Source organism: Lepeophtheirus salmonis, chromosome 6 (genome assembly GCF_016086655.4).
Source record: "Lepeophtheirus salmonis chromosome 6, UVic_Lsal_1.4, whole genome shotgun sequence".
NCBI classification, from domain to species: domain Eukaryota; kingdom Metazoa; phylum Arthropoda; class Copepoda; order Siphonostomatoida; family Caligidae; genus Lepeophtheirus; species Lepeophtheirus salmonis.
In genome coordinates this window covers 44,138,909-44,283,087 of record NC_052136.2, presented here as the reverse complement: position 1 = coordinate 44,283,087, position 144,179 = coordinate 44,138,909, and the positions used below count along the sequence as shown (strand labels likewise).

The 144,179-nt window shown below is 31.1% G+C and overlaps 6 protein-coding genes across 6 annotated transcripts; 2 read left to right on the top strand and 4 right to left on the bottom strand.

Moving 5' to 3' along the window:
* The first annotated feature begins 39,074 nt into the window (after positions 1-39,074).
* LOC121119404 (uncharacterized) lies at positions 39,075-139,706 on the top strand. The gene is made up of 11 exons (XM_040714064.2): positions 39,075-39,570; positions 40,117-40,560; positions 40,620-40,853; positions 40,931-41,219; positions 110,147-110,452; positions 128,386-128,448; positions 132,321-132,497; positions 132,960-133,112; positions 133,174-133,590; positions 136,964-137,529; positions 137,850-139,706. Exons 2-10 carry the CDS (start codon positions 40,354-40,356, stop codon positions 137,437-137,439), a joined length of 2,322 nt encoding a protein of 773 aa, XP_040569998.2. The 5' UTR covers positions 39,075-39,570; positions 40,117-40,353; the 3' UTR covers positions 137,440-137,529; positions 137,850-139,706.
* Positions 42,046-44,791, bottom strand: LOC121119398 (uncharacterized). The gene is made up of 5 exons (XM_040714057.2): positions 44,002-44,791; positions 43,699-43,935; positions 43,023-43,637; positions 42,727-42,959; positions 42,046-42,480 (listed from the first exon to the last, which is right to left on the bottom strand). The coding sequence occupies exons 1-5, from the start codon at positions 44,328-44,330 to the stop codon at positions 42,206-42,208; spliced, it is 1,689 nt and encodes a 562-aa protein (XP_040569991.1). The 5' UTR covers positions 44,331-44,791; the 3' UTR covers positions 42,046-42,205.
* Positions 48,960-53,098, bottom strand: LOC121119397 (hillarin). The gene is made up of 6 exons (XM_040714056.2): positions 52,413-53,098; positions 52,274-52,340; positions 51,942-52,205; positions 50,940-51,880; positions 50,644-50,880; positions 48,960-50,410 (listed from the first exon to the last, which is right to left on the bottom strand). Exons 1-4 carry the CDS (start codon positions 52,556-52,558, stop codon positions 51,113-51,115), a joined length of 1,245 nt encoding a protein of 414 aa, XP_040569990.2. The 5' UTR covers positions 52,559-53,098; the 3' UTR covers positions 48,960-50,410; positions 50,644-50,880; positions 50,940-51,112.
* On the bottom strand, positions 63,883-80,775 carry LOC121119399 (uncharacterized). Its single transcript, XM_040714058.2, has 2 exons — positions 80,108-80,775; positions 63,883-70,358 (listed from the first exon to the last, which is right to left on the bottom strand). Exons 1-2 carry the CDS (start codon positions 80,461-80,463, stop codon positions 69,623-69,625), a joined length of 1,092 nt encoding a protein of 363 aa, XP_040569992.1. The 5' UTR covers positions 80,464-80,775; the 3' UTR covers positions 63,883-69,622.
* Positions 64,395-66,457, top strand: LOC121119401 (TWiK family of potassium channels protein 7-like). Its single transcript, XM_040714059.2, has 4 exons — positions 64,395-64,545; positions 64,605-65,052; positions 65,109-65,431; positions 65,492-66,457. Exons 1-4 carry the CDS (start codon positions 64,395-64,397, stop codon positions 65,629-65,631), a joined length of 1,062 nt encoding a protein of 353 aa, XP_040569993.1. The 3' UTR covers positions 65,632-66,457.
* On the bottom strand, positions 108,860-110,148 carry LOC121119403 (carbohydrate sulfotransferase 14). Its single transcript, XM_040714063.2, has 3 exons — positions 109,636-110,148; positions 109,355-109,577; positions 108,860-109,300 (listed from the first exon to the last, which is right to left on the bottom strand). The coding sequence occupies exons 1-3, from the start codon at positions 109,950-109,952 to the stop codon at positions 108,989-108,991; spliced, it is 852 nt and encodes a 283-aa protein (XP_040569997.1). The 5' UTR covers positions 109,953-110,148; the 3' UTR covers positions 108,860-108,988.
* Positions 139,707-144,179: the final 4,473 nt, after the last annotated feature.

Genomic DNA, 144,179 nt, shown 5'->3' with positions numbered 1-144,179 from the left:
AATGATTATTTGTAGAATACAAGAACTAACTAAAATTTCTTTAGTTAAAAGAGACTTATTTTCATTTTTAGAACAAATTATTGTCAACTTTTATGAACAAACTATTTCGGAGACTGCAAATCACACTTAAACTAACAAAAAATTAAAGAATTAAAAATTAGGGGATTTTATTCGAAAGGAAATTATGGCAGGGCCAAATTATATATTATATCAAATGAAGGTTCTCAACTCTAGTTAACATTCTTGTATACCTCAGTGCATCACATAAATTTGAATACAAAACCGATAATTCACCAAAGTCTGTCTATGAATGAATTGGAAACTTTTCTTTTTGTTGATTTTTTTTTTCAAAATTGTTTTAATGTTAAAGTATTCCACTTATTTAAGTTTGAGATACAATGCAGCAGTGTCACCGTATTTTGAATTTCTGAAAATGTCTTTCCCGAGTAGTATTTATATCCATCATTGCCATTCCTACATAATTATATCAAATATGAAGTTCTTCAAATAATTTTCTTAACCAAAAAAGATTGAGAAGCTCAATATTAGATCAAAATAACCAAAATATTTCTCTTCACACTCGCGAATTGAAATCTCTGCTTTTTATCATTTGAAATGAAAATTCATATTTACGGGTTATTATTTTAAAATTTATGTATGAGTAATATGATGGGATCATTGCTTTATAAAGGACAGAAAGTTTGAATTACTTTTTTTTTCAAGGTCATTCATGTGCAACGATTTAAAAACTTGGTTTATGTCCCTCCCTTTGTTATAATTTATTTATTCTTATCAAAGTAATCATTTTGACTCGGTTTTCCATGTCTGCAGGATTATTATAAGTTACATAACTTTAAAATCAAAGAATCTCTAAAAGAATCAGGTGAATACATAATATTAAATAAACAGTACGATGACGATAAAGAAATTGCAAATAGTCTAGACAGGACAAGTACACATACATACAATGTTTGAATGATTACACTGGCACACGCCTCACTTCTAGCAGGATTGAGGATGAGCCTTTTGATTCCCTTTTGCAGGAAAACTTTTTTGTATGACTCGATCCAAAATGCAAATATGCAAAACTAAGATTATTACAAAAAAGTACAGTGACATTCATATATATATATATATTTGTGATATATCAATAGTTCAAATTATCCTTTGGATCCGAGTCGGAGATAATTTTGACTCCATTTTAATTCAAATCAGAGTTCATATTGTCTCAAAACTACTCTGTATTAATAAAATTAGGGTAGTATGGATTCTTAATATGAGACTTCAAATATGTTCCGTCATATGCGGAGTTTGCACGACCCATGACCCTCAAGCTTTATTATTTGTACATGTCTATTTTATATACAAAGTATGTGAATAAATACAAATTTCAAAATCTCATCCTTCCTAATATAAATTTAAAACCCCGCCATTGAGCTCTGTCCGTGTAATTGGTCCTTGAAAAATTCAAAACTCTACAGAACATAATTTTCATTAGTATTGTAGTAAAATACTTAAAGTATCCTTCATTGTGTTTATGTGTAATAATTTGCCAGTATTATTTATTCTGATCTAATTGAAGTATTTAGAATTATTCTTATAAACATTAGATCTTTGACTGTCAAAATTAATTGTTAATTACGCCAATGGCTGAATAATTGGTTTATGGGGCCAATTTGACTTTCAATTCGGATGCGTCTTTATAATTTAGAATCGGATATCAAAATTTTGGGCTTGCATATCTCTAATACAAAATATCTCGGACTGGATACTATTGCAAGTCTTAAAATTAAATTTTACAACTCTACCTTATGGACTTGGAGCATGATGACTTGAAAAAAGTGAACTCGTGTACAACTCTATACATAGTATTACCAAGGCTTCCATCAAAGGAATATATATGAAACAGGGTAATCGGTAGTTTTTACTTAGAAAGTAATTGATAATCACGTCAAAAAATGATTGAAATCATGTTATTTTCTGATGGAGTAGAGTATTAACAAACCACATTTTTCCTCAGCTCAGAAATAATAAATCCATGCTGGAAATCCATAGCAAAATTATCATGACAGTTTTGATTTTATATTAATATTATTCTGAATAGTTGTAGCATTGATCGATGTGCGACAAAAGGAAAAAACAAGTTAAAAAAATTAATAAATAAAGAATTTTTGGTCTTGTGGCATTATATTGAAGTTTCTTTTTTTTTTGCTAAATTAATTTTTTTAAATGCAACTTGAAGAGTAGCTCTCGTTGAATAGTACATTTAGTTGAATTTGATTTTCTACTCAAATTGCCATCTTGCTTTTGAAACCAATAAAAACCGCCTCTAATATATATTGTAGCTAAAATTCAGACATTTAGGTCCCTCTTTAGCAATTTAAATTGCAAGGTCAAATAATTATGAATACGGTCTTGCCTTAAAATCGAAGATATTTTTACTGTTCATATGTATATGTAGTTTGTATCATTATACGTACGTTTGAAATTAGGTGTGAGCAGCTGGTTTGATAAAAATTGCAATAATATTGACTGTATATCTCGGGAACGGATCTGTCAATTAAAAAATTATGTTTAGTGTTTGAAGGTAAAAAAATACATAGTTACTAAGGGAGAGAGGGATATTTAGGTGGAATTACACTTATTTATGTATCTTAATGACTGTTTTTTTTTTTTGCATCAAATCGTTTCTGTCTAGTCCTTATGATTGGTTCTTTGAAAAACATCCCAAATTTTAGAACACCCTCTAGTACGCATAATTTTTACAAATATTGTAAAAAACTAAGTCATTTCATTAATTCAACTATGTAGTTTAGTAATACTTTAAGCATATTTCAAGCTCGAGAGTAGTTTGCCATGATTTTCAATAATTTAAGTATAATTTATGTACTTATTATTCCTATAAATATTGGATCCTAGATGGCTTGGATTGATTGATGATGGTATCTTTTATCAAAAAATTGTTATTTTTTGCATTTCCAATTCGGAGGTATCCTTAAGAATGAGTAGGTTACATGACTGTCTTTTTTTGGCCACTTTTTCTCCTTCTTTTCTCCCTATCAGTGTTTTGAACGTTGATCACTTGAATTTGAATTAACTCTTTTATCTAGCTCTGAATAATTCTCAACAATTATTGAATAATAACTCCATAGTTGTAAGTATTGGCTAACGACCAACGGATTTTAGGCCTTTTTTTGTTAAAGTTTCTTTTTTATGATAGGTTGCGTGGTATAATTAAGTTAACGCCATGATAAATAAATATTCTTTTAATTGTTACATCTCTAATATGAACAATACATAAATTTAAAATTCACGTGGATAAATGTACGTATAAATCCCGTGTGTAAGTACACATTTAGAAACTACTAGTCCTGAAAAGACACTGATGGTTTATCTCCTTTTTGTAGATTTAATCTATTATAAAATAATATTTAGCTATATGTATTTAATATGTCATCTGGACTAAGTTTGCAAAAAAAATATTGTCAAAATATATGTATACATAATATTTATTCTCAAGCAGGCTTCTCTTCTTCTATGTCGTTGTATGTACTTACTAGTTATAATATCATGATGTCACCACATACCACCACATACCACAATATCTACTCTAGCAGAGTGGACGATTACGTACCTTCCTACATTACTCATTTCAGTTCATATTCTGCAACTTGTACAAATTGTCATCAAATCATTGAAATCGGACTGAAAATTCATCTACACTTTTTTGTCTCTAAAATACAAAATAATATTACCAAACAACAACAACAACATCAATAACCATAAGATATAATTACATATTGTTCTACAACAGGATTCATGAATCATATTGGCAAAAAAATTGTGTGATTTTATGATGTTGTGAGTCATTGTGTTTTCACCTCTTATGTATTTATTTAATATGTTGATTTTTCAAATTTAGAAAGGTGTTTCCTCAAATTTTTCAATATTATGTCGACTTGAACTTCCTAAAGCTGATGGCCTACTCAAGTTGAGTAGACTTCATATTTTATTAAATCGGCTTGATTATTATTAGTAAACCTCATCAAATAGTTGCACTTTTATGGCGATGTCTATAAGTGATTTTCTAACCAATCACCATTGCTGCAAAAGATACTCTTCTAGTCTCTGGGGAGACATTCTTATCATTGATATAGCACGCTTTTACAATGAATTGCACTATCTCACAATCAAATTACGCACTGAAAGTATTTCAAATAACAGATATTAACAAAAGGGCAGGTGGCATGCGTAGCTTATTCATTTTGTCTCATTTTTTTAATTTATCGATTCGTATCTGTTCTTAATGACTCAAAATGGTTAGGTACGGCTTGACACAAGACGACACAATTCTATTTTTTTAATATTTCAGTTTGATCAAGATTTGAGTGACTTTGTGTTTTTGGCGAATGGAACGTTCAGTAAAATTGTTATGGCATTTTGACTGCAGTTGTTGTTTTTATTTTTATTTTTGTAGGCTTAACCTTTTCATCGCAGCCGAACCTCTAAACGTATTGGTGGGTTTGACAAAGGAAATTTGCTAGAAAGTTGGTTTCTTTTTTGAACATTTTTTTAAAAGAAAAAAGCTCCCAGTTAGTTTTGGTTATCGTTAGAAATGAATTGGCTCCCAAATTTTGATGGGTAGTCCGGTTTCGCTTTAAAATTTTAAAGTGATGAAAGTCGTCTCATGAAGCAATCTTTGGTAAATGACGACATCATATTATATATGAGTTAGTGACGACATTACCTCCATATCAAGCATATATTGGAATTATACACATACCATGTTTTTGATAACAATAGATACTTTAATTAGCCCTAAATTTTAAGAAATGACAAATTATTATCATGCATGCAAATACTTAAAGTTTTATTGAATTAATTAAATTTGATAAATTGAAGTATTTTACTATAATATTAGTAAGCATATTGAACGTGTTAAAGTTTGAAAGTTTTCAAGGACTGATACCAAGATTTAAAGTATCATACTTAGAAATAGAACTGATAGAACCCTAGCTATCGTTAATTGATCTTACTCTAACTATTCTTAGAGTTATTTTAATGCCTTGATTCCCTACTAAAATTCTTGTAGATTATCAAGAAATATAATACCTCAAAAAAAAAAAAAAAAGTTCAAAAAAGAAACCAATTTTCAAGCAAATTTTCTTTGTCAAACCCACCAATACGTTTAGAGGTTCGGCTGTGATGAAAAGGTTAAGTCTATAAAAATACAAAAACAACAACATTTAAAGTTGTTTGCCATAATTGCAATAGTGGCCATTAGAAAATCATTATCACTGTTAGTAATATCTGGGATTGGTATATTAATCAGAGTATCAATATACTTGAATATGTGATTGACGTTGTAGATTAACTCAATCACTTTCAACTGTTACGAATATTACGGTCACGGACTTATCCAGTGTCTTGTCAGGTATATTCCATACAGAAACAGAGTTAGTTAATTTGTAAATCAAAGGGCACTCTTCATGTAAGCCCTTGTAGAAAAAAAACCTCTTGACAGTGGTACTTTACCCATAAAAGCTCAATTTTGGCGTCTGGAAGAGAGAAGGCATATCGTATGCATTCATACGTATTAAAGGGTTACACAATATTTTATATAGAAAAGAAACACAATTGAGGCTTATCCTTGAAATCTGCCCTTCAAATAAATTTCATTTTCTCGAATTGCAAAAAAATCTGCAATAAAGAATATATTTTCTTATGGTCAAAATCATTTACAAATGACGTCATGATCCAACGTCATACATACATTAGCAAATAGGTAAATAAATATATAATTATAATAAAAGTAAAATTTAGGATTTAATTTTTTGAAATAATAATTACACACATGTCTCTCTCAAGGACAAAGGTATTAACTGAAGGCATTATTTATTTATTTATATATTGTATACCTACAAGGCTATTGAAATCATGCTCGTTAATAAATACGAAAAGAGTTATTACTAAATGAAGAAAAAAGAGGATAGACGATGGTTTAGACATTTGGTGACGATAATGTCTATTTGTTAAGGATCCTAGGTCGTTGAAAAACACCTTTTTACTGTTTTGTACGAGTACAGAATAGAGAGAGAAAAAATTTGAAAAGAGTATAAGGAAAAAGAAAAATTAAAAAGTTCGACCTTGAGAAAATTGCAATCCGGATAAAATGGCAAATATAATAAAAATTGTACATACTACTAATGTATAAGACTACTATGTACTAACAAAGGAAAGAAACAAAGACGAAAGAAGAGAGAGAATGAGAACTTGATTATTCAACCTTGAGGAGGAAATGACGGAACGGAGGGATTGTGTGTTTGTGTTCACAATATACTCGTACTAAAAAATAAGAGTGTATCCACGTTATTCATCTCCAGCTTCTGCCTTCACTATGTGTACCTAGATGTTCTCCCACTCTTAATCCTGATTTTCGTTTCCGAAATGGCAGCTTCGGAGTTTCTACCTAAGAGCTTACAAATTTCTAGGTATCCTCCTTCCTGGAATTAAAAATATAACATTAAAGATCTGTAATATTAGTCACTATATATATATCTTTTTCCCTAACATCTTTTAAATGATAACACAAAAAAAATCCCTAAAATACTAACGGAGAAATCCTCACTTTTTGGAGAGCAATTGCTGCAAGGTGGTGGATAATTAGTGTGTGTCGCTTTGCGTCTGCATTCTGATTGGCTGAGCTGAGTGACATCAAAACTATTTATTATTAATATTTATGAGTATTGAATAACAACGTGAGTTGAGAATTTATCAAAGTGGTGGTATATAACTCTCTTCAATGTCATGGTCTGGTCAAGGGATCATGATTCTTACGGCGAGATCCCAATGGACAATTGTTTCACTTGGCAGATTTCATCTCCTTTAATGGAAAGATGTGCAGGTACCTCTTCATATCAATGAGACTTGTGACTAGTGACTTTTGATCTTCCACGTATACTTCTACATATAATAAGTAAGTAGTTACATAAAACGACAAAATAATCGGCTGAGATACCCATTGAGGAACAGAGAGAGTTTTCATCCTCCATCAAGCTCATGTCTAATTGCTTTATTACTACTGAGTCACTCGTCATTGGAAAACAAGTGGAACATGATTCTAGACTGGTAAAGACAATGTGCTTCTCTTTTCTCGATATTTGGGTGTGCAAGGCATATTCTATTCTGCTATTACATATAAATAGTTATTCGGGGCTATTAAGTGATTATTTGTTTTACAAAATATATAACAAACCTCTGAACTACTGTAGACTTATGTTGAAATATCTGAATGACATTGAATTCCCAAACTAATTGATTCAGGAATCCTTCTCTAAACAGACAAATTGCTTGTCATCATATTGGAATATTACTCTCGCAATGATCTAGGATCTTAACATTAAATAAATAAATTATTGAATGTTTTCCATACTAGATAATTATAAGTTGTTTTACTGGAAACAATAGTTAACAAAATAATAATAAATGGTTCTATTATTGATTGAAAAAATAAATAAATTATCCATGATATTCTTCAAAATTTACATTCTAATTTTTGTGAGTTCTCTATTATTTTTATCTTATTGATTAATTATATTTTATTTTGGACATACAAATGCGAATTTGTTTTATTGCGATTGTTTATAGGCGAGTAGTCCTTCCTATCATTAATTGTAGAACTATTATTTGTCTGTATTACAAATTATTGCAACAAGCAATATGAAATTCAGAAATTTTTAGAAGCTTTGACTTCTCGAGTATTATTCAAATATTTACTAAAACATATATTTCTGTATGGAAAGAAAAATCAAAATCAAAAGACAACAGAGGCTAATTGAATGCATCATCTTCAGTTTTGTTAGCAAGATAAACTCTATATCAACATAAATAACAAATTAAAATATAGTTGCAATATTATTTTTTCCCCATGAGCGTTTCATGTTAAGAAAAAATAATATCCCCTTTTTTTATTTCTTCACTATAATGATTGTTTTTTATTATAAAACTATACCTAATAGTAAGACAATGGTGTATATTTTATCTATCTACAGGAAATTGAAAAATATTCGCAAATGATTACATGTAGTTGTTCAAAGTTACAATTACAAGGCAACTAATAATAATAGTTGTCTAGTGTATTTTATTCATAAACGTAGATAGATGTTCATCTATTTTTTATTTTTCATACCACCAAGGCTATTATATGAAAATAAAATGTAACTCCCCCTTTATATAGTGCTAGGATTGATATTTTGAGTTAGATTCCTTGTAATCTTAGAGCAAAATACAAGTAAGTTACAAGTTATACAAATTTTCTACACATATGTGACATCATTAAAATGGTCTTGCTTACTACTGTCAAATTATAAAAGTTGTGAACGACACACTTATATTATCCACCACCTTTAATTTTAGTATCTAAATGTAGTTCATTCTATCTCTATTAGATAGAAAATTTATTCTTTTAGAAAGATATTACCTTAATTTGATTATTTACGAGCGGGGAGTACCCGGCATTGTCCGGAGTTATTAAGCGCCGATGAACCAACAAAAGACAGACTAACCTTGTTTTATTGATATAGATAAGTGATTGTGTTACTACTTGAAAAAATAGAAGATTCCAAAAAAAAATCCGGATGCAAATTCAAGTAAAAATTCCCCATGCCGATTCTTTAATATTTTAAATAATCGTTAAAAATACCATTATGCTATCAGGGGGTCCACAGGATTATATATATATATATTTTTTGGGTTTTGAAAAAAAAAAAAAAAAAAAAAAAATTTTAATTTTTTTTTTCATAAATCGTCATTTATTCACAAAAAAGGAAAATTTTTGCAAAAAAAAAAAATCACATTTTTTAAATTTTTTTTAATCAACTCTTGAAGAATTAAATTAAACTTAATTTATATTAAATTTTTTGAAAAAATTCAAAATTTTATATTTTCTAGTAAAAAGCAAAAATTCCTTAATTTGGGAGGGGCTTTTTTTTTTTTTTTCTCTTAACTTAGAAAAGTAATAAAAAGTTATATGGCCGTAATAAATAAGAATCGGAATCCCAAATTAAACATTACTTTTCCGATGTCGATTCCAGAAAAAAAAAAACAGATTCCGATTGATCATCCTATCACCAATATCTATTTTTTAAAATAACCCCAAGTAGTTCATTCTTGTTTGTTTTAACGCCCAAAACTTTCCCTTTTTTGAGTGTATAGGAGTTATATGTACATTTGTAAAATTATTTTTCGTCACACCAAATTATTTTGTAATCATTAATAATTATAATTTAAAATAATTTCCCAATCCTTTAAGGGATGACTGTTTATTCGTTTCTATAGACAACCAAGTATGGCCGTGCATATCTAGATAGTATGACCTTCAAATCTTTTATTTTGGTGATTGCTTCTTCTATACAATATATTATTAGATATATAATATAAACGACATCCAGAGAGGTTGTTCCAATGGTGGAACAAGGGAGTTCTGTCCTGTTTAAATATAGGAAATTCCATTCCTAAAGGGTTTTTTTCTTTTTCTATATAAGACCACAAGTATTAACTAAGTTAGTAAGTAAATGAATTGAATCATCAGAACCACTCTCACTCTCCCCCGGAAGTGAAATATAATTTTTTTACTATAGCTACAACGACAACAGCTTCTATAAAAGGCAGCAACAAAAAAGGAGGATTTTTTATTAGAAGAATCCTGATTCTCTTTTTTTTTTTTTTTTTTTTTTTTTTTGCAATGGGCGTGTTGTTGTGTTGGACTGCTACTTCAACCATTCCGCCTAAATTTGCCCTTCAAATTATGAAGTAGGTTTTTTTCTGCGATGCTAGTAGCTAAAGAACAGATTTATTTTTTCTATAATTTATATTATACATATCTTCATAATAACACAAATATTATAGCTCATATATTGATAGGTGTGCGCGGTGTTATTGTTCCTTTGAAAGGTTTATGACGTCAGGGAGTTGCATCATATGTGGTTGGTCAACATAAAGACCCTCTTAAACAAAGGTCCAGAAAAGAAGAAAATCCCAATTTATTTATCTTCTACAAATATACATTTAGTCCAATATTTCATAGACATATTTGAGCCATCTATAGGCCTTGTATTCAAATTAGTGGGATGAATTATTTAAGAACCTTTGTTTGATTTAAGAGACTTGTATTGTGCTCAATATGGTCCCTTTCAAACAAAATCTATCAATATATCTTTTTTTTATGTGATAATACATTTTAGCTACTTTAAGTACAATTTGCAGCACACTCAAAGGGTTACTATGAATAATTTGTTGATAGAAATTGACGATAATTCGTGTCAAGATATAAGTGGGGAATCCAGACTCAATTTTGAGAAAAAATCTTTCTAGCTTGTATTTGTGTTGACGGGCAACAAACATCTAAGTCTGTTTTAGGAGAGGAGTGAATTAATAGTTATTGCCATTTTGAAGTATGTACTTGCATGTACCTATGTAGATGAACATTATTTTTGGAAAAAGGTCCTTGATTCGTGTCTATATAAAGCACTTTTGTGTTTTAAGAACCCTACTCATGTCTTGAAAAGAAAGAGTGTGTGTGTGTGAGGAGAGAGAGAGAGAGAGAGGGGGAGCGATGTCCTTCGAGTCTGAAGAGCCTTAGAAACCGTTTTTTATTATGAATTTATCACTTTTCTTCATCTATTCCATAGTTAAGTGGATTAACGGACAATTTGACTAAAAATTCATGCTATACAAATCTTTTTATCCTCTATTAATACAAAAGTAGTTCTCAAACTGTTTACAATGTTTTCCCAAAAATTGGTTTTCAGAAGACAGTGGGGGCACTTTACCCGACCCCGCGCTTTATTATAAAAATAGGTCCTTGCAATGTGTAGATTTTTCCAATATCAGAAGAAATCTTTTGTTTCATAAAAATTAATTGTTTCTTAAAAACTAATAAATGAAAAGACCATCTAAAATATTCAATCTCCTAAAAAATCTGTCATTTAAGTAGAGCATTCTTGTAAAAATATTCACCAAAATTACATACCACTTCATCAATAAATAAAAATATGACCCCGTATTTCAAAAAACAATCAAAATTGAATTCAATTTTTTGATAGAAAAGTGGCCTGCAATTTTATTTTTGTCCTAGGCCTTACTCACGATAAGGCTCACACTGTATGTAGGAGGGTGGTCTAAAAAGTTTCTAACCTAACAATGATGCAATACATTTTTTTGAAATTTTTATTTTTATAGTCTCCATGTAACTCGAGACACTTCTCCCAGGGATGATCCCATCTCTGTAACCTCTCCAAATAGTACTCTGCGTTTTTCTCTGCAAAATAATTGTTCAAAAGAGACTTTTTGTTTTTGGCTCAATTACTCCGAGTTGGATTGACTTAAACGTGTTAAATTTTAACTCAACAAGCCTTTATAAGTCTGCTATTGTTTGAATCAATTTTAAGGTTACACTTTCAAAAACAAATATTTAATGACAGCCCGATACTTGATTTTGTTTTGATAGAGTATCTAATAGACATTTTAGCATGAATCCCTCTTCACAAAACGGGCTTTTAATTACAAAAATAAAGTAGGCACTAAAAATGAAATTTCCTCATGTACCAACACATAAATTAAAGTCCTTTCTTGCCCATTTACCTTTTGTGATGTACATATTATTATGAATTTAAATAAATTCAGGGGAAACTCGGGATATACGAGATAACTTCCTGGACTTGACGACTATGTCTATAAAAATAATATATGTTTGAGCCAATTTATATGCAAATTTCCATCATTGGTTATCCTCTCCTATCTTTATCTCTTGTTTTTCTTCTCTCATCTTCTTATATATATCTATAAAATTCTATTTTTGTGCATTTGTCTTTTATGGATGCCCACACAGTTACAATTCGGAGGCTAAAACTTTGCATTGCTGTCTCTTTTGAACATGGTCAGGATAAAACGGGGGAGCCGATTTTCTTTTTGGAGGAGGGGGGGTCATATAACGAGGGCTTATTTTATAGCCAAAACACACAACCTGTTTTTAGAGCTCATGGAGACTAGAGGAGTTGTAAATTAAAAAGTGAGTAACGTCTAAATAAATAACTTTACCAACACCGGATCTTACTTAATAGTCAAAATTAAAAATATCATATGGAAAATAAGAAATCGTCGAAAATTTTACATTTTTTTACAGGAGCAAAAAATACAAGAAAACGATAAAATATTGTATTTTTGATAAAATAAGTTTATAGTTTCATTTTCGGAATATTTTTGTAGCTTTTTTTCATCAAATGTCAATTTTAATTTTAAAGAAGAAATGCCACATTTTGGACTTGATTTTTATACATAAAAAATACATCAGTATGGTATTTTTAATTTCCAGAACATTTTAGAACATAATTTTAGTAGTAATATTTGCAAAAATGAGTCAGTCATTGAGCATTTTCAATGACATTATTTTCCTTCGCTTTTTTGGTTTTGCAAATACAAAAAAAAAATCTTGGTAAGTTTGTGTTAGTCTTTACAATTCCACTAAATGTTACTAACTACTTTTTTGCAAAACTAGTGCAAAACAGTTTATTGCATTTTCTTTTCTAAGTTTGATTTGGCAAATTTTAGGGTCTAAAAATTAAGGCGAAATGGCATTGCCCATGATCAATTTGCTTTCCCACTCCCTCTATAGCCCGAGCAACGTCCTGTAACTCCTTGCTAGTATGTTATATTTCATAAACTTATAATTTCATTTTGGTAGCCCCCGCATAGACCATGATTTCTATTGTTCTTGAAAGGCAACTACATATTATTACATAGTAACTATACTTACTTAACTAAGTATATAAAGACTATTTTAAGAAGAAGAATCCTTTAAAAGGAGTTATTATTTGAAACAAAGAATTAAATGAATTTATAAAGGAAAAAATGAAACCACAAAAAAAAAAGTTAGAAAAACGTTTATTTTTCGTTAAATTTAACTTTTAGACGACAAAAAAAATCATCCATTTTTTTCGAATGTTGTTTATATTTGGATGATTTTTTTAAACTATATGAAACCCTTACCTTGAACTTTAATTTCCATGGCCTTGTGAGGATTTCCTTCGATTCATTTTTCTTCTTCTTTCATTGGCCGCGTTACTTATGTAAAAAAATAACAATAGAAAAATAAAATAAAAATGATGTTAAAAGCACTCAATGTGTGAACTTTGTCCTTAATTAACCCATTTAAAATAATACAACTAGTTAACCTCAACTTACAAACTTATGTCGTACATCAAATGGCACAAATAAGAACTCAAGATTACCCATAAGCTGAATGTATTATTATTTATATATAATTTGGTAATATATTGTTGATCCAGTGCAATGATATGCTATCTAGACATAAGCTCGCACAGTTCTGATCTCTCTTCTCCTACACCAATAATAGATTCTTCTTTTGTTTTCTTAATATTAAAATGTTATGCTGTAATTTAATTTCAAGTTTCCCGTGTCGCTGTACCTAATTTTGAGATAGAAAGATAATGTGTGACGTGCTGGAAAACTTATTCAATATATCCGGTTGTAGCTTAGAAGTTGGATGACTTTTTTCCTTTAAAAATACCTTTTTGAAAAAAAAAAAAAAAAGTTTGTTGTACATAAATTTGAAATTTGGGGGGTTACGTCATGGGTGAGCCAAATTTTTTTAACGTAATGGTGCTGATATTACTGGTGCCCATACCCATTTAGTATATTACCGTTTTAAATACGTCAGTATTCCGGTACCACCATAGTATCGGTATACCAAGTAACCCTTTTCGAGATTATTACTTGTATTAGAATATGTATTAGTACTTTTGATAGAGGTTTACCATTGCTCTAAAATAGACTAATACTTCATTTTGAAGTTGCTTGTTCTTGTTCCGAACAATTTGGTGGAGACGCCTACTCACTGACTACCAGCTAAGCAAAATAACTTTTGCAATTTTTGCCTTCACGGCTGCTATCAATGAGTCCATGCAGAGCTTCAAAATTCCATTGGCCTTCCTCTTAAGCATATTCTAAATTTCCAAGTCTAGAGGGATAATATCAGTTTAAAAAGGTTGATTAAAAAAGCTCAAAGTTGAAATTTCGGGTTTTCCTGCGTTTCATTTGTAGTGTGGGCCTCAGCTACTCTATCAGTACTATAATATTTTTTTCTCACAAAACATCATCGCAATAGTTCTCTCTCACATGGATAACGAAATTTGAGCAGAAATACTCTTAATTTAAAGACGTTTGACGAACCTTTATGTTTAGGTTTCACAGTATGTTTGATGTACATATATCTATAAGTATTTTAAAGAAGCGGTTTTATTTAATAAAATCAACACTTCAACAAAGTTTTATGAGTAAATATCTTATTATTTCGTATTAAAATAATTGAATAAATGGATTTTTCTTTTAATTGAGGGTTTAATGTACCATCATTTTTTTTTTTTTTTTTTCAATTTTGTTGTCGTTCTATATATGAATGGAATTGCATAAATAAATAAAAATCTATTGGATTTGTTACTCCGTGTTTGTTTTTTTTTGCATTGTATTTCACCAACCACATATTATTACTATCAAATGGTTTTTCATTATTTGTAATAATGGTTTTGAATATAGAATAACAATAATTATCTAACTACCTCTTTTTGCAATATATGAAGACCTGGTCAATGACTTTTAGATTTATAAAGCCTCGACTTACATAAACTTGTGATATTAAAAGTAATTACATGGGATTGTCATTTAAGCCAATTTTTTCGTTCACAGAATTTAAGGAAATATTTTTTTTTTGCCCTAGATATTTATTTTATATTCTGAACAATAAAATTTGAAAAAAAACAACAACAACTTATATTATTGTAAATAATGTTATATTATCTCCAGGTTTTATCCCTATGGTGAGTTTTGAGTTTAGTGAAAAACTGTCCTGAAGTTTGTAAAAGTTGATTCAACAAACGTAGTAAGAATAGGTTCCAAAACCCATGAAAATTTTGATTATATTTGATGTCTTTTCTCCTGTTGCTGACAAATTCCTTTGTGATGCAATTATTTATGAAAAAGGCCTTTTATTAGTTTTGGGAATAATTGAAAGCCCCATCTTATTACCTTTTGAAATCACCTCATATCAAGTAAAGAGAAAAAAGAGATGTGAGTCGGAAAACATGAAAAAATTGTCCCCCACCCTCCCAAAGAAAAATCATCCCTCACCCTGGATTTCATGCCTACCCCACGCTCATATGGAATCACCCGATTGAATAACGGCCCACATTTTTATCATATAAGCATGAGGAAGTAGTTTTTTCTATAGAAAAAATAATACATGGTGATTAATTTATTAAAAAATTCTGGATTTCCCGCCAAAGATATTCAAAAATCTAGGAAAATCTCCTTACTAAAAAATAAGGAAATCTAGGGAACCCAGGACCCCTTTATACTGGGAAACAATCCTTCAGTGAAAGAAGTTTGACTCAAATCTTTCCTCCTTCAAAGGATAACATATATGAATGGATATATTATTAGGTACTTGGGCCAGCATATGAAGACAATCACGTAATTGCAGAGTCATTTTTTCATTATTATTTATGTAGAACTTCATTATTGTTTTAGGTACATACCTATTACATGTACATATATTAAGGACCTAGTATTTTGAAAAACATTAATGATTCATAGCCAGAAATTGAAAATAACATACAAAATGCTATCAAGGAATAATGTACACTTATTAGAAAAGAGGTTCAATGCTTTCATTTGGACACTAATGCCGGTTGAAGAGAAAGGGGGAGGAGAGGAAGCCTCCACCCTTTAATCCTTATTGATTTATCTATTCTCTTGCACTCTCAGCCTATTACAGATATACTTATGTACAATCTATGTACGTCACATACTAATTAAATTTACGACTCAAACTCCATTTCTTCAATAATTCTTTGAGTCATTCCACAGCACAAGGGCATATATATAGGTACATACAGTGCTGTTTTTAGCACAAACGATGAGGTAAATGTGCGATACATTTTTCTTCTTTCTTTTTGAAACTTACTTTTTAGATTGACCAAAGCTTTCTCTGACCTGTTTTATAAATTGTATCCATATTTTAATTTATAAAATATATTAATAATTTTTAAATTACCTTTTTTTAATAAAAGGTAGACCCATTATATTTATAAAATATTCTTCTCAGAGTACAAAGTGGGGATCCATGACTTGCAGTAGCATTTGATTACGATGCTATCTCCCTTATTTTCAACTACGAGGCTTCATTAAGCAACAGAAATATAGCTGAAATAACAATTAACAAGTTTTGTATTTATCCCCTGTCTCTAAATGTAAAAATGTGGGAGCAACACTAAAAAAGTCAATCACTCTGCGTTCTCCTCCGAGCCAGTGCCTTGAAGGCTTTGGAATCTCATCCAGACAACATCAACAAGTCCATTAAAGCCCCATACGGTCATGAAGATCCAAAACTTCTTCAGTAATAATATTGTTTAATTCTGGCTTGCATTCATAAGGGCCTCCTCCAGCCCTGATCTCAACCCTCTGAACTTTGGAGTTTTGGGTGTCTTTTAGAAAAATGCCTGCGGAACCTCTCATCCAAATTAGCTGCCATCATGACATTATGGTACGCTATTGACATTAATCCTCAAGAGCTGCCAATATGTTCACCAGCGTGTATAGGCTGTTATTGTTTTTTGAAGGAGGATCATATTAATATAAAATATATAACCAAATATAGTATTTATACATATTACAAATTGGTTTTGAGTTTTTATTTTCTTGTTTTAGTTCTAAATCACGTTTCTAGCAACTTAGTCATTTACTACATGGTTTGACCCTACTATTATATATTTGCAAAACTATACCCAGTCAAGAATTGGTCTAGTGCTCCCCCTATAACGGACCCCTGGATTCATCCTCCCTCCAGAGTTAAAACTAGGAAGAGGTATGGTATAATTTGTAAAAACATCCTCCCAGGCTTCAGATTTTTATTTTAATAAACATAACACTCAAGTATTACAGATTTATCCGTGCTAAATAAATTGTTCTTAATAACCATTGAAAAATAAACTGAAATTCAATACCGTGATATTTTTCTTAATTCTAAATCATATTGTCAGCAAATCTAAAGAGAGGAGGGAGACTGTGGTTTTAATTACAATTTTTAAGAATCTAAAAAAAAATTATCACGTGAAATATACAAACAAATTAGGGTTCACAGTGTCTTTAGAAAGAAGAGATAAACAGCATTTATCACTACAGTATCTTACTAAAATAAAAATCTACTTTGTATTTTTTGTCACCGGACATTTTGGTAGAAATATGATTGCAGTTGGAAGATATTTGACAAAAAAAAATCTAATTTAAAGAGAGTGATATCTTTCTCTTTATCATTAAACTGTTCTAACCGGCTAAAAGACGAGTTTAAAAATATCAATATTGTAATTATTATAAGGGAAATGAATTATAGGATTAACTAAATTAATATTATTTTTAGATATTTTAGCTATTTTAAGTTGATGAGGCAAAGGTTGATAGAACTTTATATTTATGGATAGATAGATGGGTATGAAAATTTCTATTAGCAAGTTCCCTTGACCTTTTTAATGCACAAGAAAAGACATGATGCATATATCAAAAACCCAGAAGGCGTAATCAAAAGATGAGTGAAATTCCTTCATACCGATCCATGCATATTTATTCTTTAAAAGCCATCTCTTTTTGGCTATAAAAACCCTGCATAAATTTACAATAAAAAATTATAGGATGAAAAAGTCACAAAAATATATGGCAAAAAAATTAGGAATGGATAATCTTTTTCCATTCCTTCTTTTCATAAATGATTTATAATTAACAATTTATATATTTTTTTTTTACTTAAAATAATAATAATTTCTCATTTCCGTGTTCTTTTTGTCGATGTTAGATGATTACCATTAGATAATTAATTAGTTAAATATTACTTAAGTATGCATCTGTAGATTAAGAGAGAGAAAATGATTTTTTTTTTTCACATGTTACTTCCGGTCGTTTGACATTTCTCAATTTTGTATATCTCTCTCGTTACAAAGTGGATTCAAATCTAAAGTATGACTACTGACATACATACATTATAGGTTTTAAGAGGATCTACTATAACGATACAGGGATTATGAATCTCCCGAATTTCATGTTGTATAATTCAAAATATTGATTTATCTATTTATTTTGATAATAATATGTCTGAAATATTAAGGAATCACGCAGTATTTTTCAGGAGTTTTAAAGAGACTTATTTCTATAATTTCTATTTATTTTTTAATAGATACATTATACCATATAGAAATCATTATACCATGGAGAATGAGTTAAAAGGCCCTTCTCTTATAGTAATTATTAAAAATGATAATAAAATGATTCCATTAAGACTCGTCTTTATTTTTACCTCTTTTACTTGGGAATTCTTTTGTCTTTTAATTTACTTTTATATAAAGATGAATATTTTGATAAATAGTTGCTGAAATTCAAGTACTGCATTTCAGGTTTAAACTTTTGGTAGTATTTACTAGCAATGAGACTCGACAGGAGGTAGATTTAATGTTTGTAGCTTTTCTGATGTTTGAGAAAAAGGGACGGTTGCAACTGTGTTCGGTTCCCCTTAGGTTCGTACCACCCACAAATAAAAAGCAAATATAGTCCACTTCAGTACCAATGAGTCCCTTTTAAAAATAGATAAAAATCAGGAAAGGACATTAGAACATGACTTGACACAATGAATATCCTTGAGCAACATCAAAGTCATTATCCCATAAACAATATCCTTATTTTTTCTCAAATGCCTTCAATATTGCGGGACGCAAATTAATATACAGTTGATTGAGGCATGCACTGATAAATACGCTGTTTTTGTTTGTTTGCGAAAGGCCCATTATTATGGCGTACTTATATTTTTATTAAGTCATAAATATATTTTAATCAAATAAGAAATGAAAGGTTCTTCTTTTAAGAAATAGTATTTTATTCCACTCGTAAAATGATTCTTTTTAGATGAGATATTGATCTACTAATATATACATTTCGACCACTAATTAATTTAATTATTAACATTATACTTGATATTGTTTTCAGAGTCAATTTTGCATCATTTAACCTTGACTTTCACTCCCACATATGTAAATAAATATATGACTGTCAACGACTTATTGGCAAATAATAATTTAATTAAGAAGTAATTTTACTTGAAATCTCCTACATTAGACATTTTCATCAATTGAACAATATTTCGATATGTTTGGTTTGATTGATATATCTACGTCATTGTTTAGAAAATCGGTACTTTTTAAATTCAAGTTTGATACATCGTGAAGGAATTTTTTTGCGTACATTGTTTTCTTTCTAGTGACGTTATTGGCTCATTTTTTAAGCTATGTGGCATTTCGTTACTTTTATAAATGATGTCATAAAGTATTAGTGATAAGTTATTTACGTATCAAAATAATGAAAGTGGAAACTTGACGTGACAAACTACTGAAGTTGAATTTACAAAGGTCCAATTTTTGTAATATATGATTCGGATTTTATTAAATCATATTCACACTCAGGGAAACAATATCTATAGATATAATCTATTAAATGAATTGAACTGTGAGGAAATCAAAAATATCAAAGAATGTACATAGAAGCAATTTTGAAATCATAGGTTGTTTTGTTACGAGCAAGAATGAATGATGAACATTTATTGAGTAAATCCTCAAACACACACAAGTCTTTATCTCAAAAATAAACAATGATCTTTATTGTTTATTATAACTAGTCCCAAGGAAAGGGAGGGTCTTTTGGTGGTTAACATGGATCCCAAGGATAATTTTATAAATGGTTGCTATAATACTCGTATGTATGGCATTTGAGAGAGATTTCAAATTTCTCCTACGAAAAAAGACATCACTTTCAAAAGAAAAAAAATCATCGAGCAACGAAACTACTCAAAACACTTAACAACGACTCATATGCGTGAAAAAATGGTGTTTTTTTTTTTTGGGGGGGGGATTTTTTTGCATTGAATATATACTCCAAAATGTTCAGAGCGATACAATTGAAGAATATTATGAAGATTATACATTCTCTTTTTCAGTTGATCAAAGTCAATTTCAAAGGTAAGAATATAACTTCATGAATCAAAACGAGTCTTAATGAATAATCATATCAACTTATTTTTTCAAATGAGACAGGTAGTTTAGAAGATATGGCCATTTGAAATTTTAACAACATGCTTTTTTAGACCAAAGGTAGGAAAACCTTAGAATGAAAGTTACATGTTAAGGAAATTATAGTTTAAAAAAGGTGGATTTAGAAAAACCTTTATTATTAAGAATTTGAGTTATAATAATTAAAACTGTGTAAAAGCCAAAATAGAATATTTATAAGAAAAACCCATTTATTTTTCACAGTGGTATATAATCTAATTATCAAAAACTCCTATTTTTTCGTCAGTTGTTTATTTTCTAATTTACTTACCTTACTATTAGTGTTCTAAATGTATCCTTAAAATAGGGATACATTTACCCCAAAATTTTGGTATCTCGTCCGGTTTGTCAAAAATTTTAAGGACGCGCCCAAATTGGACTTAAAAACATTTTCCTATAGAACAATCTTTGATAAATGACGTCATCATATATATCTACCTGTCATGTTATCATAAATCAATCTTCTGTCATCTATTTTACTTAGGTCTAAATCGCAACTTGTTGGTGGCAACCCCAACTGGGGCCTTCTAAAAGTCGTTTTATGATACTAAAGATCCTTGTGTTGTATATTCGTGTTAATATAAATATTCTCTATTTATATTGCTGAACTAAGCTAAAGTTGATTTTGTAAAATTTCAGATTGACCATGACGAATCGAAAGAAAAGTAGTAAGAAAATAAAATATTTTAGGAATGGATTTGTTTTATTAAATTACTTGAACGTTAAATTAAAAAGCCATAATGTTTCATTTACAATTAAATTATTATTACTATTTTGCTACTAAAAACACTCAACCATTACAAGCAACGATGTCAAGTATTCTAAGAACAAGGCTAATGGTGTAAAAAAAATACAAAAATAGGCTTAAGTTTGGCGGCAAATACCAACAGAAAAATATGATAGCCATCGAAAGAGGATCAACATAACTAATTTTATAGTTAGGGTTAATGCAAGTTGACGAATATTGTTAAGGGGTCATTGCATCAGACAGGCTTACTTAATTACTTAAAAGACACTTAATTAAAGACATAGCCACGTGAAATATGAAATGTGTACAAATAACCTATTTCAGTAAGTCAAAAAATGAAAGGTGTAGAACAAGTTATGGGGCTTATGTTATACCTATACATACCTAACTCCCTTTGATTTGAAAATCCATCTTGATCTCTTTGGATCTTTGTCATATCCTCCGTCTATCCTTGTCATATTCGTCACTGAGGGTTCAAGTGATTCGTGTGCTCTGTAAAAATAATCCTAGATACTTTCATCCTTTTACGAACCAGAGGAACCAATTATGTATATTTAAAATGTGTAGCCCTTTGTTTACCTTTGTGAATTCATTGTCTTCTTCTCCAAGCTGTGTACGTACACATGCGTACAAAGGGCTTTAACTTAATGCAATCAGAAGGAAGTTAAATGAATATTGTTATTAAAAAGAAAAATACACAAAGGCATGGCGTAGCGATAAGGAATCTACTTAAAAGTGAGAAACGAACTCTATAGAGTCATTGTAAATGTGTTATCTAGGATTGAACTATGCTTGAAATAAGGAGACGAAATGGCCCAAAAACAGTTGGTAGCAATTACCTGGCTATTCTCAACTGCAGCAGCATACTTGGGTAGTAAGACACTCTGCCTTTTCTGGAGCGTAAAAAAGGAAACTGCATGGCATATTCTTAAGGAATGAATTTTTCTTTGTTCAATCTGCGTATAAAATAACAGATAGAATATTTTTTTGTGAACAACTATGGGTTTTTGAGTTTATTTAAGAAAAAAAAAACATTTGTAAAAAATTTCATATATTAAATTTTTTGCTTTGGCGCATAATTTGCCCGCTTGACAAAAAAATTCTAGTAAAAGGCAAAAATGTCTTAATTTTTCTAGCCCACCCACACATGCGGACCCTTTAGGCATAGACAGTACATTTGGAACCAAGATGGAAAGGGGAACGACTTATTTTTCCTCCGTTTTGTCAAAGACAGAGACAACATGATGTAATATATGGCATGAAAACCGACGATAGAATACGTCAGTACATGTAAAAATAATATAACTAAGATATATTGATCTTACATAGTATTAAAATAATTTATTTGTGTTTGTGTGTAATGTATATCCAGCTTAGAAAAACAATGATAACAAAAACACATTTATTTCAAAAACAGATACAAACTGTAGACATAAATGTTGTTCAGAATTTTGAGTTTTAATTAATTTTTATCAAACCAGTTTTCTGGGCTTGCAGGAATTTTAACTTTTATTTTAATTTTAATTTTTCCTTGATTTTTCTCATAAAACAAGGGATCAAAGTTTTTTCTTTAAGGTATGGGTTCTCCATTTGAAAATGCATAAAAAAATTCCAAAAAACGAATTATTGTAGTAACAGACAAAGGAAAAACATATATTAAATACGAATTAAAAAAGGGAGTTAGGAAGAGCAAATTGAGAGGGTTAATCTTAATATTGTTTGAAGAAGGAACATTAGCAATGGCAATGACAATGTATAAATCACAGGATCAAACGTTAAAAAAAATTTGCTTTACATTTACCAAAATCAGTATTTCACATGGTCAATTATATATTGCGCTTTCGAGAGTGTCAAAAGAGGGTGCAGGTTTCATTATATTTACATCTAAGGGGTAAAACATCACAAAAGCTTGTATACAAAGAGGTTTTACAATAGAAATTTGCCTATTATATAATTATTGTTTATTGTAGATTGTTTTAGTTTATAATTTTAATATAAATGACCTAAATATAAATAGAATTTTTTTAAATTTTTAATTGGCTTTCTTTAAGATAGCCTGTTTGTGCTAGAAACTTTTCTTCTCAATTGTGATAGGTCTTATTTTTAGTAAAATTTCCTATAAATATTTGTGTTTCCTGTCATTTTGTATTCTTATATTTGTTTTTCAAATAATAAAAAATGGTTATTAAAAAATTATTCAATGTTTGTTGGGAATTGCTCAGAGCTTAACAAGAGCGTATTCAAATTCAACTCATCACATTTCACAATATTTATTAGGAGAAAAGAAGCCGAAAAATCGTAAATTTATATGTAGGTGCCAGAGATTAAATATAGGAAAGGTCTTAAGGATGATCAGGAAAATAATGAAACAAAGACCTACCTATTTAACGATCTAACAAGGAACTAGCATCATGTTTATTATGTATAAATAATAGTCAAGTCAAGACAAAGTCATTGGTTTTGTATGAAAGTTGACTCATTCCAAATCTTTTGGATGATCCTATTTCAACAAGGATCTATTTTGAAAAAGCATGAAACATTTTGTTCAGGATATGTACACAGTTTTGTAGCTTCCATTTGTATATATACATATATCTTCACAAAATTATTTAGCCATATTTTCTTTGAAGCCCTATAATAAAGAAAAAATTAATGATTCACAAAAAAAAAAAATAATAACACAAATCAATTATGATGAAAATGTTGGATATCTGATTCTTTTGTTGATTACAAATGTTTAATAAGCAATTAAGGATGAACTTGTATTTTATGTAGAAAATTGTATCCAATATGATTATTTTGGGCTAATACTGGTTATTTTGGCGTTATATGCTAATAAAAAATTAATATGATAGGTGGATTTTTTTTTATATTAACCTTTCATTTCTTTTCTGAGAGTTTTGAATTTGTGGATTCCGTTTTATTTTATTGATGACTACTGTGGTTACACAATGGATTTTATTCAAGTTGAAAAGGGATTGAATTATACTTGAGGCTAAATAGGTCTTCACTATTGGGCATTGAATGTTTTTAACATTTAGTGAATTAAAAACGATGTAAAGCATTACGGACTTTGTAAGACAATCTCTTTCCTTTTATTCCGATTAAATTCATCTGAGAATAATTCATTTCTTAATATTTTTATTTTTTAAGAGTGGTGTATGTACATTATATATATTAGTAAATTCATAGAGGAGTAAATAATGAAAGGAAGAAAATGACCATCAAGGTCAAAACATCAAGTCAAATAAGCCTATATATGAATTCATAAGAACAAACAGAGACTTGACATAAAGCACATTAGTAGGATACAAATAATATTAATGTCAAAAAAGTAAAGCGTTTTCATAGGTACTACATATTGCATTCTAATTTACGGCAAGTCCATCTTAAATGCTCATAATTGATATATTTATTAAATAAAATGAACAAATTTACAAAGAAAAATCTTGAGGAAACTTCATCAAATCGCTATAAAAATGAAAAAAAGACTTAATGCCTTTATTGAATAGAAATTAATACCAAAGAAAAACAGAGATATTTATATCTAAATGAAAAAAAAAAAGAAGGTATCATTAACTTATAATTTGATTGTTTAAGCACATAAGATAGACGATATCATCACTGTTAAACCCTCATAAAAATGATTTCTGATGAAAATATTCAAAATATTTATAAAATAACCTCTACTTAAGTTATATGTAGATATCTCCTTAGTGATATGCTACGAGAAAAACTCTTAAGTTGATATTTGAGTTTTATGAAGTAAACAAAATGAAGACAGAAAAACTCGGCTTGTGTACCTAAAAGGCGAGTATTCACTCGTCTAACTCGTCCAAACTTAGGATTCCCCATTTTTCTTTTTGCGAGCACATTATGGCATGTGCATCTTCCTAGACTGGCATCCTTTCTTTGTGAAAATTTGAATTTTTTTCCCCATAAGCAACACTTTTTAGGAGTATGTTGACTGTTGGTCAATCTATACTCTTAGGCCTTGTCCACACACCAATGTTTTCAAAACAATCTATTATTTATTTTATTCGGTTTCAAGAAATTCGCGTATAGGCAATTAAGAAATCTCCTTAACCCAAGCCGGTTTAAAATGAATATAAAATAAATAAATATGGTTAAAAAACTTTATTTTATTCGACATATCAGCATATTAATAAACATCAGTCTTCACATATATTTAAGATATCTTGGGCTGATTAGTGGTCATATTTTGTCACTTTTAGCAGTGGTTTATGGATGGCATAATAACTGGATTTAGTGCTTAATTCCATCCATCATATTTGGATTGTGTATTTATGTGATACGAATTCTTTTTTTTTAAGTATGCATTTCATTTTTTAAATATCATCATTGTAATTTTTTTACTTTTCGTATTTTAATTCCTAGTAGCTCTTTTTCTTCTTTTTCTTGCATCCCTAATTTGGACAGTACTTTCTTATTTGTTAAAAATGGGATTTTCTTACAGTTTGTTTGAAAGAGTTAAGAGTAGTAACGAGTATTATGGGATTAATTCCTAATGTACTTTTTTAGAAACTAAAAAATACTCGAGCAGTTAAATTCAGCTTGCAGCACATCACTATTATTAGGCATATTTCATTTTGTTTAATCAAATTTATTCTGCATTTCCTTTTTCATTAGCAAAAGTAAATATTGAATTGTTCCCAAAGGAGTTACTTCTACAATGCAGCTATTGATTGAAGAAAGATTTAATATATTTTGAAAGTTTTTTTTTCTTTTTGCTCTCTTTTTTACCTTTTTTCTATTTAAGACAATTTCTTCAACATTATGGGTGGTAAAGAAGATTTAGGACCCCATAAAAACGGGTGTTATTTTTTTTTCTTTAACAAATCAAACTAGTAAAAATATTGGTGCCAAGGATGTCCCTAATTTCTTTTTGAGATCTCCATTCATAAAGCAATATATAACATTTTAAATATGAAAATAACTTATAGAATACATGATCTTTTTATTTGGGCATGAAAACTCATTGAAATTCATAATAAAGTTTGATATATACGTACAATGTAGATTAGAACAAGAGTCGGAAATATATAAATCCCCAAATTTAAAAGGAAATCGGAGTAGGACTTTTTGAGTTATTTTTTATTATTTTGGCAAAAAAAAAAAATGGATTTGAATGTCATCTACATACATAAGTATAAAAACGCATGTTAAATGTGTAAGAAGCATTTTGTGATGAATAAAAAATGAAAATTAGTGATGGGACGATTTTTAAAAAAATCCGAATTTGATGTGATTCTAGTAAAAATTACCTATTACGGCTTTGAATATTTTAAATAATAGGTAGTTAAAAAATACAATTTCCCTATCAACGGCGTGCACAAGATTATATTTTAAGGGGGGGGCGGCTTGGTTTTTGGATTTTTGTTTGTAAAAAAAATCAAAAAATTAAAATTTTATGCCAAAAAAACTCAAATATACAAATTCAAAAATCCACAACAATTGACAAAAAATTTCATTTGTTGGAAGAAAATACTCAGCTGTTCCCAAAAAAATCAATTTAAAAAAAGAAATCAAAAATACATAGTTATCACAGAAAATAAAATAAAAGTAATTTGAAAAATTAAATTTTTTATAAAAAAAACTTGAAAAATTAAATTAAATTTAAAACATGAAATTTAAATATTAGAAGTAGCAACTATAGTAAGAAGCAAAAGTTTCTTAATTTTTGGGGGTAGCTATTTTTTTTCTTCATCTTTAGGAAAAGTAATAAATAATAATAGGAATTGCAAATGATACATTATTTTACCGATCCCCATTCCGCAAAAAATACCCGGTTCCAATTAATCTCCCCATCAATAATAAAAATACTACAATTGAATATTTGCACAGTGCACAAAAGAAGGCATATTTCATTTCCTTTCCAATATTCCACTTATGGTTTGTACAGTATACACCCCTGGCATAAATGTGTTGCCATTTTCTAAAATTACATATTTTCTCTAAAATTGTAATCATGGCGTTAAAATATTTAATTTTGAACACAAAATCTAAACCTTTTTACCAAAATAAATGCATAATATATTAAAGAAAATATGCACTTAAAATTTCTCCTGAAATAAATAAAAGTAAATAATAACATCCCCTCGATAAAAAAGAAACTCTGAACTAATCATATAGCCCAATTATTCATAAATTTATTTGAGTCAATTATATACATTGTATTCAAATTTGTGGGGTAAACTATGATACCCAAGAGTGTTAATTATAGTTGAGAACCTTTATTTGATTTAAGATACTTATATACGCCCCGATATGGCCTTTCAAATCAAATCCAACAGTTTTTCTTATTCTTTGAAAAGATGACAATCCATTTTGGCTGCTTTAAGTGTAATTTGCAATAAATGCAATATTTTGTCGAAGAATAAAAATGTAATTGAAACTTAATTTTAAGATAAATTATTTTTTTTTGCAAAACATTTCGTCCCGTCTTTTTTACATTTTGAATCGTCTTTATTTCGTCAAGAAATGAAAATATTTATTATCGTCAGACAAAACATTAAAATAAAGTCCTCTCAAGAAAACAAAAAAATGAAATTCCCAAAAGATTTATGACTCTTAACCCTTCTTAAGGAAAAATTTACGCGTAAATTAATCCATCAAATCTCGATAAACTTTGTTAAAAAAGGGAAACAAATGATCAAAAATAAGGCATACTCTAATTCCAAACCTACTAATTACTAAATATAAGTTTTACTCTTCTTATATGTATATATAAATATCATAGTTATTTATTTGGCATCCGTAAATACAAACTTGCAATCAATTTGCAAAATGTATTATCTTTTTGTGTTCTCCTGGAAATGATTTAATATATTGCTTGATATATTTGATCAAAAATAGAACATAAACAAACTTGAATAACAATCACTCGTAAACTTTCAAGGGTTTATATATCCGAGAGTACTAATTCCAAATATTTTAAGCAGTGAAATCTTAACTTGATCCTTGTCATTAGACATAATATGTAACAGGAATGTTATCCTATTTAAAGGAAATATAAGATTTCAAATATATTATAATTACAGAAGAAAGGTAAAAAACAATGACGATTTGATCAAGTTTTGTTATTCGATTAGACCCATGGGGGGAGGGGAAGGGGGTCATTTTTGAATAAAGTGAAGTAAGTATACATGAATAATGTTGCTTAACTCTACCTGGAAGTATGTTTTTAGACCATTCTTAATATCGGAGTATTTTTATTTTGATGGAGCAGGTGGGAATGATAAAAATAGCCTTTTTAATATTTGATTTATAGAAATTCAACAAATTGTTTGTCAAAAAGTTTATGAATTACAAAAACATTTATTACTCGATTAGGTTGTTAATTAATTATCAACATGGTTGGATACAAGTTCATTGTCCTCAGAAGTAGTGTTTTGTTACTGGTGGATCGCGATCATAAGAATCAGTTACCTATCACGAGCGCTGATCATCATCTGATGGTTTAAAATCATCATTATTGATATACGAGTATATTCATTTGTAAACTATTTATATTCACATATTACGTTACAATTGCACTTTAATCAGATGTATTTTCAAAATATTCTCGGGGGAGAAACCCCTAATAATTAGAATCCATCGCTGATCTCCCCCCCTGGTTTGATTTTACAACTCGACCACTGGATTTAGGGCTGTTTCACCAAATCTAAAAGTCGAAGTTTGTTCTAAAAAGACGTTATTAAAGATGTAATTTTAGGTAAAAATAAATTGGTAATACACGGAATTCCCCTCCCCTTCAAAGAAAAATCGTATTCACGGACCTATGCTGGAGCAGACTCAAATTCAATCAATCACTTAATGAAATAGTCATCGATATACAGCAAAATAGTTATGTAAATACGGGAACTCCCCGTAAAATAAAGATCAGAAGACTATTTTTAAAATGTTGCCCAACTAAGAGTAATTATACCCTGGGACCCCGTTTTTGCCGAGTGTATACAGGGATTTTCTGGGTATGATTCCATGGGTAGAGTGTTAGGCAGACTAAACCCAATTTAGAATGATAAAGGAATGAAAAGAAACCGGAGCTTAATGACCATGAGAAAATGCAGGTCTTATTGCTCTATGGGTCAATAGAAGGATGTTCCTCTCCTACAACGTGATAGTCTTTTAAGTAATCATCATATGTAATTAAGGATGGATTTTTTATATTACAACGTATTTTGTACTTTATACTTAATCGTCTGTCATGACCCTAAAGAAGGTTCAAGGACATTTCACCAATGAATAGAGAAAATAACATAGCATACAATATACACACATATATATTTCTCTTGATCATGTCTCTTATGTTAAAAGTTCATTAGATTCTGCCCTCACAGCAAATTCAGGAATTACATATATTATGCTAGTTCTTTTATAATTGTTTATTATTATACATTAGAAATGGAGCAGTAATTTTCTCAAGTAGGGGGAGGGGGGAGAGGCAATAGGGAATTTAGAGTGCAGTAGATGGATTTTGATCCAAAACTAGGCTTGAATCCATCCAGGGCCGGAACAAGGATTTTTAATTTATGAATGAGATGCTCATTTGTTTTAAAAACAAAACGACGACCACGTGATCCTTTTTTGTACAAATTGAGTTGACTTTTTCTTGGCGATAGGTCCATTTTTAAGTAACACAGATGACGTTACTCTATCCTTCGGCAAATTCAATTTTTTCTTCCCTTTGCAGAATTCGCCTAGTTAATTTAATTAAAATGAGTTGATACATGGAGGATACGTTGTTAGCTCCCTAGAGGATCAAAAAGTACTCTTGTAGCCAACTAAAATTGGACAAAAATTGATGACGGTGTCATCATTTTTTTTTTTTTTAACTTTGGTCCTGGTGTCTTTTGAGAACAATACAAAAGGAGCCCAGAAAAGATGTTTTTCCAGTATTTTCCCTTTCAGGCGTTCAAAAATGAACAGAAAAGCACAAGTTTAATGCAATACTAATTTTCCATTCAATACTAATATACCAATTTTTACTTTTTTTTTTTTGGTGACACACACATTTATAAAAGTCCTTATAAAATCTGCAGAAATAAATCATCGTACTTCTTCCTAGAAAGGAGCATTTCTTTCATTTTTTTTAATGACTCCTTATTTAAGAGCCGTAAATTACAATCTATTTGCAATCTGGATAGAAATAGGCCACAATATTTCTAATTTATGTCGCCCATATTTTTCTTCATATGGATGTATATTCATAGATATGGAAAAAGTGTTCACTCGAATGTAGTTCTACATTCCTTCCTCCACGCCTTTCTTTGAAGGCCAAAAGGATTTATTCAGGATTGCCAATTGTGAGGTTTATTGCAATCTAACACAGTATCACCACACCTATTCTTTATCAACCTCTATTTATGTATTTACGTCATTAATAGACCCTCAAATGCAATAAATGATTAATCAAGTACTCATATTAATTATTGCCCTACTATGTATAGGTAGAAGAAACTAACTTTAAGGAGTACATATTGCATGCATACAAAAAATCTAGCCTTGAATATTTTCTTGGCTAATTTATTATCATTAGTATTTTTTAGTATGTGTCTTTATCAACTGCAAACTGACTGAAATAAGGTTACAAAAACTACATAGTACATATGTGCAGGGTTGTGCTTGTACGTAATTTTCAGACAATTAACTTTTTATTCCCATGTGCAAATGAGTTGCAAAATGACTTGCAGAAATGTAGAATTCGTTTGCTTACTTATGAAAATTATGTCCTTTTGAAGATGTATTTATGACTCTTATACTTGTGTGTTCCACAGTTGAGACTTTAGCTTTAAGAATAATCTATTAACATTAGTGTGAATAATTTCCTTTAATTGAAATGCAATTCAACATCCATTTGTTTGATTAATTATTTAAGCTATGAGTAATATTGTGTCAATTTTAATTTATTCTCCTCAGTCCAGTCTGAGGATCGGTTCTTTATTGGGCTTGTTTTAAAAGCATTTAGTAATTACCAGACAAAATGAATAAATAAATATCCCCTCGATTAACAAATCCCAATTAATCGCTTTACTATCTATGCACATTTGATCATCAAAATGTAGCTACAAACCTAGTCGTAAGCCAAAATAGGACTCAATTAAAAAATACATTATATATTTAATCAATCTCTGGCATTATAAACCTCACTTTTTTCTGCATCAATGTCCTGTAATAGTTTTTTTGTTTTTTTTACTTAAAGATATACATACGGCATTATCTATGTATTCGTACTCAGGAGAGTATCTGAAGGTCAATTAATAAATGTATCAAATAAAAAACCAGACATAAATTGCATTTATGCACTTAAATCATCATAGGTAATATCTACCTACCTTTATAGACTGAGTCTTAAGGCTGAAAAGACAGATTGCGATTAAGTAATGGTGGATTGTTTAATGCTAAAGATTTTCCAACCTATATTGTCCCTATAAATTAATATTTATTAATTTATACGAAGATTTTGGGCCTACAATCTTAATATTAATAATTATGATTATAACATAATCTTTGCACGGTATAATTAATGCAAAGTAATAGAGCACATTTTGCCTAGAAAAAAGGGAAATATTTGAGGCACATCAGAAGGATCTTTTCTATCAACAAACTATTGTGATTATCCTTTGGAGGACATTCAAATTGCACATAAAGTGTCAAAATTCATCGTTACAATAAAAAAATTATAAATTTATGGTTTTTCAATACTGTAAAGGTCATATCGGGAACAGATCAGGTCTCAAATATAAAAATAAAGGAATTGGGAATTTCTCATTTTCTTGATTTTTCTTCAATGTTGGTTTTTGTTAACTCAGAGTATTTACTCTTGTTAAGCACAATAATTGTGGATGACGTTGCAACTCAGAAGTTGTAGGATAATACAGTTTAAATAGTGTAGATATTTATCTTACAGTTTGGTAAAACCCAAGGAATTCCGGTACCTTTTTTTTATTTCCAATCTAGCAACCGGTCCGGAATGGGCTATTACCGCCTGAAAATTGGGATGGTTGAATTAGTTCCGGCACACCGCTTCAATTCGCTGTCAGTTGTATATTCTTGTTTCTGTTTTTGTTTTTTTTTCAATATTTGCAAACAAAAAGAAGGAAGGGAACAAAATATGAAAAATGGAACAAAATGGAAGCAGAAATTCTATTAAACTACACAAAGCTATCACAAATATCACGTTACAACTTAGATCGCCATCTTGGAAGTGAAAATGAAAACCACTTTTGTTTTTATAGTTTCTACTATGGGGTGCGGTAGACCCCCAATCATCCTGAATAAGCATTCCTCTTTGTAGTGTGTGTCTCTCTCTCTGTCTCTCATCTCCTTCTTCCCCCTTTTTTTTCTTCTTTCTTAGAGTGCTGACCAGTGTGCCGGCTAAAAAAACAAATTCCTCCAAGTTGGTATAAAGTATTGTGATGGGACCACGGCCGGTCTTGGTAGACACGAGCATCGTTTTGGGAGGGCACGCACCCTAGTTAAAACTTCTAACTATTAGCACTGTACTGAAGACATCTACAAAAATAAAGAATACAAACCCTGAAATCAATCGAAAATGGGTCATTTTTTAATATTGTACACTACACTACAAGAATAATCAAGAATATTCCAGATATGCCCTTGTAAGTGTTAAATTATTAAATTGTTCTCTTGAAAACCAGTCACAATGGATTTGAATTGAATATACAAAACCTTCTTCCCATTCCTCCTCAACTTTATTTTCTTTTTATTCCCGTGTGATTCAACTTAGTTATACATTAATTAGTTTCTCATTTACCCCCCTCTATACATGAGACAATACTCATAAATAATGTCCTCACTTAGAATATAGTTTTTTTTAAATAAAAAAAAATGACCTCATTTCCGTCCTTAGGAAAGAAATAAAAGAAAGCCCATCCCTCGACTTCACTCATAAAACATGTATGACTTCATTTTTTGGATCCATTCTCTTTCTTTATTATATACGTACAACACTATTCATGCTTAATGTTAAATGCAACTCCATTCATGTTTTATAGTATGTAGGACACCTGAGTCTGTACTTCTTTACCCAGTACCAGGAATTTAGCATTGACTGGTCCAATTTGCACTTTTTTTTGGAAATGTTGAGACGTCATAGGCTTAAAATATGCATTTGGGTTAAAATAGATCAATTAAAATTTTTGAACAATTTAAAAAAGATTCAGAGATCGCACAACGAACTTAAAGTTTTGAAAATTGACGTTTTTTTCAAAAAAATTGTCTTCTTCTGTTATTATCTTTAAACCATTAGCAGGTATGATTAAATTTTTGTATAATTAGTTTTACACAATAAAATAAGCTTTATAAAATATTAATACTATTTTGTTCTTAAGTTAGTTTTTTTGGATTTTAAACGGAATAGTAGTGAAGGACTTTTTTAACCTATTACTCACAGCGCGCATTATCGATCTTCTTTTTTTTTATTAAACGGTAATATTGTCGAATCTTTACACGATTAAACTAGAAGATTTGTTTGACATTGCATATAAAAATGCAATCATTATCATCAGAAGATAAATAATTTCTTTGGCGCAGAGAGAGAAAGGACGTCGCGGATATATAGGCGTAGAAGATAAAGCAAATTCTAAAAAAGTAATGAAAACTGCAAAGAGGCAAGATATAGAATCCAAAAGGCTAAAAAACCCGATAACATCCACTCAAAAAAAGAATTTATTGCTTACCATGATATTGACGAAGAAAATACATTGGTAGATAGTGATAAGGATTATGAAGTCCGTCACAGATCACATAAAAAAGTCAAAAGGATTGTAAGTCCTGAATTGGCTGGATCGATAGACAGAGCAAAGCTATCTGTTCGAAATGCAATCTTTTTACTTGCATCAACAGTTAAAAGTATTGGCAAAAGTATTCAGGCTTTCAACATCAGCAGATCATCGATACGGAGGGCAAGGATACATGAGAGAGATACAATATACAGTAACTTGAAAGACAATTTTTGTCCTTAATCTCCTTTAACTTTGTATTGGGATGACAAATTATTGAAGGACGTAACAAAGAGAAAAATTTCATTCGTGTACCTGTAATTTTATCTGGATTCGGTACTAGTCAACTTCTGGGTGTTCCTAAGTTGCATGTGGAACTGGCGAGGCCCAGGCTAAAGCTATTTATCAGTTGCGAGAGGATTGGAATATCAAACATTTGGTGAGAGCTCTATGTTTTGATACAACAGTAAGCAACACTGGGAAAATCAATGGTGTATGTGCAATACTTGAATCAAAATTGAAAAGAAATCTTATATACTTACCTTGTCGACATCAGGTATTTGAATTGGTTTTAGCAAGTGTTTTCTCCATTTGTATGGGTCCCTCATCTGGGTATGATGCTCAAGTTTTTAAAAGGTTTCAGAACGAGTGGGAAAAAATCGACAAAACAGACTTTAAGACGGTCATGACTAATGATTCGAAAGTCATTTCAGATATTAATAATAGTATAATTGACTTTGTTAAGAGACAACTCTATAGTTTTCAAATAAGAAATGACTATAAAGAGTTGTTAGAACTTGCTATCATTTGTCTTGGAGGTATTCGTCCTCGAGGTATACAATTTATTGCACCAGGAGCTATGTATCATGCTCGTTGGATGAACAAGGCAATTCACGCTCTCAAGATTGATCCAGAAATTTCAGAAGCTGTAACAAAAAAAATTCTAGGCATCTATGGTATTTAAACGATCATAATATAGGCTTCGCATTTTTTGACCCAAAAGTGTCATCTCAAGAAAAACAAATATGGCCAAAGCAATTAACAATTTGGATAGGCCCATTAATCCATCAAATACACCAAAGCGAGCAATAATAAACATAAACTTTTTTACATGCTTGGATATAACAAATAATTTCCTTCAGACTGACCCGGAAACTTGGAATTCAAGAGAAGATTATAGGCTGCGTGTTCAATCATTAACAACTTAGTAGGTGTTAATGATTTGGCTGAAAGAGGAGTTGCCATCATAAAAGAATTCAACTCTTTAACAACTACTGATGAAGAGCAGAAGCAATATTTATTACAAGTTGTCCAAGATCATCAAAAGATATTTCCCGATTCGAAAAAAAGTACATTAAGTAGGAAAGATTACAAATTATTTTTTTAATATCTACAGCACTCATTGTGTGTACATAATATTTAGATTTGTCAATATTTTATCTTGATTGTTCAAAAAAAAATAGGAGACTATAGAGAATATATTTTTGCATATTTTAAACGAATTCGATGACTTTCTGTAATTAAACAGCTTATTGAACAAACCTTTAATGAAGGTTCAAAGTCCCGCTGATAATTTTTATATTTTTAACAGTAAAGATTCGACAATATTGCCGTTTAATAAAAAAAAATAAAGATCGATAATGCACGCTGTGAGTAATAGGTTAAAAAAAGTCCTTCTCTACTATTACGTTTAAAATCCAAAAAAACTAATTTAAGAACAAAATAGTAAAAATATTTTATACAGGTCATTTCATTATGTAAAACAGATTTAATCATATCTGCTAATGGTTGAAAGATAATAAAAGAAGAAGACAAATTTTTTGAAAAAAACGTCAATTTTCAAAACTTTAAGTTCGTTGTGCTCCCTCTAAAACTTTTTTAAATTGTTCAAAAATTTTCATTCATCTATTTTACCCAAATGCATATTTTAAGCCTATGACGTCTCAACATTTCCAAACTAAAGTGCAAATTGGACCAGTCTAATATACATATTTCATTCTTATCTATTTACAATTATAGATTCTAAGTTACAGCCTATATAATTATCCATGAAAAGCGCAAGCCACATTTCTATTTGACATATTGAGACATACATTGAGGAATAAGGGGCTCAAGTCTTTAACCCTATAAAAACCCACTAAACCAGTAATTTCCAACTGATTCATGACTGAAGTTTTTTTTTTTTAAATAAATTTCTTGAGATTTTGATAACCTTGCTTGTATTTCGTTAAGCACCGGTTAGAAACCACTCCAATAATTTAAGGCATAGTCAGAATTATTTTATTTTTTGACATTATCATTTTTGTTCATTACTAGGAACAAAAAAAAATATTTTTTTTAATCCGTCATACTAGGAGATTTATTTTTTTCATTAAAAGCAACTACAGACTGTTTTTGCTGATTTGTATCAAAATGAAAGTGTATGATTTACCCTATATAACACCTCTAGAGTTAGATTTGTATTTTTTTAAAACCCAACGTGGTTTAACACTTTTTCGATGAGGCAAAACGTTAGCCACACAGAAAGATCATAAATAAAAAATGGGCATTTAAAAAAAATGATCCATTGATCTTATATTTGAAATTAGATTCGTAAAGTTTTCGGGGCAAAACTTTATCAAACTCATCAAATCAAGGATTCCAAAATGCATGTATCAAATATAAAGTGAATTAAAACCGTTAAAATCAAATTCAGTTTTAGACATACTTTTCGGATGTAAAAGCATCTTTTAAGCACTTCAGAAAAAACAATTTTTAATTTCGACTAAATTTGAACAGAATTTAGTGTGGATATTTACCTTCATGCTGTGATTATGAACCTTTAAAAAATAACCTTATAAAATATAAGTAAGTTTCTAAATTTATCAAAAAACGACATGTATTATTAGATATCTAGTAAATATACTCTTTCTTATGATTAGCACCATACAAAATTATTTGATGCAATAAATTAGTACTTAAAATGAAGGAAAATTATCTTAATTTTTAAACAAGAAATATCCAAGATATTTCCCAGAGAGCCAGCCTTTCAATTAATTCAAACAGAATTGTAAAAATAATTGCACTTCTCAAACTAACCAAAAGATGTGAAGATTTGACATCTAATTAAAAGAAATTCATAAATATATTAAATAATTTCTTATACCTAGTTAATTATCATAAATTAACACTGCCCCCCCCCCATGTTTATAGGGTTAAAAACTTGGGATAATTTGATTATCTATATACATTAATAGTTATTGATGAATCAATTATAAGAGTATTTGCAGAGAGAAAGTAAATAAAACTCACTGATTCTCCTAAGCAAACCTTTGCGGGTCCTTAATAACATACGTGTTCAAATAAAATGTAATCATCATTTTATGACAGTATAATATTCCCCTTGAAATGTGTATATTAATACTGAAACAACTATTTTTTATTTAGGAAATTCGATCCATCATTGCCGTTTTAACCCCTTCGTTGTTCTAAAGGATTTTTCCCACTTGATTGTTAAATCATCGAATCATTAAAGGACATTATGAAGAAGGAGGACAAAAGGATACAATAATATGTACAAGACAGAAGGGTGGGGCAATACTACTACAAACATACATATACACCTATAGGAAAGTAGCCTTCAGTTGACTAACTCCAACATCATTTCAATGTTCCTCCGAGAAATAAAAGTAAAAATACAAACAATTCCATCATTTTATGAGCAACGCCCGTTAGGGTTGACAATTATTTGAACCTCGAATAGCTTTTAATTGCAAACACTAGAGTACAAAATCAAATACTTACAGGATTTAACTATACACCAACATAGTATTAGCTCCAGTTAGATTGTCAGGTGCATCCTCAGGATTAGATTTTTTTTTTGTGTGACTGGGTTTGTGGATTTAAATAAAATATATATAAAAAATTAACTTTTTTAGGAAAAATTTGAGAAATTATTTTTTTTGGAAAAAAAATTCTAAAATTAAATTTGATATATTAAATTTTCTAGTAAAAAGCAACAGTATCTTGATTTAGGGAGGACTCCAGACCCTCCAACCAACCCCTTGAGGACGCCCCTGAGTGTATTGAAGCTAATTGGACCTCATGCTTTGCTTTTGTAAGGTAAATACTAGTGTTGGATTTGAGTTGAAAAAATCAAATTTGTCCGAGTTGTAGAGTTCGGACAATATACCAATTTTTGTGTTGAGTATAGTTCGAGTTTTGAGAATTCTACATACATTATTTAATGTGGTTTTTCCTTTTCAATTACTAAACTCTTCTTTTAATAAAAAATACCCTATGTTGTAGTTTTTGAACTGTGATACTATAAATTTGACTCCACATGTTTGAGTGTTGATTATTCGAGTTCAAATAAAGTAGAATTTTCTCAAAAATATTTTGGGCAAGCTTTGGAAAATCGATACAAACGCAAACTTAAGACTTTAATCCTATATCGTCATCTAGGTTCATGCGTGGTCAAATTGCTTAGATTTTGTCAAATTATAATCCTCTTCCATTTCTAAGAACTCAAATGTTTTTGTTATTTGTTGAAAATCGGTCAAAATCGAAGATTTTTTGTTTTTTTATGGAGTTTTTGGTTTTAAAGTTGATTTTTTTTTTTATAATTCTGAGTAACAATGTGATTTTTTTGCTGATTCTTATTTTAAAATTGAATTAAGTGATTTTCCCCTTTTGATTCGTAGTTTCTCAATAAATACATTGTTTTTAGAACTACTTTGATACGGGGGAATTAGTTTGCAAAACTGAAAGGTCATAATTAAGAAAATCACATTTATATAATATAATCAATTTATTATATATTTGCAATTGCATTCATGATGTTTTTAAAGCTATTTTTTTCTCTTTGTCAAATTGCTGCATTTGAGAATTGGAGGACTCATGTATCAAATGATAGACCTAAAGAACCACAACTAGAAACCCCTTCTACAATTTTCATTCTTTTCGCGCCAATAGATGTACTTTAAAATGGGGGGAAAAACCCTCAGTTGACTTCATGATCCATTATGTTGAAATACATTAATGTTTGAAGGAGCAGCTAGTACCTATTATGTATATATCCATACGAGTATGAAGAAAGTGATGCATCGTGATCCGTCGAAGAGTGTTGTTGTTCACGATGATGGCAATATTGATGATGATGATGGTATGATAGTATCAAGTCACCGAATTTCATGCGTCGTTTCTATATATACTCTCGCGCTCGACGGGGAAGGAAACTGAAGTATGTATATAGCTAAGTACGCACCGTGTATAGGCAGCGAGAGAGAAGCAGAATAGTATGTAGTACTACGACTACATACATACATCTACTATTATGGAAGAAAACTTTAACCCTGAGAAACTTACACACACATCACAAGAGTCGTACACATTAGTATAGAATATTAAAAAATAAAAAAAGATTTTTTTTGGTTCACAATTTTTTTTTTTTTTTAGTTGAATACTCAAGCTGGTCCAGTCCAGACTCTTATATATATGTATATTTATATATATATAGGATTAATATAGACTCCGTGGTGAAGTGTTGATGTTTTATCCTCCTGGACGAAATAATAATATTACTTTTCATTGTGAATTATCATTAATTTTACTTTGTTTCTTAGTTAAACCAAAAAAACAGTGTAGTATATATATATCTTGAATATTTTGTAGCCAAAAGCATCTGCATCTTTGGTGTGTGTTTCAACACACAAATATTCATCTTTTATATTTAAAAAAAAAAAAACATCGTCAAAGGAAGTGTACTATAACAATCAGATTCACTCTGTTGTCAAAATTCCAAGTTTCCTCAAATACCTCCAATAACGACAACAGCCCAAAAATGGCCATCCTTGTCTTTATTTCGGTAAGAGATTTTTGTTTTTATATTTGTTTAATATAGAGCTACATATGGATGTGGTACAAGTACTTAATCTTAAAGGAGGGGGACTCTCCCCCCTCCCCACAACTTATACTCGCTCAACCATGTTTCAAATTCTTCCATATCAAAAGCTGTCCTTGGTACAGGGTGGACCTTTTGTACCCCTGTTGTAGAAGGCCCAGTGTGTACGCGCTTTTTCATCGAAAGTTTATGCGTCATGAGGCCTGCGTTTATTCTACGCAAGGACACAAAATTTTTACCTCCTTTCATATCGTTGAGTGTGAGTGCGTCTTTTTTTTTGGTCTTTGACCATGAAAATTACAACTTTTCATATGTATACAAAAAAATTCTTAAATCCGAATTTAACTCCAAACTTCTTTTTTCTTCTTTTTTTGTGTTACCCTTTTTCAATGCGGCAGTAGAGCCCTCAATACTTTTAAAAGTGCACAAATCTAAATCAAAGTATCATGTACCTACCTTGTTTGCAAAGTGAATCAAGAAAAGTTCCATCAGTTTTCTTCTTCCTTGCAGGCAAACTCTATAATTCGATGATGAATGAGAAATGACCTTGAGAGACTTGTAAAGCAAAACAACGACCACAACAATAATATCATCAGCTGAAACAACAGCATTCAACAGGAGCAGCAAATCAATTTTTAAAGAAAATACGCATTTAATATTTGAAGGAGCAACAATTGTGAAGTCTTATCCGTCATCCCTGTTTGTTGCTCTGCTACAATTCAAGGCCTTTCAACAAACCTCAGCGCCATGACGAGTTGTCTCTCTTCTCCCCTCAACAACGCCAAACTGCTCAAGCTAGATGTTGGAGGAGGAGGGCATAACCCAGAAGAGGAGCATTCGAAACGAAAAAATCATCTCCATGACCTGAAAAATTCATCAGGGCTACCGTCTTTCAGTGATTTACTTTGGTGCCCCGACGTGGACAATGAAATCATGACAAATCCAAATCTACAGGTAGGAACTCTATGATTAATGTATGCAATTACTTTAGCTTAAACTCTGTCTTTTTCCAGATGAATTCACAAAGTGGGACAGGATCTGATGACCCCTTAGCTGATTTGAATGAACTAGAATTAGCAGCTCTTGTCGGCTCCCCATGTAATCCAACACCCGTGAAGAATCCTCAACTCAACCCTCACGACTCAAATATTCCTGCAGATATCAGTGACTTAAGGTCTGCGGATCTGTTACAAACCATACCCGGTAGTATTGACATAGACAAGATTTTTGCTGACTTTCAAGCTGAGGTAAGAGATTCAAGATTCCATAGATTAGTCTCATTGTTTAACCTTTTTTATAATGGCCTTTTTACTTTTTATTTTAGTCAAACAACAATAATAATAATAACAACAACATAAAGGCTTTGTTACAACAGCCTCGAAAAGTGATAATTACGCGAAAATCATCTTCTATGAGTGACTTAGTCTCAGCTGTGGCTCACCGAGCCACAAATTATTTATCCAATTCATCTGAAGAAAATAACAATAATATAGTGAGTTATAAGGAAAAACTGTGCAGTGATAAATCATCTTCATCTTATGGAGAGCCGGTTTTTAAGGCTCGAAGGTTTCTTTCTTCACCTCCTCCACGATACACAAATCTCAACGATTCAGGTAGGAAATCTTTCACCATTTTTTATATTTCAAATATTTGAAACGTTTCTGTTCATAAATAAATGCGTTCAGAATGAGGAACAACATAAACACCGAAGGAAAAATAAATAGAATGAGAGAGAAAGAAAGAAAGAAAAGTTACAAACGCAAACCATGAAAGAGGCCTTCAAAAATTCCATCATCAAGGCTATAAACACAAAAATTTAATTTTAAATATATACAACAAAATCAGGAAGTAAATTTTGCGAAAGAGTGATGATGCAGTTTAAGTTACGCAGGCTTATTTATTATTATTATTATTTTGAAGGTTACGCGCGCGTCATCCCTGTGTTAAGAACCATCGGGGAAATTTTTATATAGGATAATGCCGTCCGATAAATCTATAGCCCACGTTCGTTGTTTCTCTTTGTTGTTGCCTGATGCTGCTGAACGCTGGAAAACACAGCCCTCAACAAGGCACGCTATAATATGTTCATACAAAAGCAAAATCTATTTTATTTTTGCGTTCGAGTAAAAGGTTTTTGACTGTTGATCATATGCTTATTATATTTTTATATGTAAGATTCCCTTCTCTTCAAGGAAGTGAATGTTTTTTACTCACTCAATTCTACGTGAAAAGAAAGACAGGGAAAAGAGATCATCATGATCAACATGACAAATCGAAATTTCGAGTAGATTATTATCAGCACATGACATAAGGGCTTTCTCACTCCTTCCAAGTTCATGACCTTCTATAGATGTACCACCTATGTTGTATTATTATGAATTGCTGTAAATGATCTACCTAACGATGAAATAACTGCTCTATCCCTGGCACCATCATAAATATCATTTATATTTCTTTATTAGGTATATTAATCAACATTCTACTACAGGGTAATCATACACATTTACTATCTACAAACATGATAAATAGAATAATGCATTAAAAAAGAGCTAAAGACAGAGGAGTACTTGACTTTCTAAGTTATTATAAGTTGTCGTACTTATTCCAGAGCCATTGCCCTATCCTCCGTTTCATCTCCCATGTTTTTGCATGTATTCATGTTTTGTTGCGGCTTTGATAGAGACTCGAGAGGGACGGCTGCCACTCCGAAATCATAGCGCGGAGAGCTTAGACCCTCAGCATTGAATCTCCAAAGTCGTCCAAGCACTGCCTTTTCTTCATCGTCTGAAAAGTCCAGGACTTCTATAGAGGACAGAAATTCATTTTCTGCTACACCTCCCATTACCATGGGTAGTCCTCCCACGACAGCCATCCCTATTATTAAAAAAAATCAATACAAATAATGATATAAGAATTCATTAGATATTTATATCAAATAGATCGTTAATTTTTTCCCTCGATTCATTTTAGAAAATAAATAATTACGACTAACTTCCTCCTACTCTAAGTAGGAGACGACAGTCTGAATAATGTACTTACAAATGATCACATTTGAACCATAACATAAATGGATACTTTTTAAAGTGATAAAAAAGAGAGGAAAGACTAATGAAAACGTACCATGCTCTGTTCGAGCCTGCTGCATTGGAGCTAGGCTCATCCAACTCTCACTATTGAATGAATAAAAATCCACAGTGTTGATCAATTGTTTATTTGGACCCACTCCACCAGACACGAGGATCCCTGTATTCCCTTTAAAGTCTGCAACTACACAAGCATGGTCCTTTCGACCTATGGGCATATCAGGTTGATTGGTCCAATCTCCTGTCTCCGTATTATAGATTTTCATATCCCTAATTCATTTTAAAATAATGTACTAGATGTATATCAAATATCAAACTCATGCATCCGCTTACCTCGTTGCAAGTGTTTCTTCCTCATCCCCCGTCTCACCTCCCAGAATAGCAATCACATTTGCAGAGTCAAGAGCTACAGCACAAAATCTACTCCGTGGCTCAGGGAGTCGAGCACTCTCTTCCACCCAACTTCCATTACTTAATTTCTCAATTATCCCTGTTCTTTCATCCTCAATGATTCCTCCTAGGATATACATATTTTTATCCATGAGAGTAGCACTTGCTGCCTCCTCCCTCGGGAAATTAAGTTCACTATGATCTGACCAAAGACCACTCACAACGCCATAGAGTCGACAATCTTTTTTCACTTGAGAGTTCAAGTCTCGACCTCCGCATAGGAGTATTCCCTCACTTACATAGTCTGCAACGGCCCCTGCACGTCCCATGGATGTATCGTTGGATGTTTTCTTGCAGACAGCACCAGATTTAACAATTTCTGTGGATGACTCTTCATTTAGGAAATAATGACCAGGATGGCGTCCTCCCGTGACGAATCCCACTCTGTGCTCCTGAGTTGCCCCTTCACAGCTTCGGAAGAGATAGCAGTAGAGAGGTGAGGGGCTATAGTCGATGGGATACCAGTAATAGTAGCGGCATTCCCCATTCTCATCACATCTGAAACAATAGAACATTCTTTTAGTTATGTACATGGAGTTATGATACATTGAGTCCATACCTTTCCCTACATTTCTCCTCTGAGGCAGTGAAGAGATAGTGATCGATATAGTTGCTTTTGAGAAGAGGGCATTCATAGTGGAGTACAACACGGGGAACACAGCTCTTCAAATGATAGCAAAATCTTTCTTTGGCCTCTCCATTGTATAAATAATAGCCACACATGGGGGACTCTGAACAAGAAGTACGGCAAACCTCTTCATCTTTGATAAATACTTCTACTTTGACAGTATTTTCTCTATTTTTACAAAATAATAATTATATATAAATACATTTGATTCATTAAGTGCATTCCTCATCTTACTTGTTAATGGGGCATCCACTCTTTGCAGGATGCACATGGCGCGTGCAGGCGTCATAGAGAAAGCATTGGGAATGTTGACCCTTTTCCTCATCATTGGACTTGTAATAATGATAAAAGAGGCATGACTCATGGTCTGCACACTCCTCATAACACTCATTCTCATTATTGACGAATAAGAGAACATCCAGGAGATTACCATCTTCCAGTGGGCATGTTCGAAGTGCGGATCGCATCTTGGGTCGGCACTCTACAAAGGAGATGAGTGTGGTAGTGATGATGCATATAAATAGAAAAACCCTCAGATGTAAGGGAATTAAGGATGTCATCATGTTTCTTCTCCTTGATGTCTTTTAAGTAACTGAATGAATGTACTTTTACTGTGAGCTGATTGATAGAACTACTTGTGAATGGTTATTTGTACTACTAAAAAAAGGAGTTCAAAAAGGGGAAGGGGGGTGAAAGGCCGTTTCTAAAAAGAATGACTCAATGAATCTCAAATCCCCTTCATTTGAAGGAGATTTCTATTGAATCCTACCCACGAATATTTATGCTCTCCGTTTTCTCTTTTAGTTCGGAGAGTAGCTCCCTAGACGCCGCGCATATCCATACCTTTCATTTGACCGTATTTGCTTAAAAATAAAGGTAGAATTTTATGTAGTGTTACGTCATATGACAGAGAGCGTCGTATTACCTAGAGGGTATCTCCTACAAGAAAGGAATCTATTTTATTCTATCTTATTCTCCTTTTTTTTTTTGTATTTTTACTTCTTAACTGCTTTCTCCTCCCCCCTTATAATACTCACCCCTTTAGAGTACTACACCATGTTGTACAAAGATATTGATATAAGGAACATTGATTTTGAGTGGCAATAAAAATAACGATAATAAAGCAATCAAAAGGAAATCATACTTATATCTATGATTCAATATGCTGAAATTGTTCTATCAATGTACATACGTCATATAATGCGCTACTAACGACTACAAATTTACTTCCTGAAAAAGAAAGAAAAACGGAGAAAAAAAAAAAAAATACATCAATGTCATTTGGAATTTCTCTAACCTTCAAAAAATGCTCTACTGATAACATCAATTTTGTTTGTAAATATATATATATCACGAGATCTATCATTTCGAAGGTTTACATAAAATTCTGTCTTTTCGTATGTACATATAAAATATTTTTTTTTAGCAACCTTGGAATCGTTGTTATTTATCGATATATATATCTTTACTCTTTCGTATAGATAATTAATATATTTATAATCCATTCTTCCTAATAAAGAATACTATTAAAAGAGTTGTACTGGTGATCCTTAATATGGGACTTCCCGTCTCACATCACCTTCCAGTCCAGTTTATCAGTCCGTGAAAAATGTTCCGAATTTTAAATGCCCTCTAGTATCATCAATTGAATTCGTTCAGTAAGACTTTAAGTATCTTTCAAGCACGATAATGGTTTTTCATTATTCAAAGTTGAATATTTAGGATCTTGATGAAATATAATAAAACCGGACATTTTAGGGATTTATAAAAAAAGAGGACATTTCCTGGCAAAATTAATATAATATTATATTCATAATTAAGAGTTAATTACCATTGGCTGATAACAATGATGACATCAATAAGCAAAGATTGTTCAATTTGACAGACATTGCGTCCAATTTGGACGAACCATTCTTAAAATTTGGGAGAAGACGGTACGTCAACCTTTTGGGACCAATACCATTCCTAATTTGGATTTATAATAACTATCATATATCGGACTCAAGGAAAGCCTTAAGACTCAAACCAGAGGACTTAAACTACACTTGATATAATATTAAAAAAACTAGAACTTATGAGCATAAATTTGTAAACTTTACTACAGATTTGATAAAATAGACATAGGACTCTCTTTGGGTCTGAAAATAAAGCACTTTATTCAACAACAGATTGAACACTCTGAATAGCTCATTCATTAATTATTATTAATTGATATTGAATGTTTGTTCTAATAGCAACAAGAGTGTTGTTCCTAAGGGTATCTGCAAAAAACAACGAAAAAGCTGAGGGTTCTGTTGATGGGATCAATGAACCCCTTAAGTACAATGTACAGCACTATTTCTTTGCATTTATTACTTTTTTATATCTACGAGTATATGTGTGTGTTTTTTTTTTTTTTTGTTTACATCAAGCCATTAGACACACATACATACTTAAAGGTAGTATGCAAATAATAGAAAATAATTAAATACTATATATAAATTATGCATTGCTCAAGATATTTGACTCCACAAAATTCTTCTGTTTCGTCCTCCAGACCACTTTTGCCCTTGCATGATCATCACCATTCTTCATTTATTTCTACTGAATTTTGATGTTTTTTTGGTCGTGAGTCATTTCCAGCTAGTTTGAGATTTATACTCACATATACTTACATATATATTTGAGAGTGTGGAAATTCTTAAGTATATAATATGTAATATTACAAAAATATAAAATAAATATTAAGGAAAGAAAGAAAGAAAAAAAAGAGTAGAAGGGCCATGAAAGAAACGGCTTGAAAAAGAGGCAACGATGCTGTTTGTTGCTTCCATTGGAGTTGTTGTATCATCATTAATTATGTAGGTACATAATATTTGGTGAGTTAACAGAAAATAAATCTTGAACAAAAATCCTAAAGTGGGAAGAAATGCCCAATTTATCCATTTTTATATCTTAACTATATGGATAATAAAATCAGCCCGGTATCCCATAGACATATTATTCCAGACAATTATAGACATTGTCTTCCAATTCCTTGGATAAGTGAAGATACCCAAGAATGTTACGGTATTTGCCGCTGATATGGTCCTTTCAAATACATCATATCAATTTCTAATTAGATATCACTGTGACAAATAATTGTTGCTAATTTAAATACAATTTGCGACGCCTCCAAAGGGCTAATTATAATTATTTGATGGTATAAATGACCAATAATTCTTTGAAGAATACAAAGTATATAATCCAGACTCAATTTTTAAAAACATCATACAAGCTTCTTTTTATGTTGACGGACATCAATATTATGATATATTTATTGCTTTATCCTTTTGATATATTTATATATTCTGGTATGTTCATATTTATTATAACCCAAGAGATGAATAAGTTACTACTACACTAGATGGTTGGGAGTAACAATTGGACGTGTATATGTAGCTATGTTTTGCCAAATTTCGTCCTTGAAAGGAATGTGAAGGAAGGAGGTAAGCTACATACTTACACAATATGATCACTACCTATGCTATGCCCTATGTAGGTATTAACATACCATCATTCTCATCTCTCACACGCCCGCGTCTTCTTCTTGTCGTCTTTTTTTTAAATCAAAACTTTTACTTTCTAAAAAGTCATACGCATTGTTGCGTACGCTCATTTCCGCCTTTTCAAGGCGTAGAGCACACTCGGGCTTGCGTCAAGTTCAAGGTTTGAAATTTGCAAGGTCGCCATCGTTTTAACTAGTAGATGTTGTTGTCGTCATCGTCGTCGTAGAACAAGGCCCACTCAGGCACTCACGCTAACTCACTCGCATTATTATAATACAATAACTATGTGGAGTGTATCCTACCTATGAGATATTTTCTTTGATGTAAATATGTTCCTAAAATAATAATAGTTATTGTTATTTAAGTTTGAAGGACCCTGAGTTCAAGGTTTCTCTCTCTTTTTCCTTGCTCACTTATTTGTTTGTTTGGTTGATTTGTTTTTCGGATTTTGTATTGCTATAGACACATTGTAGATTTACCTATCTATTTATCTATTGCCTAAGATGTCGTTCTTTTCTTTCAAGGACCTCTGTTGCCTTTCTAAAAAAAACAACATATTGTTGTTATGCAATTCTTAATATTTTGTTAGATAAAAATACATACACGAAATAATGATATTATATCCATTCCATGAAGAAAAACACCTGATTTTACCTTGATCTTTCTTGGGAGTGATAATATTTATTTAGCAAATTTAAAAACTTCTAGGCACGGTTGTTGTGAAGTTTTGCAAAATCCAAAAGATTTTTTGATAGGGCATGATCTAAACATACCAATATTACAGAATACAGAATATTGGAGCGCCTTGCCAGTATATATTTGGTTTAATTCAAGTAATTAAGGCCTATCTCTGTTGCTTCATTTAATTTCATCAGACATAAATTCGTATTTATGTTAAGATTATTACACGAACATCTTTGTTCTTTCCTTGGAAGGAGATAATTCCCTCCTCCAATCCGGGAGTGATTTTTTATTTTCAATGATTTTATTAATCGTTCATATCTACAAACTAACTCCTTTTTATTTAATCCTTAAATATTTTTATCCCTAAATGTCTCATGTACCCGGAAATGTACTTTTTTGTGTATGTATATAGACATTGTATCTTTGTGTTTTAGGCTTGTCAATGCTATATACAAAATTTTATATTGCTACTCTTGTTTTTGTTTTGTTTTTTCTACAAACTGCACTCCTGACCCAAAGGATCTTAAATCATTAATGATTCATTACCCAGCTACACAATTGCTACTACGTAGTAATTAACTGCGCACAAATTTGGGATTCCATTCCATTAAATACTAATCACGAGTCTGTCACGTGGAATGATTGTTGTTTACACAGCCAAGAATAGTGGCGCCATCTTGCAACTAACAATAGATCGGAGCAAAATACATTGCTTATTTTTGTTTATTAGTATTTTCTTTGATAAAAATATTATAAGGATCAGTCGTTCTCATAAAACAATAAACTTACTCTCTGCAAAAATTAAATATGAATTTTATATAGAATCATCTAATTCTGAGAAATGCAGTTTATAAGTTAAACACTATCCTTTTATGGGCTTTGTTTGTAGATAATTACACGTTTGATTTATTTTATTATACTAAGAGAACTTCATTTGAAGCGAAAGTAATGATTAATTGGCCTTTTATTAATAAAAATGTATTTATAGATATTATTGATTTTATTAAGACAAAAACTATCGAGGTTTAGTGCATACACTTTTAAAATTCCGTAAATAAATAAGTAAAACAGTACTAAAGAAGAAAATAAATACATAAAAGTAAAGGCATAAGAAGTAATTTTATATATGTATATTATTACTATATCAACCTCATTCTTTTTTAATACATTTGAAAACAGTCAAAATCTTGCTGAATTTTGTCAATAATTTCTACATATTTCAGAGGGTTACTTTTCCAAAACAAAAATGTTCATCAATTTTGTTGAATGTTGTACATTTTTCTACTTTTTTCCCCTTATCTGTATTATGTATGTTGATTGGTTGATTGGTCCTATTTAGCAGTTCTGGTTAAGTTGCAAATAGTTATTGAAAATTAATTTTATAGTTGAGAAGAGGAATTGAATAACTACCCATTGATATGGGGGCTTTGTTTTCTGTTAACATACATAAAACAAGTAGAGTTAATCAAAAATTACAACTCCATCATTATTTTCATTAGACCTGAAGTTCTCATTTATCCTGAAACCCAGTGTTTCTTTCTCCTTCCAATTGAAAGTGAGGGAGTAATTTGAATTTTCTGACTTCCTTTTCTCCACTTCTTTAATCTCTCTTTTTACTATGTGAGGTAATTTCCCAACCTCACACACATTAATTAAAAATAATAGAAGTTTAAATCGATTACTATTTCAATCTTGAAATTGAAAGTAGAAAAAAACTTCTTTCTCTTTCGCAAAGAAAATATTTGTTGCGCCCTCTATGTTCTTAACATACCTTCCATGTATATAAACTAGTTCATATTATGTAAAACTTGAAATCAAGACGATTAATATATTGTTTTTTGCATATTATCGTTGCTGAGACAAAGCTTCAATTACTATAGCTATAAAAACACATGAGGCTTCAGATATTATAATATAAAAACTTTGAAGGTATTTTCATTGTTTAATTTACTACCTCCGAAGAAATGAATATATATGTTTATACATATATACAATGCCAAAGGTGAGGGTTCCTTCACAGTGGGATCTCATTTAATTTCATTGATAGAGGGATAGAGAGAAAAAAATCACTGTCTGTTATGTATCTAGAATCATTTTATTTTTGATCATCGTGTTGATCATAAAGACATGAATGAATTTGTGCATATACATTATTACACTTTTAGGTATAAATTAGTTATTGTCTTGTCTTGTTAAAAGCGGGTATTTAATGAATGAATATTAGAGAGGCGATATTACACCGATTGAGGATGAACTCATTTGTTTTATACATCACAATTAATTAGATATTTACAGCAATGAACCATTTTCTCTTCCCATTCCTCTCGAGAGTAAATATCTAGTCCATACTGACCATCATGTGGAACTTTTAAATCCACCATCAAATATTTTTTATCCTTGATTCGATAGCGAGCACTTTTTACTTTTGTCCCCTGAAAAATAAATAATTAAACATGAGAAAATCATAGTGACCCATCAACAAGGAATCTTAAAATTATTGGGTATCTCAATTTTTCAACTAATCATAGAAATTTGAATATAAACTATGTAAATTTATCAATGAAATATTTGACTGTAAAAAAAAATTAGTAATTTCTCATTTTCATTACTTTTCTTCAATATATTTTTTTTTTGTTAAATTACCACATATAAAAACTACTACTACCTTTTCCTCGTAGTCTTCTCCGTTTTTGTGCAGACGAATCATAAAGTCCAGCATCGGCTTAGTCATTTCAAATTCCATATTAAGAGTCAAAGGCTTAGTCTCCTTTAATTTGACGGATTCTTCAGGGGCCGCATTAATGACTGGGTAGAGATGACTTGTAGGGAGAAGACCAATGAGTTTGACAGCTTTTGTTGGACCCCATTCTCCTGGGGCGCAATCTGGTAGAGGAACATTCATCTATATTTGATATATAATAGTTTGATTTAATCAGATGATATAAATAATAATTAATTTACCTCTTCTAAAAAGTGACAGTTGATCTTAAAGCGAGATACATTGATATGCTTGACTGGTTGTTGCTTTAGAGACATCTCCCAAGTAGGGAAGGGAGCACAAAAAATATCCAAGAGATATGATCCCTTGTGGGGTGCATGGAATTGAAAAGCTGTGATATCTTCCTCTGTGTACATCATGACAAATCTATCCAATGACACAGTTCCGTAGTCTTCCAAATTAACAGTCTTGTTTCCAGATTTAAAAATGAAATTTCATAATGATATGAAATCTCGGGGGGTCCAACCAATTTAATAGAGAGCTCTCCACGTTCATCACAGTCCATGACAGCTGCGGGATTTCCATCCAGTCCTAGTCCAAAATGGAAAAATGTAGAACGGAGAAGAGGTAAATCCTCAAATTCCTCAATGGTTATGGGGCGGTTCATTAATTGCCAATCAGAGTTCATTGGGAAGAATTCAAATATGAATTTGTCTGGATCTGTGAGGAAGTAGTGGTCCTGATAGAGCTGTCGGGTTTCCCGAGAAACTTTTGAGTGTAAGCTAACCATGGCCCAATTTGACTGAACTAGGCGCCAACCTCCTGCAATAAAGACTGCATTCCATGTGTTTCTGTAAGAATTGTCTAAGAATTCTTCCCCTGGTAAGTAAGGCCCCGACTTTGAGAAGCCTTTTATGATCTCGCAATGGAGTCCGGCATAAGCACATAGTCTTTTAAAAAGGAGTGCCTTGCTCTCAATACCAAATTCCACCCCTCGGAATAATTCCTCGGGAACTCCTCTTGTGTTGCCCTCTTCTGGATAGTAGAGGAACCAAGAACGGAAATTGAATTTTTTATCACTCATGTAACGAAAAAGAGCGCGCACTTTTTCCACGTCTGAGCTACTCCGTCCTACAAGATCCCTGACTAGATTCGTGAAACTCGTGTAATCAATATCAGTCGCCTATACTTGGAAATATATATAAAAAGTTTAATACTAGGTAAGGTAGATTAATATGGCATGCCTTGATAGCAGAGTCATCAATTTGTTGAAACACTGAGGTATTGTTTTCGTAGATTTGTTTTTTGGTATAGGGGGCTGTGCTTGGAGCCGGTGGATCTCGAGGATAGGTTTTATCCACATCCTTTTTCCAATCCTCATTTTCACCTCCTTGCTTAAAGTACTCTACCTTTTTCTTGTAAATCGAATCCACCATTTGTCTACATTGGCGTAGAGCAAGACTCACAGCTTTAGATCGCTCGTCCTTTGTACGTTGATTCAAATAATCCTAGAGGAGGGAGTGGTTAAATGAGTGATTGATAAATTGATTGATTGACTTATCCACTCAATATTTACCTCTCTCACATGCTTCTCCATCTGTGTAACCCGATCCTCATCTTCACGTCTTTGAGCAAGGAATTTCCTATAGATTCATAAAAGAGGATGAATGTTATACAATAAGACAAAAAGGGAAGAAAATAAACCAGGCGTTAACCTGTATAGTTTGTCCTCTTCGTCATGGTGTTTTTTCTCTAGACTCATTTGATCTTTCCGAGTAATAAATTCATCAAGCATTGGCTCCGAGTATGCTGTGAAAATTTGCAAACTCTCAAAATGCTTGGAGTTCTTCACTTGTGCCATGATGCAACTTTCTCCTTCTGTTGTTGTTATGATGATGTAATACTATGATGTTTAAGACTTAAAAAGGGTTTCCACTTGTCCCGTGAATTAACAACTTGTGTTTGTGGGGAATTAATCTACAAATATCAAACAGGTGTCTTGGAGTTGGAGTAAATGAAAGAAAGAAAGAGAGAAAGATAGACAGGCAAGAATGATATTATTATGTGCGAGAGTGTTCCACAACTTTTGGTACTTCTTTTGGAATGGAAATCATCTCCTTCGAGACTGCGTGCGCTCATTCGCCATATACAGCCGTTAGGCCCATTTCCCTGTTGCCAAAATATAACTCATGGTTTGTGTGGGTGGTATTTACAGATAGAACCACCGTGTGTGTCAGTACCTCCGCTTCTAGACATATAAGTCGATATCTCTTATTTCATGTTGTTGCAAAGACGACAGAGCACACGTACATCCCCCCTCACTTTTTTTCCTTATCAACTCAGGTATTATTTATAGGTATACCAAATCAACAAGAAGGCTTGCAAAACTTGAGTAATAGAATGTACATCATATTTTATATACAAAGAAAGGGAAAAAAGTAAGGAATACCTGAAAATGGGGTGGAAAGGTTGCGTGAATATAATATTATATAAATTTCCACATTATACTTCACAAAACGGAACACCCAACCTCTTTATTATTTAAATCATCCAATAAGAAGATAGTTCCATATTATGGATTAAAAAGGCAATCATGTTGATAGGCGGTGTATGTAGAGTATGAGGGTATTATTCAAGGGTATGTTATGGAAAGGAATCAAATTTCTAAGTAATTGATTAATGGAATTATTAATGAATAAAAAACATCATTCAAATCAACATCCTCGTCATCATTACAAGAAAACTTATAAATTAATACACATGATTTTTCATGGAATGAATGCTGTTATCGTTATTATATGTTTTATATAGATGTCCTTGAGATGATTCAAAAGAAGTCCTTGTGGTGAATTATTTATGCCTTTTTTATTTATTATTATTATATGAAATAATATTTCTGGAAGAGGAAAATAGATGGCAGTATGTTGGAAAATTGGAGAGACTGCGATGAGAGACATCTAGGGCCTCAAAAAAAGATTAAAACATTTATAAATATCTAATAAAGCCTTTTTTGACGTAACAAATTGGTCAAATAAATTACTAAAGGGGTGCCATAATGTAGGTTTATAATAATATATTTTTATTTTTTTAAATGTACAAATTTTCCATAAAATTTTATTAATTAATTACATTTTAATATTGATTTTTTGTTGGATTGCTCAGGAATGCAAAAAGTAGGAAAATTAGTGGAAAATATAATACTCAATTTCTTTCAACTAATGATATTGTTATGTTATTAGAATATATTCGATATTGTATTCTACCTCAAGGTTTTAAAAGTGATTTTTTAAAAATAGAGATGCAACATTTTGAAAAGAACTCATAGTTTATGAGTTTTTTTGTTTTTTTTAATCTTCCTTTTTTTTATCTTAAAACATTCATAAATTTAATCAACTGAATAAGATCTTTGTGTAAACAGAATTAAGATGATGATTAAAAAGTTAGGGATGTTTCATTTAGATCAATTTCAATTTTTTTCGTTGGATCATAACATAACTACAATTACACCAAATATAGCAGCTATATGAAACTTTTGAAGATCAATTTATTTATTGTCTGTCTACCTAACTATGTCAAAAAACAAAGTAAGGTCATTGTCACCTGTAAACATTTACTTCTTCATGGTTTAAATCCTTTTATTTGTCAGGCATCCATATACAAGACAATAGTTATTTTTTAAAAAGTACTTTTACATCGATATACTATTTGGATGTTTAAGTTCCCAAGATGGCCGACATCAACATGCAGACATCACTTAAAAAACACTATACGATAATAATAATAAGTACTTTTTTCTTTTTTATAATTCCTATTGGTTAGATGGAGTTGCATCGATTAGATTTAAGCAAAGGACTTGAGAGATAAGATAAAAAATTAACAACAACATAAATAAAGGGGGAAAAAAGTTTCTCATCTACTACCTATTGACAATAGGGTGATAATTAAATCGATAGTTGCATCACATTAATTTATATGCAATAATTATATTTTGAATTGAATGATGAAGGGAGAGAGAGAGTCAGAGTTAATCCTTGGCTAGGCTAGGAGGAACTACTATACTTATTCTGTATCTACCTATAGAGATGCATTCATTATGCCTATTCTGAAAAGCAATTTAATACTTTTTTAATCGCTGTTTAAATATATTTTTAATTATTTATATCATGAATGTAATGTGTTTGTGTACATAAACATAGGCACAATGTAATTAACATTTCTAATAACCCTTCTTCCTTCCTTCCTTTCTAGGTAAGAAATATACATTGTACATACAACATCCATATAATCATAAAAAACAAGCTCATTTTTTGTGGGGGTAAGACGGGGGAAGAGGGAATCTGTGTTTTTTACATAGTTTATCAAGTCTAAATTATGGAATAAAAGGCAGAGATTCCCCCTCTTTCTTTTTGGTCTTGCTACATCGTAAGAAAAGTAAGTAATATTATTATCTAAGTTTGTTTTTTTGTTTATTAACAACCAAGAACAGAGGAAAGAGTGAGTGTACAAAAGGGGGGGGGGAGGGGGGGATAAACCTTTTATGGGTAAACATAAAATTTTAAATTAGTGTTGAGACTCGATTCGATGAAAGAATGATTTATTTTTAGGTTCGGTCTTATTTTGATTTTCTAAACCAATATTTCCATCAAGACCCTTTACCGACATTCAATTGTTGTCAATGTTATTTTTTGTTCTGAATCTATTGACCAATTTTCTCACAATTTCTGATTTAAAAATAGGTATGAAAATCGTGTGTGTTTTGGGTGTGTTAAATAAACTGAAAATCAATATTATGACCCTCCAAGTTTGAAGAATGTTTTATAACTTAGCTGCAGCAATAAATCCTTTTATGAGCACACATGCATGTTGAATCAGGTTTTGAATATAATTGAATGAAGTAGAAAAAGGAAATTCAACAATCAGGAGTTAATTAATAATGACAACAGCGGAGGAAAAGACTCTTCAGATTACCAATCCAAAAAAAGGCACGAACTAAAAGATACTACAGATTTCCATAACTATTCATGAGTTGTGAAAACATTATTATTGTATCACATTTAACTTCATATGACGTCATTGTAGATGGATGGATGTTCACGATTTTGAAATACAACTAATGTTATCTGCGATTCATCTATCGAGTGTATCAAATTTTAAATTAGGCTAATCCAGATTGAATTTGTTGTTAGATCAATCCAGGGCAAACTTCTTTAAAGAACTGAATTAGTGTGTGTCAATAAAATCATAAAGTTCTCAGACCGGCTTAGGATTTTCAAACTGAAACCCAACACTATTTTAAATACCACTCACATATTATTTTATCAATATTTCTTGTATTTGTTTAGTTACATCTCTAGAGACATCAGAGCTGTTACCTGCAAATACTTAATGTACTAAAATAGAGACACTTTGATTTATACGCTTCTACACCGAACTTTTCGTGTTTCACACAATCCCTCTCCTTTTTTTAAAAGAGGCGTCTGTCCTAAATAATGAGGATTAAACCCGATGTTTAGACAATGTCCCATACTATTGTAAACACTACAACCTGTTCACAAATATTAAAATCAAGGTGCTAAGTCAGTTTCCTAATGCGTATGGACGGGGCTTTTGTAGAGAATAACCACATCTTCGAGATTTATAAAGGAAAACAATTGATGTATGTGCTCTTTTTCTTGCAACTAACAATAGATTGAAACAAAATATAAAAAAATGATATTGTTTGTTTAATTATTTGGTTTATTACTGTAGCAAAAAGCGCAGTTGTGCCTCACTTGTATATAATATTTTTTGAGAGAGTGTTTTTATACCCATTGAACTCATTGAGTAAAGCCTCAATTAGGATCTTTCATACATGAGAATATTTTGCCACTCTTCTTAATTAAAGATGAGTTATAATCAAAATTGCAACTAATAACTCCAGACTGAGGTAAATTAATGAAGAGATCATTGAGCAAAGATTGTTCTATGGGATGCTTTGGACGTTCGATTTGGACTCTTCCTTAAGATCCTGGACGGGAACGTCAACATTTTGAGGCCGCTACAAAAAATGAATATGGTTTAAAATAAAAAAATGGTTAAAAGAGTACTTGGTAGTAATTATGTGTTTAAAGATGTTGTAACCCTCCTTTAGTCATGATGTTCCTCCTATAACGAAATATTGATTGTAATTATATATATGTATATGTAGATATTTAATGATAATGCTTTTGATGAAAGCACATATCTGGTCTGCAATCATTATTAATACATATTACTATTATTAATTTGCCTATGGCTGTATCATCCAAATGATAGGTATTAGGACCATAATTGCCATCATTTTTTGTGTTGTTTGTACATACATACCTATTGTATATTTGGTAATGGGTATATCATAAAGAGAGAAAGAGGGAGGGAGGGAGTTAGGAATCATTATTCATACTCAAAATAGACATTAATATGTGTATGTAAATAGTACGTATGTACATTCTACATAAATTTTGACAAAATCTATTTGAAGGGAAAATGGGTGTCTAATATTATACACTTTTTATTTAATGCCTACACATATATATCTAAGTAACGTATGTCCATGTTAATGGCTAACATATTGAGTACAGGTAACTAACGCAAATTGATTTATTTAGCAAGAAGAAAAAACTAAAAGCAATTTACCTATATTAGAGTGGTTACTGTTTTTGAAATGATGTAGTTTTAATAGCTATGTAAATTGTGAGTATAGTTTAGCTGGTCCGTTTTTTTAAGATTGGTACTCTGAAGAATGGAGTTTCTTGTCCTCCCTTCTTGATATTATCATTTTACTCAAGAGTAATGAACTTCCTTTTCGACCACATTCAATTATATTCAAGACCTGATATAACTTTTGTGTACCCGCAATAAGCAAAAATCTTTAAAATGGCCGTGTATGGTGTAGGAAAGACTTATACTTTTTGTGATCTCGGGACATGCCACATTTATACTTTACGATATGGATATTCTCATACTATTTCATTTCCAAAATAATGATAACTCTAACCTACATATTTTGTAGAACATATAAGAACAAACAAAGTCTGTAGAATCCCCAAGTGACTCTTTATACATTGAGTTAGTATTACCATCAATTACGTATGTATATACAGCATTGTACATGGTATATAGAAGGAGTTGTAACCATTTATGTTTGAAATCTTCTCCACTTGTTAAATCAGTTTTTACTCTATATTTTTTTTTAAAGATGAGTTTAAATTAATACTCTTCGTGAATTGCTTGTATTTTATTTTTAGTCTTTGTACCGACTTAGAAACGAACTGAAGTTATCATTTTAGAGTCAAACTCTGACATAAAGTTATGTTGCTTCCCACATTGTAACTACCTTCAATTATATAAACACAAGGTAAAAAAATGACATGACTCGTCTACCTATCTTTCTATGAACAATGAACATATTATGTATATGCAGGGTGTCCACGATAAATTGGAACTATCTTAAAATTCAGCCTGCTTGATAAAAATGGAATTTGAAGTGTATTTGTTAATATGAAAAAGTTAGACATGATATTAAACAATAAATTTATTCAACATGTCCTCCCTCAGCAGTCACCATCTTCTCCATCCTGCCCCTAAAGGATTTGCATGCCCTGATGACTTCCGCGGAATCGACAGCATTCCACTCCCTAGTAAAGGAGCCCTTCAGGGCCGCGATGCTCTTGTGGCTGACCTTGCACACCTCCGTCTCCAATTTCCCCTACCAGTAGTAATCACACGGATTGAGGTCGGGTGAGTTGGAGGGCCAGGTGTTGCGATCCCAGAAAGTGATGTCGTGGGAGTTGAAGAGGTTAGTGGTCCTCATGGTGATGTGTGCAGGCGCTGAGTCTTGTTGGAATATGAACTCCCTCCCAGCGGCCGTATCCTTCATCCAGTGGATGACGAACTCCTCCATGACTTTGCAATACCTTATCGCGTTAACCTTTTCCTTGGAATTGAAGAAGAAAGGAGGCAGCACCCCACCGGTGCTGCAGATGACACCCAGGATCATCACGGAGGCCGAGAACTTTGTGGTGAAGACCACAGGGACCTCTTCTCTCTCCTTGGCAATCCACCTGTCATTGTGGACGTTGTAGCTTCTGTCGACAGTCCAGTTCTTCAGGTCATTGAGGAGACGCTTACCGTTAGTGAGCGTGGTGGCCTTCATGGATGCTGTGAGGATGTGTTGTTTGGCCATTCGGTATGACCTGTACCTGAGGTCCTCATTCACAGCCTTGGAGACCAGCTGCTTGCCCACTCCACGGTTATTGGCCAACCTGGACAAGGAAGCCCCCGGCGAAGCCTTGATTGACTTCCGGAGAGCTTCAAGGAAGCGGGGAGTGCGGATTCGGTCACTTCTCATGTTGTGGGCCTTGCAACAGACCTTCCCCTCAACCTCCCAGGCATTGAAGACTCGGTACACCGTGGTCTTGGGGGTAGTTAAGAAGCTTGTAGATAGCAGAGGGCTTGTGTCCCGCGCAAGCCAATTCGAGGATGGCGTCTCTCCTTGCTTGTCCCATGATGACTATTGTTTGTTGTCAAAACAATTGTTGTGGAAGTTTTAGTGTATTGTTCACGCAACCTTTTATATTAGTATGATTTAACCCCGAATATCCACATTATGGATCTGGATGAAGTTTAAAGTAGTTCCAATTTATCGGGGACACCCTGTATGTACATTGTACATAGATAGTGAAACACCTGACAAGCACTATATTTCAGGATTTCTAAAAGAGATCACTATCAGTGCTTTATGTTTAGGATATTATGGTCTGTGTACAATATATGTATCCTTTAGGGCTGAGACTCAGTTCGAGACTTATTTTTTTGGGTCGATATTTCGGTAAAGAACACGGTCTCAGACCGTGCATTGTTCTTGATCATTTTCTTTTTTAAATCGTGGACTGATTTATTTATTTACTCGAATATCACATACCTTGATTGTATCTAGCAACCTTTCCTCCAAAAAGAAACAAGAAAATCCCTTCGTAGCAGTTAACCAGTTCTTCCCAAATCAAAACTATATAATTATTATTTTATCATCATTTATTTGGAAGCAATTACAGCTAAACCTCAAGAGCTACTAATTCAAATTTAACTTATCATCGTTATTCAGAATTATTGTTTTGTCGGGCCTTGTTTATTCGGTATAGACCAGTCTTAGGACAGGTACTTTAAACCGTTGGTCTGAAGGAGTGTCAGATTAAAAAATAAGAAATAATATGGAGTGATGTCTTCAAGGACCGAGCTTTATACGTTTTTAGGATTGATCTGGACCGGACCAAGACTGGCTGAACTTGGACGGGGAGTACTGTATTCAGTCCTAAATGAGGACCGCTATTCAGAACATCATACGGACAGGGGGTGTAGTTTGAAAAATCCACAGTTGACAACAAAATATAGTTTTCATTTTGTATTAGTTAACACTTTCAACTCCATGTCATTATAACCATATCCTCAATTTGTAAATACAATTGGTGTACAAATGCATGGAATCTGTCTAGACTGAGTAAATAATTTTCTAAGAGACTGCTCCAGATTGAAATAATTTAAAGGAACGAGTGAGTTCAGTACAAGAAAAATTAAAACGATATCAGATTGATCTATGTACGACTCGTTTCTTTCAAGCCAAGCCCCAAAACTAATAAATGTATCTATGCATATTGCATATATTATAGGCACATTAAGGTACAATGTAGTAACAATAATATGCCTACCTAGGTCTAGGAATAAACCAATTTCTTCCACTTCTTTTGTACTGTAAGCACATGTACATTGTACATAGTAATTGTATTTATGTATGTGTCGTAGTGGTAAAGTCAGTTTGAAAGTTCTGACAAAATAAAAAATAATAAAACTTTATTTGTTGTTTTTTTTATTATTGGTTGAAGTGGTGTGTTGTAGTTGAAGTAGTTGTCGTATTTATATGATATATATTTATTTATTTCCATGCCAGTAGTTTTTTGAAGGATACATACATTTAACAATGTAGCATACATATGTTATTTATTTGCCTTCTCTTATTTTTGGGTAAGAAATGCGGGTATAACCCTTACAATACCACTTTGTACATTTAATTGACAATCCTCCATTAGAGATTAGGTGGGTCGTAGACCAGGTTACGCCATAAGTAAAGTTGTATTATCCAAAAAGAGCCGAGATCCGAACCGGCTTCGGTTACTCGAACTTTTACAGATCTTAAAGAACTTATTGTATTGCTAAATACTAGTTTAAAAAAATAAATTATCTATATTGATCGTAGCATTTCTATTCATCTTGATTAAGGCTAAGAGTGACATCTATATAAACAGTTGCATCGGACCGTAGTTACTTAACTAACGTAAAATTTACACTCGATTTGGTTGCCCACATAAGATCTTGCTTCTTCTTTGACTATAATCACTGTTCTTAATATTGATTGGTTGGATTCAAATTGGCTCTTATTAAGCTTTGAACATTTATCAACTATTATCGAATAATAATTATATGGGTATTGGAGGAATTGATTAACTACCAAATAATTTTGCCCTTTTTTTTGTTTTTTTTTTTTCAGAGAAGATGTTGCAAGATACAGTTTAAGTGACTGTGACAATCATTCTAATAATAGCTAATAATTTAATAATAATAACAATGGGTTACTCACTGTTTTAGAATCAGTAAAAATGTAGCCATAATCTGGATCCTTTGCATTTTAATAAGGTGTTAACTTAAGGTAAAACGCTACTGAAATTTACTCAAATATTTACGTCTTAAGATCCTAACTGACCCGGATCCAAGGAAAAATAAGTCCATCCTATCTTTATCCTCAAAAGATCCCATAATTTGGGACTTTGTTTGTACCTCTAGGCAGTTAATAAACCATGGGTTTTTTTTCATCCCCACAGTCTCGTATTATGTATTTTATACACGAAAAATAATATACAACTCCAATGAGCCCCATATAAGTTTGTACATTTATTTGAGAAACCTTAAGCTAATTTCAAAGTTGCTTCTCCAATAATTAAGTAATTAATGACTACGAGCTAATAGTCAAAACAAAGGAGTATTCTATAGCAAGGCAGTTTCTTTGTTCTCTGGTATGTGAATTGGTTAATCCATATATGTGTATGCCGTAGGTTAATCAAAAATGAAGGAAAGGATACAGTATAATTAATTTTTTGAACATCATGTGGCCCAATCTTTGATAGACATATTTCGGTCAGTTATAGGCGTTATATTCTTAGATACATACATTGAGATACGAGACAGTTTTAACTACAGTTTATTTTATTTAAGATTAAGTATTTTAAATGGCCTTTTAAATCAAATCTATCGAATTCTAATTTTTCCATTGTGACGATGAATTTTTGATACTATAATTTGCGTTTTGTGGACCCTCGAAATGATTCATACTAATAATTTTAAGATAGAAATTGACGACAATTATTTCTCGAAGAATACTCCATAATATCATAGTTCTGAATCCATTACATGTATGAGCCATGTTCAAAAGAATAATTATTTTAAAAAGGTGAATTATTGTTCTCAAAATTAAGTCTGGATTGTTTACTATTCTTTTATATATATATCTATATTTCGACAATATGATGTCAAGAAGTAAATACTATGGGCCCAAATAATGGACGTGCAATAAATTAATTGTCTGTTATTGAAAGGGATAAAATTCCTAGAAATGTCTTCTCTTCTTACTTCTCCGATGACAGTACGTAAATAGTTACAGACATTCCTACATAATGTGTAAGTAGTCCAGCGCCGCGACTACATTCCTTCTTCAAAAATATCATGTGGATGCGAACCTTCCTCTTCTCTCCTTCACCTTCCTCTCAGTCCTGTGATGATGTTCTAGCACTCATGAGCGTCTTGTTTCTGTTTTTCCCCCTTCTTGAAGCATATAAAGTTAAATTATTCAAACAACTAGTCATACATACTAAGAACCACCTACATTTAAAATTGATGTATATGTATACACAAGGCCTACAACTAATATGATTCAACTCTCAGACTTTTTGGTAGTTTGGCAATCCGTGTTCACAGGACTATCCCTCCTTGCAAACATAGGAGCACTCACCTCCCTTCTCCTCAAAAGAAACTCTCCTCGTCTCTTCAAAGCCTATCTCCTCATACTCCTTCTACAACTTTCTCACATCTCCCTTGTCAAAGTACCTCTTGTCTATACTCTTTGGTGGTCTTCTGGGTCCTATCCCTTTGGACCACAGCTATGTACAGCTTCCTGTATAATTGATTTTGCTCTACCCTCAGCCATCCTTGTCTTCACCACATGTCTACTTCTCCACATATCACTCCTTAACCGCTTGCCACGAAATGCAATTATCTTCTCTCTGGGACTAGGGCTTTTAGCTGGAGCATTTATAGGACTTCAGGCATGTATACGGGACTCTTCACGGACAACATGCTTTGGGTACTTTGCTCAAAAGAAGGAAGCTCGCAAGTATTCGGATTGGATTGTTAGTATAGGAACAAATGGATTCTCCATTATATCTGTGATTTTCGCTGGGACATTGTCTTTTTTTCGGGGATCTCCCTATTGGGACAAAGTGACACGCACACACACACATACTCAAAAGAAAATTCCTTACTTTTTCTTCGTTTCAAACTACATAACACATGTATTTTAAATACTTTTTTGATGAAGGAAAAAGTAAGGAATTTAATCTCTTACTTCTATTTAATTCTCTCTGGATCTAGTCCAATTTGCAACAAAATCTCTCCTTTGGCATTTTGGCCATTTGTTCGACTACATTTGTGAATATTCCGCGCAGTGTCTTCTACTTTTACATCCCGCCAAGTATGTAGACATGTAATTGTTTATTTAAAGAACGTCGACCATTTGTTGATTCTTTGAATGATCCTATCCTTTGCATTTTCAGGCAGTTCCGAGACGGCTAAAGAGTTTGCCCTCTACGTGCTGACTCGTCTCTTCCCGGACTCTACTCTCCTTTTCATTCCTTTAGGACTCTTACTACTCTCTCGTAATCTACAGGAATCCTCTTCCTCGAACGAAGAGGAACTCCGTCATCTCATAGACACCAATTGTCCCATTGTTCTCATGGAGAGACTCGCACACTCACAGACAACCATGGTTTGAGCAATTCAACTTTTACTACCTAATACATAAATAGATCTCATACAAGATGAAGAAAAGACGTTTAGAAAACAAAATTATATAAATACATTCTTTATATTCTGTACCTACAGATTAGTCATTAAATTCAAAATAGTTTATACAAAAGTATATGTTCATTTTATAGGTCATAACAATATAATATTAACACTAATAATTACTATTTAATTTATCCACATTATCCACACAACACTCACCACCTGCAAATACATCTCCCCCTCTTTCATTGCCTATCTCTGAATTTATGAGGTTCTATTGTTGATAATACCATCTTATACATATGTATGTATACAATTTATCCAAGTTTCTATTCTTTTACCTGCTTCAACTAGGTTAAGTACTCCAGAAGAGAGGGGGGTTTTAATCTTGTTTTGAAAAGGTCAATCATTGAAGGAGGAAGTAGCAAGTAGAAAGGTTGTGTTGCTTAGATATCATCCAATACATTAAAGTCGTCTCTCATGGAGACGCTCATTTCATTAAAAACTAATAAATAAACAAACAAAATAATTTGTTGAAAATTGAATTGAGAGTAGTTGTTTTAGAAGTCAACATGAGCGGAAACGACAATCATAATATGTCCATCATGAAGCCCATGCTTCGGATCAAACCCTCCAATGAGCCATCCGTGATTAAAATCTTTCTTCAGTACATACTGAGTGAAGTGGGTCTTTTGCTAGTCATAGTGCTATATGCTCTTTTGGGTACGTGAAATCCTATATATCTGTAGTTTGTTCGGAATATACCTCATTTTTGAACATAGGAGCAAATATTTACATTGATCTAGAGTGTGAGGGCGAGGATCTTCGTTACAAGGAGAAACAGGAGTTTGGAGCTAAGGTGGAAGAGTCTCTCTCCTACATGTCCATTGTCTTTTATGACTATGCCCTCAAAAAAAATATGAGTAGAGATGAATTTGAGAACAAGGTGGATGGAGAACTGAGAGATTTGATATCCATGATTCTAGAAGGGATAGAGGGAAAGGGCTATGACGGAGAGGTGAATGGCTGGGAAAAGGACTGGACCTTTTCAAAATCTCTACTATTCACGATTAGCATCATGACCTCCATTGGCTATGGGCACATTGCACCCAAAACGTTCTACGGACAAATCCTAACTCTTCCATATTCTTTGATCGGAATTGGAGTATTTATGGTATTTTTGGCAAAGGTGGGGAATGTCCTTGCAAGAGTACTCAAATATTCATATAGGTATACACCTTTTAAATAGATAACCACATAATATATAGTTGATCCTTGCCTTCAAGCCAAGTCCTTTGTCGACCCTTTATCTCGAAGAAAAAAAGATTAGAGGAACAGATTGGAGTCTTCTCCATGGAGAAGGATGAGTTATATGAAGAGGACAGTCTGGTTCTTCCCCTAAGTTTGAGTGTCTTTGTGCTCTGCTCCTATTTGGTCCTGGGTTCCTGGTTATTTTCCCTCTGGGAAGATTGGGACATGATGTCTTCATTTTACTTTACATTCATTACTCTCACCACCATTGGGTTTGGAGACCTCTCGCCCAGTTTTGATACAAGCTCTTGGAGGGGAAAAATTAAAATATTATTAGTCATGATTTATGTCGTGTGTGGTGAGGGCTTAGGAAAAAAAGGTTACATACATTTTTTGTTACATTAGAGATTATTTAAAGGTATGGCTCTGATTAGTATGGTGATTTCTTTACTTCAAGAACGAGCCACGAAAAAGGCAGAGGATATAGTTCAATCCCTAAAAAATGAGGTTGAGGAAAACCAAAGAGAAGAATTTGAAGAAGGGATTCATGGGATTTAATAAAAAATCTTAGCTTTACTCCCCTCATATTGCATGCAGCATCGTGACTTGACTTTTTTTAATATGATTATAACAATGATAATATGCAATCAACCTATTCCGACGATGCGGAGGAGTGCAAAGTAGTCTTTTCACATCAACACAATCTTCTTATGCAATATGTACGTATGATTCCCCCTAAGTTTGCAAATTGTGAGACACACCGAATAATTTTTAGATCTATTTGACCCTCATTTACATATTTATGCATTTATGTTTGTATCTACATACTTAACAGATAACATACCCGCCCACTTCTTACCATTAGAGTGCTTCTTGAATTTGCTTGTTATTTCGAAATGTTAGAGGGACATCGTACAAGAATGTTCCTTTCATTAAAAAAATGAAGAATTATAAATTTGGAGCGAGCTACTTATACTCATCAATAATTAGAAGTAACGCATTGACGTTGAATTTCCCAAATTTCACTTTTTTTTAAATAGCTTTTTTATCTAAAAATAGTCAATACACGTAAAAAAAGAGCAATGAAGACTACATATAACAATTTTAGATGTGTAAGCAATCTTTCAAAATTTTAAAGACCGTTTTCCCTTAAAATTAATATTTTTCATGAAAAAAAAGAAGTATTTTCGTACTTTATACCTTTCATTCTATGTCTGTGTTTGTGGTAGTGTAGAACAAAATATTTTGAAAAGTTATTTGTATTGATGTTGTTTGTTTAATCATTTCAGAATTAAGAGTCTTGTTGTTGACGGGACTTTATTACCAAATGTTAAATATAAATAAATAAAAAATTTACTCACAAATGAGTCATTTCAGCTTAAAAGACGAAACTGATAGAGTTGTGACTCCTTCCGAGACCAAATTATTTTTCCAGTCCAGTATAAAATGATTTTATTTCGACAAATTTGGACCGATATTTCGGTCCAGACTGCAATTACACACAGTAGATTCAAATGTAATCCTCTTCAAAAAGTAGAATGATTTCTTTGGTCTTCGATTATATACCGATTTTTTGTGTGTCTCAATCTAGGAATCAATTTCTTTACCTATCCTGATATATGAGTTTGTAAAAATAGGATTTATACAACAAATGTGTCCTCAAAGGAAAAACTTATTCAGACACACATGACGTCATCAACAATTCATCTATCGACTGATTTTTCTAAGAGACCGGTCCAGACCAAAACTTTTTCAAAGAAACAAATTCGTTCCGACTACTAAAGTTATATCGGTCTCAGACCAGTCTAGGACTATCAGACTGGAACCCAACACCAAAAAGTACAGTCTTAATATACAATGTGTGATGGAATGCCAATTGTTGCATTATTCTGATGACAAGATACTTCATTTATATGCTTCATCGCAACTTGTACAATTTGTTTGAACTATTTATAACTTGTATACGATATTGTACAAATTCACTCATCTCTTCACATTATTATACTCCTTTAAGTAATAAAATAATTGTTCATTTGAGAGGCCTTTTTAAATATATAGAAAGAATTGAATATTTGCAATATTATCAAATATGACAACAAACATACATATATACAACCAATGGAGACATGGCGAGGGAGGGGGACAACTGACCAGTTTTAGTTAGTCTTAAATACAAAACTAGATCTATGTACTTAGATATATAATTAGCACTCCTTTCAAGTGAATGGTATCTAATGTATGGTATATAAAATATTATGTATTATAAGCTTTAAAATTAGCAAAATATAAAAAAACCTCCGTTAGTCCTAGATATATAATCCACTCAACGCATCATTAGCCTTTCTTTGATCCTAAATCTTTTCGTGCTTTTTTTTCTTCTTCATTAGCATAATGATGATAATGTCCTTTTTATAACGGGTGACCTGCAGCTAATTGAATGGTTCAATAATTGCAATGCCGAACTACATACATAGATTTTCTTTAAAAATAATGTCAATCATCCATGAAACTGCAAATATCTACCTATTTATATTATTGTATACTATATACCTATAAAATGGTGTATTGGGGACTCAATGGATCGTTGTGAAGTAAATGTAGAACCATTGGCTTTAATGTAATTGACAAAAAAAAAAATTACATTGTGCACCATCTAAGGAAATATCAGGATCTTCAAATAAAACTTTTAAAAATGAACAAATTTTGATAGTGTAATAACTTTTTTTTTAAAAGATATATTATTTTAATTTTTTTTTTACCATATATATTTTTTCTTATACATTGATGACTTTTTTTAAATAATTTTTGAAACGATTTTCAATAAACTATTAAAAGACCATTTTTTGATCAACTTTTCATTTATAAAAAGATATATTTAATTGATGACCTTTCTTTTACAAAAGATTTAAATAATGTCTAATGTATTTCTAATTAAAAAAGTTTTGTCCGATCTTCACATTTCTTTGAGAAATACATTGTTAATGTAACTTAAATGAATTAAACCAGAGAGTATTAAACTTTAATGGGCATACACTTGATGATACGCTATCTCCATCTTGTATATGATTTATTATGAAAATAGTGTCAATGCAAATGTTACATAATATGCTGCCAAAAATTGGCAAATATATAAAAACTATATCGGTGGTACACGAAGATCCAGATATTTTACACGCAATATATGTAACAAGCTTGAGAACCACTCAATTATGTTGAACCTTTTAAATGGGTTTTTGTTTTGGTGGTTTATTCAAATAACATATTTGTATTCTCTTATTTGTAAATGTAACAAAGAACTTTACCAAAAAGTAAAGTTTCCTTCTTATTATAAGTTCCCCATTTATCCATTATAAAAGAAGTAAGATGGTAATTTACAACTTGTACATTTGTTCGAGTTGTAAAAAGGGACCCATGTTATGTATGACGAGGACTTACACTGAACGATGAAAAGGCTGTCCCTGACATTCTGCGTCTAATGTATGTGTTATATAAAAATAACATGTTAATGATAGAATATGTTTTTAGGAGTGATATTATTATGTAAATTCGAATGAGGAAGAAGAAGACAACTAGGAAAGAGAGAGAGAGAGAGAGAGAAAAAATGTATTAATATTTATATTAATAATATGAAGAAAATAACTTTTGTAGAAAGCTTTTACTATTCTTTTTATATAAGAGGAAGGAGCTAAGAGAGAGTCAAAAAAATAAAAAGGAAATAAATAGAAAAAGTATTTACGATTACTAGTAGGAATAATATTTGCTTTATATTTTTTTTAGCATATATTTTATTATGAAAAATTGTTAAACAAATGCGATTCACTGAACAATAATAATTTAGCACTTTGCTTTTAATGAATTCAAATGTTTCAATATTTATTAAATATATATATGTATGTAGTCAATTAGGCCAAGAAATACTTCATTATACAAGGAGTAAGCACTTCTTTTCCCCTTCCATTTTGTTGTTACCTACTTAAAACTATTTTTCCATAAAAAGAGTGGTAATGAATTGAACGAGAGAGTTGAACTAAAACTATCATGTAATGAATGTGTGAAGGGACTTTCTAAATATTAATTCTATATTAACAAAATAATAGCTACTATTATTGATCTTTTAACTCCTACCGAAATTCCCTTCACGATTGTTTGAATTCAATTATCTCGTTCCATTCCATAACTATATTCTATAACCTAATAGTCCTTCGTAAGTTTAAAAAAGGATGATGCATTTCATGTATGCAAATACGGCGTTACCTTGCTAACATAAAAATTTGCAATGCAAGCTGTCAATATGTCTGCTCCTATTCCCAGCTTATCAGTGGTTTGAACAACGTTGATTGGTTAAATCACAAAGAGTTCTTGTTAAGGTTCCCAACAAAAATAATTAAGGAAGGAATAGTTGAAATAGGGAAGGAGTTGGGTATCTGACTTTGGGATTTTACCCCTGTCTCTTTTTCTTGGAGGAAAGGTTGTGAGAGTCAATAAAGGTAACGAAGTTATGTATGTAGATATGACGTTGATGTAATAAGTTGCAAGTATATATTGCAGTTTAAGGGGCTGTCGTTCTTGTGTTGGTGCTACTAGACGTTGCATGAGTGTTTGTATAGTTTAAAGACCTTGTTGTGGGGTAAAAGGTTGATTTCAGAGGAGACGTACTTGGATTTGAAGAAAACGTAGGAGACTTGCGTGTGGAAGATGAAAAAGATGTGGTTGTTGATAAAGAAGAAGGTGAAGAAGACTGTTTTGTTGTTGTTGTGATTGTTGGGATGGTAGGCGTTGACCTACTGTGGTTGTAGTGCAGTGTACTTGTGGAAGAACTGTTTGGAGGAGAAGAGCTGCTACTATTTCTGAGGAGGCGTGAACTACTGCTATCACTACTATTATTCTTGCTGTCAAGTTCATCATTAGTAATATTTCTTGAGGCTGAAGACGAGGAGACAGCCGCAGTAGGGGCGGACGCTCCCTTTGGAGGCAATCCGAAGTAGTTGACGGGCAGGTAAATACGAAGTAGGAGTACAAGCCAAAACAGTATGAAACCTATCATCCCAAAAAATAGGGATAAGTGAAAGTTTGTGAGTCCACAGGGGAGTCGTGGAGCTCGAAAGCCCTCACTCCTGCCTCCAGAGGTCAGTCTTTGTTGATCGTCATCCTGTGACGAGGCGAAATCCCCTACCACACTTGTTCCTGAGGGGGTTTGAAGGGAGATTTGTGGCTGTTGGGACGTATCTGGAAGAATGAGGTCCTTCCGTTTGATGTGAAAGGGGGAAGACGATAAAATGGGATAACTGAAAAGAGATTTCAGTTCGTATTAAAACTATTTATATATAAAAAAATAATAAATTTATAAAATTAACAGACACGTTTAAAGAAATATACAGGGAAATGAGAATAAAAAATAATCACAAATTTTTTCATGAGTGAACACAAGTCATTTTGGCACAGCTTCACTCGAACATTACTCTGAGCTTTCACAGTGTCGTCATCCATAAATATTTAGCAAAAATGACTACATTTTATGTACGTATTAATAAATGCCTACTCAAAAGCTAAAATCATATAGGTCTATAGTAATCATGAACTAATAGTATGACTACACTTTGACCTTTATTCCTATGCCCTAAATATCCAAATACTTAATCTATGTTACAAGTACACGAGGGACAAATTGAATATGTCGGGATATTTTATAATACTAGCGTCTATTTGGATTATATTTATACTAATAAATAGTAGTGTTATATATAAAACATTAATTGAAATTAAATAGGTATGTAAGAATGTCTGTAGGAAAATTCTAAATATTAAAAATACATAGATATATAAAAAAATATCTATATAAAGCATGTAATAAGGGTGCAGCCGGCTCGAAATATAAAATAAATACTCCTTACAAGATCAGTTATCTTATTAGTAAATATATTTCAATTTCTTCATATTCCTAAGGCTCTGTATTGGTGCTTCTAACAGATTTTGTGTACATTTGTAATAATTTGGTGTCATAACGAAGATCTCTATTATATTTGGGCTATGTAACTAATAGGTATTATCCCAATAAACAACCAAATAGTTTATTCTATACATTAATATAAATAAAGAATTCAATTCTTCTTCTTTTCTTTTTTGAAGAAAGAGTAACTGTCTACTCGTAACAAAACATAGAGAGAAATACTTAATCAAATATTCCTGGAATGTAGGAGGAATGCGCTTCTTGAATGGAAAATAGACATGCTATAATAAAAGCATTGTTACTATTTGTTGGGTAGAATGTTTGATACACCATTGTTTCTTCATTGTCCTTCTATAATTTGGAGCTTTTGAATTCCTTAAAAAGGAGGGAGAGAGAACAGAAGGGGAAAACATTGCCCGATTTACAGATATATTTTCAGTATAAATATTAAAATAGAGTTTCGGTCTAGACATTCTAGACCAGTAAGTGAATGCTCTAAATTTTGATGAAGCAAACTAATTCGTTTCAGATTGGTATCACAAACAAAATGGATCTTGACCAATTTTATAAATGAATACCGAGTTTCCTCATTCTGAACATTAGACACAAGAACGTCATATGGATTTTAATGTGCTTCATAAGACAAGTTGTATAAAATATGATCTGCCAGAAAGTTAGTATAAAATAAATCGGAAATTAACGTGGCAATCCTGACAATTGATGAATGTTTGGAGAAAGAGCAGCTTACCTTTTCATACGTTTTATTAGATTAGCTATCTATGAGATGAAGGTGTGATAAACACAAATAGCACTCTGTATCTACTACCTATGACATATCTAGGGATGAATTTCTCTAATTACAATCTTCAATTCTACTCTGAGATGAAATAAGACTTATATGGAACACTCCCCAACAAATTCTCAGTGTCACTCTCTCCAAAATTGAAAGATTTTGGAGATTCCAGCTTTAGAAAGTAAAATCAAATCTTCAAGTTACCAACAACAAAACTCCCTCGCTAAAAATGCTAAAAATTTAAAATTATATTCATATGTTCACAACTTGTCACAACATTGAGAAGAGGAGAAATTCAGTTTAGAGAGTGAGTGCGAAAAAAAATTGATCCAGGATTAAAAAAATATTAAATTTGGATAAAATCACAAAATACTAAACTTGGAATTAATCACAGATCGAGTCCCAACACTAATAAATATTAAACTTTTTTTCTCTCTAAAGTCTAGATGGAAAATTTGTCGAATTATATCAGAGAAAACTTTACAGCTCAAATGTATGTAGTAGTGATTCCAAAAAAAAAAAAAAAAATCCCAATACAGATTCCAATTTAATTCTCCAAAAATTCCCAATGCCGATTCCAATTCTTTAATATTTTAAATAATAGTTAAAAATACCGTTTGTTATCAGGGGCGTCCACATAATTATATTTTATTGGGGGCTTGGTTTTTGGAATTTACAAAAAAAAAAAATCAAAAATTAAAGAAAATTTTAACAAAATTTGAAAAATCAAATTTTCTGAAATTTTGTTTATTCTCAAAAAATTATATTTGTAGGAAAAAAAATTCAAAAATATTCAAATATTAAATTTGTTTTTAAAAAAATTTCAAAAATCCACGCAGTTTCCAGAAAATTAAATTTCTTGTAAAAAAAAAGTTCAAATATTAAATTTTCTGGTAAAAACAAAAAATTCCTTTATTTTTTTTTTTTTTTTTTTCATTACTTAGAAATTTAATAAATAGTTAAATACCAGTAATAAAGGACAATTGCAAATTAAGTGTAATTTTTCCAATTAATTTTCCCGATTAATCTTTGCATCGCTAGTATGTAGATATCTACCTAGTCTTATGTCTTTAGTAACAAAATAAGTCTTATGTTTTTGTACACTTCCACAGCAGGATATTTGTTTTTTATGTGTTATGTCCTACTGAATACCACCAAATATTATCATAATTACAATATATGTATATTTTCTAAGGATTGATTCATGAATACAAATTAGATTGTGACAACGTCAAACCATTTCCTGAAAATGTTTCTTTGTCAAATAAAAGCATAGTATCTTTCTAACCCCCATTCCCTTTCACTAGTATATATTGATCAGTAGCGTCCATAGGGGAGGGGCTGTATTCCCCACCCCAAATTAAGGAATTTCTGCTTTTTACTAGAAAATTTGATTATTTTTTTTTTCAAAACAAATAAATATTAGAAATATTTTTTATTTTTCAATTTTTTTTTAATTAACTTATGGAGAATAGCTATGAATTTCTTTTTCCAAAAAATTTGATTTTCTGTCAATGGATTTTGAAAAAAAAATCAAAAATTTAATAGTTGAAATATAATTTTTGAAATTTTTTGAGAATAGCAATGGAGTTTTGAAATTTTTTAAAGAAAATTATAATTTGTAGATTTTTTTTCCAAAAAAAATCTACAAATCAAATCCCTGCCCCTCCCAAATATAACTTTGTGTACGGCCCTGTTGACGAACATAATGCCGTGGGTAATTTGATATGAAATCAATTAAGGGCCCAACTCCAATCCATGTCTAAATATTATTATGTATATATATGATTTAATTATGTATGTATGCACTTTGTATTTTTTAATTTAATACCCTGTTGCCTTAAGAATATGCCTTACTCTTTTCATCCAAATGCTTCATATATGATACATTAGTCCTTCATTTGTGCCTTGTAACAACACACTTTTTTCATCCTTCAAAAAAAATGATGGATGTAATTAAATTGAATGTATATACCTACCTACATAGAGTACTTCTCATTAAAGCAAGCGATATCAGTAGATAAGGAACGAAATGTTGATGAAGTGAAATATATAGAATTACATCAGTAATGTCAAATTTTTTTGAGACAAATGAAGAGTTAATATAATCTTTACAAAAGTCATTTACTAAGTAATTACTTAAAAAACAAAGTGAAAGATATTATGAGTAAGACAAAGCACATCTTATTTGCCTTTTTTGAAATACAAATGATTTTTATACCCAAATATGCTATACTGCTAAATATATGCTATGTATAACTAAATTAATTCGTTTTGTCAAGTGAAGACATGGTAATTTCCTCCAATCATTCAGTGCTATTTTTTAAACCCTCAACCCATTTATTAAAGTTATTTCAAAAGGGGTTTTATGAATAGATGTGATAACTAATGGAAAATGTATAGATACAAAAATTGCTTTTAGTTCGATAACATTTCCTCGTCTCCATGAAAACTTTTTCCATCGCAAGATGTCCCTTTTGAGGTACTACAGATGTGACACTACTTCATCATTTCCCTCGTAATTTAAACAATTTATTCTTCACAAAGATCACTTTCTGAATTAAATGAGGCATGATCGTTGTATATTTAACAGTAGTTTGTTTGCAAAGCTAGAATAGTAACGCCATCTTGAGCGTAAATATTATAGCAGTATATGTATGACATAGGTTATTTATTTGTTTATTAGAAGCTTGTTTACGTATTTGTAAATGACTATTATACGGTAGCGCCACCTCGCAGAGAAGTTGTTTTTTTTAAGTTTGATCCCCATTAAAAGAGTGAATTAATGTAGTGCATTCTATTATCCCACTAAATTTGGACAAAAATTGATCATATTAAATACTTATATGCGTACTTCTATTGTATATAAGCCAGTTAGCTTTATAGCCGAACATATTAATGAAACTAGGATCCTTATTGGTTAGTGTGGAATACTTTATTCATATTTTTGTTTAGAGAAATAACCCACAACCTACTTTTCTCTATTACATATAATATACATATATTTATATGAAATAAAGAAGGGAATGAGTTTCTAATAACCTGCTTAAGAAATCAGGAATGAAGTTCAAGGAACCATTTCGTTCTTTTATTCAATACATATGGATAACTACATACAAATGCTGTTGTTTCACACAAAAATATAAATGTTCAATACATAAGAGAGGAGAGTGAAGAAAAAGAGCAACAGTTTCTTTGTCAGAAGAAAAAAAAGGAGGGAAAAAGAAAAGAAAAATTTATATTCAGCATTGAATAAGAGAAGAGGCATTAATATTGGATATTTCGTATGTTTAATACCTTGTGTTAAAATAAATACTATATGAGCCTTTATTCTTATAAAATTATTTAATCTATGAAATTTGTCTAAATGTGCTCTAAAAAGTAACACAAAAATCATTACTCTACTATAGATAACTATGTTTGAAATATCTAACCATTTATCGTACTAACACAAAAAAATTACATTGTATTTTGTTGTCAACTGTTGATGTTTCCGCTTTATTCCCCAGATTATTAGTATTCTGAAAGTTGTTGATTGATTGAATTATAATTAGCTTTTGTTATGCTGTAAAAATTTCCCAATAAAATTAATTATATAATTGGGAAGAAATGGGTAACTATTTACCACTTGAGCTTGGACCAAGTTTTTTCTACTTAATTTGGGAAAAAGGTTGCGAGAGTTAATAAAGGTACAAATGGTGTAAGTTGTTCATTTTTAGTGGGAATCTTTCAAGTTAGTGACAGCTATTTGAAAGCTACAATATATCAAGCTTTTATTTCTAAAAATTCTTGTGAATAAGTTCAAAAAGTGGAGCTTCAAGATTTTTATCAAATTTCGTGAATAAGAATTTTTAAAAAAACATGCTGGACTCATAAGGATTTACAAGACTCCCTTATTTGAATTTTCTAGTGATGGAGAGCCCCTCTATAAAATTGGAAAGCTAATTTTATTTTCAAAATCCACATTGTAGCTTACAAAAGTAACTTTATAATATTTGGAACTTAAAAAAATTACCAAAATTTCTTAAATCAAGAAAAACATAAATTAGTGTGGAAAGGGCTATAAGAAAGTTTATTGCAGCTTTGGTTCGAATTTCAAAGTTGAATGCTCACTATTACTTTATTGTTCATTTTCATCTTATGTCAAACAGTCCTATATTAATATAATTTTTGCATTACTCGTATAATTATTGTGGCTTTCATCAATGTAATAATATTATATCTGGGAAATACCGTGTATTTAATGGTTATAACATGAATTTTAGATAGTCACGAAAATGTATTACACTGCCTTTCATGAACCATTTTTAAATATCCAAATATGACATTTTTATTTCTAAACAGCGATATATTTACGTCATATGGACTAAAAAATATATTTAATCCTGCAATTTTTATTCTACTAAAGTAAGCACTTAAATGATGTGGCTCGTTAACACAAAAGCAAGCTAGAATTTTTTTCCCGAAATTGAGCCTGGATTACCATTTCTATCAACAAATTATTCTAATTTATCCTTTGAGATAAAAATAAATCATCTTCATTATCCAAACAAATCTGGGTCAAATACAGCTTTATAAAGGAAGGCTTTAAACTGTAGTTAACATCTGAGGTATCTCTAAGCATCCCAGAAGTTGGAATTGGGATTATTTCTTCCCTCCTTTTACAAGTTTTTAATATTTCATACCTTAAATGAGATATGCTGTTTGTCAGCATAAAAGCATGCTAATAGTGTGATATTAAAATGTATATTTTTTGAAAGGAGACATAAGGAAACCAAATGAAGTCTTTTAAACCAATTAAAGACTTTAGAATACAGTTAATATTCTTGAATATCTCACTGTATCCCATAAATTTCAATACAAAGCCTATAATGGATCGAAATATAAATCTATAAAATATTGGACTATATACATATGTATGTATGAAGTAAAAGCGATATTGCACATTTCTCCTAATTTTAATTTTAGTTCAAGAGATTTATGTTAACTCACTAATTGTTCGTTTACAGTTAGTTTAAAATAACGAATTCTAAGTAGGTCTCTTATAATATTACAAATGACAAAAAAAAAATCCTTCAGAATATTAAAAAAAAATTATTTGTTTTTGAAGTTTCCTTTAATTCTATTTACACAAACATAGAGGTTATCTTAGTGTACCTAAAATGTAGCAATTATGTCATTATCCATAAAAGAAGAGCATGTATGTTTCTTTATTTTGTATTTGTTTATTTATTGTTGATTCAATCATGTCACTAGTACTTGCTCTACGGGTGTGAAGATTGACTGAAGAGTCAAATGGAAAGAAAGAGAAGAAAACTTTTCCTTTTTTCTCTCTTTTTGCTTCCCTCGTTTTTTTTTTTAATGGTCACTACATAGATTGAATTTCCATTAATTATAGCTATATAATTTCTATCTGCTGATTTCTACATTGCAAACTTCGTTTCTATCTAGGTATATAAATATGTAGAAACTACAATTACCTAATGTGCTCCTGTATATATACTACATTTCCCGATAAATTGTCTTGGATCGGAATCCCATTCCTAAATAAAATAAAGCTTCTAAAATTAAAGTATTTCATTTTATATTTTAAGAAGAAATAATATTTGATACGGCTGTCTTATTCATAATATATTCTCAATTCTCATTAGTACCATTATCCCTAATAGCACAAGGGTCCAACTTTTTTTGAATTCCGTAACCCGATCTAACTCGCTACAAAAAAAATCTTTTTTTTTGGTGATTGCGCATCGCATCACTAAAATTATTAAATGTACGTAATTCCTGTGAAATGATTATTTTCATATGAATTTTCCGGGAAAACTACCAAATATATAAAACTTTAATCAATTTATTATTATTATCGATTGAACTAAACTAAATATATAATATGCCGATTTTTGATGGAGCAAAAGGGAAAGTAGATCTATTGTCCTATTGTCTGTATTGTTGATCGTGGATTTTGTGGAGTAGGTTTTCATAGTTCTACTTTGGATGCTTACTCGATACTCCAACAAAAATTGACAGAAGGACTCAACGACAAACAATACCGACAATTAAGAAGGTTCCATTGGGCAATGACGCATTGTTCCACCAAAAATGGATATAATATGTACGTTTAAAAAAAATGATTGGATAAAAGAAGTGTTTAGTACGAGTATTCCTCGAAATTGAACAAATCCGACATTTTCCCGTTAATGATTTGAACACGTCCGAATTACTATTTGAAAAACTCGACTAAACTCGAACTAATATCAAACTAGAAATATTTGAGGATAAGGTATTTTCGGAAGAAGAAATATAATTGAAAGTCATGATTTGGCTGAAATGTTCATAACTATATTTATAGTTGTATAAATTATGACCTATCGATATGTAAAAATAAAAAAGAAACCGAAAGTTAACGTGGTAATCCTGACAATTTGAAAAATGTTTGGGGAGAGAACAGCTTAGCTACCAAAGACGTTTCATTGGATCATCTACAAGCAGGCCTGAGAGGGATGAAATAAATATAAATTTCCCTCTGTATGTCGATCTTTAATTCTACTCTAACTCATAGAAGTCAAAGCTAATTACTCCCGAACAAACCCTCATTGTTATTTCATGTGGACACTCACTAATGATTACTTTATACTTAAATGTTATCTTTTCAGGAACTGCACAATAATGATAAAATAAAAACAAGCTTCAGATTACAATCTAAGATTAAATTATGCATGCATTCAGTTCATATGTTATGTAACTCTAATTAGATGTACCCAAATCAACTTAATCTATGTTTCGCAGTGATTTTAAACATAGATATAACTTTTTTGAAGAAAAACATTCCTAAAATGACCTATATTATTTGACTAATAATTAATTTACTGTCTTATAAAGGTAGTGTAACTGACTTAATTGTTGAACTAACATCGATTTTATCAATTAAATGAACAAGAATATTTCTTTGAATCTCAACTTGATTCAATGCTCAAAAAATGAAACTCAAAACTGACACAAAATAAAAGGATCCTATGGATGGCGGCGTCATAGCTTATAAGTCACAAAGGACTTAACTTCATGGATTGAGAATATATATGTACACATTGGAGTTAAACATAAGTAACTATGTATTTATAACTTTATACATAATATTGAAAAGTTATTTATTCTTTTCCCTCTATTGCATGCCTTATTCAAGTATTTTTCGACTTCATTTTGTTTTTATTCTTGTTTATTTTTTTTTGTAAAGTACATTTATAAATCATTCAAGGTAAATATTGCCAACAAGGTTTTATTTCTTTTATATTATATATTGTTAAAAATATATATAATTTATACATATACATTCTACCATGATAATACCACCACTAAAATGACGACTTCTAAATATTACAATGACTTGAAGGGATTCCTTTCTAATATATATACATCGGTATATATATATATATATATGTGCGTGAATATGTATGATTGAAATATTTTTTTTGCACATCAAACATTATTTTTAAATATGTAACATGTAACAAATTGTATATGCAAAAATATTATATTCTTTTATGTCCTTACATTCTCAAAAGTAATACATAATCCCTAATTCTATTATTTTTTGGGAGGGTGTAAGGCAGTGATTCTCAGCTTTGGGGCTTCTCAACGCTTATACTAAAATGTCTTTCGTAAGGAAAAAGTTATCAAAAATTCCTATAAATGTATTACAAAAATTCGTTTGGGTATCATTAGCTACCTAAAATTACATCTCCGCACTGATGAAAAGCTTGTGAATTCCTGATGTTAAATGGATGTGTCATGTCCCCCCAAAGATTTTTTCTAGCTATAAAATGTCCCCTTCCCCACCGATTTTACATCATTTCACAGCCAAGTTTAACAATCATTACTGTGCGTAAGGTGATAGGTAGGGATGTGAAATATGTCAAAATTGCACTGAGCCATAAACACCACGTCTGAAAAAATGTTGTACAAAAATATGGAGACTTTCAAAGATGACATATCTGCAGACAGAGATAATTAGGGCTGTAACTTTTGTTGATGTGAGTGAACACACCCACCATTGCTATCTGTCTTCTCTGTTTCATTTTATGACCAATTTGTTATTGATAATAAATAACAATTGATCAAAGTACTAAACAGCTTTATTTTTCTTTCTTTACTTAAAATCAACTCTATCTAAACATTTCTTGCAACCCTAGAGATCCCTATTGTGATTCTTGCTTGTTAGCTGGTGATATGATGCAGATATGTAAACATCAACTTTTTTCACATCTCTAGGCCTATAGTATTATACATTAAAAACTTACTCCACGACGGAGTTGTCCTTGTTATTGTTGCTACTCTTAAAAGCCCTGTCTTGTAGAAGAGACACGGGCTCCACAGAGTTGTTGCCGATCCGCCGACTCGGAGTAGAAAGGAACTTTTCAATTTTGGTAATAGCGGTTTTATAGGATGGAGAAGAGTTTGGAATGGCACCCGACGAAAATGGAGGTGGAGGAGAAGAAGGTGAGAGTGTTATGGACTCATCTTCTTCTTCCTCCTCTTCTGCTTCATCTATTCTAATTTCTCCTTTGGGAAGGATTGGTGTAGTGACTCGATTCCTCATATGGGAAGACTCCTCCAATTTGGAAGACTCTGACATTTCCAGACTTTCCATCATCATCTCTTGAGAGTCGGGAGGGTTTTGTCGTCGTATGGAAATCTTATTCTACGTGAGTTGGTAGACACATTTTCTTCCCTTCGTGGCTCACTCATAATATGTGGAGGAGGTAGAAGGAAGAGATAAATCTGTGGATAAATAGATATAGCGTTGGGGGGGAGAGGTACTTTGCCTTCTATCTCTCTCTCTCCCTCTTTCCCTTCACTAGATGACTTATAAAATACAACTGAAGAACAAAACAAAAATAATCTTTCATATGCATACTACATAGTTAGAATAATGATAGTATTATGAATGTAACTGAATTTCGTCCCCCCTCTTTTTACTTTACTTTTTCACCTTAAAAAAAAAAGTTGCGCCTTGGAAAAAAAGCTCTCCTCTCTAAAAAAAGAAAAGTAAAAGCGTGGGCGCACGTTTACACTATAAGTTAGTAAATATTATAATATATACATAAATAGACACTATTTTGATAATAAAATATTTACAATATATATTCACATATCTTTCAGGAGCTCAACTATTTACATATGTATGTATATTATACAAGATATGACCATCATATTACTATTTAACTACTCATAATAAAACTATTACCGATCATCATTCTGAAGAAGAGCTCTACATATAATGGAGGAGGAAAAATGAATCAAATGCTGTTTTTTTATTCAAAATATGTTCATCTTGATTTATAACACATTTTTTATATTATATTTATATATACATGTAATGAATGTAGGCATGTTTATCTCACAAAAGATAAGCTAAAATATGTGGACCGTCCGCTAAAAACAAACACGATTGATTTTTATGAAAATTGAGTTTGATTGACACTTGTATTCTTCAAATAATTAGTTTTCGTTTCTATCAACAAATTATTCTGATGAATCAATTGGAGAGGTTGCAAATTGCACTTATAGGTCGCAAAAATGTGTCATAACAATTAAATCATTAGAAATTGATAGGTTACATTAGAAAGGAGTCATATCGGGATCAAATTAGCCCTCTCATAAACCAAAAGAATACTTTAAACTATACCTTTCTTGGTTTCTCAAATCATCCAAAAAAATTGTTCTCAAAGTCTGTAAATTGATCAAAAATTGGCTCTATGTAAATGTATATTTTGCTCTCTTTCTTGATTTTAGCTCAAGATTATTATTTTTAAGTTAACTCCCGTCATATCTAATTAGTTTATGTCTTGGGATATGAATAGCTGATGTTGAAAGTAACTACATTTTTATTGATTTACAATACCTATCTGCTCACATATTTATTAGTTATTATAACAGTTTTTGCTTTCTTTTTTTGCAGGTATGTCAACATCAAATTTATATTGAAATTAACTGACTATTTATTGTATTCTTTCCTCTTTTGAATTCAATAAGTTAATTTATCTATTTAATGAATTGACGTAGATGGAGTTAATCCGTAACGCCTCATAAGTATACATATGTTTCATAAGAATAAACAATATATTAAAAGTATGCTGTTTTTGGGCTAAAACGAGTTACAAAAGGTGTTTTTTTTCTGCTGGAAGGCACTACAAAATTTCATATCAATAATTTTCTTTATGATATTTTGAACCTGAAAAAATGGACATTTCTTTGCCAAGATGAGCAAATTTTTGTATAACTCTATAATTTTAATATCATGGCTCTAATATTGTAATTTAGTAAGTTTTTAGTCTTTCAAAAAAATACATAATGACTTCAAAAATGTAAGGTATCTCTGAAGCGAATGAAGAACCTACTTTTTGCCTGAAATGATACTGAATATATGTAGTATTTTCTATTACTTTATATTTTCATCAAATTGGTGGGTTTTTTTACTTATACCGATTCTGTGTCTTTGACACAATGATTTTTAAGGAATAGTGCATTATTTATTTATTTTTACGTGGTATATTTAAACTTATACAAAAAAAAAGATCACAATATTAGGGTCGTAGATTTAAAATAGGAATGTTACAAGACCTTTGAAAATGACTAACTTTTTTCATCTTTAAAGTGCAAGAGTATGATTTTTTTTATAATGTTCTCAAGAATCAAATAACAAATTGCAGTTAAAAAAAATAGAGCAACCTAATACGCATGCATATATTTTGTACAATGTTGAATTGATGCTATTCTATTTTTTGACGGATAAATATAATCATAAGGAACACGTTGTTTGAAAGCACTTTTATATATTCCTATAGTATGTATTTCAACAAATTGGCTCATGATATATCTAACAAGTAGGCTTTTGGTTCCAAATTAGTTATGTTTGAATCAAAGTATGTTGTAACTTGATCCTCGTGTTTGAATCTTCCTGGGTTTAGATCACTGTTTTGGATTCATATATTAACTAATTATAAGTTTTAAAATGTTTAATTATCAACCTAAAAGTGATGGAACTTAATAAAGTAAACATCATAGAAAATTAGTACATTTTATTTTTGTATTAAAAGCTTAAAGTTAATTTCAATCATCCTTCCTCCTGAAAGAAATTAATTATCAGGAACATCTCACTGAAGTTGGACTGATATTAGTTAGAGCTAGTTCTATAACGACATATTTATTTATCTAGTTATTTGTGATTTTTGAGAAAGACAAACTTTATGGAAATAAAAAATATGTTACTTAAATGTTTTCATATGGCTTTTGAAACACCATGCTTATTAGACAGGGAAAACAGAATTTAATATATCCGTAAGAACTACAAATATATGCATACTCAAAAAAAAAAAGAATGACACCAATTATATTTTATTACATACTATATCAATCTAATTGATTAAGTTAGGAATTCACCACCATGGAGTCTACATATAAGAAATTTCAACCACGAGGAGAAAAAGTGTGCCTTAGGGTTGGCCTGCTCAAAAAAAAAAGTTATAAGTGAGAGATATCCGTAAAAATCAGATTTTTCTGACAAAACCAGAAAATTAATCGGTAAAACAACAAGGGTATTGCCATTAGGCCCTATAATGCTCTCAAAGGTCATGCAAACCAAGTTTTGGGTCATTGTGATAATGTTATATTTATACACATCCTTATCCGCAAAAAATAGATGGAGGAAAAGCAAATACCTTAATAATAGTGCTGAGTGTCGGTCTGACACTGATTTTTTCCCGATCCGAGTTTTTCAACAATTTAAATCGTAGATCAAAATTCAAATCAAAGTGAAAAAACTTCATTCTTTCCCATAATATTGTATTCCAAAAAAATAAAGTAAAGCAAATTGAATTCACAAAAAGAAGAAAAATTATATTGAAAAGTCATCAAATGAAGAAAGAGAAGAAATTTAAAAAACTTAAATGGCTTCAAGACTACCACCTTCTGCGTGAGTGTGTCTTGATAAATGAATGTATATATACGTATGAATATAATTAAACATGCATCATTCCGTGTTGTATTTAGTGGCTATTCCCCTCCTTTTGTTTCTAGTTATTCGTTAGATTTGCCTTTTTGAATAAAAGAAAGCCCTCTAAAAAAGTAAATTTCGTTTTTTGTATACTTTTTCATTTTTTTTTTTTTTTGTAAAAACCATTTGTTTCCATCAACACAGTTCTGATTTCAATCTTAATTCAATTAAAATTTTATTCATTTAATAAAGGTTTCATGACTTGTTCTATTGCTTAATTAATTAATTCTTCTAAATACCTACATATCTACACTTTTTTTTTTTTTTGGGGGGGATATGCTTACATATATGTCATTGCCACTTCACATGCTTTCTAAGATTTATATTACTGCTGAAAGTCGGTTAATTTTAAGAAAAAGGACGTATACCTATATGTAAAAAGTTGGTGAAATAATTTAAAAAAATTATGTGTAAAAGTTGGCCTTGAGACACGTCGGAGCTATTCCATTAACCTCAAATATACACTGTATCCTTTTGTCAACTATCGAATTGTCTACTTGTGTTCCTCTTATCAGTATTCTCAAAAATGATTGATTGAACTCGAATGAGCACTGAATCATGTGCTGTTAATAGTTACCAACTAATTTTGGCTCTTTTTTCCATTTTTTTTTTTTTTTTTTTTGATAGAAAATTTACGATATAACATAAATGTAACGATAACTAATTCATATTCTAAATGTTGATTAGTTGAACTTGAATCAACACTTTTTAAGCATTGAATAACCCCTTTCTATTTATCATGAACAACTCCAGAGTTGGAAGGAAGAATCAAAAAACTATTTTTTTCTTATCTTGAATCTTTGTATAGTGCAATATAGATACAATAAAGGTAACTTGTTTGATTCGTGCTCTAAACTTTGATTGATTGAACTCGAATGATGTAATCTGTAGGCAGTAAATGAGGCAAAGAATTGGTCAACTATGAGCTGATTTAAGGACTTTTTTCTTTCTTATTTTGAAGGAAAGATTGCAATATACAGAGAATGAAAACAACGACGTGATTGGTTGATTGATTTTTTTGGAAAGGAAAGGTTGCGAGAGTCAATAAAATGACTAAGTTCTAAGCGTTGAGTGGTTCATCTTGAATTATCCCTTGTTAAGAAGTGAATAATTTATGTATAAAGATAACGACATGAGGATAATGCACTGTTAATATGTACATACATACATATATTGGAACTTTTTCCCTCCATTAAGGATGGAGATGGGGGGGCGAAAGGCTCTGAATATATAGATACATTAGAGGATGCATAGTGTAATAACTAAGATGTGATAGTATGGTATTGTATTTACGGTACATAATATATCAAACAGATGTTTCCTCCTCCATTTACATACTCTTTTTTGCCACTAGAATCCCACTTAGCCTACCCTTTTGAATATTCCTTTTGCTCCAGAAGCAAACAGCAGTATCAATTTCCTTATTATTCGTATTATTATCATATTATGATAATATATTGCACATACATACCTACAATATGTATATTATATGAGAAAAGGGGAGGAGGAGGAGGCGGATAATGAAAACAGTCCATTAGGAGGAAGAGGTTGGTTTGTTTGTTAACTCATCCACGCACAAGCAAACAAATGGATTCTTTCTTTCTTTCACTATATAGTATACATACATACATTTGGAATAATTTAGACTTATTATTCCAAATAATAATGAGATAGGGTTATTTATTATCCGTCTTTTTAGACCTTTTGATTTTGAAGAAAATGGAGGCAAAGGAAAAATAATATGGAGCCTCCCCCCGCATTCTCTCGTAAATTACTTATTAATTTATTGATAAAGAATGGATTGTTTTATAGGCTATACAATAAATGTATCTCTTTCTAAAACTTTCCATACATAATATATGTATAATGCATAAATATCCCCCCCCCCTCTTCCCCCTATATGACCATTCAAATTCCCTTTCAATACCTATTAGACCTAGGCCAGGAATGGTTTGAGGAGTTCCTGTTATTTTGATGCTAACGGAGGGAATAGACCTACAGGAATCCTCTACACTTGAAATTCCTCCCTTCCTCTTTTTGACCTGCTTTTTTTTCTATAAGTAGTGTTCATTTCTTGTCAAATTAAATAAACGAAGAATAGTCTACAAATCCGGAATAATGATATTTCTAATTGGTCATCTACACTATGTAATTTTGGGCCTTTTTCATTTTATTTTCCTTTCCTTTTTTTTTTCTTTGGGAAAAACTTTATAGATGTAATTAAAATATGACTATGTGCTATTTAAAGGGATTCTATAATTATCCTTGTGGAAATAAAAGCCATTATTATGTCAACTTTTGTTCAAAGGGAACAAAAAAAAGACATTACTATTAGTAATTAATTGCCTATTAAGTGGTGGGTATCCTTCTCTTTTAGTTCTTTCTTAAGGAGTCCCATTTTTTCGAGACTACGATATTATTTTTTTCTTTTTTGAGGGGGGATGTGTTTTTGTTTTTTTCTTCTTGAGGCTTCGTTTTTCGTTTGCTCCAGGCCAATAAAATTTAAATGATCTTTCCAATTATATTTGACTAAACCCCGACTTTTCTGTTTAATATAGGTGCAGAAAGTGCGTTGAATATGTCTATTTAACTCCATGAATTAATTTGTGTTTAATTGAATTAAAAAGGTGAATTCTGCAAAAAAAAAAAAAAAAAAAGACAAAATAGGATGGCACCATGAGGAGAAATGATATAGTAATGTCATTCTATACTGATATCTCACGATTGACATCTTGTGGGGGAGGGGGATTTTCACGTATACAAGGAAATCTCTTCACCGGCACATTTGGTTTTTTGACTTTATTGCCTAGTTTTGTGGATTATTTAGCTTCTTTTTTTTTACTATTAATTACAAAACTATGTATGTAGGATATATATTCTATGTATACATATATAATACATCAGTTAACTCTTATTACAACAAAAAATATATAATTTCCATGACTAACATATCTCATTTATGGAAATAAATCACCCCTTAGTATGTTTAAATTTCTCTTGGGGATTGGGTTTTTATTCTTTCGTTCTTTTATCTTCCTCTTCTTCTTGTCTTCTTCTATCATCATCAAGAACCTCTTATTTTGTAGTAATAGAATATACCCAAGTATAAATATTGGTACTTTCCTATAAGGCCTTAGCCAAAGTATGACCCTACAAATGTGTTTTCCTCTCCATGGGTTTGGAAATTTGTTCTGTCTATGTATTTACTATGACTAATTGCAAATCATTTTACTGGGGGAAAAAAGGCATCAACCTTTTTCTCCTCCCTTCCATCTATGTACCTACAAATCTCAATCACGACGAGCTACTTTTTTCAGTCATAATCTTGACGATCAAATGGGAAAATAAGAATTTGGGGGGGGAAAAACATATGGTAGCTAGACTTTTGTAGTTTGTTTCCTTGTAGCCAACTGTTAATTATTATATACATTAAATTGATAACTTTATTTTAAAAATCAAGGACTAAGTGGTATGGAATGATAACCATTATAAACAAGGATAGAATCATGACACGTAATGATGCATCTTTGGCTCTAAAATGCAGTGATGAGAGGATAAATGGGATGGATTTAATATGAGTGATTAGAGTAAGAATTTAAAATGTCATATTTTTGGACTTTACTTGGAACAAAATCAGAAGGAGATAAAAATACATCATATTCAAAAACGAGAGGAATTCTTTGATTTATATCAATTAATATACAAATAAAACTCATATCATAAAAGAATCAGCTGATAAAACCTGAATGACCCAGGACATAAAATATTAATAACCTAAAGACCTAAGGAAAAGAAAGCATTATAATTATTTTCATGTAATACAAAAGTCCCTGGATTGACTCTTTTTTTTATTTTAGTATTTTCTAGAGATAAAAATACATTTGTATAGAGTCAATGTTGTTTAACACCCATATATATTTACGTAAGTGTCCCTTAGGACTACAAAAGATACACATATATGTTTGTAGGTACATTAAACGTGTATAACATGTGAGCATACTAAGTTAAGTATAAAAGAATACAAAAATCTTAATCTCACTTCTGAGATCCACCTATTACCCAGGTCAAACTTTTTTACTTTATTCTGTTGTTTCGTTTTCCAAAATAGATACAATTAGTTACTATAAAACTGAGGAAGTTTTTAGATGGTTTTATGTCTTTGGTTCCCTGCTTCCGTCAGATCTGAACAAAAAAAAAACCACATTTATCTATTTAAATCGTTGTGTGAACATCAGACAGTCTGTTAACCGAAGACAAACAGATAGATAGTTGATACTAATAGAAATAGTGTGGCTTATGCATTTGTCCCTAAATGGCCTCATGTTATGTCATATGAATAATATTGTACATTTTATTTGATATAAATATGTATATGATTTTTTGTCACTACAAAATGTAGTTACTATCTAGTTATAATGAACCAAAAAGTAATACACATTTTCTTTCAAATAATTTTGACTTCTTTAAAAAAAAAAAAAGAATATTATGATGCTAAAGCTCTGTTAATTTAATAAAATAAACCAAACATGATGATAGTAAAAGAAACAATTTGAAGAATGTTTGGGAGAAGAGTAGCTTAGAAACTGTCCTGAGGTTTCATTCGATTAGCTATTGCAGGGCAAGGAAGGAGGAAACACAATCCCACTCATGATCTAGCAAGAAATAATTTACTCCGATGTCGATCTTCAATTCTACTCTGAGTATAACATTCCCTTATTACTCCCAAATTGGGTTATTCTTCTTCTTTCATGAATATATCCACTTAATACTTAGATGTTTTATCTTGAAGAATGAAAGAATAATTAGTATAGAAGCTTCTCAATATTCAAAAAACAATGATCAGATTGACTACTTGTAAAAAATGCAAACACGAGTTAACGCTATAGATTTACAACTGTAAGAATTTTTCCAGAAAGTGCATCTAATATCCCAAGGAGAAGGCGACACCTTTTTTCAGTTCTTTTACTGCCTTTAAGTTATTATTATTTGAAAGGTGAATAATAAGAAATTGCATTATGGAGACTAATAAGTAGTAGGAAAATCATATTAATACCTCTAAATGTATGTATTCATGGAGAATATTAAGCTATAATGCTTGAATGTGTTTCTTATTCAACAGCATGTTGCTGTTCCCCTCAAATTCGTTAATATAAATGCATACATTGATATACACCTACAATGTTTGAATTATATTTATTTATAAAAAAAAGTACGGAAAGAGATTCATACAAATTCTACAAATATTAATGGAAGATCGAAAATATTTTATGTACTAACATATTACATCAATACAGCATCCGGTTGATCGATATATTTGAAGTACAATGCTTTGTACAAATCCAGTTGTAGATGTTCCTACCTACCAAGAAATTCCAGCACTTAATTTTAATTTCAACCCAGCATCCGGTCCGGTATGAGATTTTCCGGTTTTTAGGGCTCAGTCCTGCATTCATATGTGTCGGAAATAGAAATCCCAGCATGTCGAAACTCGTTCCCGTACATTGCTTCAATTAGATGTCCGTTCTAGGCATTATAGTTCACTCTTATGCTTGCAAACATAAAGAAAGAAGGGATAAAAATATGAAAAATGGAACAAAATTAATATTGAAGTTCAAACTTCCTAAAGTATTTTGCTATTTGTTGGATAATAAAGTTGTCAGATGACATGGAACAAGGACAGAGGTTGATTTCTCATTCTCATATTGTTACCATTAAGGACGAAACCACTTCATCTACTGTGGTTCTCTTTCAATTGTTGATTTTGTCGTTCAGTGTGCCGGTCAAAAAATAAGTTACTGCCTCTCTCTCTGTGTTTCTGTCTCTTTCTCATCTCCTTCTAGCTTCATATTTGTCTTTTTTCCTTTTCAATTCTTTCTTCTTCTTCTTCTTCTTATAGTGTCTACCAGTGTGCCGGCCGAAAAGTAAATGTCACCAAGGTAGTATAGAGTAGGTTACTGGGACCACGGCAGGGCCCGGTATTGGAAGACCTTGCCACCTACATTTGTCATTACATTATAACATACTACTGAATATATAGGAGGATCAATAGCATATTCTAGATACTACACGTATTTTTCAATATACCGGTATATTTAAAATGACCCTTTACTTATTAGAGTATATTAGAGCCGGGTCAAGCACTGACATTGCACCATAAAATTGTACTTTATAAAAACAAAGCAAGAGTAAAAGTTGTACTCTACAACCTTTATCAAATTTCTTAGGCTCCGAAATTAAAGTCCTGAAGACGCTCCATGTAAGTGGAGGTAAATGACCCTAACAATATTTATTTTTTTTGCTACATATTTAATAACAGTAAGTATCAAAATACTCCTTACTAATCCTTACTTACTTCCGAAACCGATAGTGTGACATGTAACAACACATGTAGAATATAATCAATGCATGACTAGACTCTACATTTCCCCTTCTTCCTTCTCCTCCATCATATATGAATATCCTAAAGCACTGACGCTCACAAGACAAGCTGACGACAAAAGGCATCAGATGAATTATTATTATAATATGATATACTTACATACATATTGATGAATTTCCATCATTTATTTGACTGCATGTTCGATACATCTGCGGTTCTCCTTAGTTTTTTGTTTGTTTTTTAATCGTGATATGCTGTACATAAATAATTAATTAATTATGTAGGAAGTTTTATGACTAACTATGATCCACATAACTCTTTTTATTTTATTAAATATTATAAAAGTGTGTATCTATGTACAATATGCAATATATGCACAAGTTGATTAATTGAATTATTTATATATATATATAATGTAAATGTCATATGTGCAAGTTTGGATTTCCCAGAGTTGTTACAACGTGTACTTAAGCAAATTATCAAATTGTGTCTGCATCCATTATACTTACAGATATCTTAACTAACTAGAAACAAAAATGTAACCTTTTTTCATAAATAAAAAAACAAGATAATTTTTATTATATAAAACATATATCTCGTAATCGGCGACTTTGCCGATTAATGGCTATATGAGTATATATGTACAAGGCATATACATTTATTAACAGACTCTTTAAACGGAGAAAGGGTAAGAGGCAGCTAACAGTCTAACGAAATGTGAGACTGCAATGCTGTCAGTATTCAAAGTACATATTATTATAATTTACTTGGTTTTTTTAACTGGATTTCATATTGACTAGAAAATAAAAAAATAATCCCTATTAGATATATAAGTGTGTCTATTTTTAAACTGTAAATATCCACCACTAATTATATGGAGATACTTTTTCTAACGACTGTCAATATATCAAATTTTCAACAACCGTTACAATATTCAAGAAGCATTTTTTTTAAATCTTGTTTATATATTTTTTTTAATTATTGATATTTATAATTAATTGTTTCTTTCCTCTATATATGATGTGGATGCAACTTTTACCATTTGTACAAGTTGTATCTATCAAAAATCTCAACTTAATATGACATTTTCAGCTATCAAATGAGTACATATTTTTACACTTTAAATATATTAATTCATTTTCTTGGGGCGTTGTATGAGCATTCTTAGGAATTAACGTCATTTTCTAATTTAAAAAAAGATACCTCAAACCTTAAGCATTCAATGATTTATAAAAGCTTGAATAATCTTTGCATCATAAAAATAGTATAGAAAACGATAAACTTTATAGTCTTTGTCAGAAAAATGAAGGGTATATTTGAAAACAGAAGATCATGTTCTATCGAGTTCATCCTATTTCTATCTCTGAGCATTTTGTTTCGTCTTAATGTATTAAATCATTTTCTTTAATTCGGATGATTCCGAATCAAGAAGAACCATATGAAAGCCAAACTATACACACTACATATTATATGTGTAATGGGTTTAAGTAAAGATTATCTACGGAAAGAAGGGACAAAAAAGTGTATATATATATATTTAAATGTATTAAATCATGCAACCTCAATCAAGAAATAGAATAACAATGGCTAGGGATATGACTTTTGACTTTCTCAACAAAAGATTGACTTAGTGCAGTCCAAGTTTCAGAACTCAAAGTGATAAGTATTTTGCCGGCTTTGAGTTTCTTTAGGTATACACCGAGGTTAATAGAAATATAAGGTTAGACCATTATGTAATCTGACTCGCTAGAATTTACAATCTGATGTATTGTACCGACTGCTGGGCAAGACACGCAGATTTTGACAAAACAAGTAACCACTCATAGTCTATGACGTCACTATTGCTAGAATTTTCAATTTAATGTATTGTGCCGACTGTTTGCCAAGAAAAACAGATTATGACAAAACACGCAACCCCTCATTGACTATGACGTCAATATTAAAAGCGTAGGGGAAGTCAAACATCAGTTGTACATGCGTTATACTATAACCTTGTATTTCTATTAACCTTGGTATATACTAGGTTACAAATTATGTCACTTGTTATCAAAACATCCATTTCTACACATTTAATCAAGCAAAGTCGTCATGTAGCCTTGTTACCAATCAGAATGAACGTTTCCTATCCAATGGACAATAAATAAGTAAAAATGATTTACTTTCAAAAAATCAAATTAAAAATTAGCAAAAATGACCTCCTTAGTTTTTATGAGAATTGTATAAAATGTATTCATTCAAACTTTAAATGGATTCTTAAAAGGTTATATATATATTGTCACAACACTTATGAAAATGTAAATAATAAAAGTATTGTTGTTTATATCCAAAGTAAGCGTAAAATTACTTTTATTTTCTTTATTATTTTTTTGTCAGTAACAAAGAAAATTATTTAGCTTTATTAAAACTATTTCTTCATAACAATAATTTTTACATGCGATTGCAAAACAGAAAAAAAAATATATAGTTTGCTGATACAAAAATCTATTAATATGTTCAATACATATACTTTTATAGTATGACTGGAGAAATAAATCTACAAAATGGTGGTAGGTAGAATAGAAAAGAAACAACATATTGCATACTTTGATCCAATCTTGATCACATTGTTTTAATCTTGAACAGACAATGGATTTCTACATTAGTTATAATTATCATCTAAACAGTTCTACGAGAACATAATAAACCGGATTATATAGTAAATTCCTTGAACTCCGCATAAGGAGTTTGTCTCCATAATTTGCGAATAAAATAAATAAATAAAGGAATTAAATGAGCTTCTGGATAGCAATGATAACTTAGGCAGGTAAAGTCCATTTAAAAGTCATAAATAGGGATGTTTTTTACCTGATTATTATATGATAAACAAATATATAGACGCATTGATGGATCACAAAAAGGAATTGGATACTAATCTAGATATTGTGCAAATATGTGGCCTCTTAATACAAAAACATGATAAAAGGATTTGCCTTGAAAATTAGTTTGTTAATTTCTATGGACAATATATTCTGATAGATTCTTTGGAGATGTTACAAATTGCATTTAAATATTCAAAAATCCATCATTGTCACAATGAAGAAAAAAATAGAAATTGATATGTACTTTTGATTTCAATGTTCATAATATCCGGGTCAAATATAGCTTCATAAATCAAATGAAGGCTTTGAACTGTGGTTAACACTATTAAGTATCTCAATGTATCCCATAAATTTGGATTGTTGGGCATAATATATATATCTACGAAATATTAATATTGGACTGTATTGAGAAATGTATCTTCTTTGGTTTTTTGTTGGAGATTGTTTTTGTGTCCAAAGTACCATATAATATACCAATGCACATATGAAGCAATTGCATTTGATGGGAACGTCGAGGAGATTCTATAAAAAAAAAAAAACCAATTTTGTACATCTATGTTATATACTTCTTTTTTCTCTTTTTTCAACCGGATTTTGAAAATACTTTGATACATCTATGTACATACCATATTTGATATGATGAAGAAGTATAAATGACATGCATATTGAGTTGAATTGTATATGTGAACATAAAAATTATATAGAATAAGATCAAAAAATTATTTTCATACTAGGGGTTTATGGATTAACTATGTATGTATCGACATGGAGTTGTTATTCCACCTTTTTTAGTCTAAAAATATATTCAAATTATGGTGAAGCCATATACTTTTGCATAAAATAAAAATTTATCTTCTCATTGACAGAAAGGATCCAAAGTACAAAGTATAAATAAGTAAAGAATGAACTAATAATAAAGATAGTTTGACTTTAACAAGTACATAACATAAATGTCGAATCATGAAACCATTTTAGGTTAACTATCATAAGGGAAATTCTAGATAATGAATAGAAAAATTAGTTGTACTAATAACCCATTAATAAGTTTAGCCCTCAACACAAAAGCAAGCTAGAATTATTTTTCTTAAAATTGAGAGTGGTTTAAATTTTGTACTCTTCGGTGGAATTATCCTTATTTTATATCAGCAAATTGTTCTTATTAACTGCCGGAAATTGCACGTATTAAAGTAGCCAAACTCCATCGTCACAATTAGAGTAACATAAATTGATAGATTTTATTTGAAAGGCCATATGGGGACAAATAGATGTTGTATCTTCAATCTAATAAAGGGTCTAAACTATAGTTGAAATTATTGCATACCTTATCTCATCCTACATATTTAATTTTAAAACCTTAATTAACTTAAATATGCCCTTAAATATTAGGCTCTATGTAGCATATATATGAAGTAAAAAAGCAAATGAAATTTTTTCCCCTTTTAATTTTTGTACAAGATTTTTTACACGTTGACTCACCACAATTATAGATAGCTATAGAATGCTGTTATCCCATGATTTCATGTCAGTTGTTTCAGGGGGAACTTTCTCTTATAAAATTATGTAATAAACTTGAAAACCTTACAGTATTACCAAAGGCAAAGAAAAATAACACTTACCAGTTGACATGAAATCATGTGATAACAGTCCCCTCCGGTAAAACTTGGTTATTCTACATATTCTATTTGTAATAGTTTTACTCATAGAGAGACGACCAATTATTTTTGATGGCAGTTTGGCGTCGTGTAGCAAACGTATTTATGAATAAATATGTATAGCTCGGGTAGGAGAAGATTGGATAAAGATGTCCTTGGCTTGAAGAACTATTCAACGTTAAACTTACTGTTTAACTGGCTTTTTTTTCACATCAGCTGAGTCAATTGAGTTGATTAAATGATTGACCAAAACAAAATACCGAAAAGAGGGGAAAACATGAACTGGGATAATTAATTCGTTAATGCTGTAACTCTCTTCTCTTTTCCAACAACTCTTTCCTTTCTCCATATCTTCTTTACTACAACCCTTTTGTTAACTGCGGAAATTTAGATAAATATATTTCTCAACTTGTACACTCTATTTATTTATTTATCTATGGTCAGTTAAATATTAAATTCTAAGATTGATTCTTTCCATTTATAAAATAATATAACAAAACATAAATAGTTGATAGAATGCATTGAGAAACATAGTAAATGAAGCTGTTGTCATGAGCATTTAATCAACCAACGTTGGACAGATCTATACTTTATCGTACGGTTAGTTATTATTATACTAACGTAATATATATACATATATGAATATTGTATATACAAAAGTAAAGCCTCAATTATTTATGAGGAAAACAATATTTTAGAAATGCTAATATTTTTTTTTTCATAATATACTTTTTCTTAGAGGAACCTTTAATAAAATATAATTATCATTATTTAAAAGATATATAATTGAAAGTTAATACTGATTTTACAATTCAAAAACAATTATCATAGAAGAATTATTAATTTATGACAAGTAAATTGGACAAAATAGCGATCCAGCTCCAATACAATGCGAACTTGTACTCAACGTTCCCATAAAAAAAAAAGAAGGAAATTAGTACTTTTATGGAACAAATATACCTAAAATGTAATCAAACCACATTCTTTAGATTAAAAAAATATTATTTTTCTTGAAGTAACTAAGTAGTTAAAGCATCCACCATTACATTGTCCAGCAATTGTTTTATGACATTTTATATCACAAATAACTCTTCTTGTGGAGATGTGACAATTTTTTTTTTATTAAATTAGAAATAACAGGATATGATTAATTTAAATCCCTATATTCATTCACAATTATTACAGGCTACTCTAACCGTCTCAAACGTTTATTTCACTCCTTGGCAAAATTAGTGAATGGTTTATTCATTGAAGACGTTCATTACAAAACATTTTAATGATGTTGATCTCTTGAACCTATGGATGGTGTAGTTGACGGAGATTTTGGTCGCTATAAAGACCTTTAAGTGGTGTGAACACTGCCATGTTGGCTTTTTTCTGCTCGCCAGAGATAGATAATGCTTTCACATTTTCCGTATAGTGATTTTGGAGCTATCTTTACAGATTTTTTTTTGATTTTTGCCAAACAAACACAACAGGATGCACCAATCATGTAAGAGCTTAACCATATTGGCGGAAAGTTGAAATACAGTAGTAATACTCAAAAAAATATAGCTGTCTTAAAATATAAAGCGTATCCAGGATCTTGTATAGAGCTACAAAAGGATATTATGGATCAAGGAATACTCTATAAAAAGAACGCCCAATCTTTTTTTTCTTTCCTTTTGTTGACCAACTAAAGGTTATTTTTCTTTTAGTAGAATAGCTATGAAATGAAAATGATAATATAATTAAAACGCTCGTGTGATCTTAAGGAATATAACAGAATTTTATGTATTACTTATTATTTTGATGACATGAAATTATTGATGAACCAAACAAAAAAAACAAAAAATCCGCCAGACATTAATTGTATGATTGTTTTAATTACATTACCTCTTTGATTTCATAACTTAACTCCTTTAAAAATAGTCTTTAGTTTGCCAAAAAAAAAAGGAATGGCAAGAGAGAGTGTGTGTGTCTTTATAGAACATACCTTTTATGGATACGTCAATTAAATAAGTATTGGCTGAAGAAGGGAAAAATCTTACTCCTCTTGGTAGAGAGAAGGACTTTATTCAGAAACAAAAACGGAATAATAATATTATCCGTACTAATCCTTTGAAATAATGCATTTTTTTTTTCACAATATCCTCTTTTACTAAGTGATGCATTCAAGTGCCTATTTTCATAGTTATTTGCAGGGATTTTGATTGTATGATTATAAAAGGTATGCATAGGTATAGGCCCCACTTTGTGAATAAATTAGTGCTCTTCATTAATTTTGCATTTAATGTTTGATATGAAACAAAATTTAAATGGCATTAAATCCGGCTATATCCATAAATTATAAGCAACTATGTATGCATATTTTTATGTATTTCTAAGTAGGTACACACTACTATAGTTATTTTGAGGCTCTCTAAGGAGAGTGAAATGAAACAAGCATAGAGTTGTATAAAAGAAAGAAATAAGGAAAACTTTGATCCTCTTTCTGTTTGTTTGTATGGCTCCATGCATCCACCCATTTCCTTTCAATGTACACATTTCATTTTTCTCTTCAATTATGCTCTTCTTAAAATTACAATCCATATACATACTAAATATGAGTACTATTGAGAAAAAAACAAGAAACTAATTTTATTTTTGCCCTTTTGTTCTAAGAAAAGACGAAGATTTTACTCACTTCTCGTTTTTCAATTTGAGATCATATAATATAAAAGAATTAATGATTCATAAAAGGATAGAGCTTAATTAAACCTGTGATTTTTTCTTTTTGATATTATTAGACATTTACAAAGAATTATACAATTGTGCTTAAGCTTTCCATCACAATTATTTAATTTGAGTGCATTGGACGTGTAAAAAGGAACTCCTACTCTTAATTATATCAAAAATGAAGTCATAGCTAGCTTATTTGTTATCGAAATAACGCTGTGAATATCAGAGCTACCATAAGAAGAACAAGCTGCTAGGAAGAACGAAATAATAAATAACCACTGCCTGATGAATTGATATTATACATTAATTATGCTGGGTGTCAATTGACATGTGTTTTTTAGTTCAATAAGACTTGTAATTTACCTTCTCTGCAATTTCAGAATCTTAATAGAGTCATTCCTAAAGTTGTAGACTCTGAGTACAACTTTCAGTACGTAAAAAACCCACAAAAATTGACATGGTAATTTGAAGAATGTTTGGAGGAAGATCAGTTTAGAAACTGTTAGGAAGTTTTATTAGTTTTTCGACAAAATAAATACAAATCCCAAAGTTTGAATCCATTCAATCAATGTTCAAAACATTTAAAAGAAGAAATCAACAGGTCACAAAAGTAAATTTGTATGCTAGTAACATAAGGTTCTGGTACACTTTCTTACTCACAAAGAAATAAACTTAATCTCATCGGAATACGCTCTCAGTGTAATAAGTCCCTATAAAATAAAGTTTTAGATCCCCTTATGTTTATTCATAGTTACAAAGTAAACACTTACTTTTTACTTTACACATGTTAAGTAAATTTGGAAAGCTTCAAAGTAGAAAATCTTTGATTCTTATCCTCCTTGAAATAGGTTGAAAATTAAAATTAATGTTTTCAAAGATATGAGTACATAGAATTGATATTTAAATTATAAGATTACTGACTACCTATACAGTGCTTAAATGATAGTTTTATGTCTAGATAACTTTGATCATTACCAGTGATCATGTATCCTATCATTCATTATTTTCTTAGTTTCTATATTCTTCCATCGTAGCTAGGAGTGAAGAAAATAAAAATATACCTAACACCGTGTGATTGAAAGATCGATTAATCGGTGCTTAGAACCATTATATGGTAAAAAAGATCAAACCAATAAACAAAAATTAAAAGGAGGGAGACTGATTAGGAAATCAGTTATAGACTAATTTTTATTTACTTTAAATGTAAATTGATATCAAAATCAATAGCTGAGTATGAAATGTCCTTGAGTTATATGAATTAATATACAAATAAAAATCATACTCTCTTTGAGTTCATAATAAGTACAGTCGGCTGCTTAAAATCAAACGAAAGTAAACTCATGAAAACAATAGAAAGGAAAACAGAGTGCATTTTTGTTGATTTGATTATGTTTATTATATCTAGTTTAATACCTTTTTAGAAGAAAAGGTGGAGAGATGGAATAAATTAGTATTAAGAGCAATAATTTCATACATAATGCAACCTTTGAAAAAATACATATATGTCATTATGTAAATTACATAGGTTGCGCGATTGCTGAATATTTTATATAAAGTTCCGATGAAGCTACTTTTCTACTTTAATATTATATTTGCATTGAAATACCTTTTCTATCGTTTAATTAGATTATGTAACTGTCCAAAAGAAAAAAAATATTTTTCATAGGTTTATACTCAAATTACCTTTCTTATAATATCAATATGTCATATTTATATAATAGTATATTGATGTTCAATCCCAATAATAATGCCCCATTAAACTTTAATTCGATCTTCTCTTCACATAAATATTTTGAATGACGACATAACTATGAAAATATTATATTATTTTTGATATAAAATGTTTTCTTTGATCTTTTACAGCATAACATATATACTAATACAAATAAATGCAGTTTTATAAAGGTCTAAAATTAGATTATTTTTGCAATTATCTACAGGTAGGAAATTATAATGAAACAGATTATAATTTAAACTCTTAATTCGATTGCATTCAGCCACGCCCAACGATTATGTAATGTATATTGTATATATGTACATAGTCCTTAAAGCAACTTGACACTCCCTAAAGGTGATTTCTCACATCTACCATGCGTTTCATACACTGTACATACATTGACAGGATGTGTTTGGACAATTCACAAAAATAATAACATAATTTTGCTTCATTTTGAAACACCCCCAATGAAATTTAAATTTATCAAAACTTTGCATAATTTAATATTGTTTAAAACTTATCAAATGAAAGAGAAAATTGAATTAAACTAATAGTGTATGAATTTCTTAAGGAATTAAAAAACTTTATTTTGTAGCCATTATTCTGAAAAATATAGACATTTTTTTAAATAAAAAGACATTCACTACACGATTGTTCTATTTCAATTATCTTTATCGTTTCACAACTACTTTCCTAATAATAAAAAAATAGCTTAAGTTGGTCAAAACTTAAGGAAGTGGGTGAGAGAACGTGTGTTCCATGTAAAGAGTATTTCTTAATAAAAAGTTGTTATATGTGAAAACTAACCTTAAGAATGCACCTAGTATTTTGATTTTGATAATTAAAATAATATATATTCATTATCGTAAGCGTCTTTCCTTTTTATCAAAAATAAAGATTAAAAATATAACTAGGATATATATAGATATTATTTCTTCGAAAGGGAAATATTTTTATTTTTAAAGAGAAAGTAAAAATAAATTACTTATAACTGAATATTTTTAATTAGCAAATTCTTCAATTCCAAGTTCTTTCTAAAATATAAATAGCAATTATTTTTAGCTTATTTCTTTTTTTATAATAAATGAAAATATCGTATTTTAAGTCTTCTATTAATTGATACCTATATAAGTAATTAATGAATAAATATTGCGAAAAAGTCAGATGGAAATAATATGATCAATATACACATATATTAAATGACTGATTTAAGGGATTGATAAGGAATTATATGTTGTTTTTCTTATTTTCAGTCCAATGATAATAATTTTGTATTCTTCTTTTTAAACAAGTCAATATTTGTAGTCCCTCGCAGCCTTAACTCTCAAAACGAAAAATTGGTAGCTAGCCTTCAGCTTCAGCATTTATCTTATATACTGTTAATTGTATTAAATGTGGATTTATTATTTATATATTATCATGGATAAATAAATATTTATTTATCCATGGATATTATAGATAATAAAGGTTCATTATATTGAATGAACATGAATATCGAAATCCTATATAATACCCTTTTTGAATTCATAATACAAAAAGTCCGTTGCTTTAAAACATACAAGAGTCGGAAAACAGCTAAAATAAGATACTTATTTTTATACCAGATATCAATAGGAAAATATTAATATCGTGACAACGCTACATATAATTAGGGATCTGTTGGTTCTTATTTGAGACTGAAGATTGCAGTCCCGTCTAGTTCAGTCCTGCATATAAGTTCTAAAATTGATAAAGTTTGATTCTTGATGAAGTCACGCGACTTTATAACTTCTTTTTTTTTATCAGATCTTGTAATGACTGTCCGAAGGAACAGCGGCCTTAAGGACCGGTCCTAAGACTAAACTGAATAATATCAACATTATATTATAAGATTACATATAATTAATTAAAATCTTATTCAATTTGTAGCACTGACAATTTAATTATGAATACTATTGCTATTGTGAAACTATATTTTTATAACGTTTCGTACCTTAAGAATTGGATATTGTAACAATTAGTTTTATATATTTTTATTGTAATTTAGACTAGACACTTGAAATAATGAATACAAGTATATGTACACGTATATTATAAAGTATCTAATTTAATTATTTTTATATACACAAGTAGTGTAGATAAATACATATTATGTACCTATATCAATAAGCAGTACCTATGTATTACTTTTTTTTTTAATTATAAAAAATATTTGCAAAGTTATTAGAAGAGAATAATGATTGAATAGAGTGCCAAACTTGCTCAATCAAGATAGTAGATTTTTCTTTAAATAATAAAAAACAACAATTGGAAGAGTTTATCTAGAAAGAAATTATTGTAATTAACTAAGTGGATCTAATTTATATAGAAAGGTATGAATGTGTATATTTATGAAATGTTGGAGAAAAGAAAGTTAAGAACAAAACTTTTTTTTTTTTAATAATATAAATAAAGAAAATCTTTTGTCTTCATATTTATCATCACAAGCGGGTGTGTGATTATTCATTGTTAGACCTCACTTTGATCCTTTTCAAGTATGCTCCTTTAAGCCATTGCTCACAAAATACTGGGTGATTGATAATACTAGCTATTACAACGGTGCTTAAATGAAGATTTCTAGAGATTGAGAAGCTCAATTTTAATCATTACACCACGACTGAAAAGTAGAGACAGAGCACTTTATTGGAATATCATTTTGATCCAATACAATCCCCGAGAATATGTAAAAGGACAATCATTAAACAGGAAGTTGTGGAATAGAAGATTATGTGCAACTTCCCTGATGGTAATATTTTCCCACAGTAAGATCCTAAACTTGTTCATACTGTCAATTTAACCCTCCGCTTCCTTGATAGTCACATGTCCTTAAGGGGCAAGACCATGATGCAACCTACTGAACTACTGTTTCTGGAGGCATGTTGAGAGCTACACACGGCAACTCAATACCAATGCTCTGAGATATTGATAATATAACAAAATGGTATTGCTCTGGGGGAAAGGATCCACCTTAAAACCGATCCTGATATCACACAGTACTGTTGCTATTTAATTTATTTTGGTAGGGAATCTCGAAAAAAAAAATGAAGACCTTTTCAAACATAAAATAAAAAATGAAGACCTTTTCAAACATAAAATAAAAAATGAAGACCTTTTAAAAATAAAATACATTATAATGTATTCAATGCAGTTTGAGAAGAGATGGATGATAATGTGGAGAGCCTACAACGTCTTTTGGCCGCTTAAGTTGTAAATTATAGGAAACAAACTTTCTTAAGTATTTGACTCTTACCCTTTGATTCTGGAAAACCAAGTTTTCTAGCTTTATCTTAATGCCGATTTTGAATGGCGATGAGGAAATACATACTTAATATCTCTTCAAGTACTTTCAACCACGCCACATTATTAATATTATTATAAAATATTTTATGGTTTTTTCTAATTTTCATGGTTTATTGGGGATTTTTTTATGTGAAAGTATATCTAAACATGTGATAAATACTTTCTATTTGTTTAAATTGTCAATTATATTTTTGTAATTGCAAAAAAAAAAAAAAAAAAAAAAAAAAAAAAAAAAAAAAAAAAAACTCAAATTCCAATGTTGGTTTATTTTAAGAAAGTGAATATTTTATTCTTTTAATGTTTGTTGAAATATGCATACGCTTTGTTATATATTATAAGTACTCGCCGTTTTTAACTCCAGGATTATTGTTCAAATATTTTAACTGTTAATTAAACCTAAAAAAAGGAGAAAACTTTTTCTTTTAAAATCTACCAAGATGTCTGAGATGCTTTATATATATCAGCTTTATTTATTTAAGAAAGATATAAACCATATTTTGTTCCTTATCCATGGAATTAATTTTCATGAACACATTAATAAATTAAACTTTTTTGGGTAATTGAAGAACACAATTAAATTATGTAAAGTTGGATGAAAATGAAAGAAATTGAAATGGAATAATAATACCTATAGGCAAAATACTATCGATCTATATCTATGATCAGAATAAGTTAAACTGTTATTCGATATCAAATGTCAAAATAACTTTCCGTAGTTTTGAATAGCAAATTCAGATACTTGTTGAGTATCGAAGGAATGGAGTCGAACAGTCGTATAATTTCTTACAACTCACTTCCCAAAGAAAAATATTATTGAATGTATATACATATATTGATAGTTAACCAGGTAGTCAGTCTACCGAATGATCCATTAAAATCTGAAAATTTTAAATTTTAAACTTCAACAAGATATAATTTATTAATTAACAATATAATTTCAACAAAATTAATACTTTGTGTAGATCTGTGTCTCAAGTCTTTTTATCATTAATGTAGCCGTCCTTATCAGTATTTATGCTTTCCAGGGTGTAGCAAAAGGCGTGACACCCGCTGTGGATGTAGTTCTCTGTCATTGCGTCTCAGTGCTGGCTGACAGTGGCATTGAGGGGGACGGATACTGCAGACCTTTCCCTCTTCAATAACCAAAATATGTAGCCAATGTGGTTGGCATAAGCCCTATAGGGGGCCACAAGTGTGAAAAAGGAGTTCAAAAGAGTCTTGCAACGGAGAAGATGTGTTTCTTTCATTTCATTCTTTCAGTGGCCTCTCCACTCTCACAGTGAACTTTCCACCCATTTTTTTTATAGCTCTCTGGAAATTCTGATATGAAACCCAGAGCTCTCTTATATGGGCCCTCATGGACTTGAGGGGATTAGCTTGAGCTGTTTTCTTTAACTCTTCCGGGTCCAATTTTGCCTTTTTGACAGAGCCCTTCTGCCTCTCCAACGTTTCAGACTAGATGATAGTTTAGAAGGTGGTCTTTGAGACGCCCAACTGCTTTGAGTGGGCGAAAGACAATTCGTCGATCACGTCAATGTGGCCTTTTCTCGACTTTTACGTAAGCTAATGAGCTCAGGTTTGTTTGTTTTGTTTTGTAACTAATTGTTTATGAATTAATATATCGCAATATGAATTGATTTCAATCGCTCAACCTTCATTAATTATTAAATTAGTAAGTGTTCAGATTTCAATGGACTACCCGGTATGTACATAGATATTTTGGTCTTATACAAAAAAAATATATTGTTAATGGAGTTAAATACTTTCAATTCTATGAAGCAAAGGGTCCTATATATTGAAGCATGAGCATCCGGTGAAATAAAAAAAAAGCTGATGAAAATGAAATAATTGACTTTTAGTAATTTCAAGACGTGTTCGAACACCAAACGCATCACGAATTCGTCTCTAGTTTAACATTATGCTCTGCTTATGGTTGCATCCCCTCTATTAAACAGAATGGAATTTCTCACTCTATCTAAAGTGTCCCAATGGCATCACCATTAGAAGTCTATTAAATTTATTTTCCAATGATGTATAACAAAACAAATGGAAACAAAGTTTCATATAAGACGGCTAAAGTATGTTAGAGTAAACAAATAGTAAACTTCTCAAACTTAAAAAACTAGGAACTTATTATGTTGCAACGTTCAAGTAGACTTTAATATCAAAGTCAAACAAGTATAACCGGGCCTTTGAAATGGTAATTCCCAAAAGTTATTTTATTTTATTTTAGCATGTCAAGAATAGGTTTGAAATATTTTGCAATATGGTTTTTATTACTGTTCCTATCAGAAAATTTATCGATGCAGTAAAAATAATGAATTGCTTTAAAAACAGTGCTCATATGTTTGTAATTAAATGCAATGATACTAATTGTTTTTTATGGTCTTCAGCAGCTCTCTTCGTTGCCTTAGTGACTCAAAGCACTTTTTACACTGGTTTATCAAATGTGTCACAATTTGAAATCAATCCGTAAAGTAACTACTAACTATATAGTTATATATATTCAATTATTATTCTTTTGAGATTTTGAAAAACGGACTTGTATAGAATACTTACATAAAATCTAGTCCATAATTCCATATATTTGTACACATAGTTTGTGTCAATCTATTCCAAAAATATTGACTAAATTTGTTTTTAAAAATGAGCTCTCTACCAAAATCCCTCCATCACTTGTGCCCCATAATATCTATGTAAAATACACCCTCAGAAACAAGATGTAAAGCCTTATTGACAAAAATAATTCCCTCCTCCAAGAAAAGTTTTTTTTTCCTTTCCATGATATGTTGTTGAGTGTCCATTAAATAGTTTTTCTAATTATATTGCATAATTTCAAAAGAAATAGGCATCCCGTTAATTGATTGGTCATAGGGAAAAAAGTAATTGTTATTGATACCTACGAGCATCATAGAACCCCGTAATGAATGGTGTCTTATACAAAAATTACATTCCATCATTTCTAAAGATAATGATACTAGCCAGACACAAGTCAGCCCAAGTCTAGACTCCATAACTACATCTCTGAGTATATAAAATATTCATTACACATATATATTTAATTTTGATTGCAATTTAGTGAGAGAAAAAAAACAAGGAACCTCATTAATTATGTAGACTTTGATTTCACCGGACAAGAAGTAAAAAGAAGCAATGTCGGACAAATATAATTATTTCCTTTGAATAGCTAAGTTGAGCCTGGTACGTAAAAAAATTGGAATCCAGGAGAGTGTAATGTCTTTCAAAATATCGCTCTTAATATGAAAAGGTTCAAAAACTACTTTGAGCCCATCAGAGGCCAAAATGGGCTCAAAGTAGTTATTCTCATATTTCTAACGGAAATACATATAATGTGTGTATGATTTAAAAGTTGTCTCCAACATTTATCTTTATATGCAGTTACAATGTTGACACTTTTATATGCATAATAGAAAGCACTTTTAAAAATATCTTAGATGGATTATAACTTCATTTCCACACACAACATGGAGAATAAAACAAAGCAATTGACTTTTTATAATTATTATTATTATTCATGAGCGTCTTAAGTATTTGATAGATGAGGGAAAGGGGAGGGGGAAGACAAATTATTTAGAAATATGTAACTATTCACAAATATCAATAAGAATTAAATATTTTCCTACACAAATATCAAATATCTTTCAGCCAAAAATATTTTGTAAAAAGTTAAAAACTTTGATGAAAAGTACATATCTCAATACAAATATACAAACGTATATTTAAATATTTGTAGAGATATCTTTTTTAGATTAATATTATTTTTTACCTTACTGTTATAATGCTTTGTTTTACAATATATAACTGACCCAGATATGGGGCTGTATGGATATAGGACCAAATGAAATGATTTATATAAGTAAGGATATTCGGTCACATTTTTTCCTTTCATATTGAAGCCCTTCACTTGAGGAACTTTCATGTATATATATATCTACTACATAAAGGAATTAAATTCCTCCCATACCATCATAGACTTTTGTATTGCTGCCACAGCACATAATTCCTTTATGTTTGATTTATATATAATAGTATGCCTTATTGTCCTTTGGGCCCTTCTCTATTTTTCTGTATCGTTTTTGGTAGACTTTGTGGGGTACGATTGCATAGTTCTACCTCGCCTCCTTCCCCAATACTTAACCAAAAATTGAACTAAATACTCAAAGACAAATGATACCAACAATTGGGAAGGTTCCATAGGGCAATGAGGCAGAGTTCTACTTTCCCGGTTGCTCCATCAAAAATCGACCTAATATCAACCAAAAGAACAGTTCAAAAAAAAATACAACAGACGCTTTCCTCTAATTCAATGAAGTCCTGTATTAAGGTGGGTTAGTACATCTATTATGCATGTACGCGCAATCTATTTATAATTAAATTGCATATTATAATATTCAAACATCAACAACTCTCCCCATCAAAATCAAGAGGTTCTGTGATTTAAAATATTACTTATACGGGGGAGAGAAACTCGTACTTCAAAAATGCAAGGATGCAAAGTTCCTGGAAATAAATTATCCCCGTATATAAACATCATAATAAATGTGGTACACCTGCTTTAAAAAGGAGAAAAAACCATAGTAAATATTATGTGGAAATTTATAAATACTCGAACTCAAAAATTGATATTTCGTTATGTCCTAACACGAATTTTCCCAAACTCGATAATTAATAGATAGATATATACTTATAATGTATATAGGTACAAGTATGTAGGTAACTAGGTGAAGTATATTACATTAAAAAAATTCATTATTGAAAATACAATTTCATTATATTAATTAAAAAAGAAAAGGTTATAGCTATAATCACCTCTACATACTCTATATAGATAAGTATATGAAGGTCCTAAAAATACCCTATAAATAGTGAAGTTAGAGTTTTGGTAATTGAGTCCAGTCAAATTCGAGTTATTGAGCATTGAGTCAAGTAGAGTTCAAGTAAAGAAAAAGAAAAATATTATTCAGTTAATTGATTAAATCTATTTTAGCTCAACAATTAAGTCAGTTTGACTACTTAAATAAGGCAACCAATTACTAGTAATCAAATAATGTTGATAATGATGGGCTGGATTGAACAAATGTTTTGACTAAAGAACAAATCTTTTTCCAAAAATATGAGAACGAAAATTATATGGAATAGCTCAATAAACGACTGGAGATGACATTAATATAAACTCGAATATTTCGAGTTTATGGTCATTCTACTTCCAATTTAGTAGAACTTTTTAATTAATATTTGGGGTGAGATCGAGTAATATTTGAATCCAAGACTAGAAGTTACATAGTACGGAATTTCTATTTTATTAACTATCTTGGAGGTATAATGGGAGTTAGAGTCAAATTCCGTTGGGCTCTTTGTTGTGTATATGTTGACATGTTAACGACATAGAGGACTCTCCAAATATTTTCTCCCTTTGAAAGAGAGGGAAGATTAAAATAATATTAGCTATAATTATCTATCATTTTTTAACAAATTTTATTTATTTTTAATTTTTTCACATGCTTCAATGTTTCAACTATTATTTAACAACATTTTATGAAGCTGACATGAACCATCTAGGAGATATTGTAAGTCTAAAAATTGATATAGAATTAAAGAATCAGAGAAAATGAAGTAGTAATTTATGTCGAAAAATTCATATTCAAACGTTTGTATAGCCTTCAAATCTATTCCTTTACAGAATCGTTTAATTTATCAATGTATTGTGCATGTAACTCTTGCTATTTAAATCATAATAATTAGGGACTATGCCTTATAGTCAGAGATTATTTAAAATAATAAATAATATGTATTGATATTCTATATGTTTTTGATGAAGAATAAAGGAATCAGTGGATAAAGGGAAATCTTTCTCTAATCTTCATTGTTTCCGTTTGTTTGATTACTCTGATAATAACAGAGGTGTATAACATTTTTACATTTATATATGTATATGTATATGAATAAAAAAATAAAAAAAATAGAGCAAACGATCGAACAATGATATCGATTAGAGTTGATCCAAATGAATAATTCTTTAGTTAATAAATCAACTCTTAGGTTTCAAATAAAGGTTTATTCATTTCTGTTATTTCACTCCTAATAAATTGTATTATTTCAATTAACTCCAATTAATGATTTTTTGTAGATGAATAAATTTGAAGAAATTGTCGGAACTTTATCTAACTAGATGAGACACAAAAACCTCGCTTTTACTCTGTTTTTAGGACAAATAAACAATATATTGGATACAAACACTAGTTAAATATTTATTAAATATTATAACGCTGTTTTAATCAACAATATGATATAGGATTATATCTATAAAAAAATTAATAAAAGTATCACGTTTTTATAATAATAAACTTTTATTATGTTGCCTTTTGTATCTATTTTATCATCAAATATGATAATAAAATATTATATCAATGCTTGACTTTAAAAATAAATCAAATATTATTCTCCCAATATAAATGAGGAAAAACGGAAGATAATTAGATTTTCATTCAGGATTTATGCAGGGGTCTTCTGCCCATGTCCAAAACGGCTCTAATGTGTAACCAAATAAGTCAAAATCTAATTTATACTTTTGGTAGAGCTTTATGAGATCTCTTTGAGTCAGCTGTGAATAGTAAAATCTCTGAACCTTCTCTATAACCTCCTTCTCATTCCTATAAAATTGCCGATGAATCAAGGAGTCAAAATCCGCATGAATCGTCTCCATGTGCACAATGTAGTCATATTTTTTTTTACAAACATCACAGACGTACCAAAGAGGGGTCCAAGGCTCTGCAAACCCATCCGCCATCCATAGCTGTAGAAATAAAATAAAATTGTTTCTTAATTAGTACATTTCTTCATTTGGTACCAAAGATTCGGAGTATTCATATCCACACTCTGTGAGAAAGGCCACAAACTCCTTGAAGGAAAGGGTTTCCAAACCTGAGGAATCAATAGTTACTAACGTAGATTTGTCCTTGCTCCAATAAGTCTTCAGTTTCATGGAAAGGATTTGATGACTCACTCCTTTGACAAAGAAATTGATGTAAGCACTGAGGATTCTAATAAGAGGATGTACCACGACCAGGACTCTATAATGTATTCAAAGTGAAAACCAAAGAAACGAATTATAGAAATACAACATCTTACTTTTTCTTTTTATGAATCAATTTTTTATCCTTATGTTTGAGATCAAAGGACGGGATCATAGAGGAGATCAAATCCTCCTTTCCTCCATCTTCTGCAATGCAGAAGCTAAATTTACCTGACAAGGATTGAAGAGTCCGATCGAAATGAAAGTCTTCATAGAGAGATTTGAACTCCAGACGCCGTGTACTGTTATATTTCTCACAAATCCTTTGATAGAGATGATTTCTCTCCTCAAAACGGTTCAGAATAGAGATGGGGTCCAGACTAAAGGACTGAGTCATGTATATTGAGAAACTTATGAGACGAAGGAGGTTCATAGTCCTAGGCTTCTACATTGAAAGTGTGGAATAGTTTTTTTTATTATATATATGGCATATATATTAATCCTGCACTGTAAATGAATTACATTGTGTATCCGGTGAATACTTTATATAATATAATATTCTGTAAAATTATCATCTATAATCTATTATACTAGCTCATCACTCATTTTTTATTTCCTTTCTTTCAGGTCAACAGCCCACAGCACGTAAAATCATAGCCAAAACGACAACCGTCTCCCCTCCATCCATAAAACAAGAAATCCCGGACTCCTCTTCACCTCCTCCCTCCAAATGCCATCGCTCCTCCCCCAAGATTATCAATAAGCCTGTTCTCTTACATCCAGCAGATGATAGATCTCGTATGAAGGGAGATGAAAGGGGAGATCACTCCTTCCACGCACCTTCTAATCCACCCATTATTCCCAACCACAAAATTAAGTCCGAAGTCATTGAAGAGAATCATGAACATGAGAAAAAGGAAGGAGATCGAAAAGGTATGAACTATGAATAATGTTGTAACATAATTAGTTAATTATTATTACATAATTTAATTAATATTGCAAAAAAAAAACTAAAAAAAAAACCTAATGCAACATGTGTTCTATGGAAGAGGTAACGAAATAAATTTAAAAAATCACAGATTTTTTCGAGGTCTGACCATAGATACATACATAAATGATGATATCCTTCAAGCCATTTTTTTCTTTAATATTTTTACAGTCCCTTTTTTAGCAATGAAGTAGCCTAAATAGTCATTGAACTTTTTTCTTATTGATTTATGTATATGTATAATATAAATTTTTTAAGGATAGATTAAATTCCATATGTCTACTAATAATGTGAGAATATCAATTTTTATATAATATATGTAATTCTGAACAAATTGTAACAATATATTGCAAATTGTACAAAGCACAATTCTGTACAAGTTGCAATAAAAAAATGAGATGAATGATTAATTACAGTATTTGTGATGAGGATTGTTGATATATTACTGAAGTAATTTTTGATTAATTTAATTAAAGAATACTCATTAACGATTAGTATAATTTGATATATTATAAAATGCAAATGCTATATTATTCGTAAATATACATATTACAACCAAGTAGCACTAATAGATCAGAATAAAATTGTTGCATCAACCAATGATTAGTTGTTAGTTAAAATGTATCATGTTGTAATTAAATAAGGCTTTATAAGAGGTACAAATTGCAACATGTACAATGTAAAACTTCTTCATAAATCGCATACAATATATCATTAAGGGAGAGGTTGCGGCCTTCATATCATTATAAACTTCCGAGCTTATTGCTTTAAATATTCGCTAGACGTCTCTGTTTTGAAAAGAAAAACACTCTGGGTATTCCACAAGTAGTGTCATCTATACATAACATGTAACTCATAATTATTCTTATAAAAAGTTGTATATAATTTAAAAATTATTATATTATTATGTATTTTTTACATACATTGTACATATAAAAACACTGACAAAGCAGCTTAGCTCTATTTCTGTCTCTTTCTCTCTCTCTGCAACAGAATATAATAAACAAAAGAATATATTTATTGCTATTATAATGATGATATATGTAGAACATAATTAATAATTATATGTTTGTAATGAATAAAATATTTCAGGGCATGAATGCTCAAAAAAAAATAAGACTACAACACATTCACAAATTTCAAAATCGCCTTTTTCCGCTTGTATTACGTAACATTCACTAACTTACTCACTCAGGCTGTTGATTTTGTTGTTGTTGTAATAACTTTGGACATACGTACGAGTAAGTCGAGCTCTTATTTACTTATTCTATATTTATATCTTTGATAGTAATACATAGAAGGAAAAATAAATATATATCATGCTTGTGCAAAACACGACGACGACGGCAACTTATCTCCCTAGTAGACACACATACATATTTCCTATTTAGGCACGCTTTAAAGGTAAAAATAACGATAAAAATAAGCAATTTATTTTTGCAGAAGATCACGTATTTGGAAATCCATTTCCGGTTGTGTGATTATTGTTACTCTTTATTTGCCTTGTTTTTTCTCTCTTATTTGTAAGTCTCCTCTTTTCCTTGTACGTTGTACGTACAACTTTACAGCACAGTTCATGTCCACCATTTTGGGGGCCTAAGCAACCAAGTTTTATAACAATGAAAATCTATGTTTCATTTATATTAAGAAAAATAGTGAACTATTAGATGTCAAAATAGGACCATCAAATAAAAAAAAACTTGATCATAACTGTCTGTCAAAATGTATTCCTTCATTTACTACTTTCATTTTATATCTGACCTTAAAATGTTTTATAAGTTGTCATTACATCGTTATACAATCTTATTTTCCAGAGTGTAGGTAAAACTTAACTACTACAATGGAAAGAATAAGATACGTTTCTCTAATTTTCCTATTTTTCTACTCACTAATCGATCAAAAAAAATTGTTCAAATTTATATACTTTAAGGGATTTTCAACATATAAACTGGCTTTTATTCAAATGTCACTGTTTATCATTAAGTATTAAGTAGTATTCAATGCAATTATGTAATCTTTTTTTTTTAATATTTGATGAAGTTTTATCTAGATTTATTGCAAATTTGTCCTTTTTATGTATTATAATATCAAATTTGAGCCCCCAAAATGGTGTGTCCTTCAATTATGGTGCGATTGATAACGTCAGTGAACAACTCTGTGGATAAATTTGTATTATAAAAGTTTGTTATTCCTTAAAAAAGAGAATCAATTAACAAGGAACTTGGATAATTCCAAGCTCACAAAATGGTTTTTACAGCCATTGTATATATTATCTATGACGAGTAAACTAGATACATTTAAGTAGCATGTAGTCCAATCTAGATATAATAGAATAGGCTTATAGTCGACGTTCTCTCATTTACCAATATTTTACAACATAAAATACTTAATATAGAAGAAACATGAAGTAAAAATCCGCTTAAATTCTTCTTCTTCTTTTTTTTTTCCTTCTTTGATATCAACTTCATACGAATTCATGAAAGTGAAGAATTCCCATGAAGATTTTTCCTATTTATAGATATAATTTGTAAGCTGGCCTTACATTTTTTTACTATATGTTTCTTTTAAACAATAGGGATGATACAAATCATGTGTCCTCCACGAAAAACACTTTTCCTGAAAAGTGAGCTAAAAACCTTCGAGATCTCACAAAAATAAGATCTAATCAAAAATTGGTTGCCAGAAATAGGGAGTTTGAAAATTAATTATTTACATAAGCATCCAAAAATTGTGGTTTTTATATACTTTGTATATTAAAAAAATCCTAGATATAGTCAGCTTTTCATCTAAAAAATAGAGCTTTTTTTCTCCGGATTTGACTATATATGTAATAACATGTCGGATACAAGTTGCTAATCTGCACCAGTTGTAACTTGTACAAGTTCCGATGAAGAAGTTTAAATGATGTATTTATTGTACTTTTGATGAAGGACTAATGGAATACGTCAGGATGGTTGATATATAAATGGTGTCATTTTGAACTTTTTTTATTGTAATTACTAATCAATTTTACAGTTCAAATAATAATCATCTATTTTAAGAGATCAAAATGAAATGATAGCACCAATTAGGTGTAGGAACTTATAATGACTCATGTTCACGGGATTGAACTTGTACAGGTTGCAACTTGTACACAATATATGTATGCATATATATATATATATATTGATACAATTGGATACTTGGCTAAGGGAGGGGGGATGTAATTATTTAGAAATTAATAATTTTAAGAAAATAGTTTTATTGAATCAATAATATTGTCTTCTTTTTTTTAACTATTTTGGATTTTTTTCTTTCAAAAGTTTAAATATTATTTTCTATAGAAACCTATTTTTAAAATGAATCCCTTTCTGAAACTGGACATTTGATTAATTTATAAAAAAGTCTCTGAACGCTTCGGAATGGATGAAAAAAGAAAATTTCCTTAATATAACATAATATTGATAGTATTTTTTTTATTATGAATTGACATATATGTTCAATGTATGCTTATAAATATTGTATTGAGGTCTTTAATGTAGAGGTACCTACTACCTAGGCAGTAAGTAGCCGTATATTAACTAATTCCTAGATGGATACAAAGGTGTGTCCCTATTTTTATTTTTTACTTTTTGTTTAATATTACTCAATCCTTAATACATATATATGTATTTTCAAAGAAATGTGTGATCCTCTTATTCGTGTCTTGAGATAGAGAGAGACTGGATGAATCTCATACCACATTTGGATATGTAGATAGCCGCATTTAGGGTAGAGGCATGTCCCTTCCAGATTTGTAACTCCAAAATGTCTCCATTCTTAGATTTGACAACATTTCTCTAATGAAAGTCGATCTTGAACTCCGAAGTCTAAATTATTTTAACTGTGCCTTTGAATATGTACAGGGTATTAATGCAGTTCTCAAAATCAATATCGTTTAGGCCTTAACACCCCAAAGTCTTGGCTTCAACCCATTTTAAAATGTTTGGTGTCTTTAACACTTGATCACGTCATCTGTGTCTGGAGATAAATTCTTCTTATTTACTAATTTCATATCATTTTACGTAATGAGAGCAGATTCTTCCTTTTCTCCTTATTGATTTAGTTGTGTATGTAGTAGAGACGTGGTTCTTGTTTCGATATCGAGTATCAAACCTCAAAGTTTAGTTATGGATTTGTCTCAACTCTTGAAAGCCTTATCAAACAACAAAGGAAATAAACCTATTTTTCTCAACATATTAGTCTTAATTCCTCAAAGTATTGGTCTTGTATGAGTAAGTTGGTATATTGAACTCTGACGCCTTTTCTCGTTGCAAATATGAAGTATACATATATTTAGTGTTTTCTATCCTGGTAAATAGAATGAAATTATAAGGTTATAAGCCTTCTCAACTCAACTAGTATGAGCAAAAGTCCTATGAGGAAAGTTCCAATGGAACATGCATATCCGGAAATCCATATTATTTAAATATATTTCTCCTCTTGGGTCTTGGAGTTAAACTTTAACCCTCAAAGTTCCGGATTAGGTCGGCAGTTTAGAAGCCCAGATCTACAAGACAGCTTTTGCCTATCATGTACAAGAGATAAATTAATAAAGCCGTGAACCGGGACTGTATTATGGAATCAATAAGCGTTATTTACTTATTAGTAGTTTCTTTACATAGCCGAGGATAGTCTTACGTTTATTCTTGATTATTAATAGTTTATTTACGTGTTTTTATTTAGCATTACTGCTACTTAGATGTGTGTTTATTTTTTTAGTGTGATCATGCGTTATTCAAGTTTACTATGGTTGAAAAGGGATAATAGTGAATTGCAATTGCCCATTATTCAAGGAATTATTAGTATCATTCCGTAAATATCTCAAAGTGTCCTTCCTTGGAATAAGTTGGGAAAATACGTGCATTTTAGGGAGAACTATACCTCACACTATAAGATCCATTTCACAATGAGTCATCATAACCCATATCATGTTTTGAGTGCCTAGTTTCTTAGAAACTCTTTCATGTGGAGAGGGGAAATGGTCCGTCCTTCTTTGTTGTGCCATTGATTCATACGAATAGTAAAATGAAAGAACAGACGAAGGAGATTTGTTGGTAGCTCCTTGGAGCAACAGGTTTAAAGGCTTACACATTATATTATGCTGTTGTAGTCCATAGAAAAAATAAAAATAAATGTTGATTCGCTTTGTGTTGTCGTATTAGGGAGGGTAAAATACTTAAATATTAGTCGGGTTTTTACTATAACATAAATACTTAAGAAGAGTTGTTCATTGTACAATTATAGTTGTTATTTAAGGTGCAGACGCGTGTGAAGGAGGAGAAGGGCAGAGGGAGGAGAGAGGACTAACTTGGAAGTATTATGTAATACTTAGGACTTGGGATGTTCAATGTTCATGATGATAATGATGATGTGTACTATGTATGAATGTATGTTGCCTACCTTCTCACAAAATGTTTTAGGGATTCGAGTTCAGAGTCAAACAACTATCCTTGTATATCATAGTATTATACATACATACTTTGAGTCGTCCTGAATGTGTCACACAAAAATATGTATGTCATTAGATTCCAAAACAACATTCCTTGTTTGACTCTATGTGTGTTTTTCACTTTTTCTGCTCCTGTTTCCATTCCTTTCTTTTGTAGTGGCCTAATTATTACGAAAAAATTACTCAGTATATTTATATGTACATAGTATATACATGCTCTTATTTCGGAGCTTTCATTGCGTAGAAAAAGAAAAAAGATAGAATCAAAAAGTAGTCAAGTTCTATCTGCTAAACTCCAATAACAAATATATGTGTATTTAATTCTTGTTCTTCTACCCTCCCCTCTCCTCCCCCCCCACATACACACAAAAATTAATCACAAGAAGCCAAATACCGCTTAAACAACAATTCACACCTCTCGATTTTTCAAAGTTTATTTTCCTCTTATGACTGAGTTGTTCTGAACAACGTTAAGGATTGGTCGAACAATTTGAATTGACAATCATTTAACTCGTAATAGCTTCAGACTAATAAATGGAAAACATTCCGGAATTCAGAAGAAGTATTGGATAACGTCTACCAACTGATTTTGTGCTTTTTTTCTTTTTCTATTATAGAGAAAGAAAAGTTGTAATAGTCAATAAAGGTAACGACTTGTGCAAAACGACAATGACACATCTTTAGGGTCACACACACACCTTGGTTTAGAAGCTTAAAGAAGTGGTTAAGCGCCAAGCCTAGATATATTTTGTTGTTAGGTATGGATTTTCCCTTATCCCTATTCCGAACACCTTTGATAATGGGTTGAATTCTAATTCGTACTCTTGTTAAGACGTATTAAACACTTTTGAATGAACATTATTGAATATTAGTTCCTTAATTCTAGGAATGTTTGGCTAACTAATTACTAACTGATTTTGGGCCTTTTTTTTACATCTTTTTTAGAGAAAGAAATTTTGGGAATGGTAAAGGTAACGACGTGTGCAAATCGAGAACGACACATCATTAGAGTCACACACCTTGCTTGAGAAGTTTAAAGAGGTGGTTAAGTGCCAAGCCTTTTCTTTCCCTATTTATCAATTACACACATGTAGGATGTACCTATACTCAACAAGCTTCAAATATGCTGTACTTAGAGATATATACTTTATGAATCCCCTCTCAGAGCCTCCATTTCCGGAGCTCCTTTTAAAATATAAAAGTAATAATACTTAAAGCATGGTACATAACTATTAGAAAGAGTAAAGCAAGCATGGAATTTCCGGAAGTGCTTGTCCGTTGGGATGTGTTTATGTATTATGTAGGGATATATCATCATCAGTACTGAAATAAAAAGCGTAGAACCATTGGGAAGAAATTTTCGTTACTGCTTAATTCCTATACAAATTAAATTGCGTATTTCCTCTATGGTGTGGTGTTAGAGATAGAGAGAGGAAAAGAGGGGGGAATTAAGAAATGGTTGACTGTTGATTCATAGTGCTGCTTCATTCTTTTATATATGTATTCATTTGGAGGAGCCATGGAAAAGAAGCAAGAGTCGTGGGGAAATAGGCGTGTTCTACATAATATTATGTATAATGATTAGAGCAAAAAAATAAAAGATGAAAAAAAAGCTAGCAAAAAAAATCAAAAAATCAAAATCATGGGTTCTACCATACTCATACATATGTACATATTAGGATGTACCTAGGCATGAGGATTTAAAAAGTCATTGTAAGTTAAATATAACTTACATGTAGTTGAACCTACTATAGAAGTCAACAACTACTCGGTTTCATGCTATAGTGACAATAAAGGATAGATGGTTCGTTAGTCTACTGATGAAGTAATACTGATTAATTATGTAGAATGTATCCAACTAACTGTATGTAAGTTTAAAATCTCTGGCTCACTGACTGACTGACTTCCTATATACATTGATATAACATTATGTAGTCGTGAGTTACATATATACATACATAGATGGATAGACAACATTATATTAGAACAAGTACATGCAATATATATAATGTTCTAAGTAACGGAGCTGGTGGTAGCCTGAGTGACGACCACCGTTAATTCCCATTCCGTAAGGTTCGTGTTCTCAAGGTCATAGGAGCGTTCCTCAGGCTTCATAGGTTGTAGCGAAGGATTTACAAAAAGCTTTCACCACACAACAGTCCACACTGGGCTTCTCATAAAACCTACATAGAATGTCGATGGATCTTATTCCAGACAGACAGAGAAGGGGGCGGGGGATACATGCTACATACATAGGTAATAATCATCATCATCGATATGATGGTCTTGGTTTAAAAATAATGAAGAGGGGGAAACATGTATTGCCGTTAGATTCTCTCTCTCTCTCTCTTTCGTATTTCCCTGATGTATTTCATAATACTCATATCATCATTATTATAATGGAACAAGCCAACCATTCCTTGAGCCACTCATTCGTTGCTTTAAGAACAACTGTACAATATATATGTATGTATTTGGTTCGTTGTTGTTGTTGTTGTTTTTTTGCAAACTGAAGTACAGAAAATAACGTTCCTCTTCCCTTCTTCTTCTCGTGGGTGGAAGATAGTATTATAATAGTATAATATCAAATATGTACAATGTACATAGCTGTGGAGAGAATATTTATGATGACATCATTCCCAATGGTAAGGAGTAAAAAGAGGCGTAGGAATCGGCAGCAGTAAACACATCACCTCAGCCATGGAATAGCTAGAATACCAACAAAGCAGATCCTTTTCCCACTACCATCAGCTTATTAAAGAGGAAAATCTTTACAGAGGTACTTACTTCACTGCGTATTATTATCATTGGTTCTTTTGAATACACACAAAAAGGGGCTCTTCTGTTACGTAATGGATGTTCTATGTATGTACATCTAAGTATTTGTTACGTAGTACATAACATGGTTGTAGCATTATTGTAACTTGAAAGTTAAAGTTACTCCTCCATTTATCCACATTGTATCTACGTATCCATGATATCAACATCCCTTTGGCAATGATTCATGTCTATGCTATCTAAAAGACATCATTTGACTTTGAAATGAAATAGAGTCTTTTTTCTACGATGTTGTTTCTCACTTTTTATTTATTTTCTTCTTTATTACTCCAGACAGACACAAACACAGTATGTATGTACATATGTATTTCGTTGTATTTTTTCATTTTTTAGAAAGTGGTTCTTGGAGATGAGAAAAAGAAGGATTTCTCTGTTCTCCTTTGTATGTATATATATATGTATAAATAGATAGATGGATAGATTGTGTGTTTCTGGGTCATTCATTAATGTATATATATTTATATATATAAGGGCCTCTCACAAAATCAACTCAAAATCGACCCTGAACTCATTTGTAAGGCTTATAAATATAAGTATTGAGGCGCAAGCAACAATGAGCCTTTGTTACTATACAGTTTCCTCTCTCTCTCTTTAACTTTGTAAGTAGTAAGTATGGGATATTCTACATTATATGTAAGGGTCCTTTGTTGGTATATACTCTCTCTCTCTCTCTCTGGTGATATATGTATAAACCCTTTTTTGAGAGCCTTCTCTCCAAATATTTTATTATATATTAATATATATGAAGTATGTAATATTATGGTCTTGAAATTCAATGAAAAACTTGCCAAAAGAAAGACAGACAAATAAGTGGTAGATGTTGTTTTGTAGAGAGAGTGGAGAGAAAGGGAGGGGGGAGGGCCTCACAGAATGCACTTTTCTCCTCTCTTTCTTCTTCTCCTCTTCCGTTCGTGCGTCTGTCCGTCTTTCCTACCTTCCTTCTTTCCTATAATAAATATTATATTATTTTATGCATGTAGACTACATATAGTAAACATTAAAGAGAGCAAAAAATGAGAGAGGCTCTCTAATTATATACATATATGTTGGCAATGGAAAGACTAACAAGAAGAGGAAGATCTGAAGTTGCAAAATAACATAAAAAGTAAATAAATGGTTGCTGTTTCTAGTTGTTGTTGTTTTCTTCTCTATCGTTTGTGTGTGTGTGCGTTTTGCAATACAGAAAGCAGGAGAGGGAGGCTATTTACATACATATATGTAGTTATATGTTATGCAGCGTGATCCCTTTATCACTTTAAATGATGATGGAAATTGAGTGAGGGAATCCAAAGAAAAAGACTCACGACAGCAGGGAACTTACATTAAAAAATATATATTAATACAGAAGAAGGAAGGAAGTCTGAACCATTTCCGCAATGGATCCCTTCTTCCTTTATATTATAAAGAAACACTTCATAATATATGAAATAAAAAACAGGCAAAAAAAAAGAATGAAAAAAAGGAGAAATTAACATGGTCTTCTTCATAAAATAATATAAAGTTATACTTATTAAGAAATGTATATGTATATAAATAAAAACCCCGTCAAGGACGGGATTTTTCTGGTCAATAATAATAATAAAAGGAAAGTAAAACCTTGAAAAAATAAAAGGAAGAAGAAGGAATAAAAAAAGGAGAAGAATTAACTGTTGCTTTGTCTAGGAAGAAGAAAAAGAAGATGACGTCGACTACAAAGACGTCGTCGACCATTTTTTTTTTTTTTTCTTGTTCTTCTTACACATACTTTTATTACATATATGTATGTATATTATATTATATTTTTAAATAATTTTTTTCTTTCTGACAGACTATTAACTGACCGTCCATCATTCAGCATCCTTTTAAGAAATCTGAAGGTATATATGAAGCAGTGTGTATGGGTCTGTCTATACTCTATAATATAATAATACGAATATACCTAACCTTGTCCCAATTCCCTGATTCCTCTTTTCCTTTTTTTTTTCTCTTTCCTTCTTCTTTTCTTGTCTACATTTTTGTGGATAACTACAAAGGTAGGTAGGTACATAGTCCATAGATCATAGTGGTACTAATAACTAATAAGAAAAAAACCTTTGTAGAACTGTTCAATAATGCACGACACAAGTAGTGTACATTTTATGCACTCATACAACGAAAAAATTAAAGGCATATTTCTTAAATACATCCTTACATTTTACAAGGATTTCTTAATTAACGTATTGATTAATGAACATGCATATCTAATATTATAATTAGTGTGCTGCTTGCATTTTGACGTCATGGAGAATGGAGTGTGGATCAGGCTTTCTAGTATGTAGTCATTATGCCTAGGAAAGATAACTACTCTAGATAATATTATGAGTAGTTACAATAGTGTTGGACTCAGTTCCAGAGTCGAGTCCTTGTTAGGATAACATACATACTAGGGCGATTCATCCATACTCCATCGTCCTCTTTTTACAGGCTGCGTCAGGGGACTGTTCCATACATAAGTTTTTTTACTCCGATACCAGATCAAATCGTCGCAAAAAAGTCCAGAAAAATTAGATATTTAGGTTATCTGCGTATGGGTTCTCATGCTCAATTTTATAGATAATTATGCGCTCAATTTACTCTCATATAATAAGTCATGATAAGAATATTGATTTTCAAATTTAGGGTAACCAAGCGGCCTTCTTTCTCGGGGCATACCCTTTTTTAAATGTTGTGTTTTATATGTATATGTTCATGAAATGTCTGTTTTTGGGATGGAAAAATGATGTGTGTTAAAAATTGACTTAAAATTAAAGTGTTTTTTTTTTAATTTAATAATATTACTCCCCCCTCCTAAAGTCGAACCTGTTGTGGCCAAATGTGCTCCTTTAAAATATTATCATCCTACCATGTAGAAACTTTTGAGTTTGGTATTGTTGGAGTCTTTGCTGCACAGTTCTCCATAATATATAATGTGGTTGTTTCTCCTTTTCAAAACATGAGCAACTCTTCTTTTAATAAGAAAAATAAGCGTTTGTAGTAGTTTTTGAATTGTTTTTAAAGTGATATTTACACAAATATTTCACCTTTCGATTATAATTCGAGTTGTTCAGGATAAGTTCGATTTTCCATACATTTTCTTAAAATTGTCTGCTTTAGTAAAGTTACCCCACCCCCCCTTCCGAGTTCGAGTAATAATAATGGAATCCAGCACTAATGAGTAGTAATAATAACTAATAAGAAGATGAAGAGGAAGAAACAAAGAGAGAGAGAGGGAAAAAAATACTTTTTCACCTTGACACAATTAGGATTATTCCATCATTAGAAGAACTTTTATCTATCTCTCTATATATAAGTTGTGTTACTATTTTTTGGCAAGAAGTTCATTTGGATTCTTATATGCTACATACGAAGAAATATGTTCAAGCATGAGAGAGTGAATTTGAAATAGGAACAGAAATACATTTAAACTACATATATGTATAGAGAGGGGAAATTTCCTCATCCGTGAGAAGGAGTATTAATAGTCGTAACTTGTAGCAGGACTAGTAGTCATTGAGTTTTTCTTTCCTCTTTCGTATATATATACATATTATAATAGTACACTTTATGCAATCATTGTGATAATAACACAGAGAGGGAAAGGAAGAGATTCCAAGGTTGTGTTGAGAAATAGCATTACTATATACATAAGTAAATATATATAAACACTCTCTGACCCTGGTATATTATGTACATAATATACCAGTAAGCCCTCACTTTGCGAGATGCATATGCATTTACAAAATTGATCTATTCCTATTATTATTATTACTCATATTTTAGAAGGACAACAACACCTTTCAATTTTGCACGAATATTAATCACTCATTCAAATACAAATTTGAGAGTAGGATAAAAATACATTTTTATATTCCCTTTTTTGTAACTGACTACTCAAGTACTTGATCCATTCATAATAGGATAGGTATTCCCAACTTTTTCATCAACGTGGATCCCAATAGTATTAAATATCTATCATATGCTTGACAAAATATTTTAATTATTATTTATGTAATCTCTTGTGGAACCCTTGACGTTTCACCGGAGAGCAGAAAGGCATTGTGGAGTATCAATTGGGAACCACTGGCGTAGGAGATGAAAATATTCTTGGGGAATTACTTCAATTAAGAACTGATTGAATATTGTTGTACAAATTTATTTCTTTGATGACTTTGCAGTACTGTAATAACGTGGGGCCATGGAGGATCAGAGACCCTTCCATTATTTTTTCAGTAGTTGTATTTATAGCTCTTATTTTAACACTGCATATTTAAAAATAAAAATAAAACCCAGAATTTTTTGATGATCTCATTTTCATTTCTAGATTCTTAAATATTCAAATAGTTAATTAATACCTCTAATAATTTCATCTCCTACGTTAATTAGTTGTTAATCAAACAAAGAACATTCGACTCCAATTATTTCAAAGTTTTTATTTTATTCGATCCGTGGATAAAGAATATAGCATTTTGTATAATGGAGTTTAAAAAATCCCTTAAAAAATAAAAGGACTCCGCTGTAATTCGAAATGCATCGTTGGACTGAACTTGAAATAAAGGTAGGAAAGGGTATATTTCCACATTTTCCTCGGATAAATAAGAATCCCTACTCTTTATTCATAAACTCATGGCTCAAAGAATCAGTTGAATATATATCATACATAATTAAATATATGGGACACTGCCTGCCTGGATGGATGGATGCATCATTTCCTTATAGTTACAATGTGACATAATGAACAGATAGATGAATAAATGGAATCCTGAAGGACTCTATATAAAGCATATATTCCTTGTAGAAAAAGATATATTGTGAGGAGAAGTAAATACACAATACATAAATACTACTACATATGTTTAAAGGAAGAGTTACGCAATTAAATTTATATTTATAGATTGAGAGAAATCAGACTAGAGAAGAGGTGTTGCTTTTCTTGTTGTTTTTTGCTGTTGTAAGAACATGCCTACAACATTCCTTGTTGCTCTGTCGAATATTGCATTATCCCAGGCCATTCAGCAACATTAAAGAGAGGGAGGAAGGAAGGAAGGAAGGGAGAATGACTGTAGTAGTAGTAGCCATACTAATAGTAGCACAGAGAAGGAGAAAATAATAATAATTATTAAATATGCAAATATCCCATGTATGTAATTCTGCAAAAAATAAATAAGAATAAAAAAATTCCCTTTCTCTGTCTTCATTTTATGTGTACTCGTATATATATATATATATGTATAACATGGAGGTACTCTGTATCTATGTAGCAGTAGTAGTAGAGATGAAATATCTATTTATGAATTTGCCTAATCCGGAAACGGGTTATATATACATTTTATAACTACATACATATATAGAGCTATATATGTATGTAGTTATTTTTATTATTCCTTGCGGAAATATACTATACAGATAGTATTGGATGTATTATCTTCTATGAACACACAGAGTGCATAATATTAATACACATAAAAGCAGTAACCAGAAAACAGCAGCAGTATTGAAAATGGAGGTCACTACTCAATTCATCATAACTCCTTTTTCTCACTTCAATATATCATGTATTAATGTTTACTCCTGAACTTACTAATTACTTACTATTCTTGTCTGCCTTACTTACTGACTGACTCACGACGGACGTCAGACTCACTTTGCATCGTAGGGGAGAGAGAAAGATACTACATACATACATACATATCTAGAGAGGCTGGCTAGCTAGCAAGTTCACTCACTGTCTTAGTTATAATAATGTGCTTAGGATTTGTGGAATTTTAGTGGAGGTGACCTTGGCTTACTTACTTACTCTCTTCTTTCTTTAGTTCTTTCTGTCCTCTTCTTTTTCTTCTAACATGTGCATATACATACTCGTAATGTTAAGGATGATTCTACTATGAACAATAATAATTATTATTATAGGTAGCAAGCCAGAGGGGACTTCCGTTGTCCTCATTTCTTTAGAGACTACACATTAATATCTACCTATAATAATAATTATGTCTAGATACTATGCACCTATGTAGTACATAACATATTATATACGAGTCTTATTTGGCCGTACATCGGTATTAACAAGCTACTCACGTTGTATTTAAAAATCTACTATATGTACTAAATTGATGTTGGAGCTCTGGTTGTACATCTGGCTCTACTAATTCATCGAAAAATCTGCCTTCCGATGATGCAAAAATGTTGGTATTGGTAGAAGAAACACTTTAACCTTCATTGATCTAATTATAAAATTAATCAGATCGATTTTTATGTATGATCCGTCCAGATCAAATTGCTTTAGAGTTGATATAATTCATTATAAAATTATAACGGTATCAGACCGTTATAGGATTTCTAACCTGACGAAGCCCAATATACTATATGTATATTTCCTGTAATATACCAATTCTCTCTCCCCCACATTTATCAAACTTCTACTAATATACTAGATTATTTCCCAAAATCCCTTCGTTTGAACATCAATTCAGCACCCCTTTTATCTTTCATTTATGTACATAGATACAAACATATTGATAGAATCATCATGAATATAATATGCTCCTCCTGGATTGACCTTTTAATGCTATTTAGATAATATACATACATATAGTTTTAAGACACGAATCATCATCATTCCTCTCCTTCTTTTTTTTCTTACTTCTTTTCCTCCTCCTATCAAAAAAAGAAGATTTTTAAATCAATGCCGTTCATCTTGACTTTTAAGTGTCACTTACTCTCTATCTATTGATAGATTGGGAACTGGATTAATAATAATAAAAATGTTACATTGTATAAAATAATTGTCCTATGTATGTACTCGTATATACCTACGTTGTTCCCCCTGCGTTTGTCCTTTCAAGGATAATTCTGTTTCAAACATTGCATGGGTACATAACATAATATTTGATATGCCTAGTGCCTACCTACCTAGGTATGTAAGCATTTGATAAATATAATAATTATAAGTATTACTGTTACACCATGGACTGATAATACATTGTACATATATATATATATTTACAATGTAGTATATTCCAATTCCTGCACGCCTGTCTTTTGAGACATAGCCCGTTATGTTGTTGTTAATGTACATAATATATAATTTGTTACAATAAGTAGAATCATACGACATCCTTGGTTGGTCTGGTTGCACTTCATCATCACCGTTAGTTTTGTAGTTGTTTTAAAAGCAAAGGTAGTCGTGGAGGATAAGGATGATGACGATAGACTCTACATATTATTATTAAGTATGAAGGGGGTGAGATTACCGTTAAAAATTCACAATACACACACACCTGTTAGTTGTACATAACTTACAAAGACAGAACAAGAAGTCTATACGTACATACCTACAAGGAGGAGGATACATCAATATCATCATCGTCATCTAACAGGAATTAGGTTAAGGACGCAAGGGTCTTTACACACACACGCAGCACGTGAGAAGAGGGGGATTTGCGTAATGGGAAGGAACCTTGATACCGTTAAAACACACAATAATATCATGACGCAATTATTGTTATTATGACTATGTATGTACGTACATAGTTAAACTTTATGCCTCTTATAGTTATATCAATATGTATACTTACTTACTTATATGATATTCCTTCCTTACTATAGAGTGGAGCGAGCAAGTTCACTGTCTCGTCTTCTCATTTCTATTAATACATATTTGATGATGGATTTATTTCTATGAATAGGAATTACAATTCCTGCTAAATCAAATTATACCTTGCGAAACGTCATGTATATGTACATTTGTATAAAAATAAATAACAATTTGTTAGTTAGTTATTAATATAGAGGAGTTGGGGAATGAAGCGGAAACGTGTCCGCGATACAACTACATACTTCTTTTTTTAGGTCATTGTCAAAATCATTCGCATCGTCATTTAAGAAGATACTAGTATCATGTACAAGTATTGTGCCTTGTTATGTCCGGAATATCATTGCAAAAACGTACTCCTCTGAAGAAGGAGGAAGAGTTGAACGAACCCTTCTGGCATTGAAGCCCTTCTTCTTCTCATCCCCACTCTCCTCGTGCTTGACTCCTTTTTTTTCTCTTTACTTCCTTCCTTCCTTTTGCGAAATCGTTGATTGTACATAGAACGTATGTACCTAGGTGCTTAAATAATTATTAAGTAAGCCTTCACGACATTCATTGATTCAAAGTATCTACATTGTATGCCTACAAATGTGCATAAATAAATACTATATAATTATTAATTCAGCCCTTTATATCATGATGTATTTACAAGCAATCCAATAAACAATTTAAAATCTTTTCCGGGAAAAAAGCGAAGAGAAAATAATCATGACGATAAAAGTAGGAGTAAAAAAGAGGAAGAAAAGGCAGATAGAGAGAGAAAAGAAGAAAATAAGTGAAAGTCTCGCACGCCTTGAAATTGCACATCATCAAAAAAGAAGAAAAATGGAGGATGCAGCAAAAAAAAAAGTACAACTATATATTTATATAAATACAACGAGTACTTACTTACTTCCTCATTCGTCCTTGTAACGGTTCGGCCCAAAACCTTGCAACTATTGCACCAAATTATATATAAATCCCCCCCCCTATCTAGACAACTCCTTCAATTTTTCTCTTGTATGATTATGATGATACATTATTATTTATTATATTTGATGATAAAGGGTGCAAAATTCAAATTTCCCTCCCTTCTTCCTTTTTGATTTCTTCTCTTTTCGCTTTTTTCCTTTTTTGTTCTAGCTATATTATTATTATGTGTGTGACTTAATCAAAAAATAAGTAGAAAATAAAAAGTAAAATATTCTTCCGCCTAGTGACAAAAGAGAAATTGAAACGAGTTTTTATTTTCGTTCTTTCTTTTTCTTATATACTTAGTACCTACTACAGCTACTATTGAATTGAGAGACGACGTAGGGGGACATCCTTTTCCCCAAAACGTATTTATTCTCTGTATTATTATTATTAATCCAATGACACCCCTTTCAAATATGAATGATATATTCATTTATAATATGGGAGTAAATGTATATTTTCAAGTTCAAGCCTTGTTGATTCATCGTCATCGTATATGTATATATAACGGTATGTGCTTTTAAGGAAGACTACCGGGTCATTTCCGTTCGTCACTCAGGCATTATTAGTAGTTTTATTATCTGTATTACTAATATAGGAGGGGAGGAAGGAAGGGTAGGTGCTGCTTGTTAATTTTTTTAGCCAGGAGGAGGAGGAGGAGGGAACCCAAGTTCAACGATTTATTCCAAGGTCAAATCCAAGCGAGCAGCAGGTTATTACAACTACTACTACCACTATGTATTAATACTGCGGGGTTATTTTTGCTGCCTTTTCTTGCAAAATCGTTGTTGCTTGATAAAGAGAATGGATATAATTGAATTAATGACAATGTTTAAAAAGCTACCTTAAAATCATACCCTCTCCTGTGAGTGTAGGATTTATTATTATATTTATTGAATGAACTACTCTTTTCTCTTTTAAAGCAATATTGTGAACTACATAAATACCATCAAATATCATGTTATGTAATACATCATTCTATGATGGCTTATAAGTACATACTCACAACCCATTTTTGTAATTTATTTCAGGAGGATACCAAGGAGATTTGCCTACATTGGATGATGAATGCGTCGAAAATGTCATTCAATCCCGTAAGTACATCCTTATTTATTTATAATAACCACTACAATCCGATCCCCCGACGACTCTTGAGAGTCAAAAATTTTCATTCATTATATGTAAACATTTCTTTTAATGAGTACATACATACAGATAGAAAATTATTCAAAAAATTTGGTGCATCAAAAAGATAAATAATATTATTATATATTAAAAACAAGGGAAAAAGGCGTGAGCGCGTCCATCTTCGGCGACTCTACTAATATTTAATAGTACTCTACTCTACTACATAATATTGACTATTATATTTTTTATAATAATAAAATATAGTAAGTATTGTATGTAGTTGTAAGTTTTTTACACACACTCTCCCACAGGCGCGCGCTTTTTGTGGGATAATTTTTTTTTCTAAGTATTCAGTAGGCCAGTGCATGTCATACGAGTGGCAACAGGGACCTAGTAGTAGAATCATCATCTTCATTCAGTGTGAATTTTACAATTATAATACAAAAAACAAAAAATATTAAATCATTAATTAGACAATATCTAATAAAGCGCGACAAATTCAGAAAATACTCAAGACCTCACTTTAAAAAAAAATCTTCGTCACCTCTAATATATTATTATATATAATTATTGGAAATGAATCTTCTTTGAAGGAACAGCTAACCCAAAGGGCTGATGAAGATGTTTTGAATGAGTGAGCAAGAAAGAGAGAAAAACGATCCCATTTTTTTTTACCCAACCAAATTCCATTCAAACTATAAATATATAATCTCCAAAAAAATAAATACAAAAGGAACAAGAAGATAAGATTTGATGAAAAAGTGAGAAAAACAGCTTGAGAATCCTTGCTCAAGACGACGAAAAATAAAAATAAAAAAAGGATCAATCCACTTCTTCAGTCAAAAGTTTAGTTGTTCCTTTTGTTTTGGAGACGTGTGAATCTATTACAAGCCAATCCAATCACGGAGAGAAAGAGAGTGATATTAGAAAAAAAAATTGTGTGTTTGAGTGTGACTTTTGTGTGTTTTTACAAGCATCCTTGAGAGCCGCAGCATAATAGTACCGTCTTCCATACCTAATCCATAATTATTCACCATTAAGTATTTTAATTAAGAATGACGAGTATGGTACTGGAAGAGTTTCAGACTCAACCATTGGACCTCTCTGCTCCTCGAAGACGACCTTTTTCTGTGGAAGAGGAGGAAGAAGAGAAAAGTGGTGCACCCAGTTTGGAGAAATTATTGTATCAGTCAATACGTCATAATGCAAGTCTAACGGGTCCGGCACGGAAACGATTTCTATCCAAATACCTTGATAAAGAATCGAAAAGTAAGTCCCTTCTCATTCTCTTCCCCCCTTACTGCTGCATAGGACTTGTAGCTACTACATAGCTATGAAACTGCATGGATATCCATACCTACATATATTAAGTGTGTATTTTTGTTCATGCATAATAATAAAGGCAGTCATCATCATCATATATCATCAACAATATCATCGCGCGGTGATGTCTAGACGCGAACACAGCACATTTTCCCCTTTTACATCCAACATTTATATGTATGAATTCATCATTCATTATATGTATTATCACCCCCCCCCCTTTTCGTCTTCTATGCTAATCTTAAACATGCATACATTTATCCAGAATGGCCCCTGTCGTGGTATCTGACCGTACACTTCTTCTTTTTGTCCTGGCTAGTATGTAGAATTATTACTGTTGAGTAGTAAATTGAACAAAAACAACACGATAGCGAAATGCAACAAACGTCACAATCATTGGTGTGTGTTTACTACCGTTTTTGCGTCGTTTGAGGGCGCGTAGTGTGTTGGGCTACTTTATCCCTAAATATACATGTTACAAGTCACAGAAGGGAAACACACAAACAAAGGCCTTTACTCCCCCCCCCCTTATTTTTATTGTTATTTCTCCATACTCATCATTATGAAAAGAAAAAAAGGGTTTTTTTATTTTATTTTAGAAAGCAGGAGCAAGCAAAAAATTTGCAATTTTTTTTCTACTTCTTTTCCCCTGTCTTCTTCCTTCTCTCTTTCTTCTTCTTCTTCTCTATGAGTGTGTAGTGTAAGGCCTCCAGTGTGCACTTTTATTATTGTTGTTTGTGCAAAAAAAAATGAAGTTCTGTGAGTGAGTAAAAAAGAGGGAAGCAGAAGAAAAAAAGCCCACTGCCCTTATGACGTCATGGGATGGATGTCTTACACACACTTTTTGCTGAAGTCTTTGTCTTTTATATATAAATATATATATATATTGCGAGGAGGGGGAAAATGCAGAGGAATGAGACGTTGTTCTTCTTCTTTTAGTGACTTTCCTTGCCCCAATTTTTTCGCGGAAAGACATACACAATATCAATTATGCGTGTATGTATGTAGTTCGCCCTTATATATATGTATATGGCAAAAGAGCCCTTTTGTTGGAGGGGACCCAGAGCTGAATTAAACTAGTAGATAGATAAATAACTCTAAATAGTTCATGTTCTGTTTCGTTCTATAATACGTAATTTAAAAACATGTTGACTTTTTTTTTGTACGTTTGAAATATTCGAAAAAGGCTTCTCTTTCTCTTTGAACACTGATATTACGTCGTTGTTTTTGTTTAACATTATGTCATTTCTTCCTATACGAATATAAATGCATACATATCAATATATTGTGTGGATATAATGTTCGTAAGGGCTTCGCTACATCATAGTTTTATAGTATGAACAGCCTTTACTTGAAGGAGTACAACATCCGACTATTCACGTATTGTTCAATAAAGTCTCATTTTAGATAGATATAGGAAGGGTGGATGTTAAGGAAGGATTGGATCTTACATTTTAATTTATTAATCCCATATTCAATGCTAGTAGTATTTGAGGTGCTAATTATGAATCTAAATTATTTTTTTTCGAATCAATTCTGGTTTTCCTTTTGAACTTTTTGAGTTTTTTACCATTTTTATAGGTTTGAACTAACTTTTGAAACTAAAAAAATTAGTTTTGCAAAATTTTATGGTAATTTCAAATTTGTATTTTTATATGCATCATCCAGTTTTGAAAAAATGCATTTTGAAGGTTAAAAAACCACCATCATTTATGGGTTTTGTTTGAAAAGGAATAACGCCTTGGTTTTTCATTTTTTTTTTTTTTTTACGTCAATGAGATTAAAATGAATGATTAAGGTCTTAGTTGCAAAAGAGTATTTGGTTCTAGAACGCTGAGCTATCGATTTCATTGAGGAAATAATCGATAATAGACTAATAAAATCATATATATAAACTCAATTATTTACCTTTTTATATTTGGATTTATTTTTCCTTTTTTATATGATATGATTTATTATCGCGGAGTTTTAAAATTTGAACACATAGTCTTAATAAATTTCTGCTTTAAAAATAAGAATCAATATTCCTGCTGAACTAAACCTTTTAAAGCCAAATACTCTTTTGAGAATGACACTTGATTTATTTATGCTTACTTAAATTCCATGGGTGCAAAAAAAAAAAAAAAAATTCAAAAACCCAAGTGTTACTCCTTTTTTTTTTTTTTTTTTTTTTTTTTTTCAAATACCTTAAAATATGTTGGTTTTTTTTTAATTTTTTAAATTATATTTTCTTAGGATTGAATGATCACATGCCTATTTGAAATTAACATTAAAATTTACAAAGATTAAACATGCTTTTATCTGAATGATTGATTTGATTTTACCTCATTCTCAAAATTTAGCTCAAATTGAAAATTCTTGCTAACCTGAAAAAATAATTACATATTCGTTATAAGCACGCCGAGTCCTAGTATGGTTCAATGTATAAATTCAAGAGGTTTTTGAAAATGTACGATTTTGTTGCCTTGTGTTTTCAATTAATTTTGATGCTTATTAATATATCTATGTTTTTCAGTTGAAGGAGGAGGTGATGGTAGAAGCGTTCGAACGTCGGAAAATAATAAACCTCCTCGTTGGGATTTTGTCGGTAGCGATCCGCATGATCGAATTCCGACTTCATATGGAGCTCTACCCCTCCTTGCTGCACGAGGACATTCTAATAACAGTCGATATGGGACAAATCATCCCACAGGTGAGTTCCAGAAAAAAATTATTTAACTTTTATGTTATCCTCTTTTAAAGAGGGGTAATTTCCCCTAGGTTCTGCACTTTAATATCATATAAAATAAGGGCTCTGTCCATCCTAAAAAATTATTTCCTTTAAGAAACAAGATTTAAAATTTTATTCTGAATTTAAAAAAAAAAGGACTGGCAAATTTATCTTTTAAACCCACTCCCAGTACAATAGACCCATATGGAGACTACTATAGATTATATGTAAAACCTAAAAATTCAAGTTTTCTTGTTTTTTTTTTTTTTTTGAGATGGTTGAGAGTTGCAATTGTTGAGTTTTTAAGGGATAATAAGTTTTGGTGTACGAGCTCCTCCATCCATGAAGGAATTAAACTCTTATGTATAAGTATTAGTGTTGTCTGCTGTTTAAATACCATATGTAAAGCATACTTTAATTTGATTATTATTGTACTTACTCTAGGATCTCTACCTCCGAGTCCAGCAGACTCTGGTGTATCGGATGTAGACCCCTCCTCTGCCTCTTCCCACAACTCTGACGATGAAAATCGCATACACCGTCTCAATGGGCCACGATCTACAGCTCACGCCATAGCTGCCGCCGCGGCTGCAGCTGGTAAGTTATTTAACATCCAAGACAAGTACCTTTTTACTAATAATCTCTCTCTCACTTTAAGGTCGACTCCCTGATGTTTCTAGTCATCCATCTGCAGCAGTGGCAGCAGCCGCCGCAGCGGCTGCTCACCATCACGTGGCTGCTGGTCTATTTTCGCATTTCTACCCCAACACCCCACCCACATCCAACAGTAATAATAACAACAGTCTTGGAAGTAGTTCCAGCAATAACAATAGCTCTAATGGAAGTCACGACTCATCTGACAATCGCCTGAGTGGCGGACATCAACACAATAACTCTGTTCTTTCTTCTGTTGCATCCCCACCTCCATCCCACGGAGTCGGACAACACAATCTCTCATCCTCTTCCTCATCATCATCCTCTCTCAGTAACAACAACAACAACGGAGGACCAACAGCAGTAGCAGGAAATACTCCTCACCAATTAGTCCATTCGAATCATTTCCCCCGAAGCGCAGGTAATTAAACATTCCAAAACAGTACAACATCAGTTGTTCAACAAGAAAAGTCATTATTATTCTATCATTGATATTGTTATTACTATTATCTCCATTTGTGTATGTGTGTCTATGTTGAGTGTGTTTGAGAAAGAGAGAGAGAGGAAGCCAAAAGACATGACTCTGATTGATCCTCATCTAGTGATGATCCCTTTTCCGTTTCTCACAGTCAGTCTATTGTACCTATACAATGTACATATGTGCAACATACATTGTACTCCATTTTGTATCAATCATTTATTCCTGTTAAGCAAGACTGAAGAGAAGGAAAAGCTGTATTTTTTTTAGGTATTGCTTATCTGGGCCCTCAAACTCAGTCTTGTTAACGTGTTTTCCTCCACGAATTACTTTATTATCCATCCATTTCTATTTTGATTCGCCCTGTAAAGGCTTCAAAAATTGCACTGATTATTAGTGTAAAAATACATGATGACCTCAGTTAAATAATAAGTAGGAATTGATTGATTTCATGGGGATTTTAAAGGGGTATTTGTAAGGGGATCAAATTCATCTTCTCATAGATGAAATAAGGCTCTAAGCTATCATCATTAACATTCTTAAATATCTCAACAACTCATCCCAGAAATTGGAATACAACGCTTATAATAAAGCGAAATGAATACTGGGCTGTAAGTACCTACTATTAGTGAAGGACGGGTTACTTGCGACTGTATTTTCAACCTGCAGTTCCAAAAAAAAAAAAGTGTTTTTGGCAAATTCTCCATCCTAAACAAATGAGATCAAATGTAGCGGGATTCAAAAATGTGTAGTAGGTATATCAGATAAAAAAGGATAGATTGGCCATTTCTGGGATTTTTGTTCCTTACAGATTGTTGTTTTAATGGGTTAACTCAACAGATATACACATACATATACTAATTATGTATTAGTCCTGTTGTTGAAGCTCTCGTCTAGTGTCGACAACTTTGTTATTGTTGTTTCAAAAGGAAACGATGACGGACTCCTCCTACCTCCTCTTTATACATATATAGTGGTAGTAGTATTTTAATATTATTATAGTTACGAAATAGGAATCATTTTCAAGGTCGAACATTTGTTCTACATAGTTATTGTTACATTATAGTCCGGTGGAGGGAAAAAATAACTTATAACTAACTCTGTTGATATTTGGAGGAGTTGTAAAGAAAGAAAAAAAAAAGAGGAAAAAAAAAAACACTTGATGATTCCCGTTATATATATATTTCTAAAGAGAGGAGGAGGTGAGGGAGGAAATCTTTTATGATATATATTTAAAAAAGAAGACTGTTAGAATTTGACCTTGGATGATCATATAATATATATTTTGCATCTTGTCATGAATAATGTTATATGAACATATTGCTCTTACACATTTTACTGTAATGCTTCTTCTCCTTCTTCATCTAAAGCTCTATTTATGTTATAGCTACACTCTATGTACGTACATACAACATACTATTATTAAATACACAAAGTTCTTTGTCCAAAAAAAGCAACAAAAAAAACAGTAGAAGAAGAAACTGTTGCCTGTTATTACGTCACAAGAGATTGGCGGCAAACATACACGCACATCACATCATAGTGCGTGCACAACTACTTTTTGGTATTCCAAGGTCACGTTCCTATAACTCTTTTATTATTATTATTGTTATTGTGAGACGGTTGGTTCTTCTTCTTGTTGTAGTTCTTGTTGCTGCGTTCTTCCTCTCTTTCCTAAAATAATACATACTCATACATGTTCTCTGTTGTTGTTCATAGTGTGTACAACAACATACATACCTTCTTCTCCTGGTATCAGGAGAGCCACCTGATAACTCATCATGAAACACCCATCTCTCTATCTCTCCTTACAATATTATATTTATGTTATCGGCCACATAGTCATGGAAAGGATGCTTAGGATGACCAATCGGCCTCTTTTTACGCACATCATGTCTCCAGGGATGATTTGCCGAAGGCAAGGATAAACAAACGTCCCATACGGCAGTGGTTCCCGATCTGTTTTTAGTTAGACTCTTAAAATAAAATACAAGATAATGTACACCTCTCATTCATAGATGTCTATAAAATTTGAAGTGCATTTTGTGCAAATAAAAGACTTAAAGACCTTATAAAGTTCAACCCAGAGCCAAATAATATAAGTTATTTGACTATATTGATCAAAAATAAAGATTTTAATGCTACATATATTGAAAAATATAAGAAATAATCGAATTTATTATTAATATAAACTCAGCGATATATCTACTACAATGAAAAATTTCTATACTATCGATATTATTTTTTGCGGTAAAGAAAGTAAAAATTAAGACTCGCAAACAAATAACATTAGAGGCTGTGAACTTGCAAATGAGCATATAAACGAATCAAGGTCTTTATGTGACGGATGTGTACTGTACATTGAGGAAAGCAAGCTTATTCTAAGTTTAATTTTGGACACAGCAATCCCAAATATAATCCTCCACATTAAGCCGCAATTTGTATTTATTTTTTATATAAGTTAATCCATAAATTTTTTGGCCAAATTGTATTAGTCAATCTAAAGCTGTTTTAGCCAGACGTGAGTACCTATTCATTTCAGAAATCCATAATTCCTAAAGTGTTTTAGAATCAAAATCTGTTTTTAGTGTTTGATAACATAAAAGTCCAACAAGCCCTTTCTTCAGATCAGACGACAGATGATTAACTTTGGCGGTAAGAGTGGCGTAAAGAGTTATCTTTTTGGAAATACTTTATACACTTATAAAAATATGTAAATTCATCATTATGTAAGTTTTGATGCCACTCAAAGCAATGTGAATGTAAATTATATTCTTCTTTTCATGCAAATCCACTTTGGGAACCACTTCTATACAGGAATACATGTCAAATTATCCCAGGGCAAAGGCAAAAAAAATCGAATACTGTAAATTTTCGAAAGATTAGAGCCACCCATTTTTTTTTTTTTTTTTTTTTTTTTTTTTAAATATATCAAATAAATGGTGATAGATTTGATACTTCTTTGAGTGATCAGCTAACCATCTTCTTTTCTCTAGGCACTCTTCGGAGTGTTCGAGAACTTACAAAACGGACATGTCCATTTTCATTCGATTGTTGATTTAGGTATTCTCACATTTTATTAATGTCAAAATATTAACATCCCTTCCCCCTTAATCAATTAAACTGTCACTGATCCGGCCACGCGTGCTCTTTTTTGTGAATCAAGATATGTAAGGTCACCTTATGATACTGAGTCGATAGGAATATTTGAAGTTGGATGACGTAGAATCCTCATGAATGAGGATTCTTTATATATATATATTAATCCTTAATGAATGAAATAATGAATTAATGTTTTTTTTTGTTTTTTTTCTAGTCTCAGACCATCTCCAGTCAATGTTCAACTACACCACTTCACCCAGCCCTTCCTCCTACGATTCCCACCATCACGTTCCCCTTGGGGGTCCAACCTCCAACTACTTCGTCCATGGTCACGTCTCTCCAAGTAATTCAAGCGAAGCGGAGGAACTAGGCTACGGCCCTCCCCCCCCCCACCTCCCTCATCACATCACCCCCATCACGTTGTTCATCATCCTCACTACGGGTACTCTTCCTATGATGGAGGAAGAGCCGTTTCACCCCCTTCCTCGACATCTTCATCCTCCCCTCCTGTCTCAAATTAAAGAAAAAAGCACGGAAGCCCAAAATTGGACCAGACGGTATTCCACTCAAAAGAAAGTCCAGAGAAGGCACAACCACGTATCTCTGGGAGTTTCTGCTCAAACTCCTACAAGACAAAGACTCCTGTCCACGCTCCATCAAATGGACCAATCGGGAGAAGGGGGTATTTAAACTAGTCGACTCAAAGGCTGTCTCTCGTCTATGGGGGCTACACAAAAACAAACCTGACATGAACTACGAAACCATGGGACGAGCTCTTAGGTATGTAGCCAGTAACAACCACATTCTTCAAAACCAGTGTTGTATCGATACCAGTTTTGATATTTCGGTACTTTACTATACTTTTGTCGTATTTTTGTTCGGGAAATTTGATAAACTTGAACATTTATAGTAAAGATTTTCTTTTGGGGAGCATAAATTTAAGGGGTCACGTTAAAGATGGGTCAATTTGTGAACGAGGCGCTGCAAGTATTACGGATTCTAATATCAGTTGTGTTAGTACTCCTGTTGGCTTACGGAACAACACTACTCCAGCCCATTTTCTGTCATATTCTAACCCTTCATTATTTTGATAATTATAGATACTACTATCAGCGGGGTATTCTTGCCAAGGTGGATGGACAAAGGCTCGTCTATCAGTTTGTGGACGTTCCAAAAATTGGAGAAATCAATGAAGTGGACTGCTCAGGAGTCTAGAAGAAATTAAAAAAATATATTAAAAAAAGAAGAAGACAAGGAAAGATTCTACTACATACAGCAACATACTTATTTATATTATTAGTGTTTGTACATAGTACATTTAGTACCTACATAGCAACATCCTTCTATTCGTTGTGTCGTCATCATAATCATTGTGTCGCGTCATAAGCAAATAATCGTTGTCGTCGCCGTCTCCCCTGTCTGTCCCTTATTATCTATCTTACTTACTTATTTTTTTAATTATTAATAATTGTACCTGAAGAATATGCATACATACATATAATATATATATATATATATACAAGTCTATCTATCTATCTATGCTGCTGTTACGAATTTGATATTATATTATATTTAAATGTATACATACTAAATGTCCTAAACATTCAACCCCCTCCCCCTCCCTCTCTCTGAGAAAGGAACGAAAGAATGAAAACAGAAAGAAAGAAAGTGATGTGTCCCCCCTTCATTCCCTTTATAATTATTATTTAATATAAGCATATATATTTTTTTTTTTTTCAAGTCAATTTTATACATTATACAAAACAATATCTGTGGGATTTGGGCATTTTTATCTTTTTGATTATACCTATATAAATATATGTGGTTTTTTCTAATAAGTAGTTTTGAAAGAAATGTTAATATTATTATTATAAATTATAATATATTTTATAGCCAAAATCTCTTTTTTATATTATATTATATTAAGAATATATATATTACAAAGAAAGGAGACCGTGTTCCTACGTTCTCCTATTTATCTATCTATCTGCCTGTCTGTGTATTCTGCATCAGGCAGAAAGGGAAACACTTCTTGTAACAAACACATTTTGGAGAGTTCTATTACAACTACAAACATAACAAATAAATAATCAGTGGAGATGTGAATTTTTTTATTTTATTATATATTATATTATTCGATAGATGATTGGAGAGTGATAATTGTCAAAAAACAAAAAAAAAACAATAAAAAATAATATACATATACCTATACTGAAGGTAAAATTTTTTATAAATACAAAGTAAAGGAAACCCCACAAATTTTTTGAACAAAGATTCAAATAATCATATTTTTTTTAATTCCATACATAAAGTATATTTTACAGACGTACTACTCTGTTTTTTTTTTGTTTTTTTTTCATTTAAAAAGTTGTGTATTGCATTTTTTTTAATTATTAATTAATTGTTCATTTTTTTAATTACAATGTTTAATTATATATCTTATTATTATATAACTACTACCTAGTCAGACAGGCATCATCATTTTTATTATATTATTACTAAGATTTATACAAAAACACACAAAAAAATTACAAAAAACACGAAAAAACCCACACAAAAATAATATTGATATATATTATAAATTTTCTCTCTCTGTGTGAATTTTTCTTATTTAATAATACAAATTACAAATACCTAAATGTGTTGTTGACTCTTCCTCCTTTTTATCCATTCATTGTCGTTCTTTTTTGGTTCTTTTTCTAATATTATAAAAATCTTTTTTTAAATTATAATTATTACATCAGTGTTTTTACTACATACAAACAAATACCAACTACCCTATTACGTCTACGTCTATCTGTAAATCATAACTACCCTACTTATTTTTTTAAGAAAACTTTTATTACTTACGAAAATCCAAATGCAATAATGATATATAGCCAACTAAACAAAAAGAGAGAGTGCACAATTAAGAATTTTTTTTTGTGATTTTTTAAATAAATCAAATGATATAATTACTGTTGGGCATTTTTAATTTTGTAAAAAGGTGTAGAACAAAAATTAAATCCAATATATACACTTTATATGTATATTAATTTTATATAAATGTGGTCAATACAGCTAATTAAAACGTTTTTCATAAGTAATATCAAATTAATTTCATTATTATGCTAGCAAGGGGTCCCCACGTTACAGAGATAAATAGAAACAGAGAATGAAGGTAGAAGAAAAGAGAAAGAGAGAGGGATGTAGAAAGAGACAGGGTGAGGGAGAGAGAGAAGGGAAATGAACTTGTGTTTCGATCATAAAGATCCTCTTAATGACTCCGGAGGGCCAAAAAAATATCATAGGAACATGATTGTTTATTTTATACGTCCACTTGCTAAATTTCAGAGGGATCTTTTCGACAGTCTTGGATTTCATGTGTGATAATACCAAAAAATGAATTATATATAAATAATATTTTACTTGGTAAAATTGAATTTAGCTTATTGGGAGGGAGGTGGAAAAAAGTTTCTAGTTCTTGACTGGGAGATTTTTAGAGTTGATATTTTTGCAAGGAAACAGCGGAGGAGAAGGCGGGAGCCGGACATATGGTAAACCTGAAGGAAGACTCATTTTATATGACTTTTAAGAGGGGGGAGCGAGACAGAAAATGAGTTACTCCTCAAAAGGGGGCCTTCTACATTTAAAATGGCATTAGTGTCTATATTTCTTCTATAATGCATTTTTTTATTATATCAAAGATCATGGAAAATGCTCACTTCAAAGAGAGAAGTTCGCACCATGAGGACCAATTAAATAATGAAAAAAAAGAAGACCGAGCACACGCAATAACCGTTTTTCTTTTTCTAATTTTTAAAGGAAGTTTTTCAAGATAAAGATATCCATTTGAGTCGTGATTTACATTCTTTACGGGGACGCATTTTAAACAAAATATTAAGGAAATGTCCTTTTTTATGTTAAAAATCCACTTATCACTTAAATAGAAAGGTATAAATCATGGAAAGACAAAAAAAAAGTAAATTTTGTTTTCTTTCAAATACAAAAATATTTGCACAATTCAAAATATCCTTAGTAAATTGTAAAAACACAAGATTCTACATATCTTTGCTAAAAAATTAAAACAATCTACGTTGTAGCTAAGTGGACCTAGTCGAGCATGGAATACATTATTCTACTGAACTCAATTTGCAATTCACAAATACAAATACGTACCAAAAACCTAGTAAAAAATTCCAAAATAGAAGATAATTCCAATTTTGTATATCCTATATACATACAACCCAAAATTTTATAAATATATTTGGGTCAATTATCAGAGTTGTATTCAAATTACTCGGATGATTAAAGACACCCAAGAATTTTAGCTCTAATATAGAGCATTAATTTGATTTAAGATACTTATTTTAGACCCGATATGGGCCTTTAAAATCAAATCTATTAATTTATCATTCTTATACTGTGACAATCCATTTTGGCTACTCTAACCACAATTTAAATAATTTGTTACAGAAATTTAGGATAATTTGTCAAAGAATACAAATGTAATCCGGGCTCCATTTCGAGACTAATCATTCTAGCTTACTTTTGAGGGACGGTCATATGTACATTCTGGAGTAATTGTGTTGCCACAAAAAAAACCAAGAATCAATAATGTCTACTTTATTATCCCATAAATCAAGAGCCTCCTTTTCTTTTTAGATCCAAATATGGCCTCCTTAGTCTATATACAGACATTAATTCATAAGGACTTTGGGTTGCAGGCCTTCATATTATATATATATATTAGTGCATAAAATATTTTGTGAAAGCAGCACGGAATGGGAGGGGGAAGGGGGGAGAAGAAGAAATAAGTGCATTATCTTTGGGGCATAAATATACATTATAAAGAAGAAGAAGACTTTCACCCATTGAGTGAGAGGAGACGGATGATGAAGTCTTGCACAAATAACCAAAAAAACAATGTCCCCCCCTCCCCACTTATTTTTTCTTGTGCAAAAATCATCGTCTAAATAGATTCATGCAACATGTACATTCAAATTGCAAAAAAGGAGAGAGAAAAATAGTAGTAATCATCCATCTTTCATTTAATGTTTTGCTCATTCCCAAAAGAGGGCATTTTTTGGTTTGATTTTCGTGTGTAGTCAACCTATTTAATAATAATGATAAAAAAAAAAAAAAAAATGAGCCTCGTTGTTTTTACCGACTTTCTTCAGAGCACACACCGGTTCTTCTATTTCTTTATATATACTCGTATATGTGTTTTTGCACAAGAAAAAAGGGCTTTCCAATGGAGTTCTTTCTCTTTTTTCCTGCTGCTGCATCCTATTTTTTTGTTCATTGTGTGCAAAATGAGGATATATATATGGCCACTGCAAAATTTAAAAAAATTGCAAAAATACATTTACAGTTCTTTTTTTCTTAGTTTTTATAGAAAGATGTGCAATTTCATTCTTTCTGCGAGAAGTAAAAAAAAGTAGATGTAAATTCAAGCCATTTGAGTCCCTCTCTGTCTATTTTGTCTATTGTACATTCCAATTAGATTAGAACAGGCCTGGGTCACACATTGCCTAACACCCCAACTATACAAATCCAATTTTAGAGACAGAAGGAGTGACTGAAATCCTATAATGTAGGAGTTGGCAAAATTTTGAGCAAAAGGGACACATCCAAGGAAATTTTTAATAATTTTTGATGGAGTTATTGTAATTAAAATATTAAATAATTGTAGAAAAGCCAAAAATGAAATACTTATAATAAAAAAAACAATTGATTTATTCCAGAATTATCAAGAATTCTGATGTATTTTTTGGTCAGCACATAATTCTCTTGTTTTTGACATTTTGGAAATTTACGATAGCAAAACAGATCATCGTGCATTTTTCCTTTCTTTTTTTTGGGAGGGGAGGGGGGAGGCTAATTATATCCAATAATTTTTCTTCAAAGAAAGTTTATTGTGTTTCCAGTTTTATTTTACTGATGACCAGTTTGACCATACAATTTAGTGAGTTTTTGACAATAAATGGAAGTTAAAAGTGATTTTACTTATTTAGTCTATACTTTTTTTTAAAGAAGCCATATTCATCATTGGGAGTAAATCACTCAATATTAACAATTTATAAAAATATAACACATTAGGCATGATTCAGAATGATTGATTGGTTCTCGCTAATTTATATTCAACTATCAGTATCCAGTAGAAAGCATCAGAAAAAAGTTGTCATTTCATTATAGTATCAAATTAGTATGACGATCACCATGTTAGTAGTGTTCCAAATGTTGATTGGTTGAACTCAAATGAGCTGTTGTTAAGCCACTGTGAACAGTTCCTGATTATTAAATGAAGATTAATAATATATATGTATGTACTTGCTTTTGTTAAAGAGCTGGGGAAAAAAACCTACTAACTACTTATATTTAGGGTTCAAAGGCTAAGCAATAGAGATGATACACAATATGGAGACTTTGAATCACAGTCATTCAATCGCTTTTTGAGGACTTGACTTCTACAATTAAAATTGATTTTTTCTTGATTTGAATTGATTTGGACTTGAGACGCACGTAGATAAACTAGAAAATCCTCAACCTGTTAGGATTCCCATAAACTCACTCGACTCACTTGAAAACTTATCCTAGAAAAGGAAACTTGTTAATTGAGACATGGGTGACTTTGTCCCATGTCTCATGTACGCTCATAACTGAAGGTCCAACACCAAAAAATAGAGTCAAGTGAATTGATTAAGGTAGAGGGAATGAAATTAATTCATACTTTGAAATATGAAAGCCTATTCAATTATTTACAAAACAAAGCAAACCTGAGCTCTCTGGCTTACGTACAAGTTGAAACAAATGATATTTGAATGAGATCGAGGAATTTCCATTCCCTCACTCTTAGGAGGTGGATGTCTCCAGGACCACTGTCTATGCTGTCAGCAAGTCTGAAAGAGCCAAACTGGATCTGGAGGAGTTATAGAAAACAGTCCAGGCCAATCCGCTCAAGTCCATGATGGGACATGCAAGAGATCTCGAGGTTTCACACCAGACTTCCAGAGAACTATCAAAAAGGGGGGTGGAAAGAGGCCTGTGAGGATGGAAAGGCTGCTTTTGTCACTAACAACGACTGAGTATTTTGTGTTCTTTTGAACTCTTTTTGACACTTTTGGCCCCTTAAAGCAATGATGCCGCTGTCATCCAATACTGGGATGCCGTCATTGCCGCTAAGGTTGGCTACATTATTGATTAAGAGTGCTCAGGCACACATTTATTTATAGTATTAATTTTGTTGAAATTCTATTGTTAGTTAATAAATTATAACTTGTGAAAGTTTAACATTCAAAGTGTTCAGATTTGAATGGACCCCTCGGTACTGTTATCTACTTGCATAAAGCTAATGATGTAAATTATGTGTATTTTTTTAGCTGGCCCGCTTTTTTAGAATTGGTAATCTGAATAACGAATTTTCTTTTCCTCAGCTGCTGTTATTATTA

Coding starts and splice junctions, on each gene's coding strand:
- LOC121119404 (XM_040714064.2), top strand. CDS start 40,354: ATGACGAGTTGTCTCTCTTCTCCCCTCAACAACGCCAAACTGCTCAAG. Junction 40,854..40,930: donor TTGCTGACTTTCAAGCTGAG/GTAAGAGATTCA, acceptor TTTTTATTTTAG/TCAAACAACAATAATAATAA. Junction 128,449..132,320: donor CGAAAATGTCATTCAATCCC/GTAAGTACATCC, acceptor TATGTTTTTCAG/TTGAAGGAGGAGGTGATGGT.
- LOC121119398 (XM_040714057.2), bottom strand. CDS start 44,330: ATGATGACATCCTTAATTCCCTTACATCTGAGGGTTTTTCTATTTATA. Junction 43,638..43,698: donor GAGGAGAAATGTAGGGAAAG/GTATGGACTCAA, acceptor CTATTGTTTCAG/ATGTGATGAGAATGGGGAAT. Junction 42,481..42,726: donor GCAGGCTCGAACAGAGCATG/GTACGTTTTCAT, acceptor TTTTAATAATAG/GGATGGCTGTCGTGGGAGGA.
- LOC121119397 (XM_040714056.2), bottom strand. CDS start 52,558: ATGGCACAAGTGAAGAACTCCAAGCATTTTGAGAGTTTGCAAATTTTC. Junction 52,341..52,412: donor GAAGAGGACAAACTATACAG/GTTAACGCCTGG, acceptor ATGAATCTATAG/GAAATTCCTTGCTCAAAGAC. Junction 52,206..52,273: donor TGGAGAAGCATGTGAGAGAG/GTAAATATTGAG, acceptor TCCCTCCTCTAG/GATTATTTGAATCAACGTAC.
- LOC121119401 (XM_040714059.2), top strand. CDS start 64,395: ATGAGCGGAAACGACAATCATAATATGTCCATCATGAAGCCCATGCTT. Junction 65,053..65,108: donor GTACTCAAATATTCATATAG/GTATACACCTTT, acceptor CTTGCCTTCAAG/CCAAGTCCTTTGTCGACCCT. Junction 65,432..65,491: donor CATGATTTATGTCGTGTGTG/GTGAGGGCTTAG, acceptor GATTATTTAAAG/GTATGGCTCTGATTAGTATG.
- LOC121119399 (XM_040714058.2), bottom strand. CDS start 80,463: ATGATGATGGAAAGTCTGGAAATGTCAGAGTCTTCCAAATTGGAGGAG. Junction 70,359..80,107: donor AAGGACAACTCCGTCGTGGA/GTAAGTTTTTAA, acceptor ATCTCTTTTCAG/TTATCCCATTTTATCGTCTT.
- LOC121119403 (XM_040714063.2), bottom strand. CDS start 109,952: ATGAACCTCCTTCGTCTCATAAGTTTCTCAATATACATGACTCAGTCC. Junction 109,578..109,635: donor TTGATTCATAAAAAGAAAAA/GTAAGATGTTGT, acceptor AATACATTATAG/AGTCCTGGTCGTGGTACATC. Junction 109,301..109,354: donor ATGAATACTCCGAATCTTTG/GTACCAAATGAA, acceptor TTATTTCTACAG/CTATGGATGGCGGATGGGTT.